The sequence below is a fragment of the Acomys minous genome, assembly GCF_964271855.1.
Source record: "Acomys minous genome assembly, chromosome: 18".
Lineage (NCBI taxonomy): Eukaryota > Metazoa > Chordata > Mammalia > Rodentia > Muridae > Acomys > Acomys minous.
This window is the reverse complement of record NC_140501.1, coordinates 61,002,339-61,145,686: the sequence shown is the minus strand read 5'-3', so window position 1 is coordinate 61,145,686 and position 143,348 is coordinate 61,002,339. Positions and strand designations below refer to the sequence as shown.

The 143,348-nt window shown below is 44.2% G+C and overlaps 4 protein-coding genes, 1 long non-coding RNA gene and 1 pseudogene across 13 annotated transcripts; 3 read left to right on the top strand and 3 right to left on the bottom strand.

The window, feature by feature from the left end:
* Positions 1 to 39,190: 39,190 nt before the first annotated feature.
* SAP18 (Sin3A associated protein 18) lies at positions 39,191 to 45,030 on the top strand. Its single transcript, XM_084767232.1, has 4 exons — positions 39,191 to 39,351; positions 39,493 to 39,602; positions 44,224 to 44,346; positions 44,627 to 45,030. The coding sequence occupies exons 1-4, from the start codon at positions 39,223 to 39,225 to the stop codon at positions 44,781 to 44,783; spliced, it is 519 nt and encodes a 172-aa protein (XP_084623358.1). The 5' UTR covers positions 39,191 to 39,222; the 3' UTR covers positions 44,784 to 45,030.
* A 1,801-nt stretch (positions 45,031 to 46,831) lies between these two features.
* SKA3 (spindle and kinetochore associated complex subunit 3) lies at positions 46,832 to 67,411 on the bottom strand. The gene is made up of 9 exons (XM_084767231.1): positions 67,182 to 67,411; positions 64,508 to 64,569; positions 63,210 to 63,375; positions 61,068 to 61,479; positions 57,208 to 57,326; positions 53,424 to 53,509; positions 51,171 to 51,365; positions 49,534 to 49,658; positions 46,832 to 49,092 (listed from the first exon to the last, which is right to left on the bottom strand). The coding sequence occupies exons 1-8, from the start codon at positions 67,282 to 67,284 to the stop codon at positions 49,536 to 49,538; spliced, it is 1,266 nt and encodes a 421-aa protein (XP_084623357.1). The 5' UTR covers positions 67,285 to 67,411; the 3' UTR covers positions 46,832 to 49,092; positions 49,534 to 49,535.
* Position 67,412: 1 nt separating this feature from the next.
* On the top strand, positions 67,413 to 68,469 carry MRPL57 (mitochondrial ribosomal protein L57). 2 transcript variants are annotated; one of them, XM_084767233.1, is made up of 2 exons: positions 67,413 to 67,496; positions 67,720 to 68,469. In XM_084767233.1, exon 2 carries the CDS (start codon positions 67,728 to 67,730, stop codon positions 68,034 to 68,036), a length of 309 nt encoding a protein of 102 aa, XP_084623359.1. In that variant the 5' UTR covers positions 67,413 to 67,496; positions 67,720 to 67,727; the 3' UTR covers positions 68,037 to 68,469. The 2 variants fall into 2 exon arrangements, with proteins under 2 accessions (XP_084623359.1, XP_084623360.1); XM_084767234.1 differs by having other exon boundaries at positions 67,432 to 67,513.
* A 4,985-nt stretch (positions 68,470 to 73,454) lies between these two features.
* On the bottom strand, positions 73,455 to 133,899 carry ZDHHC20 (zDHHC palmitoyltransferase 20). Of its 7 annotated transcripts, XM_084767220.1 has the most exons (15): positions 133,591 to 133,888; positions 119,798 to 119,824; positions 117,596 to 117,622; positions 114,772 to 114,875; positions 104,315 to 104,435; positions 99,695 to 99,764; positions 98,484 to 98,516; positions 97,469 to 97,589; positions 91,433 to 91,468; positions 89,189 to 89,321; positions 84,545 to 84,671; positions 81,258 to 81,347; positions 79,483 to 79,598; positions 78,036 to 78,112; positions 73,455 to 77,045 (listed from the first exon to the last, which is right to left on the bottom strand). In XM_084767220.1, exons 1-14 carry the CDS (start codon positions 133,883 to 133,885, stop codon positions 78,075 to 78,077), a joined length of 1,338 nt encoding a protein of 445 aa, XP_084623346.1. In that variant the 5' UTR covers positions 133,886 to 133,888; the 3' UTR covers positions 73,455 to 77,045; positions 78,036 to 78,074. The 7 variants fall into 7 exon arrangements, with proteins under 7 accessions (XP_084623346.1, XP_084623348.1, XP_084623347.1 ...); XM_084767222.1 differs by lacking the exon at positions 78,036 to 78,112 and having other exon boundaries at positions 133,591 to 133,895; XM_084767221.1 differs by lacking the exon at positions 117,596 to 117,622 and having other exon boundaries at positions 133,591 to 133,894.
* LOC311589005 (small ribosomal subunit protein eS12-like) lies at positions 99,827 to 101,755 on the top strand (annotated as a pseudogene). The gene has a single exon. The product of its transcript is annotated as a small ribosomal subunit protein eS12-like (transcript).
* A 3,886-nt stretch (positions 133,900 to 137,785) lies between the features above and the next one.
* Positions 137,786 to 140,997, bottom strand: LOC311589006. Its single transcript, XR_014776389.1, has 4 exons — positions 140,874 to 140,997; positions 139,791 to 139,887; positions 139,239 to 139,676; positions 137,786 to 138,199 (listed from the first exon to the last, which is right to left on the bottom strand). It is a non-coding gene; the product is annotated as an uncharacterized lncRNA (long non-coding RNA).
* Between the last annotated feature and the right edge of the window lie 2,351 nt (positions 140,998 to 143,348).

Below are 143,348 nucleotides of genomic sequence, written 5' to 3'. Positions count from 1 at the left end.
GAAACCCTGTCTCGAAAAACAACAACAACAACAAACTTTTCATGAATGCTATCGCGGGCTTATGAATCAAATTATTAACACCAAATCTGAAGAGGGAAGTGGAATTGTACAGAAGGCAATGGCCCCATGTGCTGCCAATTACAGCCCAGAGCGTCATGTTCTTGGGAACAATGAACACAGCCTCTTTTTTAAAAAGACAGATTTGATGACTTTGAAGTAAGGCACAGTCACAACAAGCATCCTACAGCTTTTGAATAGGCTTCTTTTTAAAAATTAAACTATTAGCCTATATTAAATCCTACAAGCTGCACATGCCAAGGGAAGCTAAAAGAATTTGGGGACTTTGAATGGAATTTCCCAAGCCTTTGGAAGGAATACCACCAACTGAACACCACGGCCACAGCTGTGGAGTTAATTTTAAGCCATTTTAAGGCCTGACAAGTATTTTGTTTGGCAAGAGTAGAACACTGTCATGGAGGATCTGAAATTTGGGGTTCTGGCTCAGGGATAATCAGGGGTTTTCTTTAACACTATTACACAGAGAGAAGAAGAAACAGAACTCACAGGTTAGACTAGAAATACACACGGGTCGACCAGCTGGGAGCCCATCGTGTTATATCCCTCCCTCCCTCCCTCCCTCCCTCCCTCCCTTCCTTCCCTCCCTCCCTCCCTTTCTCCTTGGTAGGTCTGTGCTTACATTCATCTTTTTTTCCACCAGGACAGGGTTTCTCTGTGTGGCCTTGGCTGTCCTGGACTTGCCTTGTAGACCAGGCTGGCCTCGAACTCACATCAATCTACCTGCCTCTGCCTCCTGAGTTCTGGGATTAAAGGTGTGCGCCACCACGCCTGGCTTACATTCGTCTTATAATTAGCTAACTGATCAAAGGCATGCAAGCCCTTGTGGCTTGTCCTATGCTTTGCTAAGAAGGGTTCAAGCCAGGCTTGATGATGTAGGCCTGCAATCTCTGGACTGAGGAGGCCCAAGCAGGAAGATTGTGAGTTCAAGTCCAGTCTAGGACACATAGTAAGACCCTCTCTCAAAAGACCCATAATTAAAATGAATGATGACCTGGGTGTGCGTACACACCTCAGCTGGCAGTGCAGGGCACTAGACCTTCGGGCAGGAGTGTCCACAGCATGGTGTTTTCAGCATGCTTCAGGCGGCACCCAGCTTCCCCAGTTCACATGCCCACAGAATGTGTCACTGAAAAGCTTGCAGAATGTCAGGAAATCGAGACTCTGGGTGAAGGGAGCTGGTCAGATGACTGCAGTTCCTTCCTCTGCAGAAGCCGTTCCTCACACCACAAGGAATGCTGAGAACGTTTGCCCTTTTTCTTCCAGGAAACAGCTCTCCTATCTAATGGGCATGGTGCTCTGTGCCAAATGGGCTGGCTGAGGACACGTGCCAGCATGAGGGGCAAAGCCCCCAGAATTCCCTGGCAGCTGTTTGCAATGGACCATTCCCTGGACGTTAATTTGCAATGAAGTCATTCCCTCTAAGTTCATGAAAAAGCAGAGCTGACAAAACACTGGCGCACAGGCTCCACTAAAGTCACACGCACCTCTCTAGTCTGTTGAAAATGGGTTTCGTGTTTGAACCTGCGTTCCTGGCAGCACTGAGATAATGAAAGGAACTGGGCTAGGAGTTTTCTGCGGTACTGAGCGCACAGTGGCTATCTTCCTGCCAATGCCCAGAAGCCCTCGGTGGTGTCAGACTTCGTAGGTGTGCCATTTAGTCAGCTCAGAGAGGGCTGGCTGTCAGCTGATGGCATCCCTGGAGCTCCTTTGTGCTGAGTTACTGTGAACAGAACCAATGGAATAAAGTGAAAGGGGGAAGAGAAGTAATGGCAGGCGCTTTTTATAGAGCAACCCACCAAAAAGCTTAGAGCAAAATACTAACAAAGATTCAAGTGCCCAGAGGGCTTCCAACAGCAATTAAGGCCTCAGTTGGAACCTAAAGTTCAAAAAGGGGGCTGCTGTAGAGAAAACACCAGCAAAGAACACAGACCTCATGCCGGGGTCAGTGCTGTGACCTCTCAAGTCATTCAAGCAGAAGCCCAGAGGCCTGGAAACATGACTTTAAAATCACACCCCCAAATTAGCTTTAGAGAATTATAATTTCACCCCAACGTCTTATTTTTCTTGTGTTATCAAAAGCGCTATCTGCTTCACTGAACTGCAACGGGTAAATGGAAAAGATTGCGTTTTTGTGAGTGCATAATCAATTGACATTCGGTCTGAAGACAATCTGTAAATGCTTGGTGCTTGATGACAAGGAGACAATGTTAGGAAGAGGTAGAGTGTATTCAACCGCTGGGGCTTGGCATCATAACCATTTCCCCCCAGAAGTTTTCTAGTTGCATGTTAAATTGATGCAAGTTAACACCTCTAAGCAACCAAACTACACAGATAGTCCAGGTTAAACAACATTAGGTAGGGCATGGTACTTGGCACACTGAGGTGGAAGGCTCAGCCCGGACAATATAGGATTCTGTGAAGGAGGCTGGGCACTTTCATTGTGGCTCCCCAGATACAGGCTTTGGTTTGCAGGAGTACCAGGGTGGCTCTCAGATTGGAGGAGAGATGCTCTCTTCGTTCTCACAGGCTAGGCAGAAGCCTCCAGAAATACTGTGTGCAGTGAATACACAGATGGAGTGTGTTAGGCAGGGTTGCTGTTGCTGTGACAAGACACCTTGATTAACGCAGCTTGGGGAGGGAAGGATTTATTGAGGCTCACAGCTGAAGGGATTGCTCTACAATAGCGGGAAAGCATGAGGCTAGGAGAAAGAGCCCCTGGTGGTCACCTGTGTCCACAGCTGGGAAGCAGAGAGGAGAGGGAGGGAGGGGCGAGAGAGGGAGGGGGCGAGGGAAGTGGGCAGCTGGTGCCCACGTTTAGGGGTGTGCTATGGAAGACTGTCTCCCAGGTGTGGGGTGGCCATCACCCTCCTGAACTGTCAGCAGTGGTGACTGTTGGAAAGGAATCTGCCTGCACAAGATTGTTCCTTTTCCATCCGGGGAGTAGGAGGGGTTCTGCAGGCCTTCCTCCCCAAGGGTCCATACAGTGAACGGCTGCTATAGGAGACAGGCTCACAGGACCCTTTCTTTCCTCTCCCCTAGGATTTATCCACAATTAATGGTTGCTCGAAGAGAGCCTTTTTCTCCGGTGTCATAACTGCCCATGAAGTTTTCCCATACTCCTGTAAGAAAGCCCAGTTATGCCCACCGGTTCACCGAACCACACTTGGGCGCCATCATTTCTTTGCTGGTCTTTGATGATCTGTCTGGGGTGAGCAGCTGTTTGTTCAGGGGTCCTTGGAACCCCGAGCAAAAGGCCTGGCAGAGGCGAGTTCAGGAAGGGCACTCGCATGGCCTCTGCTGTGAGTGGTGAGACATGGAGCTGCAGCAGAGCTGAGGCCTCAGCATCCGTGGCCGTAATCCCAATGTGTGGTCTGCCGTGGGGGGTGGACTTGTCATGCCCTCTTGCAGTTACAGTTGCACAGTCTACTGTTAGTGAAGATGTGCAACTAAAGCTGCCGTATGACTCCCGGGGTCGCTGGCTTCCTCTGTGTGGTATGCAGTGATGGGCCTTCCCCATGAATGAATGGGGTCTACACATGAGTATGGATGGTGGACAGTGTGGAAGCAGCATGGATGGAATGGGATGGTAAGCAGGCTGTGGCATCGGTCACATGGCGCTGAGCTGGAAGACACGCAGCTGAGGCTGATCTACCAGCCCGGAGAGAGCGTGCATGAGTAAGGAGGGTGACGTGGATGGTATCTTCTGCACTGGCTCTGAATTAGCAGGAGAGGGGCTGCTGATGGTGGGGAGGGATATGGAGATGCTGGCTTGCTCTTTCTTTCTGTCTTTTTGGTTTTCTTTTTCTTTTTCTTTTTCTTTTTTGTTTGTTTTGGGGTTTTTTTTGTTTGTTTTTGGGGTTTGGTTTTTTTTTTTGGTTTTTCAAGACAGGGTCTCTCTGTGTTAGCCTTGGCTGTCCTGGACTCGCTGCGTAGACCAGCTGGAACTCACAGCGATCCACCTACATCTGCCTCCCAAGTGCTGGGATTAAAGGCGTGCACCACCATGCCTGGCAAGGCTTGCTATTTCTTATGGCTGCCAGGGGAAAGGAAAGAGTACAAATTAGACTGTTGTTAAACAGCCCCTGCTGGGGTCCTGAAACCTGGAACTCAGGAAGAATTGGACAATGGGGAGGGAAATGGTGAGGTAGAAATTATTACAGAGGAAAGAAAAAATCCATTTGGTAACATGAAGATGAGGGCCTTCATGGTCCAATATAGTGATCCAATACAGGAAACGATGATGGTTATGGGATATTTTGCCTTTGAACAGCTTGAATTGGGAAAAGACTTTTTGTTGTTGTTTTGTGGGGCTTTAGTGGCATTGCTGAGTTCCATGGTAGAAACATGCTCTTCCAGGTCGCACGGGCTTTGGCAGGGCTCAATGGCTTCCAGAGGCCTGCAGGTCAGGTTCATGTGAAAAGAAAGAGCAGGCGAAGGGGTCTCTCTGTGTAACTTGAAAGCAAATGTGGGAAGATTTGTGTTGAGCTGGAGTTTCTTAGCGCACGGGAGGGGGGGGAGGGTTGGGGGGGGAGGGAGTCGGCCAAACTCGATGCATATGAGTCTCAAGAAGACTAAGGCCACAACAAAAGTTCAGTGAAAGTGGAAGTAAAAAACAAAAAACTAAACAATCAAAAAACAGTAGGGCAGTGAAGATGCAAAAGACTATGCTTGCCCCCAGCCCCACCCCAAATAAGCTACATACATTTCCTGCAAGAAAGTATAGTGGGGGTGGAAATTGCTCCCCCAGAGACCTTCTTCTCAATACCCAGATGTGGCCAGTCTACACTAGGCACCCAGCGGCCGCTCCATGCCAGACGCATCTTCCTCCACCCAGGTCCATCAAAGCTGCTGGAGTTGGGGAGATACAACAGCAGCACCCTAGGACGAGGTGGTCGAAGGGCTCATAGATAGCGACCTTGGACCGTGGTGGGGGGCAAGTTCCTCCCATCCACACTGCCATGCCCAACACTGACCTTTTGACAAAACAATGCAAGCAACGGAGCCCTTTTATGATCTACCAGGCCTTGCTGACTCTGTCAATACATATGGGACTTGTTAGCACTTCTTACACGTCCACGGTCAATTCCGACAATGGATGTCTCCTCATGGAAAATGCAAGAATCAAATAGCTATTCTATCCGTGGGGCTAAGTGTCTCAGCTGGTCTTCAGGATATGTCAAAACCCCAAAGAAGCAGGCCTTAATGCCAGCGAAGGAAGGGACGTGCCAGTGAGAGTGAGAGCAAGCAGGCAAAGAGCCAGAGCTTCCCTTCCCCATGCCCTTTATATGGGCTGCCACCTGAGGGCGTGGCCCAGGTTTAAGGTGAGTTTTCCCACCTCAAAAGATGCAGATTTAGGGCAGAGTCTTCATGTACTCAGCAGCTTGGGTTTTAGTTCATTCCAGATATAGTCAAGATCACGGTCAAGAATCGCCATTACAAATACTGTCGGGCTGGAGAGATGGCTCAGCGGTTAAGAACACTGACTGCTGTTCCAGAGGTCCTGAGTTCAATTCCCAGCAACCACATGGTGGCTCACAACCATCTATAATGTGATCTGGTGCCCTCTTGTGGCCTGCAGGGGTACAAGCAAGCAAAACACTGTATACGTAATAAATAAATCTTAAAACAAACAAACAGATATTGTCATAGGGTGAGTGGGTGGGAAAAACATTTCAAAGCTGGATGTTTGGCACACACCTTTAATTCCAGTACTCGGGACTCAGGTCTCTGAGTTCTAGGCCAACCTGGTCTACACAGCAAGTTCCAGGCAGCCAGGATTATAGCGGAAAGCAAAACAAACATCCCAGTGAGGAGAACTAGGAAGCATGCAGGTATCACTAACCTAATATTCGATAAAATAGACTTCAAACAAAAACTAGTCTGGAGCCGGGTGTGGTGGCACACACCTTTAATCCCAGCACTCGGAGACAGCAGCAAGCAGATCACTGTGAGTTCCAGGCCAACTTGGTCTACAAAGTGAGTCTAGGACAGCCAAGGCTACACAGAGAAACCCTGTCTCAAAAAAAAAAAAAAAAGATGCTGAAGTGTAGCTCTTTACAGTTGGTGGCTTCTGGTGGGGGTTTGGGGACGGACTCAGTGTTGTTGTTGTTGTTGTTGTTTTTCCAGACAGGGTTTCTTCATGTTACTCTTGGCTGTCCTGGATTCACTTTGTAGACCAGGCTGGCCTCGATCTCATAGTGATCCGCCTGCCTCTGCCTTGCAAGTGCTGGGATTAAAGGCGTGCGCCACCATGCGGACTCAGTTTTTTTTAAAGAGGCTGGCAACTGGCAGTTTGTCCAGACTCCAGTTGAGTATATGGGGAGCACCAATTGGACTTGGTGGGGGGTTTTTGTTTGTTTGTGTTTATTGTTGTTGTTGTTGTTGTTGTTTGTTTCTTTCAAGAATTTCTTTGTCCAGACAGGCATGGTGGCACATGCCTTTAACCCCAGCACTCAGGAGGCAGAGGCAGACCAATCTCTAAGTTCTAGTCCAGCCTGTCTACAGAGTGAGTTCCAGGATAGCCAGGGCTACACAGAGAAACCCTGTGTCAAAAAAAGAGAAACCTGAATAAAAATAACAGTTGTCGGGCGGTGGTGGAGCACGTCTTTAATCCCAGTACTCAGGAGGCAGAGGCAGGTGGATCTTTGTGAGTTTCAGGCCATCCTCATCTACAAAGTGAGTCCAGGACAGTCAAGGGTACACAGAGAAACCCTGCCAAAACAACAACAACAACAACAACAACAACAACAACTTTTCCAAGGCTCAAGGGACACTGTGAAAGACGGAACACTAAGACCGTGAGAGTCCAAGGGAGGAGAGGGAAGAAGTGCGTGGAACGCTGACTTCTAAGTGTGACAGACCCCTTATGCTCGTGAACTCACAGTGGCTGTGAGTGCCTGCACAGGAGCTGCGAGTCATGTAGGAAGGAGGGACTTGTGGGGGGCCTAACCCTCCCCCAGGATCTACGCATAGTTAACGTGGATGGGGGAGCAAGAGGTGTTTTCCTCAGTGCATATCCACTGGTAAGGTGTCCATGTCCTGTAAACAGCAAATAAAACTCACTGAGTCACACACACAAAGGACTTGGATCACGAGGCCTAGGGGATGGAGATTATCAGGGGCTGGAGGTAGAAAGGGGAGTCCCAGGGACAAATATGACTGAAATGCACTATGCACATGTCATAAAATCATAATGAAATATTATTATGCATAATTAATATATGCTAATAAGACACATTAAAGAAAGAGGATATGTAAGACTAAGAAGTTTGTCTGGGTGAGCCATGCTACTTGCTCTTAACAAGCTCACTTAGGTGTCTCTAATGACATGCTTGCCTGTGTTGATTAAAGGGGCCCCTGTTAGTTGATGTTACGTGCTGAGGCCGGAATTACAGGGTCCTGAGTTCTCTCATTAATCCTCTGGGGAGAAATAAATCTAAGGTGGATGTGAGCAGCACACCACACCTGTGCCAGGGGCAGTGCCACACAGACAGTGGCGGTGCTGGCGAGGATGCTCAAGAGGGAGAGGAAGAAGAGGAGGAGGAGGAGGAGGAGCAGGGAATGCCAACCACAGCTACTTATTCTCTGCCAACCAAGGGTTCCTTCCCTGTCTCAAAGGCTCTACAGAAATGTTGATTTTTCGCGTTGGCTCTCTGGTAATATCCCAGTGGAAACAAAGAAACAGAGGCTGGTATGGTCTTTTCCGGCTTCTTAGCAGGGAAGTTTCCAAGCAACCTTTGTTCTCTTCAAGGAAAACTGTGTGGGGAGGGGAGGGCAGCCTGGAAAAGGAGGTGTTTCATAAGTTAAGCTACCCCCCCCCCCCGCCCGCCGCAAGCCCAGAGCAGCCTGCCTTGCTCACCATTCAGTGTCAGGTTCTAGGAGATAGGTAAAGCTGTTTGCCATCCAGAGAGCGGGAACCTCGTGGGGTCATGGCACCTTAAAACGGAAGCTAGCAGTCACATAGACTCACAGGAAATCAGAACTCTCATTATAGGAAATCAAAGCCCCAGTCACCGGAAATCAGGACCCCGACACTGTCATCCACCCAACAGCCCCTCTAAGGAGAGCCACTTGCACAGTATTCATGACAGTTACTGATTTTCACTTTTTCCTTTGCGAGGAAGCATATTATAAAAAGCACCTTGGAAAATCAGATTCTCCTCTGAAAGCAGCTAAAATTATTTGAATGAACAGGGCACCTCATCTTGTATTTTGTGGGCACGTCACGTGGCTGAAAATAAATTTGGCTCCAGCTGAAAAATGTGAAGAAGGGTAGAGCGTGCGGAGGATGTGACACGAACATGTCAGGAAACAGAACCCTCCACCTCTACAAAACTGTTTCCGGAAATTGTGAGCAGAAGGCTAAAGGCCACACAGGATGCTCTGAACTAGAGCTGCTCAGACCAGACAAATGGGCAGATGGCGCTCAGGCAGAGAAGAGCTCTTAGGGAGCCAGAGTCACTTGAAAATAAATGCACAGGAAGGTTAAATAGGCAAGGGTGTCTCTTTCTCTTTTACCTATTAAAAGTGTGTGTGTGTGTGTGTGTGTGTGTGTGTGTGTGTGTGCGTGCACATACATATGTGCATGTCGGAACCCACGGAGGCCAGAAGAGGGCTCTGCTTGGGAGCTGGAATACAAGCCTCTCTTCGTGTGATGGCACAGTGAGTGTTCCGAAACTGCTGGGCCAGCTCTCCAGCCCCTTCCTTTAGTTGATGACTTTCAAGAACATGTGTTGCCTTTTTGATCAGGGGAAAACGAAACAAAAAACAAACCCACAAACAAGCAAAACCTATAGACTAATTTTGAAAGATTGGTAAAGGCTGGCAGGGGGATCCAGTTGGGTAGAGGTGCTGACAGGGCTGACAGGGGATCCAGTTGGGTAGAGGTGCTGACGGGGGATCCAGTTGGGTAGAGGTGCTGACAGGGGACCCAGCTGGGTCCTTGCCAACAAGCACCATGACCCAAGTTTGGTACCCAGGGCCCACATGGAGAGTGCCAGAACCAACTGTTGAAAGTTGTCTTCTTATCTCAACACTCAGACTGCAGTATGAGGGCCTTCTCCACATCCCCATAATAAACAAACAAACAAATAAATAAACAAATTTTAAGCGGGGTATGGTGGCTCATTCCTTTAATCCCAGTACTCAGGGAGTAGAGGCAGGGGAATCTCTGAGTTTGAGGCTAGTCTGGTCTACAGAACAAGTTACAGGTCAGGTAGGGCTACATAGAGGTACCCTGTCCTAAAAAACCAATAACAACAACAATAATTATTTTTTCTGATACAAGGTTTCTCTATGTAGTTCTGGCTGTCCTGGACTTGCTTTGTAGATCAGGCTGGGCTCAAACTCACAGAGATCTGCCTGCCTCTGCCTCCTGAGTACTGGAATGAGAGGTGTGGGCCACCATGCCTGGCTCAATACTATATATATATATGTGTGTGTGTGTGTGTGTGTGTGTGTGTGTGTGTGTGTGTGTATGTATGTTTTTGGTTTTGTTTTTGGTTTTTCAAGACAGGGTTTCTCTGTGTAGCCTTGGCTGTCCTGGACTTGCTTTGTAGACCAGGCTGGCCTCTACCTCTGCCTCCCGAGTACTGGCATTAAAGGTGTGCGCCACTACTCCCGGCTAGTAATAAATCTTTTTTTGTTTTGTTTTGTTTTGTTTTGTTTTTTTTAGACAGGGTCTTTCTGTGTTAGCCTTGGCTGTCCTGGACTCCCTTTGTAGACCAGGCTGGCCTCGAACTCAGCAATCCACCTGCCTCTGCCTCCCGAGTGTTGGGATTAAAGGTGTGCACCACCACTCTGGGCTAATAATAAATTTTTTAAAGATTGGAAAAGGGTATATGAAAGGAGCTGAGATGGAGTTCTGTTTTGAGAATTTGGCTGAAAGATCCCTGGTGCCTTCTGTCTGTTCCGGGGCCTAGCATTATTGTTTGGATGTCCCCCTGAGGTCCAGATGCAAGGCCCCATTGGTGGCACTACTGTGAAATGGTGAACGCTGCAGGAAGTCTCTGGGTCATTGTGGGGACCTGGCCTCTTTCTCCGTCTCTCTGCTTCCAGGGCCACAAGGCATCAAGGTTTGCTCTGCCACAGGCCTCTGGCCATCGCTGTGCGCTCTGCCACCAGAGGCGCGGGGGGATGTGTTTCCTGGTCTTGGGTGGAACACGACTATGACCCACACAACCTTTTGTCTAAGTTAATGAAACCAACTTCATTATATTGATGGAAAACTGGCCGTGACACCTAAGAACTCAAGTCTCTTCATCATCTCCCTTCATAGGACCAGGGAGTCTGGGTAGAAGGAGAGTTAATGAGCTCAATTAATCTCTGTTTAATTGTTAACAGAGAATGAATTTAGAAACTATTGCCCTTGGCTTCTTTGTGGTGGGTTGTTTTTTTTTTTTTTTTTGGGTTTTATTTTGGTTTAAATTTTTTTAAATTAGATTTATTCATGTTATGTGAAGATTTTATCTACATTATGTATGTATGTATGCATGCATGCATGTATATATACCACATGTGCTTGTTGTTCTCGAAGGTCAGAAGAGGGCATCAGAGCCTCTGGAACTGGAGATGACGTCAGGGTGCTTGAAGTCCTGGGGTAAACTCCCTAAAGGGTTTTTCTCATCATCACTTCAGAGACACCCTGTGAAGTGGCCGAATCTGATCCATGCCAGCCGTCATAGGGCATTTATTGCTGTGATGGACACCATGCCCAAAAGCCACCCAGGAAGGAAAGATTTGTTTCAGCTTGTGCTCCCAGGTGACATCTCATCGCTGAGGGACATCAGGGCAGGACCTGGAGGCAGGAACTGATACAGAGGTCATGGTGGAAGCTGCTTTCTGGCTTGCTTCTCATAGCATGCTCAGCTTGCTTTCTTATATAATATCTGAGATTAGCAGCCCAGGCGGGCATGGTACCACCTACAGTGGACTGGGCCTTTCCACTCACTAAATAAGAAAATGTACCACAGGCTTGCCTGCAGTAGGTTAGTCTGGTGGGGATATTTCCTCTTCCGAAATGACTCTAGCTTGTGTCAATTTGATATAAAATGAGCTAGCACAACCTCTGATGTCAATTACAATTAAGTACGAAGAGTTTAAATAATTTATTTTTAATGTGTAAATTTTTGCCTGCATGTATATTTGTATACCATGGGAGGCCTGGTGCCTTCAGAAGTCAGAGAGGGCTTTGGATTCCCTGGAACTGGAGTTATAGATGGTTGCATTATTTATTTATTGTGGCTTGTGTTACCGTCTCGCCAGCAAGAATGACGCTGCACACACACACAGGATCCTTCTGCAGTAAAGCTTTAATGCATCTTGAGAGGGAGAGCATAAGCTTACAGCAAGTAAAATGGAGACCCCAAACAGCAGAAACCCATCCCTTATATAGGAAACTGTCCTCCGCTTGGCTGTTGCTCATCGGGCGAGATGACGCCACGGGAGAGGCAGAGCACAACAAGTGGAAAATCCCTTCGCACATGCGCAGATTAGTTGTTTGTCAGCATGGGACACAGGATGTCAGCGCCATCTTGTAATGGCGAATGTGAGCGCGGCCTCTCACAATTTATTTATTTATTTATTTTTGGTTTTTGAGACAGGGTTTCTCTGTGTAGCCTTGACTGTCCTGGGCTCACTTGTAGACCAGATTGGCCTCGAACTCATAGAGATCCTCCTGCCTCTGCCTCCCGAGTGCTGGGATTAAAGGCGTGCGCCACCACACCTGGCTACAGATGGTTGTTAGCAGTCGTGTGGGTCCTAGGAACTGAAGCCAGATTCTCTACAAGAGCAGTAACTACTCAGGGTACATCTCTAGCTGCTGCACGGAACTTTTGATTTGCCTAATGTCTCACAGAAAGTAAGTGGCAAAACCAGGTTCCAAATTCATATCTAACCCGCTTTCCCAAGACATTACATGGAAATGAACCACACCAATGATGCCAGCAAAATGGTGGAAAAGAAAGACCAGAACTCTTCCTGTCTGTGGACACACACATCCAACAGCACTGAATACACAGTTTCTTTTTAGGAGAAATTCAAAACGAGATGAGAGACTCCAGCACCTTGGACAAGCACAGAACCACACATATCAAAAGTAAAGTAGTAGGAAAAGTCAAGCTCTTTTTTGGCTGTGCTCACTACCTCCAGTGCATCTCCATCCAACCAGGAGACCTTATCCTGCAAACTTTTCCTGAGATGCTGCTTTTGGTCATGACGTTTATCACAGCAACAGAAAGCAAAATATGTCCCTTTCGTTATCAGGCACAAGATGGGCAAACTCATCCTTGCACTCTAGTCGACATTACAGGTTAGGTCACAAGAAGGTCTTAGAAAGTCTTAGAAGACAGAGATCAGGCCGGGTGTGGTGGCACACACCAGTCCCAGCACTCAGGAGGCAGAGGCAGGCAGATCAATGTCTGTCTGGTCTACAGAGTGACTCCAGGACAGCTGAGGCTAACACAGAGAGACTGTGTCTCAAAAAACCAAAAAAAGAAAAAAAGAAAAGAGAAGAGATCACACCAAGTATATTTTCTGAGCAAAATAAGATAGAACTAGGAGGCAGGTGTGGTGGCGAATGCCTTTAATCCCAGCACTCAGGAAGCAAGAGACAAGTGGATCGCTGTGAGTTTGAGGCCAGCCTGCTCTACAAAGTGAGTCAAGGACAGCCAAGACTACACAGAGAAACCCTGTCTTGAAAAACCAAAACCAAAACAAACAAACAAACAAAAACAAAAACTAGGAATCAACAGAAGGAAAACTTCAGACTTTCCTTGATGTTGTGTTTGCTAAGTTGCCTTAGTCTGATGAATTGTTTCTATTTGTCTCAAGGTTCATTTTGTATTTCCCCTTTTGATTTCCTATTTACTCACTGGTGTTTCAGGAGCATGTTCATTTCCACATATGCAGAACTTACCAGCTTTCCTTCTGTTTATTCCTAGTGTGATTCCTTATGTGTGGTTTTCTGGAGTGGCTAAGGGGTATATATGAACCTTAAAGGAGTGGGAAGGGATTGGGGGGTGCATATCATTGGATGGGGCTGGCATACTGGGGGTGCTCTATTTACAAGGGGAGGGATGCGTTTGCAAACAACCTCTGGGTTGGGCTGAGACTTTTCCTTCACCTCCCCTTCTCAGTGCTGGGTTGTTGTCTAGTGTGCACCTGTGCAGGTCTTCCATGTGTTCTCACTCTATGCGACTTTGTTTTTTGTTTGTTTGTTTGTTTGTTTGTTTTTCGAGACAGGGTTTCTCTGTGTAGCCTTGACTGTCCTGGACTCACTTTGTAGACCAGGCTGGCCTCGAACTCACAGTGATCCACCAGCCTCTGCCTCCCGAGTGCTGGGATTAAAGGTGTGTGCCACCACGCCCAGCCTCTATGTGAGTTTATAAGTGTATCAGGCCTGTTGTGGTTGCAAGATGCTGTTTCTCTGGAGTCATCCACAGCCTCTGGCTCTTAAAATCTTTCCGCCTTCTTTGGGGCGTTTCATTCATTGCTAATTGATGTACAAGGGCCAAGTCCAATACAGAGAGGTGTTCCTGGGCTGTGTAAAGGTAGTTGAGCAAGCCAGGGGAGGCGAGCCAGCAGGTACCACTTCTCCATGGTCTCTCCTTTAGTTCCTGCCTCAGCTTCCCTCAGAGATGAACTGTAACCCATGAGCTGAATAATCCTTTTCCTCCCCCAAGTTGGTGATGGTCAGTGATAGTACAGCGACAGAGGAAGGAAACTAGGGCAATGTTCAGTCCCGCTGCTCTGCAAGTTCTTGCAGCATCATCTGTTGAAAACATTATTCTTTCCCCATTGTGCATTCTTGGGACTCTTCTTAAAAGTTGATTGATCACATATGGACAAGTTTGTTTCTGGGCTCCCTATTCCGTTCCATTTATCTATATGTCTGTAATAACAGCAATACAAGACCGTCATGTGGTTTTAATTACCATAGCTTTGAAATAATTTTGAAGCCAGCAACTGTGCTGTATCCAGATTTGTAATTCGTCAAGATTGTTGTGTCTATTTGGGACCCTTTGTGATTTCAAATGCATCTCAAGTTACCATTGGGGTGTTGACAGGGGTTGTATTGATTCCATAGATTGCTTCTGGAGAATGGGCATTTTATCAATATTAAATCCAACTCCATGAATATAGATCTCTTTTCTGTTTCAAGTACCCAAGTCTTTCTCTTCCTTACTTAAAGCACAATCCTATGTACTTTAGTCTTTTTTTTTTTCATGTTTTTTGTTCGTTGTTTTTACAAGACAAGGGTTCTCTGTGTAGACTTGGCTGTCCTGGACTTTGTAGGCCAGGCTGGCCTCAAATTCACAGGAATCCACCTACCTCTATCTCCTGAGGGCACGTACCACCACCTGGCTAACTTGTATTTCTTTTTTTCTTTCTTTTTTATTTTTTTACATTATATGAGGCTTATTAAGTGAACATGGAGAGAAAAGGAGAGGGGGGGAGTACCTCAGAGATGGAGGTGGCAAAGACAGAGGAAGAGAGAGGAAGAGCTAACTTGTATTTCTTAATTATCCTAAAGAGTTTGCAACAGCCGGGCGATGGCGGTGCATGCCTTTAATCCCAGCACTAGGGAGGCAGAGACAGGCAGGTCGCTGTGAATTTGAGGCCAGCCTGGTCTACAAAGCAACTCCAGGACAGCCAAGGCTACACAGAGAAACCCTGTCTCAAAAAAACAAACAAACAAACAAACAAAAAGAGTTTGCAATAGCAGCTTTCAAGGAACAGAACTTTACATTTCATTTTTAAATGCTGAAAAAAAGTATATTTTTATAAAATGTTGAAGCAAAATCTAATATTAAATTTGTAGCAATATACAATAATGTATACAAATGTAAAATATTTGAGACTAGTAGTTGCTGCTCTTTAGTTTAAAAGTAGAGTCAATAATCTATCCTCTTATGCTTTTTTGTTTGTGTTTGTGTTTGTTTTTGTTTTTCCGAGACAGGGTTTCTCTGTGTAGCCCTGCCCGTCCTGGACTTGCTGTGTAGACCAGGCTGGCCTCGAACTCACAGCGATCTGCCTGCCTCTGCCTCCTGAGTGCTGGGAATAAAGGCGTGAGCCACCATGCCTGGCTCTATCCTTTTATTCTATCATTCCTATATCCCCCCTTTTTTCACCCCTGCTACCTGCCTTCTCTCTAACACTAGACAGGAGAGAAAGAAGGATAGATTGACCAAGACCACTAACAACTTGCAACCAAAACTCCCTTAAATGACAACAAACATCCATCACCCATTTGTGGGAATGGGGCATCATTCTCTTAAAATTGCTTCTTGTTGTTTGGGGGCAACAATATCTTTTGGGGAACCCTAAGAAAATTGGCCCTTTGGCAAAGTCTTGAGAGAGCTAGCTGTGTTGTTTGCTATCCACTCTCTGTGTGACAGGAAAGTGCAGGGCTTGACTGAAGTCCTGGCTAGAACAGTCTGTGAGGCTGGACCATCTTTGCTAGCCATTCGGAAGTTGTCTGGATGCAGATTTTGAGGAAACAGCTATTTAGGCAGTCTGTGAGGCTGGACCACCTAGGCTACTTGTTTTGTCTTCTTTGGTGTCTTGTCCTTTTCCTCTGTAAACATACAAACTTTTAAAGGCAATATGTTAATAGTAGTTTTATAAATATATTGCGGGCCAGGCGTGGTAGCGCATGCCTTTAATCCCAGCATTCGGGAGGCAGAAACAGGCGGATCACTGTGAGTTCAAGTGCAGCCAGGTCTACAAAGCAAGTCTAGGACAGCCAAGGCTGCACAGAGAAACCCTGTCTCCAAAAACCAAAATAAACAAATGTGTGGCAGCTTCTCTCTCTTTTTTAAATTTTATTTTATTTTATTCTGTGTGCATTAGTGTAAAGGTGTCAGATCCCTTGGAACTGCAGTGACAGACAGTTGTGAGCTGTAATGTGGGTGCTGGGAATTGAACCCGGGTCCTTTGGAAAAACAGACAGTGCTCTTAACCACTGAGCCATCTCTCCAGATCACACTATAGATGATTGTGAGCCATCATGTGGTTGCTAGGAATTGAACTCAGGACGTCTGGCAGAGTAGTCAGTGCTTTTATCCTCTGAATCATCTCTCCAGCCTTGTTTAATAAATTTTATGGCACAAGAACTGAGCAGTATTAATCTATTTTAATACCTCTAAGTTAATCTGGCTTCCTCCTATATAACTCCCTGAGATACTTGCTTTTATGGCTTTCTCTGCTCCAGTTGCTCTCCTGGACCTCTCCTACAGGCTCAACCCCACTTCCTGTCTCTATCTCCTCCTCCCCTGGCTGGCAGGAAGTCAGCCCTATTCTCTCCCCTGCTCTGTCATTGCCTATCAAGCCTTTTATTGACATATCAGGGAGCAATTGGGGACCAGTGTTTATACAACATGGAGAGAGGAGAGTCTCAGAGCAAGGATTGCAACCAGATATGTGGGGGGAGGGGGGAGTGCGGAGGGCACAGATTCAAATCAGCATTTGAATCTTTACACAGTACACAATAGCATTAGGCCTACAGTAATATATATATTTCTGTATTAACACATGTATGGCATGTATGATGCACATACATCAGCTCAGGATGATGCTCTGTTCTTTGCTTGAGTAGGTGAAAAGCATTAAACTTATAAGTCCATTTGGACTACATAAACAAACTGTAGTGTAAATCTCCATCCGTGTCATATGAAAGGATGGTGTGTAATTAATAAGTCATGAGGACTCTGTAACCAACAAGATCTATTGACCATGCAGAGATTATTTTCATTTCTCAGCCAGTTTCAGAGCTTTTCCCATGTAGAGAGATCAACATATATATCACCTGTTTTGTTTTGTTTTTCTTGTTTTTTTTTTTTTCCCCTTCATATCTGCTGCCAGGATTTTCAGGAGATCTCTCCTGGTCAGATCTGATCTTTATTAACTTTGAAGGAATCCATAGCTTTCTTTTCCTGTGGAAACAAAAACAGAACATCTCCCCCAACCCAACATATTCCCTGACTTCCATTCTGAAGTTAGCACATCTATACACTGATCTAATTCAACAGTCTTTTCCTTATCTAAGGTTTTTGTTTTTGCTTTTTGAGACAAAGTTTCTGTGTCACCCTGGCATCCTGGACTCACTCTGTAGGCCAGGCTGGCTTCGAAATCAGAGAAATCAGCCTGCCTCTGCCTCTCCAGTGCTGAGATTAAAGGCACACCAGCTCAATAAGTGCTTTTTGTTTTTGTTTTTTGTTTGTTTGTTTGTTTTTTGAGACAGAGTTTCTCTGTGTAACAGCTCAGGCTGCCCTGGAACTCCCTCTGTAGTCCAGGCTGGCCTCAAACTTTTGGCTCCGATTCTTTAACAATTTTACTTTATTAGGAATTTATTAAAGGCACGTACCTCACTTACAACCTGATGTAAGACCTGAAAGCTAGGCTAAGTCCTACTTCCCAAAGCCCAATGAGACACGAGAGTCCAGGCTGATGCAAATAGCAGGGAATGGTTTATTGATCCGTCACGACAAGGTCTACCAAGCTCTATTGAGCTGGAGACCCCGGATAAGCAAAGCTTTGCTCTTTTTGTACCCGTACAGAAGCAGAATTAGCAGTTAAGTAGAGTTGTTGGACCAGGACTGGTTCTTAAGAATGCCCTTTAAAATGATTGGTTACTAGTTATTTTATCCCTGAGGGGGCAAGAGCTCAGCTTGGGACATCATATGCTGTCTGGTGACCAGGACAGGTATGAGGGTGCGGTTTTTCGCGGAAAGTATAGAACAGCCCTGAGGCCAAATCGGAAGGTACCGAGTAGCCAGAGTTGAAAAACAACTTTCCTATCTTTTCATTCCCCCGTCTCTTATGTTAGTCTTTTACTCTTAAAAGACTTGAGACCATCATAATTTATGTCTTGGAGGGCTGCTCCATCATTGAGCCTTGAGTATTGCTGTCTAAGCATCATGATCTGGACCATATTTATATGTTCCCTAATAAAGGACAGTTAGCGGTTAACAAGGCAGGGGCCAGGTACTTTGTCCTCATGAATATTAGCTGCATGGCACCCAATCTTTGTTTGCTATAAGGTAGGACACAAAACATGACTATGTAGGACACAAAGCATGACTGGTTTAAACAGAACTAAGAGTCTAATTTTTGTAACCATTTGGCCCTCATGCCAGAGAGTTGCCCTTGACTTAGCATTTCAGCTATAAAGTGGGAAAGAATGAAGTCATTCTCTTCTGTAACTTCTTCCTGCTGACATTAGGGGCGCTGTTAGTAGGGCCTAGAAAGGCTGAAGAGCTAGTCAAAGGCTAATGGGGCACTCATCGAAAGCATCTGTTTAGCTGGCCCAGTTGAAGAGACAGGGAGTAGTCATATCTGCAGGACTGGTTTACATCAGCATCCAGCAGGCCCAGATCTCAGCAGCTCTGGATGGAGTCTGTTAGCCAGGTAAAAACCTGCTGAAACAAATACAGACTAGGGACAGAAGTTAAAACTGTGTCTATAAGACAGCTGGAGTAGGCTTATGCCTTTGAAACACAGTCAAAGCATGAACATTCTTTTCTCAGTCCAGAAGACTTGATGTACAGATTGGACAGACTCGTTTTAGCATGATGAGAAACACCCCTAAGTCTATATTCAGAATTCAAGGAAAGGGAAATTGAATCTTGAGCTTGAGACTGATTAATAAGCAACCAGTACCCCACCAGCTTACTGATCTCATTTTAAATCTATAACTCATACTTATGTACCTTAAAACTTTTTTTAAGATCCTTTAACTTTTATAACTTGCACTTACCAACATTTAAACACTTTCTTAGGCCCTCAAATGTTAAACACTTTCCCAGACTCCCAAACATTTGTATTTTAACTTGAAATACTTTCTAATTAACATTCTTATCGTGCATGTATCAACCCTTAAATGCTTTTTCAAACCCTCAAATGCTTTACTTGTCCAACTTAAACCTTCAGTTTCTCAGACCTTAAATAAACCACACCTTTTTCTATCTAGTTATTTACTAAGAGATACAGGCAGTTGAGTTACAGTAAAAACTGTTTTCCACTTAACATGAAGCCTGTGAGCAAGGCAAGCTTGTTTGTCTTTTTAAATAAGAGAAGAAACCTAGTACCTAATAGTTTTGACTAGCTAATGAATTGACTATTGTACTAACAGTGGATCTAATTGTCCTCTGGCTGTCAATCGCCCATTAGCTTAGCCATCAATGTAATCAGAGACCTGAGAAGGATAAACTGTAACCTAGACAATATTATGTACCAATCAAAATGACAGAGGTGACTAGCTATATCCTGGTACCTAGACAGTTGTCCCAGTCATTTCCTGTAGTAACATGGCACCATGGGCAGAGACAGTCTGGCCATCAGGCAAAGAGGCACAGGAGACGAGAGGCTGATGAGAGCCTGTTTCTGTGGAAGGAGAACACAGAAGAGATTGACCTCACGTTGTATTCAGCAACATGAGACAATGACTCCCCATGTGTCCAGTTTGTCCACAGTACATGCTGGGCCTAGGAGCAATTGAAGCGTTGGGGCGGGGCAGGTTTGCCCAGTGGTTAGAAACCACAATCCAGAGTTGGAGTCATCCACCATGCGTAATCTTCTCAGAGACCTCAGGATACTGCTAGGAAGTAGAATTCTCTCTCATAATTAGTTTAAATATGTTTAATGCCATATTCAACAGATCTCTGATAATCTTGAGAATATCTATGTTCAATACTTGTCTGTCTTTAGCTATCTGTTCTAAGCTACATCTTACAAACATAAAACAGAACGTTATCTATAATCTGCAAATAAATGTTAGAGAACCACATCTGTCTAATTTTAGTATATCTGAATTCCTTGTTTTTAGCTATATATTGACTTTTTTTTTTGAGACAGAGTCTCTCTGGGTAGTCTTGGCTGTCCCAGACTTGCTTTTTAGACCAGGCTGGCCTCAAACTCACAGCGATCTGCCTGTCTCTGCCTCCCAAGTGCTGGAATTACAGATGTGCGCTGTATTGGCTTATTATTCTAGAAAATACCTGTGATTAACTGAACTAATACCTAACAAAGACATAAGATTTAATTATCGTAAACAGTTTGTGATAGTAGCTTTTTAAAAGGAATGGAACTGTATATAGCATTTTGTTTGTTTGTTTTTGTTTTGTTTTTTTGTTTTTGTTTTTTGCACATAGCATTTTAAGACTTACATAGGCACAATTCCTTGAAAGAGTTGATACATAGTATGTTGTAATCAAAATATAACCTTAATTTTGAACAACGAAAAACCATCTACCCCACCCAGGGAATGAGGCGTCAATCTCTCGGAATTGTTTCATTAACTACCAGGCAACTGATTCACTGATATAGCTGACCATAAACTGCATCAGCTATTAGTACAACTTTAAATATATTTCTGAACTAATATCAAAGTGCGGGGACAAAATTGATCAAATTGATGCTATGTTCCATATACAATGTACATTCTACATTTAATGCTGTGGTCTGAGTGTTTGTCCTGCAGCGATCGGCCTCCACCCGACCTCCCTGAAGGACCGCACTCCTGACCCCACCCATGGCCCTGTCCTACTTCCCCGTGACCCCCACTCCCAATCACCAGCCTTCCCTATAAACCCACTACCCTTGAAGCTCAGGTATCACTCTCCTAGCCCGCTGACTCAGGAAGGATAGTGATCTGAAGCTCTGAGCCGGCAATACAAGACCCTGTGTTTGTTGCATTGGTATCGGGTCCTGGTGGTCTTTTTTGGGGGGTCTCGCAATCTGGGCAATCTCGACATAACCAAAGCAAGCTTTTGATCATAGATACAGTTCATTGATGGACTGGCAATCTTGCTGATTCTGTCACATTTTATCATTAAGACTGAATAGCAAAAGCTAGCTTAAAGGACAGAGGTTGCTCTTGGTGTTGAGCAAGGCAACTGAATGCGGTTGGCAGCCTTCAATAGAGAGGCTTGAGTCTCCCACAACGTAACTGGCTGCCAGCCTTGTGACTGCCCTTAGCCAAGATGGCGGAGAGGCTACAGCAAGGCAGATCCCAGCTATGTGACTGCCCTTAGCCAAGATGGCGGAGAGGCTACAGCAAGGCAGATCCCAGCCATGTGACTGCCCTTAGCCAAGATGGCAGAGAGGCTACAGCAAGGCAGATCCCAGCCATGTGACTGCCCTTAGCCAAGATGGCAGAGAGGCTATAGCAAGGCAGATCCCAGCCATGTGACTGCCCTTAGCCAAGACGGCAGTAAAGCTATGGCAAGGTGGATCCCAGCCATGTGACCCTTAGCCATACTCAGAAAGTAAAGCCAAATATATTCCTAAGGCAGAGATTTTTACCTCTTTTGAGTAAAGGTAGAACAGGATAACCATAAATTTAAAAGACAAAACCCAAATTTTAATAATGTAAACAATTCAGTTGAATAGCTCTAAAATTAATATTTTTAACTCAAAAGTATCTTTTAAACAAGCGTTTGAACTTAAAATTTAAACGTCACATCTAATAAGCAAATTATAAATCTTTAAAGAGTTCACAGAATAATCTTTTTTTAAAAACATTTTTGTAAGTCTTTTTAATAACATTAGAATTTTATAGTTTCACAGAATAATCTTTAGCTATATAGCCTGGATATGAAGCTTTAATATCTTATTAAAGAAACATTGTTGAGCCGGGCTTGGTGGCGCATGCCTTTAATCCCAGCACTCGGGAGGCAGAGGCAGGTGGATCGCGGTGAGTTTGAGGCCAGCCTAGTCTACAAAGTGAGTCCAGGCTGGCCAAGGCTACACAGAGAAACTCTGTCTCAAAATAAAAAATACACATAGTTTTAAATCTTATCTTTTTATAAGTCTAGTTTTAAATCAACATAATAATTACACAAAAACCTTAATTTAAAAGTATCTTTAGAGACCTGTTGGCTTATGCCATTTGCTGCTTAGAATAGCTCCAACTCTAACTTAAAAGTTTAAGTTAACCTTTTGTTACCGATGTTAAAGAATTATTTTGTTAACCATCTTCAATAACCAGTAATGTATAAGCAAGGTGTGCAGAACACAATAAATTTGAACATTTAAAATCAAACATACAGTGGCCACAGACATTAATGCATTATTAATACATTTTAAGATAGGCAGACAAACCACGTTTGGAGGGCCAGGCTTGCGACCAGACTGTAAGCTGGAAAAAAGCCTTCACCAAGGCCAAACATCAGCCCCCCCCCGCCCCCCCAGCCCCCCCCCGCCCCCCCAGCCCCCCCCCTCAAACCCTGCAGTTCCAGTGTCATCTTGATGCTTGTTCAGCGCAAGTGGTGGGACATTTTAAAAGACAAGGAGGAAGTAGGCATGCTTTAGCAATCCCGTTTCCACCAGGTGGGAAACAGGGTGTGTCTCTGCTGAAGGCTCAGGTGTTTCCAATCAGCAAGGATCTAATAGCCTCAGGGGTCCCCAGAGGGATTTTCGTGCTTGGGACAAGCCTCTCCACCAAAGACTCAGCAGCGGCCCAGTATTCAAATGGGAGGTGGATGGCACTAAACTCAAGTCGCCATGTTTATGACCTGGCCAATTTTCAAACTGAATGTTACAAGCAAACAGAAACAGAAAACAAATGTACAGGTTCGGTGAGAGAAAAGGACAAAATTCAGAACTCCCACTGTCCTGAGAGGCAGCAGGCTCCATTGGGCCAGAAACCAAATTCCAAGCAGCCTATCCCGTAACTGGGCTCTGCCTGAGTCAGAAAACCAGACGTGGTCTGGAATTCCTACAAAAGATTCTTAGTCACGAGAGTCATACAAAAACAAAAAAGGAAGCAAAGTGCCAGCCGACAAAATCAGACTGTGAGAGCGACCCGCTTTGTCTCCCAAACTTGAGGTTGTCTGTCTCGTCCTCCTGTCTGTCAGTCCCATCAACACTACCCATACACAACAGTCGTTGGACACACAAACGTGTTAGACAAACACAAAAACAGAGGTGCCTAAAACCGAAACCAAATCCGCTTTACAGAGGCCAAATCGGGATTGCCCCAGCTGCCGGCGGGTGGGGATAAGGGTCACTAAGCAAACCCTGGAGAAAGGGACATCTCCCGATCTCCCCAACAGGGGTACACCATCCCTAGGTGCCTTCCAGCAGGCAGCGGGTACACCATCCCCTGCCACGAGCATGGACCAGTCCAACCAAAATGAAACCGAGATGGATGATCTACACAATGAGACATAAACCAAGAGACGGGCGGTCTACACGATGAGACATACAACAAGCGGTGGCCGCCTTACCTTTCCCCGGCTGGAGTCTCGGCTCTCAGGCTGGCTCTTATCTCGGTGGAACCTCCAAAAATGTAAGATCTGGAGTCTAGGCTAGGTCTCCTTCCCGGAGCCCAATGAGACACGAGAGTCCAGTCTGATGTAAATAACAGAGAATGGTTTATTGATAAGTTGCGACAGGGTCTACCAAGCTCTATTGAGCTGGAGACTCTTAATAAGCAAGGCTTCGGTCTTTTTATACCCTTACAGAAGCAGAACTGGCGGTTAAGTAGAGTTGTTGGGCCATGATTGGTTCTTAAGAATACCCTTTACACTGATTGGTTACTAGGTATTTTATCCCTGAGGGGGAAAGAGCTCAGCTTGGGACATCATATGCTGACAGGCGTTCGGGACAGGCTGAGCTTGGGACATCATGTGCTGTCAGGTGTCCAGGACGGGTATGAGGGTGTGGTTTTTCTCCGAAAGTATAGAACAGCCCTGAGGCCATCTCGGAAGGTACCGAGTGGCCAGGGTTTAAAAAATAACTTTTCAATCTTTTCACTGACTACCCTAAATAGGAGGCAAAGGAGATTAAGGAGAATAAAAGATGGAATCTTCTGGGTATCAGTTCCCTGGGGCAATTCCCCGGCCATAATTCTCAGGCGACTTGCACATCATCTATCTGACAGAAGAAGCCACACCATCTAAGGACCGAACTTGGAGGTATCTCGGAAGACCACCTAGCCGCCCTCACCCATCCTCAAACTCTGCCAAGCCGTTGGGCCAATCTCTTTCTGCAGGTCCCCTCCTCCCATTGACGGTGATGGCCGTTTTGCAATACAAACCACCTGGCCTGATACTTCCTCCTCTGAGTCTATTTATCAGTTTGTAGAGATAAAGTTTCAGTGGGGTGGCATCGCAAGATTGTTTGCACCTTGGGCCCAGACCAAGGCAAGATGGCATTCTCTTCACATGGAACTCACGGAGATATATACGCCTGCCTCTGCCTGGGATTAAAGGCATGGACCACCACGCCCTGCTTGGCCCATTTTTGCACCACACATCTGGGAAGTTTATTGTTTGTTGGTTGGTTTGGTTTTGGTTTTTCAAGACAGGGTTTCTCTGTGTAGCCTTGGCTGTCCTGGACTCGCTTTGTAGACCAGGCTGGCCTTGAACTCACAGCAATCTGCCTGCCTCTGCCTCCTGAGTGCTGGGATTCAAGGCGTGTGCCACCACCGCCTGGCTTGTTTGTTTGTTTTGTTGTTGTTGTTTGTAAAGATTTATTTATTTATTATGTATACAGTGCTCTGTCTGCATGTACACCTGCAGGCCAGAAGAGGGCACCAGATCTCATTATAGATTGTTGTGAGCCACCATGTGGCTGCTGGGAATTGAACTCAGGACCTCTGGAAGAGTAAAAAAAAATCAGGACATAGCAACCAAAAATTACCTTTTATATAAAGCCAGTGCCTTGAATGAAGTCACCGAGGATACTTCCTCCTTCTCTTCCCCTTACTTCTTAAATGAAACACACTGCTCATCTTGAGCTTGGAGCAGCTTCTAGGTGGCCATGACTTCCTATACAATGGGCCAAGACTGAGCCTCGCTGGAAATTGTGCAATGCATTCACAATAAATCTCCTTTTGTTTTTAATACCATTGAAGACACCGAGACTCATCTCAGAACGAAGGAATTGAAAGACTGTTTTTCACAGCAAAGAATGTCAATGAAATTATTAGCATGTCTCAGACCCAGACGGGAGCTTAGGGAACACAGAGTAGGTGACGGAGGAGGACTCAGCCAGATGCCTCCTCTTCTGGTCCGTCTCATCTGACAAGTGTTGCTTCCTACAAGCTGTTCTCCACAGCCCACTCACTTCAGCTCCCTTGACTGCAGACAAATAATTTCAGACTCTGATTGGCAAGGACCCAGGAGTGTGTTCTAAGACATCCATGCTCCTGAGAGCGCGTTCCAATATGTCCATGCTCCTGAGAGCATGTTCCAACATGTCCATGCTCCTGAGAGCGCGTTCCAACATGTCCATGCTCCTGAGAGCATGTTCCAACATGTCCATGCTCCTGAGAGCGCGTTCCAACATGTCCATGCTCCTGAGAGCGCGTTCCAACACGTCCATGCTCCTGAGAGCATGTTCCAACATGTCCATGCTCCTGAGAGCGCGTTCCAACATGTCCATGCTCCTGAGAGCATGTTCCAACATGTCCATGCTCCTGAGAGCGCGTTCCAACACGTCCATGCTCCTGAGAGCATGTTCCAACATGTCCATGCTCCTGAGAGCGCGTTCCAACACGTCCATGCTCCTGAGAGCATGTTCCAACATGTCCATGCTCCTGAGAGCGCGTTCCAACACGTCCATGCTCCTGAGAGCGCGTTCCAACATGTCCATGCTCCTGAGAGCATGTTCCAACACGTCCATGCTCCTGAGTAACTCTCAGTGGAGTCTCAGTCTGGACCCTTTGAGACTTGAGGTCCGTTAGCAGCCTGCAGAACCTGTGTATTCTCCTCACTGTGTTTTCCAAAGGAGACTTGGGAATAGTGATAGAGCAATTGCCTGACATGTGTGAGGTCACAGGTTCAACCCCCAGCACTGAGTAGCAGTAACAAAAACCCTCATAATATTAGTAATAATAATAAAAATATATTTATTGTGAATAATTATAATGTTAATAGCAAATATTTCTGAGAACAAATTTGGCTGGGGATAATGGCACATACTATAATCTCAGCACTCGGGAGACTGAATCAGGAGGCTGACTACAAGATCTTGCCAGCCTAGGCTCTTGTCTTCACCTGCCCCCCCAAAAAAAAACCCCAAATATTTTAAATTTTATTAAAACATTTTAAAAACAATTTCTTTTTTAAAATAATTTTTATTTACACTTATTCATTTTATGTGCGTTGGTGTTTTGCCAGCATGCTGGTATGTCTATGTGAGTGTCAGATCTTGGAATTACAGACAGTTGTAAACTACCATGTGGGTGCTGGGATTTGAACTTGGGGGGTCCCCTGGAAGAGCAGTCAGTGCCCTTCCCTTAACCGCTGAACCATTTCTCCACTGAGCCATCTCCCTAGCACTGGGGAGGCAGAAGCAGGCAGATCGCTGTGAGTTCGAGGCCAGCACTGGTCTACAAAGTGAGTCCAGGACAGCTAAGGCTACATAGAGAAATCCTGTCTTCGGGGCGTGGCTTGGGGGTGGGGTGAGGAGGGAGAGAAGGTAACTTATAGGTAACAAAACTGTCTAGAATGAATCCTATCTAGAAACCATAGTCCAATAAGCCTTGTGTTGATCCAGAAAATGCTCAACAAGAAAAATGTGAAAGTGGAGGCAGCATGCTGGTGAGCTTCTGGTTAAATAACCACACGATTGGTCCAGAACTATCTGGGTGTGAACTAACCTGCTGCCCTGATGCTATGACCTCGGTGACCTTGATCACATTCCATTCCTAGGCTCTTGTTGCTGGGTGATGGTAGCTACCAAAGAAAGAATTGTGGACCGTGAATAATACAAGTCCATCTCAGCCCAATTTCAGACCTACACTAAGACTGAGATTTACTAAGATGTGTGTGTGTGTGTGTGTGTGTGTGTGTGTGTGTGTGTGTGTGTGTATGCATGTGCTAGGAATGGAACCAAGGGTTTTGTGCATGCTAAGCATGTGATTCTATCAAATAAAAGCCCAGTTGTGAAATTCAGTATGCCTACTTCTTATTTATAAACGTCTAGTTACTCAGGAGAACAGGGACAATCAAAGGACAGGCCATAGTCACCCAGGAGAGGTGCTTCTTTCTGACAATGGCAGCTGACCACTCCTGGACCTTGTTCTCCGTGCCCCAGCATCTGAATACAGATAACCATCACAAGCTGGAAATATGAAAGAATTGTATGCTGAACCCCCACAGGCTGGCGTACCACCATTCTCCGTTGTCCGTCAGGCAGGAATGACAGAAGTTCTTCGTCTCAACTAACAACAGAATCACCAAGAGACTGTTAAAACAGAGGCTGGGCGGCTGGCCCAGAACGCCTGCCTCAAGGCTTCTGGCTCACAATAGACATTTGCAGCCGTGATGCTGCAGCTGCCACTTTGTGCCTGCACAACACTTTGAGAGTCGCAGATCATGGTTCTACACTGATACGTGGGCCACATCACGGTGGGGACAACTTCCGAGAAATGCAACATGGGACGGCGGATTCCTCATCGTGTGGACTTCCTAGAGTGCACTCACATAAGCTTCGAGGCAAAGTCCCATCACTTCAGGAGACAGTAAATACATGCACGACATCAGAAGCTGCTGCTGGGGATATACAGTGTCCATGGACATGTGAGGGCCATATGACACTAACCAGCTACCCTGTCACAAGCTGTCAGAAGTCCCTCCGTTCCCTTATAATGTCACTGTATATATGGGCCATTACTGTCTAAAATGTCATTATGTGGCACACGAATACTTAATTTTATCACATATCTATCCATTTAACCTCCCGGCTGCCCACCCATCCATTTTTATTAATGTTTGGATGTATCTCAAGGTGATTTGCAGGCACCCCGACTGTCACCCCTGAAAGCGCCAGTGTGCAAGCCATTAACTACTCATCACTAATATTTGTAGATTGATTCTTTTTTTTTTTCTTTTTTCTTTTGTTGTTGTTTTTCAAGACAGGGTTTCTCTGTGTAGCCCTGGCTGTCCTGGACTCACTATGTAGACCAGGCTGGCCTCGAACTCACAGCGTTCCGCCTGCCTCCCGAGTGCTGGGATTAAAGGCGAGCGTCACCATGGCTGGCCTAAATAGCTTTTTTGAGAGATAATTTACATATGGAAAAATTCACTCCTTTTAACATATAGTTCTGAGTTTTGACAAAAATTCATACAGCTTGGCCCCACAGCAATGATTAGTCATCTGTCACCTTTCAGCTCCTGGCAATCGGCGGTCACTTTTCCCAGCCCACAGCTTTGCCTCTGGCAGGATCTCATGCAAATGAGTCACACCATCGGGTTTTACATTTCCTTTTCCACTCCTCCTCCTTTCGCTAAGCATAATGGCATTTGAGACACGTAATTGTGAGGAACTGTAATTCATCCCTTTCAAGCCACAGACACGCTGGTAGCCAGGCAGTTTTAGAATTTACTTTGAAACGGATTGGCACGCTTGCAGCATCATGCAAGCTAACTGCAGGTTAAAAGTCAATCATGGATATCTTAACATCTGCCCTTATGAGAAACCCATGTGTCCTGCCCTTCACCTGCCCCGTGTCCTAGGAATGTGTGTGACTAAAGTGAGCGAGACCCTGTCTCAAAAAACCAATTAACCCAGCCAACTACCTAGGGCTAGTGAGGTCATGGATCCCGAAGGATCTTTACCAACTTCACTAGCACGGCATATCCTAAGTGCATCTTCAATACCTCAGCTTGTTTTTTGAGATGGCGTTCCTCTGTGTAGCCCTGGCTGTCCTGGCCTTACTTTGTAGACCAGGCTGGCCTCGAACTCACAAAGATCTGCCTGCCTCTGCCTCCCGAGTGCTGGGATTAAAAGCGCGTGCCTTAAATATCTATCTTTATACCTTCAGTTAAGTGTAGCTCTCATCCCTCACCAAGGAAACTCCTCTCGGCAGCAGACGCCACTTCAGGAAACCATAACAGATCAAATTGCAGAAGCAGGTGTCCCTGGGGTGCCCAGCCCCAACTAATACCTTTCTAACACAGCTCAACGTGCTTAAGGCTCAGGGAACATTGCAGAAGAGAAGGCAGAAAGATTGCTAGAGCCAGAGAAACAGGAAGTCGGCTGTGACGACGATGCGCTAACAGAAAAGGAGGAAATCTCAAGGTGTCCCAAACGTAGGCAGAGAACTACCAGCAGCTAAGGACCTCTGAGAGTGGGAGAAACAGCCTTCCTGAGGGGAGAGCCCCCTTATTTGTTATCAGATACTGAGTGCTCAGCCCTGAAATCATACAAAAACATTATGCAGAGTGAGCAGGTTATATTTCTATATTTATGCACTAACAATTAAAACAGTAACAATTAGACAAAAAGAGACCATGGATTCGAGAGACAGAGCAAGGGGACATAAAACAGAGGAGTTGGAGAAAGGGAAGGGAGGAAGGAAAATGATATTTCAATTCCAAGAGGTAAAAAAAAGTTAATTAATTGGATTTTAATTCATTGAAATGAAACAATTAAACCTGCATATGTTTATTTATTACTTTTTTATTATTAAAGATTTATTTATTATTATGTATACAGTGCTCTGCAGGCCAGAAGAGGGCATCAGATTTCATTATAGATGGTTGGGAGCCACCATGTGGTTGCTGGGAATTGAACTCAAGACCTTTGGGAGAGCAGACCGTGCTCTTAACCTCTGAGCCATCTCTCCAACCCCTATTTATATTATTTTTGTATATATGTGTGTATAAAATCAATCCACATAAAATGAGCAGAAAACCCCAAAATGTTCATAGTAGCTATCACAATCTAATGATATGAATAACTAAAATTTTTCTACTCTTATATTGATTTTCTCACAGAACTTTGTATAGCAAACATTTTTTTTTAAGGTTTTTTGAGACAGAGTTTCTCTGTGTAGCCTTGGCTGTCCTGGACTCACTTTGTAGACCAGGCTGGCCTTGAACTCACAGCGATCCGCTTGCCTCAGCTTCCTGAGTGCTGGGATTAAAGGTGTGCACCATCATGCCCTGCTATGAAAGATCTTTTAAAGGCAAAACATAATTTGTTTTAAGGGCAACCTTTCTGATTTCTATGAAGTTCTAGACACCAACTTCAGCTGGCCAAGGCTTCCAGGCAGCGTCTCCCTTGCTGCCTGCCGGGCCGACCTAACAGACAGGTGATTAGGGATGGTAGATTTCAGTCTGGCTGTGTTTGAGTTTGTGATGTTTAAATTTTATCTATTTACTTGTTTATCTGTGTGTGCATGTGCATGGGGGTTTCTCAGAGTGAACAAGAATAAAAACAAAAGACTTTGGTAGAGAGCTAAGCTGCTCTGCTTGCCCAGTCACTACACCCTCTTCTGGCATGCAGGTGTACAGGCAGATAGAACACTCATATGTATAAAATAAACAAATCTTTAAACAAACAAACAAAAAATAACACAATAATGAAACCTTAAGGATATCAGTTCCAAGGAAAGGCCCGGAGCGTCTCTTGACGTGTTGATGAACAGCCAAAACAATCCCAAGTCCTCTCCAAAGCCTCATGTATGTATGTATGTATGTATGTATGTATGTATGTATCCTTGGGTGTGTATATATATATATATATATCCTCTCAGAGTCTCTACTAGGATGTTTACAGCTGGCAGCATCCAAGCTCCCCAATGAAGTGGTTTGACTTCTAAGTGGAAAACATCCTGCTCTCTCACAAGTCTGGTCCCCATCCCACACTTGGGATCAACACAAAAACATGTTTATCTCTCCTACAGAAAAGCAAAGAAAGGGATGGCCGGAAGGTTCTGTTAGTGGTTGCATAACTGCCAGAAAATTCTAGATTTTCTGATGAAAAAAAAAAAGTAACTATTTCTTCCACTCTCCATAGGAGAGGCAGTTTTGTTTAGCAACAGTAGAGGAAAAAAACCATCTCTAAGAAGGCTGACAAGCTGGCTGAGCAGGGAAGGCACCTGCCTCCAAGCCTGGAGTGGTGGTTTGAATGAGGTTGTCTCCCAGACACTGGACCTGTGAATACTTGAGCCCAAGTTGATGGTCACATCCGGGAAGGCTTAGGGGGTCTTGTCTTGTTGGAAGTGTGTCACTGCATATAAACTTTGAGAGTTTAAAAACGCAGGCCACTTTGAGTTTCCCATCTCTGCTTCTTGCTTTTGGTTCAAGATGTGAGTGAGCTGTCAGCTGCTTCTCCTGCCCCCATGCTTGCTGCTTGCTGCCATGTTTCCCGGCTGTGGTGAGCTTCTCTTCCTCTTGAACCATAACCCCAAAGGAACTTTCTTTGCCTAGGGCTGGAGAGATGGCTCAGCGGTTAAGAGCACTGACTGCTCTTCTACAAGTCCTGAGTTCAATACCCACCAACCACATCGCGGCTCACAACCATCTGTAATGTGATCTGGTGCCCTCTCCTGGCCTGTAGGTGCACATGCAGGCAGAGCCCTGTATACTTATTATTATAAGTAAATAAATCTTTAAAACAACAACAAAACTTTTTTCTATAAGTTGCCAGGGTCATGGCATCTTATTACAGCACCAGAGAAGGAATATGCTGACAACCTGAATTTGATCTCCAGAACACTCTCTCTCTGTCTCTCTCTCTGTCTCTCTGTCTCTGTCTCTGTCTCTGTCTCTCTCTCTCCCTCCCTCCCTCCCTTCCCTCTCTCCCTCCCTTCCTCCCTCCCTTCTCTCTCTCCTCCTCCCTCACCTCTCTTCTCTTCTCTTCTCTTCTCTTCTCTCTCTCTCTCTCTCTCTCTCTCTCTCTCTCTCTGTCTCTCTCTCTCCCTTTTCTCCCCCCCCCAGAAACCATGGTACACATGCACTTATGAACCTAAACAAATATAGAGAAAATTAGCAACATCAAAATAAGAAAACAAAAACAAAAGCAGCAAACGTGGCCAAGCAGATCTTGCAGAGGCGGCCTCCAAGTGCAACGATAAAAGCAGAAGGTGGGAGGTGAGCTGGCTGGGCTCCTCTCAGAGAAAAGCCCTTAGTACCAGGGAGCTCCCCTGGAAGGTAACTAAGGTGAAGAGAAGAGAGAGTCCTGCACAGAGACAAGCTCTGTCGGCACACTGGCCTCAATTTGTGACCCAAATCATCTCAGACAGCCTAGAGGCTAATGAAAGTCTTGCTGTTCAGAGAGCAAGGTTAGGAGTGGCAGCACACAGCTGTAATCCCAGTATTTGGAAGGTGAGACTGAAGGACAGAGAGTTTGAGACCAGCCTGGGCTACATGGTAAGACCGGCCTCAAACACAACAAAATCAAAGATGTTCATGTGACCAGGCATGTTGGAGTCAAAGGCAAGAAAATCTGTGTAAATTTCTGGCCATCCAGGAATACACAGTGAGTCCCTATCTCAAAAAAATAAATAAATAAAATAATTAATTAATTTAAAATAAAAAAGAAGGAAGGAAGGAGGGAAGGAAGAAAAGTCATGTGCATGTGTCTTCCTCATCACATCATGATTAAAATTCTGTGTTTCTGAAACCAAGGGCAGTGAGATGGCTCAGTAGGTAAAGGCATTTGTCTTGAAGCTTAACAGCCTGACTGGCCAGCCTGGTCTACAAAGTGAGTCCAGGACAGCCAAGCTACACAGAGAAACCTTGTCTCCAAAAAACAAAAAACAAACAACAACAACAACAACCTGACTAGCCTGGCGGTGGTGGCATATATCTTTAATCTCAGCACTCAGGAGGCAGAGGCAGGCGGATCACTGTGAGTTCGAGGCCAGCCTGGTCTACAAAGTGAGTCCAGGACAGTCAAGGCTACACAGAGAAACCCTGTCTTGAAAAAGAAAACAACAAAACAAACAAACAAACAATCAAAACAAAAAAACCCCAAAATACAAAAAACCAAAACCAAAACTAAAAACAACCTGACTGACTCTTGTAAATTGTCCTTTGACTTCCACAAGTATGCCAAGGCACTCACACACACACACACACACACACACACACACACACACAGAGGCAGGGGAGATAAAGAGAATTTCATAAACCCATAATTTCACAATTGTGTTCCCCAAAATAAACATGTTGCACTTTTGACCCCACTAACTCAGAATATGAGGGGTTTCTCCCTCCTACACAATCATCGCTGTTTACAGAGTTTCCTCACACACATGTTCAAAAGCCAGTTGTGGCTGGTATCATCAGCTCTGCCTTTGTCCTGAGGCTGGAATACTAAAAATGGGGAAATTTATTTACTGTGTAGACAGTGCTCTGCCTACATGAATGCCTGCAGACCAGAAGAGGGCACCAGATCTCATTATAGACGGTTGTGAGGCACCAGGTGGTTGCTGGGAATTGAACTCAGGACCTCTGGAAGAGCTCTTAGCCTCTGAGCCATCTCTCAGGCCCTACGGCCCAGATTAAAGGTGGGTCTTTCCACTTCAAAGATCTGGATTAGAAGTGGAACGCCCCACTTTAAATGACCAAGAAAGAAAAAAAAAATTCCTCACAGTTGTGCCCAGCCATTTTTGGGTTTTACTTAATTCCAGATGTAGTCAAGTTGACAACCAGGAATAGACGCATGCCTTTTATCCCAGCACTCAGGAGGCAAAGGCAGGCAGATCACTGTGAGTTTGAGGCCAGCCTGGTCTACAAAGTGAATCCAGGACAGTCAAGGCTAACACAGAGAGACCCTGTCTTGGGAAAAAAACAAAAACAAAAACAAAAAACAAAAAAACATAAACCACACACCAGGAATAGCCACTACAGATGGAGGCTTCAGAGTCTTTGGATAGAGGGCTCGGGATTTAAAAACACTATTCAGGGCTGGAGAGATGGCTCAATGGTTGGGAGCACTGACTGCTCTTCCAGAGGACCCGGGTTCAACTCCCAGCACCCATGTGGCAGCTCACAACTGTCTGTAACTCCAACATCTGACGCCCGTAGACATACAACACACATAAAATAAAAATAAATAATTAAAAAAGACATCATTCTTTTTTTGTTTTTTTGGTTTTTTTTTTTTTTTTTTGAGACAGGGTTTCTCTGTGAAGCCTTGACTGTCCTGGAATCACTTTGTAGACCAAGCTGGCCTTGAACTCACAGCGATCCTCCTGCCACTGCCTCCCGAGTCCTGGGATTAAAGGCGGGCGCAACCACGCTGGGCTCCCATTCTTTTGTGAAGGTCTGAGAGTGACTCAGCAACACCATTAGGAGCATCAAGGTGGGTCATGGCAGCATCGCTCACAGTGTTGTTGGCAGGCCGGCAGGCCGAAATCGGAGAGTACACAAAACATCCAGAGTTGGTGCCAAAGTGGGGTCATGACCCCTTTGAGGTCCACTGAACTTTTCACAAGGGTTGCATATCAGATGTTTACATTACAATTACAACAGGAGCAAATTTACAGTTATGAACTGGCAACAAAAGTAATGTTATAGTTGGGGGGAGGGGTTCACCACAACACGAGGAGCAGCGTCTGGAAGGAGGAAGGAAATGTGCTTTTCCCGGCTTGGTCACAGGCAGGTGCTGACTGAGGCTGCTCCGCTAAACTCCTGGAAACAGAAGCCCATAAATGCTGTGTTTACGAACTCTGCATGCTTTGTCCCCGACAGATGTACCTGAAAGAAAGAGTGTCGTTTTAGGAAAGAGAGACGCTTCCGATAGTCCCCTAGGGAGATACGAACGCATAGCGTCAAACTTTTCTAATTCGGAAACCCCGTGGCTAGTGCATTCCGTTCATCTCCACAGAAACACAGCCTGCCTAGTGTGCACGGGGCTTTGTCTCTGTCATCGGAAAGCGTCCTTCCTTCTGAATCTTAACGGTCTAAAGCTGCCGTGGGGATTGGAGAAACCTCCCACTGCACATTCCAATTTCAATTAGGAGAATCTGCCTTCCCTCTTTTTTTTTTTTCTTTTTCTTTTCTTTTTTTAATTTTTTGAGACAGGGTTTCTCTGTGTAACCTTGGCTGTCCTGGACTCTTTTGTAGACCAGGCTGGCCTCGAACTCACAGTGATCCGCCTGCCTTCCCTCATTCTTGATGCTGAGAGGCCTGTGAAAAAGAGAGAGTGCAAAAGGGAAGCAGAGGGTTGGATGATGTATCCATACACGCTCCGAAGTTCCCCTTTTTAACTTCAAAATTATGTCAAAGTTTCTGTAAAACTCACTTTTAGAGGTATGTGAGTCCGCGTCATTACGTGGGTTCACAGTGTTGTACAACCAATACTACAGGCCGTATCCAGAAGTTTTCTTCATCTCAAACACAAACTCTGCGCTCATTAAGCAATAATGCCCCAGTCCCCGACCCTAGGCCTCGGTAACCCTTATCCTACTTTCTGTATTATGCTCTGACTGTTCTAAGTGCCTGTGTGAGTAAAATCATGTTTATTCCTGTCCTGCTTGCTTCATTTACCACATTTTTACAACTCATCAATGTGGTAGCAAGAGAATGTTATCCCCTTTAAAAACTAAATACTCTGTGGTATACCTTTCCTCCCTTCTTCCCTTTTATTTTTATTTATTTATTTTATTTTATTTATTTTTATTTTTATTTTTTGGTTTTTTGAGACAGGATTTCTCTATGTAACAGCTCTGGCTGTCCGGGAACTCACTCTGTAGTCCAGGCTAGCCTCAAACTCACGGAGATCCACCTGCCTCTGTCTCCCATGTGCTGGGATTAAAGGTGTGTGCCACCACCGCCTGGCTATTTTTTCTTTTTGACAGGGTTTCTCTGTGTATCTCTGGCAGTCCTGGAACTAGCTTTGTAGACCAGGCTAGCCTCAAACTCTACCTGTCTCTGCCTCCCGGGATTAAAGGCATTCACTGCCATGCCCAGCCCGTGTGTGCCTTCTCCTCTGTTAATGTGCCTTATTGGGATTGTTTTTGTCTTAACTCTTGTGGCTAATGTGACAGTGAACATCGGTGGAGTGTCTGTTGGAGTCTCTAATTCTTTTGCAAACATATCCAGAAACATAATACTTGCTTGTGTGCATTCTAAATAAACAAATAAAGCAGAGAGAGCATGCACACATGCAAAGGTTTTAGCATTTAGAGCTGCTCCTACAAGGCTGAGGAGTGGATGGAGGGATGGGGGGGAAGTGATCTTAACATCCTTTAATTTCACCATTGTGGCTGTATTTGTGCAAGTTCACACATGTGTGGTGGTGAGGGGACAATTTTGTGCATTTGGTCCTCTTTTTTTCTACCATTATGTGGGTTTCAGGGACTGAGCTCAAGCCACCAGGCTTGCTCAACAAGTATTTTTACAGACTGGCCCTAGTTCTCTGAAAAATAGCTGCAGATTTGCCGCCTCCCAGTGTTGGGAAGTTCTTCTTCGGTGAGGGCTGGTTGTTTGGAAGATCTAGCAAGTGAAATCTCCTCCATGTCCCAAGCAAGCGTCTGTGAGCTCCTCATTTTCGTAGCTACAGTGTTTGCCCTTTGACTGACTGATTACAGTGCCCTCATGTGTCTGCATGTTTCCATTCCAAACATTTCAAAAAAGACTTACCATTAGAATCATGTAACCACTCGGGAGGCAGAGGCAGGGGGATCACTATGAATTCGAGGCCAGCCTGGTCTACAAGGTGAGTCCAGGTCAGCCAAGGCCACACAGAGAAACCCTGTCTCAGAAAACAAAAACCAAAAACCAAAAAACAAAACAAAACAAAAAAAGAATCATGTTACAGGGAAGGGGATTTAAATGTCAGTTTAAAAAGGAACAGAGCCTGCCTGCTAGACCTTATCTTTTATTTTATTTTAATATTTATTTCAAGACAGGGTTTCTCTGTGTAGCCTTGGCTGTCCTGGACTTGCTTAGTAGACCAGGCTGGCCTCCAACACACAGAGATCCACCAGCCTCTGCCTCCCTGAGTGCTGGGATTAGGGCATGATCCACCACCGCTGGGCTCTTAAGCACATTTTAAAGAACAAAATTTTGACAGTGATCCAAATCCAAATCACAAAGATTAATGGAAAAATCCACACCCTTATCTGATGTGAAAAGGCGTGTTTCTAGCAGGTAGAAGCTGACCCACACAAGCTGTACAGGTGAACCCACCCTCAGATGACACTACTTTAAGTGTAATCCTTCCCTGACTGCCCCAGGCAACGTCAGAAGAGCTCTCCTATCTGGGGGCTTTATAAATTGTGCCCTCTTCTGTCTATTCCATGCTTGCTTCCCCATCTCTTGAAAGAGTAGAGTGTTTTTCACTTGCTTTCACCTTTGGTGTTATTTGAGTTTAAGAATATACTCCTAGAAGGCATGGTGACGCACACCTTTAATCCCAGCACTTGGGAGGCAGAGGCAGGTGGATCGCTGTGAGTTCCAGGCCAGGCTGGTCTCCAAATAGAGTCCACATAGAGGATCCTCCAAATAGAGGATGGACAAGGTAACATAGAGAAACCCTGTTTTGAAAAACAAACAAACAAACAAAGAAAAAGAATATACTCCTGAAACAGCTTCCAATTATCACTCAAGGGGTGTTAGAACACTCTTCAACATGGCGCCCTACGGTGGTGGCACAAGCCTTTAATCCCAGCACTTGGGAGGCAGAGGCAGGTGAATCTCTGTTAGTTCAAGGCCTGACTGGGCTGCAAAGTGAGTCCAGGGCAGTCAGGGCTGTGTTACACAAGCCTTACAGGGTTTGCCTGTCACACTTTGGCTAGTCTGGCAGGGTGAAGTGTGACGTCATATTAGTTAGTTCCCATTTCGGCTGCTGTAGTGGCGTGCACCTGGACAGAGGAGCAGTGCCTGACTGAAGTGACATCTTTCTTAGAGACTTATGTGTATGGGTATTTTGACTGCTTGCACGTTAGTGCACCGCAGGCATGCAGTGCTCGAGGAAGCCAGAAGAGGACATCAGATCCTCTGGAACTGAAGTTACAGGCGACCGGAACGCACCTGGTCTTTTGTAAGAACAATAAATGGCTGGGCATGGTGGCGCACACCTTTAATCCCAGCACTTGGGAGACAGAGGCAGGTGGATCTCTGTGAGTTCAAAGCCAGCCTGGTCTGCAGAGTGAGTCCAGGCCAGCTAAGGCTACACAGGGAAACCCTGTCTCAAAAAAACAAAACAAAACCGAAAACACAACAAAAGAACAGCAAGTAAAGAGCAGTCTCACAGTGTCTCTGGATACAGTCTAGCAAAGATTTCTCTAGAGTGTAAACACCAAGACTAGGGGATGAGACTACAAGTACCCCTGAATAATGCACAGTGTGTGCACCAGCGCCTTCTCACTGGAGTGCACAAGTGCCAAGTCCAAGAGCTGCTACTGTCAGTTTCCAATTTTTGCCAATATGCTACCTTCGTTTTTATTTATTTTTTAATTTTTAAAAATAATCTTTTGCTTTTTCGAGACAAGGTTTCTCTGTGCAGCCTTGGCTTTCCTGGATTCGCTTTGTAGACCAGGCTGGCCTCACAGAGATCCACCTGCCTCTGCCTCCCCAGTGCTGGGATTAAAGGCATACACCACCATGCCCGGGTTTTGTTTTTAAAAAGCAATCTATGAAAAGCAGTCACCGCAGCTTCAACAAACGCTCTGGATTACAGGTGAGCTTCAGAGCTTTATTGCTACTTTAGATGTAATTTTTAAAGCAACAGCCCAGTTTTCTTAAACCCATCTTTCAGTGGGACTGTTTTTGTTTGGCTGTTTTATACTAGGAAAAGTTGCTTTCCCAATCTTATGCCTCACAAATACCTTCAAGCTTTACGGTTTTTTGTCTCTATAGCATATTGTGAGTGTTTTATCAACCAGTCTTTCCCGATGGTACTTTTTTGAAGTACATATTCACAGAATAGAAATCGGTCCAGAAAAAAAGTGTAGGTAATCTCCTACGACAGCATTTAGGTCTTTGGTCCCCCTTTTTTGTTTTTTGTTTATTTGTTTGTTTTGAAACAGGCTCCCCCTACGTACCCCTGACCCTCCTGGCACTCACTCTGTAGACCAGGCTGGCCTCGAACTCAGAGAGATCCGCCTGCCTCTGCCTCCCTAGCGCTGGGATTAAAGGGATGCACCACCACGACCGTGAATGTTCTTAAGCTTTCTTGTTCTCTACACGTATGAAAATGTCACGTTAAGCTTACTTAAGCTGTGAACATACATGTAAAGAAAACAACTCATACAAGACCGACTATTCTGGAGAAGGCGCGTAGACCATCGCGCATGCGTTTATCTGGCCCCCTTTCATGGCAACACGCAGGCGCTTCCGGCCCGCCCCCTACCCCCCCCCACACACAAGGGAAGTGCGCGTGCGCCGAGCGACGCCCCGCCCTGCCGCCGGCCCGCTATAAAACCTCGTGCCTTTCCTCGCGAGAGACGTCTATCTCATGCTCGCTGCGGGGGTCGGAGGTCAGGGCGAGCGTCTGCCGGGCCGAAGGAGGAAGATGGCGGTGGAGTCGCGCGTTACCCAGGAGGAGATTAAGAAGGAGCCGGAGAAGCCGATCGACCGCGAGAAGGTGCGGGCCTCGGGCCTCGGGCCGCTGCGGGGCAGAGGCGGGCAGGGGTGCGGGCGTGCGTGCGGGCGGGCGCGGCCTGCGGGCGGGTGGGCGGGAAGGCCGTAGCGGCGCGGCCGAGGCTGACTCCCCGCCTCTCCGCAGACCTGCCCGCTCCTGCTGCGGGTCTTCACCACCAACAACGGCCGCCACCACCGAATGGACGAGTTCTCCCGCGGGAACGTGCCCTCGAGCGAGCTGCAGATCTACACCTGGTGAGGCGCGCGGGGCCGGGGCCCTCGCGGGCTGTGCTCCCCCGGGGCTGGCCAGGGCTTTCCCGTCGGGAGGGAAGCGGGGCTGAACCGTGGACCGCTGCGGGGAGCGGCGGGGACACGTTAGGGCCGAGCGCGCTGGACAGCGTTGCCGAGGCACATAGACGTAGTTAACGTAGTTTAAAGTGACATGGGTAAGGTGGGAGGTGACCGGGAGTTGGGCTATTTCGTAGACGTTTGTCTCGGAGCATTGGCAATAGTGAAGCCTCAAGTATTGTAGCACCAAAAATTAAAAAGCACCGCCGAACCCTCACCCCCCACCCCCCGTCCTTCCTGCTCTGGCGTTAGTTAGGGTGTGTAAACGCGTTTGGGGTCTGTTCAGTGAAGACGGCTGTCTATAATTGTTTCATGTCTCCGTACGTAACCCGCTGACCACTCAGCGAGGACCGTACAAGCTTGTCCTTAGGTATTGTGTGGGGTTAAGATTGTAACGGCTTCTGAAGAGCAGTAAAGGCTAACTAACATTTTTGTTACGGTGATAAGATATAACGCAAAATTTGCCCCTTAAACTTTTGAAGGTGTGCAACATCTTTTTGGTTTTTCTTTTTTTGGATTTTCTAGACAGGCTCTCTCTGTGTTAGCCTTGGCTGTCCTGGACTCACTCTGTAGACCAGGCTGCCCTCGAACTGAAAGCGATCCTCCTGCCTCTGCCTCCCAAGTGCTGGGATCAAAGGCGTGCGCCACCACGCCCGGCTCTCTTTTTGGTTTTTCAAGACAGAGTTTCTCTGTGTAAGAGTCCTGGCTATCCTAGACTCTCTGGCCTTTGGACTCGCAGAGACCAGTCTGCCTCTGCCTCCACCTCCCTGAGTGTTGGGATTACAGGCGAAGCTGCTTTACTTTTAAAAAGAATCGGCTCAAAACAAAAGAAAATCAGTTATTTCACCTCAGAGTTTATGCCAACATTGATGTTCACTGGGGACAAAATTTAAAATTTCAGAATTAATTCCAGTATATAATATGAATTCTGGCAAAGTAAAATTCAACTACAAAATTACATAAGACAGTAACTGCCTTTTAATGTGAAGCTGTAGAATTCACTACATGCTGAACTACAGTTCTGAGAAAATAAGATTTTACTTGAAATAGACATAGCATGAGCTATATATTTTTGTGTCACAGTTTCAGTATGCTATCTTTAATTTTTAATCATTTTTATGTGTATGTGTGCTTTTGCCTGCATGTATGTATGTGCACCACATGAACATAGTGTTCATTGAGGTCAGCAGTGGGTGTCAGGTCCCTGGGACTGGAGCAACAGGTGGTTGTGAGGCACCATGTAAATAATGGGAATTGAACCCAGGTCTCCTGCAAGAGCAGCAAGTGCTCTTAAGTGATGAGCCTGCTCTCTAGCACACCCCCCCCCCCCACACGGTATCTTTTAAGAAAACATAAGAGCTGAAGAGAGAGCTGAGTGCTTAATAGTGCTCACAGGGGGCCAGAGTTGAATTCCTGGCATGTTCGGAAGCTCATCACAGCCTGTCACTCCAGCTGTTGGATGAGCCAACACACTCATCTGGCATCCATAGAAGGACGTTAGGCACACACATGGTGCATTTAACACATAGCAAGTAGAATAGTCATACATGAAATTTTTTTTCCAAAAACACTGTACTGTGTACATGCACAGAAATGCCCACAGTGATGTTAATAGCACTGATTATTTTTTGATTGGTAAGAACTGGTGTATAATTCATTGCTTTTTAAGAAAAGTATTGAGTGTGCAGTCTTCCTGCATGACTGCATAAAAAGGCTTTTGGTCTGGAACATTCTCATGGCAAAAGATAGAGACCTTCTAACCTGTTTCTAGAAATATTTTTCCTTTTTCTGGCCTTGTATACTTCTTTGTTCTGCTTAAGTGTTTTTGTTACCACTGTTCTGTTCCCAGTTGGCAGGAAACAGGTTGGGCCCTGCCTGTAACAGGGAGGGGTGCCCCTGACTTTTGAAGACCATCAAATTTGTGTCCTTGTGAGCAAAGTATTTGTGTTAATGCAAGTAAAGTCCTTGGTGACTGTGATACCTAGAGTCATTTATTAGCTTGACAGGCAGGAGTTAGTTACCAGGTGTCAGGCATTGGCATGCTGTGCTGTACTTATTGTGCAGGCAGAGACCTTCCCCTAGAGGTGACAGCAGGTGGCACTTATTCCACAGCAGTTTATAGATTGGGCCTGAGGGTGTATGCATAAAGAAGGCCTGGTCAGAAAACCACAAAACCAAAACAGCCTGGAAAACCAAAACCTCAACAAAGCTGAATATAGAGGAAAATAAATTTTTATCTGTTTTTAAGAGCAGGAAATAACAAGAATGTTTGTAAGAAGGGGAAGAGGGGAAGCCTAGAAAGGTTTAATTAGGGCCATTGCTTGAGCAGCTAAGTGGGTGGTGGAACTTTTTTATTGAACTAGTAGAAGAAAGGCATGTTCTGGAAGACTGAGTTCTATTACAGGAATATTGAGAAGTATTTGGAATAGAAAATGGAGGACAGTGTAGTCATCCTGGTATTTTTCACTTCGTGTATAGTGGTGTGGACATTTGTAAAGTTGACAGTGAGATGCAGTGGGCGCGTTGCGTCTCTGCTCCATGCTGCTGCGTCAGTGTTCTTACTCTGAGGTGTCTGTAGAAGGGGCTGCCATTCTCCATTTCACCTCCCTCTTTGTCACGGGAAAAACTATGTGTGAACTAAGTTGTTAACCATTGCTAAGATGTTTACATTTTCAGTTATTTTGTTTTAGATTGTGTTGTATTAGCACAAGGGACTCTATTTAATTCTGAGTTTAGTTTTTTGTTTTTTATTTCTATATATATTTTTTAAGTACAAACACATTTACTAACCAAAGGAATGATCCCAGGTAAATCAAGACTTTGATATGAACTTTATGTAAAGGGTTTGTGATAAAGATACAGATAAAGATAAAGAACACAGTCCTGAAAAATAAAACCACAGAAAAGCAGCAATGTGGATGCTTTCAACATGCTTATTGATGAGCGCGTGCACTCTGGCAGCCGACTCCTGTCCAGAGGGATGATGGATGTGCGGGCGCCGCTCGTGACACACACAGTCCTCCACCCGCTTCCCGGCCTTCAGCTTCTTGTGCTTTCCTTGCCGTCCACGGCTTTGAAGGTGCAGACCATCTCAGGTTTTCTACCATCAGCTGTAGTTCAGGGCACAAGAAAACTGTGTTGTCTTCAAAGTGCTTTCATTTTTGATGATGATATTGTTCCATGGCAAGTGATGCAGTCTGGATTGGCCATGTACCCATTTTCCTAAGAGACAGTCCTAGCTCCTTCATGTATTCCCCAAAGCTGTGGCTTCCCAACAGATGCCACTTCCCCTTGAGGTGGTTACGCTGGCCAGGGCGGGTGTGCAGGCATGCACATAAGCAGCAAGGGGCACGCTCTCAGAATAATGGCTTATGTTGTAAAAGAAGCCTGCAGTTTGTCTTAACATTTCATATCTGTGGCTTTAGGATTCCATCATTAAAAAAAAAAAATTTTTTTTTTTTAAAAATTATTTTGTGTTTACTGTGCAAGAGCAGCAGCTCCTGTAGAGGTCAGAGGGCTCTTCGGGAGTATTTCTTTCCACATTCACTTGAGAGTTTTGGGGATTGAACTCAGGACAGGAGGCTTGAGCAGCAAGTGTCCTTACCTACTGAGCCATCTCACTGGCAAGCTTTTATTGTTTTGTGTGAATGTGGCCTGTGGGAGTCATGACACGTGTGGGGAGGTCAGAGGACGTTGTGGGAGTCACATCCGTCTGTATCATGTGGACTTGAAGAATCAAACCGAGGTCTTTGGACTGGCAGCACGCACCTTTCCCTGCTTGCTAAGCCATCTTGTCTGCCTCCAGCATGAAGATTCTGCTAGAGAGCAAGAAATTGCATATCCTTGTGACGATGCTATCCTAGCAGGTTGAGTCCAGGATGCACTACAATTTCAGATGCTGCAATGTATGGGAGATTGTATATCTTAGAAATTAGACAGCTGTTTTGTGCAGTTGAATAATTTGGACTGGTTACTTATAGATCATTGGGCCAGGTGAAGACATTATGTAGCCTCAGAAGAGGGTGTGTGGGATGACCTCCTTAAACCCCTGGAGCAGGTTTCTTTATTGGTGTTTTTAGCATTGAGGCCAACACAGTTAATATTCAGAGGCAAATAGATTTACTTCGGTTTGGTTTTTTTCCTCTTCTGTTATTATTGGTTGTGTAGTAGATTGCCTTTTCCCCGCCAGGCTATCCCGCCAGCCCAGAAATCATATGGTGTGAGGCCCTGGAATATGTCTCAAGGATGTACAAGTTGCTATTTTTTGTTTGTCTTTTATTTTTATTTTTATTTTCTTTAAAGATTTATTATATACACAGTGTTTTGCCTGCTTATATGCCTTCATGACAAAAGAGGGCACTAGATCTCACTATAGATGGGTGTGAGCCACCATGTGATTACTGGGAATTGAACTTCTGCAAGAGCAGCCACTGCCCTTAACTTTTGAGCCATCTCTCCAGCCTAAGTTGCTATTTTTCAAATGTCCTTGTCATGCTGTTTATTAATCGTATCTTTTCAAAAAATTCAGGATGGATGCAACCTTGAAAGAACTGACTAGCTTAGTAAAGGAGGTCTATCCAGAAGCCAGGAAGAAGGGTACACACTTCAATTTTGCAATTGTTTTTATGGACCTTAAAAGACCTGGATATCGGTAAGTGACTTGTTACTTTAGTTCCTGTGATCTCTGGATTTTGCAGATCCTCCACCACTCCCCCTCTGCCCGCAAAGATGCAGCTGTCGGTCTGTTTCAGGCGTCAGTGTTGGAATCACAGGCATGCCTGGCTTTGGGATAATCTCTTTAGTGGCAGTGGTGGTGTCTACATGCTTATTTTCAGTGCTTCGATTCAAGACATTTGTCATGTGGAGGTTATTTGTGTTCTTTGTAGTCCGTACTGTTCTGTCCATTAACAGTTGCTTTCCTTTTCCTGCAGAGTTAAGGAGATTGGCAGCACCATGTCTGGCAGGAAAGGCACTGATGACTCCATGACCTTGCAGTCACAGAAGTTCCAAATAGGGGATTATCTGGACATAGCCATCACTCCTCCAAATCGGGCACCACCTTCTTCAGGGCGGATGAGACCGTACTGAATTTTATTGACTTTCTCGGAAGTTATTTTTCAGCGAGTTTGTAAAATAAACTTACTTAATCTTTTCCTCCCCTGAATTTTGCCATTAAGCCTTTAAATTTTCAACGAATTGTAACATTTATTTAGGAAGTAGAGTTGGATGTACTTTGGTATATTAAAGAAAGTCCATATATTTTAAGCTTTCTGTAAAATATGAAGTGCTCTTAGCAGTCTGTATAAACTATTGTGAAATACATACGTGTAATCAACCCAGGTGTGGACGTTAATACAGGCCCGAGTGTCACCTCGTGCAGAGTTTTTACTAAGCAGTAGAGAGGGTATTTTAAGCCCCAAAGAGGCAAAACAGGAAAGGAAAGCCATGGGGCTGTATAAAGTGATGACTGTAGGCCTGCTGAAGAAACCATCTTGCCTTGGAAAAGTTTGGCTCACTTTGGTGACACAAGATGAAATAGGTGGCAGGGGCGTAAGATGGCTCAGAGGTTAAGAACACATGTTGTTCTTGCAGAGGGCTCAGGTCCTGTTCCAACATGTGCATGATGCTCACAGCCCTGTAACTCCAGTCTCTGTGGGTCTCTGGGCTCCAGGCATGCTGCAGTAAAGGGAGATGAGTCAGTACCTAGCTACAAGTGAGGTTTACCTTGAAGAGCTGAAAATGAAGGGAACAATGAAAGGAAACGTGCTGTTAAGTGCTGGTGACCTCACTGGAGAGCCATGAACTAAATATTTGCAAAAGGCTTTAATAGTTACTGACAGGGCATATGGGATGGCTGAGCCGGAGTCATTGACTAGGTAACATTTCAGTATCAGATGTGTGCTGTGCAAGCTGGCACATGCATGTGAAGGGCAGTAGGGAGAGAGCTACTAAGTTTTGGGCTTCTTTTTTCTCTTTCTGCTCATAGCTTATGTAGGGTAGTCAGCTGCGCCAGATGCTGGGGAGAACACTTTTAAGTTCCCGCTCACAAAACCTGCACAACAGGTGCAGTGACTGTTTCCTGTCCACTGGTAAGGGGGGCTGTGGATGTTCAATGAGTTATGGCAGGCAATTGGAATAACACCTGCTGATGGACACAATTACAATAGCTAATAAAAAAAATGGTTATGGTCTCCCTTGAAGGTGGCTAAGAGCAACAGAGTGACTTCTAACTTCTTATATATATTTTATTTATTCATATTACATCTCAGTTGTTATCCCTTGTATCCTCCCTGCTTTTCCCCTATGACTGTGACTGAGGGGGACCTCCTCCCCCTGTATATGCTCATAGGGTATCAAGTCTCTTCTTGGTAGCCTGCTATCCTTCCTCTGAGTGCCATCAGGCCTCCCCATCCAGGGGACGTGATCAAATATGGGGCACCAGAGTTCATGTGAAAGTCAGTCCCTGCTCTCCACTCAACTGGAGAATGTCCTGTCCATTGGCTAGAGTGACCTATCTGATCTGTTGGTTTAAAAACTTCCCAATGGCTATGATTTCCTAGAGTTGGCAATGAAACTTCTAAAAGTATTTATTATGATTAATCCTGGCCTAGTATCCTTTGAGGACAAAATCATGGATTCTTTTTCCCTCCAAATGAGATTTCTAGGGGCAGTCAGCTAAACCCTAAGAACAATACAAATGAAATTGTATTTATTTATTTTGGGAGAAGGGGAGTGTGGCGGTCAGGAGAATTTTGGGGAGTTGGCTGTTTCCACCTTTGAATCCCATGGATTAAACTCTAGTTGTCATGCTTGGGAGTAGGCACCCTTACCATTGAGCCATTTTGTTATTTTATGTATGTTTGCCTGCATGTATGTATGTGCACCATATGTCTGCATGGTCCTTTCAGAGGTTAGAAGGTGTCAGACCCTCAGAACTGGTTTTACAGACCAGTGGTTGTGAGCCTCCACATGGACACTCTGAATCAAAGAGAACCCTTCTGCAAAAGCAAGTGTTCTCTGTAGCCCTTGTTTTTGAGATGGTCTCAAAAACTCAGATCTGCCTGCCTCCGCTTTCTGTACTGTGATGAAAGGTATGAGAGACCACACCTGGACCAAAGAGCAATTTTAATATTAAACACTGTTAAAAAGTTACTTTTAATAAGCAAAAATCCTTAGCCTGAGAATGTTACAGAGTCATTGCCCTGGAAGTATGCTTGTGGGGATATGCATGATTTGGTTTTTTTGAGACAGAATTCTCTAGCCTTGGCTGTCCTGGAACTCGCTCTGTAGTCTAACTCAGAGATACACCTGCCTCTTTCTCCCTGAATTCTAGGATTAAAGGTGTGCACCACCCACTGCTCAGCTGTTTTTCTGCTTTTGTCCTGGAGCTCACTCTGGACCAGGCTGGCCTGGAACTAATAGCGCTCTGCCTTGCATTAAAGGTGTGGACCACCACTGCCTAACCCAGCCCCCAGACCATGCCTCTGTAAGCACAGAAAGTACACGCCATGGTTCCCAGAGGCCCTGGTGCTGATGGCTGTAGTCAGAGATTGCAATGCTGCTTGGTTGAACCTAGAACTGGGCTATAAGTTCTTAAGTGTAGAGGAGGCAAACAATGTCAGGTGTCAAAGGCTTGAAGACGGGAAACAAGCAGACCAGCCGATGTGTGATACCCAAAGCTGCAAACGGCAGGTGTGGTTAAGCCATCTTACAGGAGAGCAGTCACCTACCCAGGCCTCAGTGAAGATCATGGGTCTCATTTAGAGAACAGTGGGGAAATACTCTGGAAAGACCATGGCTTGTGAAGCTGGAACTAAAGGCGTGGCCATTTTAAGTGACAAGCTACAATAGAGTGCTGAGGGTGAAGCGCAGGGAACATTCAGTACCACCTGAGGGGTGAAGTCACAACAAGCAGAGCTTAAGCCCAAGTCTACTGATGACCTTGAGAAAACCTCTGCTGTCCCCCCTCTCATTTATTTCCCTGTAACATGCAAGGCGTCTCTGTGCCTGCCCTTGTTCTGAATAATGACATGGGGACCCTTTAACCATTAAGCTTCAGGCACCATACCTGGGCAGATACTCCAACCCAACAGTGTGACAATGCTCTAAAACTTTCTTCCAGTTTATACTAGTCTCTTTCCCCGCCTTTGCTAGAACACTCTCCTCACCTTTCTTAAAGTTTATCCATTGTGTTTTATGTGTGCTTGGTGCCCATCAGACGGCGGCACAGATTCCCTGCAGCTGGAGTTACGGATGGTTGTAACTACCACGTGGGTACCTAGAATCAAAACCAGTTCTCTGCAAGGTCGCTGAGCCATCTCTCCTTTTTCAGCAGCTTGATTCAGTAACGTGGACATGGCTACAAGAAGCCATTTGGTGAAAAAGAGCTGAATTTTCAGGGTTGGCAACACCATGAAAGGTGGGTACTTTGAAAATAATTTACGTTACACATGTAACAAGAAGTACAAGCACTTAGAGTTGCCCTGGAATTTTTCTACTTGATTTTTGGTCCGCAATTAGAATACTCTTCATGGCAAACAAAATTTCCTAAAGCTGTCGGGTGTGGTGGCACACACCTTTAATCCTTGAACTTGTGAGGCAGAAGCAGGGGGCGGTCTGTGAGTTCGAGGCCAGCCTGGTCTACATAGTGAGTCAAGGACAGCCAGTGCTACACAGCAAAACCCTGTATTGGGGGGGGGGGCGCGCGCAGGGATTCCTAAAGCTAGTAAGCCCACGAAGCACCTTATGGTATTTGCCAATTATTTCTCAATATTTTAGCTCGTCGCTACAGAATCCCAGCTCCTCATTCCCTGCCTGGCTGCAGTGCAAAGCTCTCCCAGCAGCTCTATCATCAACTTAGAGAATTACTTTTTTTCTTTTCTTTTTTTGGGTTTTAAGACAGGGTTTCTCTGTGTAGTCTTGGCTGTCCTGTCTTACTTTGTAGACCAGGCTGGCCTCGAACTCAGAGATCCATCTGTCTGTGCCCCCAGAGTGCTGGGATTAAAGGCGTGCGCCAACCCCCCCTGCCACGGCGTGGAGAATTACTTTATAGTTTTTGGATCATAAGTATTTTGGGGTCCAAGGACATTAGACAGTTCTAGAATCAAGATGGCCCTGGCTCAAGATCAGAATCTTCTGGATAGAATGAGGTTCAGGATCTGTTGAGTGGCCACACTGGAGATGGAAGCAGGAGGGGCCAACATTGGTGGGTCGCAAACATAAGAATGAAATAAAAGAGTGAAAGGCGGGAGAAAAGACTGATAGCAGTGAGCGCTCCTTCCAACTCTACTGGTCTCTCTAAAATTCTGAATAGAAAACTTGAGAACTTCAGTCCGGCTGGCTTTATTATTTTTTTTTTTTCCCAGCTTCTGTATTGGATGTATCCACACTAGAATTCCTACAAGCAAACAAAATCAAGTAGGGACAATTAAAGAGACATAAGAACAGAAGGCAACATTGTAGCAAAATACTTTATACTTAAACATACAAACTATAAATAAAACCTAAAAAAAAAAAAAAGTCTGTGTGGTGGCATAAGCCAGTGCAGGTAGGCAAAACTTTGTGATTTGAGGCCAGCCTTGTCTATGGAGCAAATTCCAGGCCAGCTAAGATCCTGTCTCAATAATCAATAATAAAAACTAAATTAAAAATGGGGGCTGGTAGTAGACTCACTATCACACATACATACTTGTAATTTGGGAGTGTGAGATTCAAGGGCCAACTGAATGTGTAGGTGGAGCCAGGCTGTTAACCTAAACTAGGAACCGCACTACCATTCTCACCCCATTTTCAAATGCTCAGGTAACACAGGTCGTTAGGTATGTGGTGTCTTACTTACTGTCACCAGTTTTCCTTGTTGGCAGCACTTCGGGTGTTCTGCCCCTCATACTTGAGGAAGCCTCTCCTGGGTGGCATTGCTTTAACCTCTGTGGGAGAAGCTAGGTTTGGATTGTGCTTTAACATCTAAAACAAAAACAAATTTCTTTTTATTAGGTCACATTAATGATAAATCTGGAAGGTGTTATAAACATTCAGGAGAAGCCATGAACAATTTAAAGATAAGTTACTTAAAATACCTTAAAAAATCAGGATATAAACATACATGTCCATATAAACACTGAAGAGGAAGACTAAAGTGAGCAAGTGAGCATCCTGCGGTGGTGGGGAGAGGCCCACAGGCTCCCTCTCCTTGAGTCTCTAGGTACAATTAATGAGGAGCGTGAGATGTTGTCTTCAACAAACCCCACTCATGCGCCTATAAACAGCCCCAGTGACATTCCCGGGGAATGAACACAGAAGCAGAGGGCCCAGCTGGGAAGGGAAAGGGGAGCCAAGGGAGCAGGACAAGAGAAGGTGATGGGTGTTTGTGTCTGTGACCATGAACAAAATAGGCTACGTATGTGTATGACAAAGTCATCATGAAAAACCCATTACTATATATATTTAACAGTAAAAGAAAAAACTAGAAGCCTCACACTGAATGTAAGGTGTCCTCAGGAATGGGCATGTAATAAAATGGTAGGGCACTAAGTCCCAGTGTTTTACACCAGCACTGTAATAAAAGCAAACAACTAAACAGACAAAGGTGCCTTCCTTTCACACAGGAGAACCTATAACAGGAAACAGTAACCCTCCATAAGAGGACAGGTGGTCCTTCCTCACCCAGTTTGTCTTCTAAGAAAGCAAGCAGCAGGAGGGCACTGGAGACAGCCTAGCAGTTTAGAGCACGCTCCATTCTTACATAGGACCAGAGTTCGGTTCCCAGCTCCCACTTTGGGCAGCTCACAACTGCCTGTAACTCTAGATCTGATGCCCCCTTCTGACTACTCTGGCACCTGCATTCGTAGGTACACACACTTCTACACGCACGCACATGCTCACGCACTATGTACATAATTAAAAATAAAATAAATTAAAAAAAAAAGACAATTTAACAGATCCTTTGTTGGTCTTTCAGGGTGAGTTAGTTCTGGCATTTGGGTATTTCCAGAGTTTACCATCCTTGTGGCTCTAGAACAGTCTCTCAGGAATTCTCTCCCCCTATGTAACCTGGATTAGCGGCATAGTCAGAACACTAGTCATCTAGTAGGTTATACTAGTTGGTGATGTCATAATACAGTCAGCTATTTTAACACACATGTGCCCCCAAACTGACAGTTTGAAAAATGTGGACAGGCAGTATCAATGATACCCTGCTATGGAGAATACAGGAAAAATGACATTTTCACTTCCAATGGAACAATAGCCAATGTGGTAACCACAGATAAAAGCTAAGAGGAACAATACACTGTAGGATGCAAACTACAATAGAGTACCTCATGCCGTAATGTCGATAAAACCAAGTTAGGAATTGGTGTTTGGTTCAGGAAAGCCTAAAGGTTTTTCTCAATACCCAAAGTCCCACATTGACATAGTAGCTCTCTAGCACAAATGTATAATTTTGAAAACATTAGAAAAAATAGCCTGGAAAATAACCTGGAGAATATCTTCTGGAATTGCAGTGACTTCTGGAGGACTGGGTGTTCTGAGATTTTCACAAGACGTAATTGTAGGAGAAGGGGGGTCTACAAAATTCTTATAGCATTCATCTGAATTTAAAATCAATGGCGCACAGTCTTCCAAATCACTCATTGAACTATTTGGCTTTGATAACGGATAATTTTTATATACCTACAAAATAAAAATAAATCATTGAATTATGTAAACAAATAATGATGTTGTAAGTGTATTTTTTACTCACTTAGTTCTGTTGGCATCTACTAGGGCAGGCCTGAATGATCCCACTTTCCTGACCGAGTTCTACACAAATCAAGAAAGTGGTATATAGAAGACAAAGTACTCCAGCACTTGCGAGGCAGAGGCAGGTGGATCTCTGTAAGTTCAAGGCCAGCCTGGTCTACAAAGTGAGTCTAGGACAGCCAGGGCTACACAGAGAAACCCTGTCTTGAAAAAAAGGAGGAGGAGGAGGAGGAGGAGGAGGAGGAGGAGGAGAAGTACTACTTTCACTACTAACACAGTCTTATTGGGAGAACCCAACCGAACAGCGGCTGAGCTCCAGATCTGACCAGATCCCCCACCCATCTCAGGCAGCACAAAGCAGCCAGTTGAGAGCTGAAGTGGGCACTGGGTGGCAGCGTCCGAGGCCCAAGGCGGAAGATTAGAGCTTTTAACTTAATGAAACTGTACCAAAGCTGTATGGCTATCTGCAGGACTGCAGACATCAGGTGCTAAGGGTAGAGTGGAGAGCAAAAGGGGGAGAGGCTGGCCTGCCAGCTATGAGAGCAAGCTCAGAGGAACATGTTTATAGTGTCTGTACTGCAGGCCACTCCCACATCCAGAGAGGCTCAGCATACACTGACCTCGCGCTGTCTTAAGTTAGTAAAGAGCGTGCTTAGCAATAGCACACCGACAGGTGCCTTCCACAGGAATAGAAACATAACAAGTGGTGCGGTGGTGCATGCAGGAGATGAGATCACAGTCAATTCTCAGCTACAAAGCAAGGTCCGAAGCCACCCTGAGCTACATGAGGCCCTTTCTCTCTCTCTGTCGCTCTGGAAAAAAGTTTATTATTTATACTGTATTCTGCCCGCATGTGCACCTGCTAGCCACAGGAAGGCACTGGATCTTATTACAGATGGCTGTGAGCCACCATGTGGTGGTTGCTGGGAATTGAACGCAGGTCCTCTGGAAGAGCAGCTGGTGCTCTTAACCTCTGAGCCCTCTCTCCAGCTTGAGGCCTTTTCTCTTAAACAACAACAACAACAACAACAACAACAATAACACACACACACACACACACACACATCACCAAAAGATGTAAACGAACTGAAGATAGCAAGTACCTGCAGGCAGCCAACTGTTAACAAGGCAGTCTGCAGCGGCACCGTCCAGTATGACTAGCCACAGCTCAGTCACACCAAGGCACGTTTCATGTGCTTAAAAACTGAATGGGGGCTGCCATACTGAACGCTAAAGACAATTCACCTGACTCATGAGTAAGGTTTTGGTTTTGCTAAATAACTTAACAAGGATAATTGAAAAATGGGGGAGAGGGAGACATTAAGTTACTTAAAAATCTGTCACCTAGAGAGAAACAGTTTTATCTATTTCTATTCATTCTTTATTCTTAACAATATGTGTGTGTGTGTGTGGTGGGTGTGGTAGCCCACACCTTAATGCCAGAGGCAGGCAGATCGCTGTGAGTTCAAGGCCAGCCTAGTCTACAAAGTGAGTCCAGGACAGCCAAGGCTACACAGAGAGACCCTGTCTCCAAAAACAAAAACAAAAACAAAAAAACCCAAAAACCCAAAAACCAAACAAACAAAAAATGTGTGTGTATAATCATTTATCTTCAAGAATGTCACATTTCTTGAACACATTCTTTTTGCTTGATCCCTCTGATATCTGGACTATGACACGACACAGGGCCTCAGCTCTTGGATATGCTCGCTGCACTCATCCTGCTGCTCTCACGAGCTAGTACACTGGGTCCTGTGGTTACATACCCCTTTCTATGCTGTTGTCTCTGTCTCAATTTGCCTTAAGCAAACTTTGACATATGAAACAATTCATGGTTCCTGATCTGTGGTGCTAAACTACCTCCCAGAATGCACTGCACATACATCCCTAAGAGCTGCACTGGCCCAACTTGTTAGAACCACTGAATGCAGAAGTAATGTCTCAGTTATAAGGACAAGATTAGAGCCTTTAACTTTTGTGGCACTTTACCAGATCTGTACTGCCCACTGTAGAAGGGATTTTCAAACCAGGGGTGCAGAATGTAGGTGGCAGTGGGGAACCTGTGTAGTCAGCATCTAGAAGACATAAATTAGGCATACAAATTAAGTTGAAGTAGGTATTCCAAGTTTAAATTTAAAAAAGTTAAATTACATATGTGTGTGTATATCTATGTGTGTGCACATGAGTGCAGGTACCAAAGCAGTCAGACATCCCTGGAGCTGGAGTTAGGGTGGCTGTGAGCATCTGCTGTGGTTGCTGGGAATTGAATTTGGGTCCAACAAAAGACTCCTCTAGTAATAAGTGCTCCTAACCACTGAACCATCTCTCCAGCCCCAGTATGCCAAATTTTTAAAAGTTAAAAGCATTGTCAGTGTAGCTTGTTTAGTTTATTATTAATGTTTTAAACTCTAAGTATGGTGTGTGGTTTGGCTGGACAAGAAAAAAAAATCAAGCCGGGTGTGGTGGTGCATGCCTTTAATCCCAGCACTCGGGAGCCAGAGGCAGGTGGATCACTGTGAGTTCGAGGACAGCTTGGTCTACAAAGTGAGTCCAGGACTGCCAAGGCTACACAGAGAGACTCTGTCTTGAAAAACCAAAAAAAAAAAAAAAAGAGAGATAACTATAAGTAAGCTATTTAAAGCCATGTATAGGGGCCATAGTACAGCAGGTAAAGTCATTTGTCACATAAAGTTTATGACTGGTGTTCAATGCCCACATGACACAGTGACTCTCAAAAAAGTTTTCCTCTGGCTTCCATACACACTATGGCAATAACATAACACCCATATACAAACATCATACATAATATACACATACACCCAAAATACATAAAAAAATTAAAAACCCTAACATAAAACAAACAAGCAAAGTGTAATGGTCTGGTATAATACACTTCAGTTGGTGGGATGCGTACCTTGAGTGCACGAGCCCCAAGTTCATACCCTCTACTACAGAAAGCTTGGCCTGGCGGCATGCTTGAGAGGTGAGGGAGGAGGGTCAGAAGGGGTGAAGCCAGGCTGAAGAGGCGGCTCAGCAGTTACTGCTCTTGTAGAGGTCCTGGGCTTGGTTTCCAGCACCCACATGGCAGCTTACAATTGACTGTAGCATGAACCACAAGATTCCAGTGCCCTCTTCTGCCCTTTGTGGGCACTTATGCACAGATATACATGCAGCCCAAACACTCATACACACAAGACAGAAATAAGTAAATCTTACCAAAAAAAAAAAAAGGTACTTTAACAGGCCATGGTGGTTCATAGCTATGATCCCAGGACTCAGAGGTTGAAAAAAGAGGACTGCTCAAGTGACTCAAGGTGAGCTGGGCATGGAGAGCACGCCTTTGATCCCAGCACCCGGGAAGCAGAGGCAGGGGGATATCTGTGAGTTCCAGGCCAGCCTGGTCTACAAAGTGAGTCCAGGACTCAAAGTGAAACACCGTCTAAAAATATATATTCTCCTTTATCTTTTTGGGTGAATGAGTGGTATGGCGTGTGATACTCGTGAGTGTGGTATGTGCACAGGGTTGCAGTGACATGCTGTGCAGGCTAGAGGCAAGAGCAAGTGCTCTCCTCAGCTGCTGCTGCTGCTGCTGCTGTTTAGCTTCTCTAGAGTGTAGTCCTGGCTGTCCTGGAACTCTCTTTGTAGACCAGGCTGGCCTCAAACTCAGAGATCCACCTGCCTCTGCCTGGCGTGTACTCCCATTGCCTGGCTTCATGCCTGGGATTTTATGGAAGTTTTGGGGACCCAAACCCAATTCAGTCCTCATGTTTGTGTACCAAGCACTTTATCTGCTGAGCTATACTTTATTGGGAATTGACTTCTGAATATAACTTAAGGGCATGGTCCAATTACATTAAAAAAACCAAAACCAAAACCAAAAAAAAAAAAAAAGAAAAGAAAAAAAAAAAACAATTAGCCAGGCATGGTGGCACTCCCAGCAAGCAGATCTTCGTGAGTTCGAGGCCAGTCTGGTCTACAAAGCAAGTCCAGGACAGCCAAGACTGCACAGAGAAACCCTGTTTAAAAAAACCAAACCAAAAACTTTAAAAGATTTTATTTTATTTATTTTTTTTTTACATATTTGTGCCTATGGAGGTCAGAAAAGGACATTGGAGGCCCTGGAATTGGGGATACTGCAACCCTAATTTCACTTTTTAAAAAAGTAGCATCTTGGGAGCTGGAAAGATACCTCAGTAGTTAAGACACTGGATGCTCTTCCAGAGGACTAGGGTTCAATTCCTAGCACCTGCATGGTAGCTTACAACCATTTGTAACTGCAGTTCTGGGGGATCTGATACCGTCTCCTGGCCTCTGAAAGCAGCAGCTATGCATGTACCTGGTGCACAGACACAGCTGCAGACAGATGCCCACGCGCACTTTAACCAGCATCCCGGCAGCAACGCTTCTGTTGCCGCCTTACCCAGCACTTTCCTTCGATAGTCTAATGAGCCTGTTTTCTTTCTTTATGTCACCACGCCCTACCTTATAGCACTGTAAGCTACCCTGAGTATGAACCAGTTACTTTTTAAGCTCTTTTGTACCAGCAGTGCTTTTTAATAAGATAACTTGATAAAATTACATTTCCCCCTAAAAATAATGCAAAACTTTGGAAAGATAAAGACAGTTTTAAACATTTGTCAATAAGGTGAGAAGAGCTCACAGATTTGCAAAAATTAAAGAATAAGTGTGGGCTGAAGAGACAGCTCAGTGGTTAAGAGCAGCGGCTGCTCTTCCAGAGGACTTCAATTCAGTTCCCAGCACCCACATGGCAGCTCACAGTCACCTCTACGTCTAGGTGCGGGAGTCCTAATGCTTTCTTCCTACCTCCACAGGCACCAGGGACACATGTGGCATACAGACAGACATGCAGGCAAAATACGCTTACACATAAAAAAGATTTCTTAAAAAAAAAAAGTTGAATATATATGGGGTGGTTGGTTCTGAGATAATCTCAAAGTAGCCCAGGCTGGCCTCAAATTTGGCCTTTTCCTCCCTAGTGATGGGATCACAGGTGTGCCTCATCATAGCTATTTAAAGTGAAAATGATTCTGTGCCTGCTCTGCAAGCACGAGGAACTGAGCTCAGAGCTCCAGCACCAACGTACAAAGTCAGGCATGCAACATGTGCTTGTCGCTCTAGTGCTGCAGGGTGCGGTCAGGCACATCCCTGAAGCTCACTGGCTGGCCAGTCAGCCTAGCCAAACCAATAGGCTCCAGATTTAATGAGAGAACCTGTCTCAAAAACTGATGAGAACAATCGAGGGACATGTGCTATTGACCCTCTGGCCTCCACCCAAATCTACATGAACACTTCCAACCAGAGTAGGTTAAAATGTGGAGAAGAAAAACCTGACACACGCTGCACGTAATCAGAAGTAATACTGGAAAGCTGCTGGGGTTGCACAGATGGCTGCTCTGGTGGAGGACCCAGTTCCAGTTCCTAGCACTAGTGCTTACAGCTACCTGTAACTCCAGGTCCAGCAGCTCTAGTGTCTTCTTCTGGACTCTAGGCACACACATGTGGTGCACAGACATACATGAAGGAATCAAACATTCACATGAAATAAAGACAGTTGAAAGAAAAAAAGTGTTAGAAAAATGTATCTCTCTTGAAATCAAGCTCAACCTAAATGGAATGACGCTGAATAAAGCGCAGTACTATAGACTAAGAAGATGCAGAAAAGTACCTAAAGTTAATACTCCAAAACTAGAAAACGCTCTTTTACAAAGATACCTGGAGAGAGTACAAAGGAGAAGCGAAGTTTTAAACTCACCAGCTTTCTCCAGCTGCTGGACTGTGGGCTCAAGGACGGCATAAGAACTGTCAGTGGCCACAGGCCCTGTCTGCATGGCCGGGCCACAGGCCTCTCCACTGTCACCATTCAGGGGGGGGCTGTAAAGTCACAAGGGTTCACATTCAACCTTTGCAGAGAAACTTCATCCCACTATATCACAGTCTGGAATAGTTCATTGTTGGTTTATGAAATAAAGACCGTGGAAGAAATCATTAGAAGAATTAGAAATATATTTGCTACACATGTTTTACTTTAAACATTTAAAGTAGTATACATATTTACTTTAAATATACAAATATATGAAGGCGTGGACGCACAAACACGAAATCCTAGCACTTGAGAGACAATGTGTATGATACCCTGTCTTGATCGTCTTGAAGAGGACTGACGACTTCTACTGGGGAATTTTTTACTCAGCATACAGATGCAGTTAAGTTAGCAGACCCAGTAATAGCGTAGTGTGGTAGGATTTGTTTGTTTTTAATTAGTCTATTTGCTAGAAACAAAATTATTGAAGCCCACTAAGAAGTTGAGAGGGGGCTGGAGAGAGGCTCAGTGGTTAAGAGCACTTGCTGCTCTTCTAGAGGCCCACAGTTCAGTTCCTAACACCACAGGGCGGCTCAGCCTGTAACTGCAGTCCTAGGGCCTCTGACACCCTCCTGTCTAGGTGCCAGACATGAACGAGGTGCACAGACATAAACTCAGACAAAGTAACCAAACACACAAAACTAAATTTAAAAAACCAAAATCCTGTCATTATCTCAGAGTAAAAAGACTGAGCCAGTCATTTTATTAAGACTGACCTGCCCAATTACGGATACACAGGAGAAACACTGCATGCCGCTCAGCTTCTCTAAGGAAATCAATAGCTCGCACTTCACAGGTGGAATTAGTGACTCAAGAAATTGAAAATATGAAGTAGCTGAAAGCTTTCTAAAAGTGGCCTGGAGAGATGGCTCAGTGTCTCCTGCCCTTCCAGAAGACCCCAGTTTAGTTCCTGCATAGACATCAGAGACCATCTTACCACAGTCACAAAGGCTAAGATTAAAACAAAACAAAACAAAAAACAAGAAGTGACACCAGGCAATGGTGGGGCACACTTTTACTCTCAGCACTCAGAAGGCAGAGGCATGGTTTCAGGCCATACAGGACTACACAGACTATGACACAAATAAACAAAAAATCAACAACAACAAAAAAGTAAACACAAAAACCCCATTTTTGCTGTGTGCATGTCAGGAAAGGGGAACATGCTCACTCACTGCTAGTGAAGCACACAGGCGCGGCCACTGTGGAAATCAGTGTGCAGGCTCCACATGAAGCTCAGCCACGCAGTCTTGTGCGTGTACAAAGGAGTCTACATCCTACTACAGAGATGCTGGCTCAGCTACGTTCATCGCTGCGTTAGTCACAATAGCCAGGAAATGGAAGCAGCCTACATGTTCATCAGCTGGTAAGGTTTGAAAATGTGGTGCAGTTACACAATGGAATATTATTCAGCTTATAAGAAAACATTAAATTAGGACATTTGCAGGTAAATGATGGAGCTGTAAACAATTATTCTGAAGGAGGTGACCCAGACTCCAAAGACAAACATTGAATATGCAGAGGGCACACTCTAAAGGCCATGAGGAGAGGCTTTTAAGGACAGCAGATATAATACAGGTGTGTGTGTGTGTGTGTGTGTGTTGGGAAGTAACGGAGTAAGAAGGATTAAGTGGGGCAGGGAATGAGATGAGGGTAGGACTGGAACGCCAACTAACACTAAGGATCTTTACAAAAGTCAGGGAGACCTACTACTGTAGAAGTTTCCTAAAGCATACACGCACACAGGAAAAGCTTAAAAGGAGTTACACTATAGCTAGGAACACTGGCCCATGCCTGAGATACCACAGGCTATCAGACACAACTCCCACTGCCCGGAAAGGAGTTATTTGTCAGGGAAACCCCATAGCCTCCCACACATTACAGACAAGATATACCCACTGGAGTTTCAGAAATAGCCACTTTCTAACTGAAATTATGTCCTGATCCACAAGCCAGAACCCATGCCTGACACTGTTAAGAGGGGACCAGAACCTGTGGCTGGACAGTCTTAGGAGGAGAACCTACCACTATGAACTCTGCTACATGGTTGTAGGTTCACCTGAAGCTTCATGACATCACTATGGCCACAGGTTAGTACGCCCACCACCCTTTCTTTTTGAGGCAGGCTCTCCTCATGCTATCCCTGAACGTCCTGGAACTCGCTATGTAAACCAGGCTGGCCTTGCACTCAGATAGCTGCCTCCTCAGTGTTGGGATTAAAAGCCAGCACTACCACATCCAGCCTGATTATTGCAATCTTTGAATGGGTTTTTTTTGGTTTTGTTTTGTTTTTGGTTCTTTGAGACAGGTCTCTCAATATAGCCCTGGCTGTCCAGGAACTCACTAAGAAGACCAGGCTGGCCTTGAACTCACAGGGATCGGCCTACCTCTGCCTCCCGAGGACATTACAGCTTCTCTTGTATGTGGAGAACGCAGAGGGCACACCCTAAAGGGCCGTGAAGAGCAGCCTTTAAGGACAGCTTCTTTTTGCAGATGGCTGTTCACACAGAGACCCAGTAGTCAACATGGAGAGGATAAAAGACTACAGAGTGGCCGGGCGGTGGTGGCGCTCGCCTTTAATCCCAGTACTCGGGAGGCAGAGGCAGGGGGATTGCTGTGAGTTTGAGGTCAGTCTGGTTTCCAAAGCGAGTCCAGGACAGCCAAGGCTACACAGAGAGACCCTGTCTCAGGAAAAACAAACAAACAAACAAACAAACAAACAAGACTGCAGAGTGCTCAGCTCTAAATGGGGAATCATCCTAAGACTCAGGGCCATCTTGGAAGAGGCAGTGGAGGACTCCATTAAAACAGTGCTTTCCTGGCACAACAGGGCAGTTGCACATATGAACTGTTTTGACAGAATACACATAGGCAAACTACACAAATCCCAACGTGGAGGAGGAAAGAGGTTTCAAAGTCCCTCAGCAGAGGAGCTACAGGCCATGATTATCTGCTGAGAGAGGGGTGGTCCCAGGCAGGTAGACGATGGTCCAGCAGTATATGGGCAGCACAAATCAGACTCCACGGGTTATTTAAAAAAAGAAAGAAAACAGAAAAAGGGCACGAATTGGGGGATGGCAGTGCTAGGTGAATTAGAGGGAATATAAATTTAAAAAAAAAAACTGTTAGGCTAGGTGTGGTGGCGCACGTCTTTAATCCCAGCACTGGGGAGGCAGAGGCAAGTGGATTGATGTGAGTTCGAGGCCAGCCTGGTCTACAAAGTGAGTCCAGGACAGCCAAGGCTACAGAGAAACTCTGTCTTGAAAAAACCAAAAACAAATAAAATTTAAAAACTATATAAAGTGTTCAAAGAATTAACAAAAATATTTTCAAGCGACTGGAGAGATGGCTCAGTAGTTAACATCACACACTGCTCTTCTAAGACCTGAGTGGTCCCCAGCACCCCCATCAGGCAGCTCACAACTGCCTGCACCTCCAGTTCCAAGGGGATCCAACTGCTCTGACCTCTGAGGGCACTTGCACTCACAAGCACACCCCCCACACCATGAAATTAAAAACAAATCTTCAGGACTGGAGAGATGGCTCAGTGGGTAAGAGCACTGCTTGCTCTTCAGGAGGTCCTGAGTTCAATTCCCAGCAACCACACGGTGGCTCACAGCCATCTATAAAGACATCTGACGCCCCCTTCTGGTGTGCAGGTACACATGCAGGCAGAGCACTATATGTATAATAATAAATAAATCTTTAAAAAAAAAATCCTAAAAAAAAACAAACCACCTCAAGTTGCTTACCTTTTAATGTTCTTCATGTTTTGAAGTCCAATTGTATAATCTTCGTTTAAACACATAGTATATTCAGATATACCAAAGTGCTCTAATTTAGGGGTTACACACTCAAAATCATCCATCTTTATGGCACATCTGGGAGTCTTTAGCACTTTAACAGAAGGTTCTTTGGCAGGAGGGCTTTCAGATACACACTCTTCTTTAAGGCTGGGAGCTGGCCGGGGAGGCTTTGCTGGGACTTGGGAGACCATGTACCGCTCAAGTCCAAAATCTGAAAGCTGTGGGCTGCGCAGAGGCTTCTCAGAAACACAACTGCTCGGAATACATGGGTCAGACAGGCCATCCCCCACGCCGGGCTCTTGAACATCTTTACACACAGCCAACTCCGGGGTGGACTCACTCCCTTCGTGCTCACACACTGGGGCAAGAGTCAAAGAGGTAAATTCTGGTTAAACATCAAGACTGAAGACTTCTTGATTATGGTGGCTCACAACCATCTCTAATACAATCTGATGTCCTCTTCGGCAGATAAAGCATTCATATACAATAAATAAAATAAATAAATAAATCTTAAGAAAAAGCAACACAGAATAGTGTACTGAAATGTCCACGTCAGGGAAATATTGATGCACTGAAGCCTCATTTCACAGTCTCTCCTGCAGCCCCGACATCTTACTCACTCGTATTCTATCTAGACACTTTTGAGAAATGAAACTGTTTTAAAAAAACAACACCCACAAACAAAATCATTTTCATTCTTCTTCAACGTGATTTATTAATCAGGCTTTTTTTTTTTTTGAGACAGGGTTTCTCTGTGTAGCCTTGGCTGTCCTGGACTCACTTTGTAGACCAGGCTGGCCTCGAACTCACAGCAATCCGCCTGCTTCCGCCTCCTGAGTGCTAGGATTAAAGGTGTGCGCCATCACGCCAAGCTCTTAGGCTTAGTGTTTTCTGGAAGCATTATTAGTATAAAATTAGTGTATAATCAAGTCCTCTAGATTTAACACAAACTGTAACAATATGATTTAAAATTTTTAATTTTGTAAAAAATTTTAATTACATTGTGTGTGCACGCTGTGCATGTACATGTCACAGTGTACATGTGATGATGTCTATTTTCTCCTTGTGGATTCTAGAAATCAAACGCAGCCTGTCAGGTTTGGTGACAAGTGCCTTTACCCAGAGCCATCTTCCCAGTCATAGACTTTATTTTTAAATGCCCAAGCATAGAAGGAGAGGAGGAGGAGAGGAGAAAAGCAAATTATATTATACATTTTTTAACTTCAAAAGTAAACTGAATCTAGTACATCATGTTGACTAACATACTTACCACACATATGTACATGTTGGACTTCATTTTCTGACATACAAAGATTATCTTCATAAAAGAGCAAGTTACTGAGGCATATTAAAGCCAGCCACTCAGAGGTATGGGCGGAATGGCAGCAGCAGCAGTTAGCACGGCAGCTACAAACCAGCTGGCCTCCAAAGAGCTACACTGTGCTCAGCTCTACCTGGCCTTCTGTACCCTCACGATGTAGATATATTAAATCCCCACCGCACACCGAGGAAAAAGGTCAGTATTTAGGCTCCGAGCAGTAACAACGTTTGAGCGGCTGACCTTCCTCAGGCCCCTCGGATTACAGGCACACACCCATTGCTTTACTAAGCCACCACAGCACAGTAGCTAAAATCCCCCCTTCTGCTTTTTTTAGAAACAAGTTTTTAACTTAAAAGTATCTTATCAACTTATATAGCTCAAGCATCTTATTCTGCAGAAGAAGAATCTGAATATGAAAGAAATCAAAGAGTACCTGGTGGCTCTCAGCTACTTACTGGCAGAGCTAATCAGGCATGCTTTGCTACCTTGCCAGGTGGCTTTACCCGCACTTTCTCATTTTAAACAGCTCAAAGAACACGTCCCTCCAGCCCCGGGCCAGGTCTCACCTAACACTATGGGAAGGAGAACAAGGCAAGTTTTCTTTCCTGCTGCCAAGCCTTGCTGCTGCTGTTCAAGGTTAGCACTGCCGCACAGAGTGCTGGGAGCCGAGTGAACGGCAGGCAGGCAGAGCCCCAGGGAGCCTTTCTTCTCTTAACCATTCTGCCTTCTTCCACACTGAGATGCTACAAAACGAAAGTCAATCAAACCTGCATCTTCCTTGTCACGTGTTTGATATCCATACTTCTGGAAGAACTCTCTTAGTTTTATGATGTCTGTTGAATTTTTTTTCATCAGTACTTTTGTTGCCTTTATGAAACGTGTGCTCTCTTGACTTTCCAATCTTGCTTTATCAAGAAGACTGTTTACATCATCCTTTTAGGAGGAAAGCAAATACATTACACATTTTCTAACCTTCAAGTTTACTTTGTGATGGTTATTTTTTTATTTTTATTTTTTGGTTTTTCGAGACAGGGTTTCTCTGTGTAGCCTTGGCTGTCCTAGATTCATTTTGTAGACCAGGCTGGCCTCGAACTCACAGCGATCCGCCTGCCTCTGCCTCCCGAGTGCTGGGATTAAAGGCGTGTGCCACCACGCCCGGCTTGTTTGGGTTTTTTTGTTTTGTTTTGTTTTTTGAGACAGGGTTTCTCTATGTATCCTAGGCTGTCCTGGACTCACTTTGTAGACCAGGCTGGCCTCGAACTCACAGCGATCCGCCTGCCTCTGCCTCCCGAGTGCTGGGATTAAAGGCGTGTGCCACCACACCCGGCGTGATGGTTATTATTATTATGTTTAAGTTTAAACTTACTATGCTTGAGAGACCAAAAAGCAAAAATTCTTCTAATATGGAAGCCCCTAGCTTTACAAGCTGTGTCCTGGTAGCCCACTTCTCTTTTCCCTAGACATTGAAGACTGTTTTCTTTTTTTTTAAAGATTTATTTATTACATATAGTATTCTGCCTGCATGTATGCCAGCATGCCACAAGAGGGCACCAGATCACATTATAGATGGTTGTGAGCCACCATGTGGTTGCTGGGAGTTGAATTCTGGACCTCTGGAAGAGCAGACAGTGCCCTTAACCACTGAGCCAGCTCTCTGAAGACTATTCTTAAAGATGATTGATCCTGTAAAATTTGCTATTCTTGCAAGACAGTAGTTCACAAGGCTAATTGCTGTTTTTGCTTTTGTAATCAGCTTGCTCACTGCTCAAAAAGATTGACTAGGACAACTGTAAGGCACACGTTAAAATAAGGCCTGCCTACACACAAGCACAATACATGTAACCCTGTGGTTTTTGCCTTCATAAGCCCTGGGCTGATGTGGCTACATGCTTATCTTGAAAGCATTCTCAGGTGCAATCCAGGTACAGTATTTAAATAACAACCTCTTCTGATGAACATCTTAGTCGCTATCAGACTGGTGATCCCTGAATGACCCCAGACCCATAGTAACTTAAGCTAGAGAAAACTACCCACATAGAAAAATGGTTAAGTTAATAAATAGTACCTTCAGAGTCTGGACTTCTGAATGAAGGTCATACAAAATTCTCATCGGAGAATCCTCAAAATCTTCAAGGAAGGAAAAAAGTCCAATAAACATGAGGAAAACAAACAAACAAAAAATTAATGTAATTTCTTAGACATAAGAATCCTGCTGGGGGGCTGGAGAGATAGCTCAGAGGTTAGGAGCACTGGCTGTTCTTCCAAAGGTCCTGAGTTCAATTCCCAGCAACCACATGGTGGCTCACAACCATCTATAGCGTGATCTGGTGCCTTCTTCTGTCTGCTGGCTCATATGCAGGCACAATACTGTATAAATAATAAATAAATCTTTAAAAAAAATCCTGCTAGGTAATGGTACACACCTTTAATCCCAGCACTCAGGAGGCAGAGGTAGGTGGGTCTCTAAGTTCCAGGACAGCCAGGGATACACAGAGAAACTCTGTCTTGAAAAAACAAAGTTAAGATAATAATAAAAGCCTTCAGTGAATTATAGCACACATAACGTACATAAATCCAGGCACAGTGGACCATGCCTTTGACATAGAACTGAGAGGCGAAGGCAGATGGATCTGTGTGGGTTCAAGGCTAGACTAGACTCTGATCAACACAGCAAGAGCTACACAGTGGTACCCTAACAGAAACCTAGAAACATACAAACACAATGCACAGCAACGGCTACAGTGGAATAAGACGCTACAGTGTGGATAAAAGTGAGATTGATGCTAAAGGACTATATATATTATTGGGTTCTGCTTACAGAAAGCCGGAAGAGCCAGGTCCACTCACACAGAAAAGAGACACAAGGGTGCTTAAGGCCAGGATGCTGGACGGTGACAGGATTATGGGGAAAACCTGTTTAACTGACATGAGAGCTATTCTCTTTTTTAATGAATCAGAGTTTGGGTTTACTGGAGTTAAGAGAGAAAACACTAAGCCTACCCCTGTCTGCTAACCTAGGCCTAGTCCTAGTCCTAGAACCTTCTAGGCTCCATACTATCTAACCCAGGCCTAGAATGTTTCCAGCCTCTGAGACTTACTGCTTGATAAGCTCACCCTTCCTTGTTCTTTCTGAGCTCTGGGCTGGTTCAACTCAGCTGTTCTGGCTCAAACTCCTCTCCCAGCTGTGCTGAAACACTGTGACCAAAAACAAAGGGGAAGGAAAGGGTTTATTCTGCCTACACTTCCACAGCACTGTTCATTATCGAAAGAAGTCAGGGGAGGAACTGAAACAGGGCAGGGGCCTGAAGGCAGGACCTGATGCAGAGGCCATGGGGTGGGGGTGGGGGGTGCTGCTTACTGGCCTGCTCAGCCTGTACTTATGGAACCAATGATGACCAGCCGGGGGGGAGGGGGGGCACCACACACATCAATCATTAAGAAAATGCTCCACAGGAAGCTTGTCTACAGCCCAGTCTTTTTTCTTTCTTTTTTAAAAATTTATTTATTAATTCATTCATATTACATCTCAATTGTTATCCCATCCCTTGTATCCTCCCATTCCTCCCTCCCTCCCATTTTCCCCTTACTCCTCTCCCCTATGGCTGTGACTGAGGGGAACCTCCTCCCACTGTATATGCTCATAGGGTATCAAGTCTCTTCTTGGTAGCCTGCTATCCTTCCTCTGAATGCCACCAGGCCTCCCCATCCAGGGGACGTGGTCAAATATGAGGCACCAAAGTTCATGTGAAAGTCAGACCCCACTCTCCATTCATCCTACAGCCCAGTCTCTGGAGGCATTTTCTCAAGTGAGGCTCCCCTCTCTCAGAACTCCAGCCTGTGTCAAGTTAACATAAAATTAGCCAGCACAGTTATTAAAAGTGAAACACTGCTGGCAATCTTCCCTTTAAAAAAAATTTTTTTTTTGTTTAAAAAAAAAACCAAATGAAATTTGTGCAGAAGTAATGTTTTGGTAATATAGAACAGTAAACACTTTGTGAAAAGCATTTTTTTTTTTTTCCTTTTCCCAAGACAGGGTAACTGTGTAGCTTTGGGTGTCCTGGACTCACTTTATAGAACAGGCTGACCTTGAACTGAGAGATTCACCTGCTTCTGCCTCTCAGAGTGCTGAGATCAAAGGCTTGTGCCACCACGCCAGGCTTGCAGGGTACAACAGTTAAGATACAATACAATTATGACATTTTAAGAAAATAATCTCAGAATCTGAACTAGTTTTGCATCTTTTCTTTTTCTTTCTTTCTTTCTTTCTTTTTTTTTTTTGGATAGGATCTCACCATGATAGCCCAGCTATCAGGGACTCCCTACGGAGACCAGCTGATCTGAAACTCACAAAAAAATCTGCCTGCTTCTGCCTCTTTGAGTGCTGGGATTCAGGGCCTGTGCCACTCCTTGACCTGCAACTAACAAACAGCGCAGTGCTGAGTATTTGTACTGGAAATACCAGCGTTACTGGAGAAAAAAATGCAGGTGCGTGTGCTGCAGCAGGGACCCATTTAAAGCGAGACAAAAATCACTTCGCACATACAGAGAACAGCGCCTTAGTGCATTTTCAAACAGACGAAGGTGGTGGATGTTGTTAACAAGCACCCAACACACAACACAGCTCGCCTCTGCCCCACGGGCCGCCGTCGCCTGAGAACCTGTCAGTGCCGCCTTCATCATGGCTCAGCTATGCCTGCCCTAGCGGGTGCCGCCGCCCACCGAGAACCGTGCCCGCTCACCGCTGTCCTCGCCATCCAGCGCTCGCAGCAGCCGTGCCGTCTCGCCGTCCAGCACGGTGGCCAGACCCCGCAGCTTACAGTGGAAACTCTGGATAGGGTTCATGCTGAGGGTGGCCGAGCGGACCGTCAACCTCCCGCTCCCCTCCAACGCGCCACTCTTTTGAATCCCAGCACGGCGTCCACGTCGCCCGCTCCGCGCAGGCGCAGAAGAAGACTTCTCTCGCGACAGCGGAAGTCTCGCACCAAAGCCCCGGAAGGAGAGTGCGCCGCCAGGTCGGCCCGTGTACGCCGGACTCTGAGTTGTTCGCGTCCCCGGTGAGTTCGTGGGCCAGGTGGGTTCTCCGGGAGGCCCACGGTTCCCTGCTGTGTAGTCGGTCCCGGGCTCCCCCACTTCCAGTGAGGGGCAGAGCGAGCTCTGACATCGGCCCGGTAGCTGCCGGGCAGGGATTGCGCGGGACGTCGGGGGCGCGTGCACGCCCGCTGCTCGCGTCCAGTCTCCGGTCTCAGCGACCGCGGTTTCCTTGTCCCTTTTCCCCAGGCGGCACCATGATCCTCACCGCTGCCCTCCTCCGCGGCCGCATTCCGGGCAGGCAGTGGATCGGGAAGCACCGTCGGCCGCGGACCGTGTCTTTCCAAGCGAAGCAGAACATGCTCCGCCGCCTGGAGGTGGAGGCGGAGAACCAGTACTGGCTGAGCATGCCCTACATGACGGCGGAGCAGGAGTTCGGCCACGCCGCGGAGCGCAGGGCCCAGGCTTTTGAGGCCATCAAGGCGGCCGCCACTTCCAAGTTCCCCAAGCACAGATACGTTGCAGACCAGCTGGACCATCTCAATATCTCGAAGAAATGGTCTTAACCCGGACCGCTCACCCTACAAGGTTATAGATACCAGACTGTGTTGGCCTTACTTGGTCCTGGAGCTGAAAAAAAAATGTATCTATGTAACAATGTGGCCGCTTCGACCAGTATCTTATTAAATCCGACGTGATTAATAGTTGTTTCGTAAGAAATATTTGGGACTCTACCTAGGCATTTGACTCACGCCTGTAATCCCAGCCCCTCGAGAGGTGGAGGCGGACAAATTTTTGCCCAAGAGAAAGACAATTTGGGGCTCTAACCTTGCTACATAATTGCCGATCTGTTGTCGGTTTTTGTTTTCCTGGCCTCTAACTTGCCTCAACTCTGCATGTCTCCAAGTGCAGGACTTAAGCTTCCTTCCCTTCCGGTAAAATGTTTTATTTATTTATTTTGCCTCACAGGTGCTGGTATTAAAGGCACATGCCACCATACCTTGTGTTTTGTTGTTGTTGGTTCCCCCCCACCCCCCAGACGGTTTCTCTGCTTAACAGAGCCTTGGCTGTCCTGTACTCTGTTTGTAGACCAGGCTGGCCTGGAACTCAGATTCGCCTGCCTCTGCCTTTTGAGTGCTGGGATTAAAGTCAGGTGTGGGCTACAAGGCCATTCTCAAACTGTGGGTCCCGACGCCTGGAGGCTCCGAAGGACCCTTTCACGGGAGTTTCACATTGCTGCACATCAGGTATTTATGTTACAGTTCATAATCCTAGCAAAATAACAGTCATGAAGTAGCAGCGAAAACTATTTTCTGGTTGGGAGTCACCACAACAGGAAGGACTAGGGTCGAAGCATTTAGGAAGGTTGAGAACCACTGCTCTGGATGAAATGTTTAGAGCCTGCCTTTGCTCCCCAGCATAGACAGAGTATGGTGGTGCGTACCTATAATCCTAGCATTCTGGAGGTGGAGGCAGGATCAGAAGTGCAAACTCGTCTTCCTCTGTGTGGCAAGTTTGAGGCCTTCAAGAGATACATGAGACCACTTTAAAAAAAAATTGGTTATATCCCATTTGTAGCCCCTTCCCTCATTCCTAGTCCTCAGAAAGGGGGAGCCCTCCTCCCATATCCTCTGACCTCAGATGCATGGACCATGGTTGGTGTGTCACTCTCTACCCCCTGCCTGGATTTGCTGGCTCCATTGGTCTCCTTGCGGAGCTCCTGTCCCCTCCAGGTCCTTCTATCCCCCAACTCTTCCATAAGACTCCCTGCGTTCCACTCCAAGAGAATTATCTTATGATTTGAATAGTGTGAGTGGACATGTTAAGTAAAGATGTTTATTAGAACTGTTAACAGGGAAATCTGTTTCTCTCTAGACCATGTCTCCTATGTTGCTCATACTGGCCTAGAACTTGTCTATACTTAATGCAATCTTGGGCAGGAGAGATGGCTCAGGTTAAGAGCACTCTGCCCCTCCGAAGGTCCGGAGTTCAATTCCCAGCAACCACATGGTGGCTCACATCCATCTATAATGAGATCTGGTGTCTTCTTGTAGTGGGCAGGCACACGTGTGGGCAGAATACTGTATAAATAATAAATCCAAAAACAAAAACAGTGCAATCTTGTTTTAAACACTCTGAGACAGGTCTTACCATGCTGTTTAGGTGGTTGGTTTGTTTTTTCAAGACAAGGTTTCTCTGTGTAGCCTTGGCTGTCCTGGGCTCACTTTGTAGACTAGGCTGGCCTCGAACTCACAGAAATCCACCTGCCTCTGCCTCCCAAGTGTGCTGTTAGGTTGTTGAACTGGGCTGAACTGAGCCTTCTAACTTGGTCTTTTGAGTAGATGGATCTACAGATGCATAGCAACTTGTGTTTTTTTTTTTTTTTAAATTTAAAGACAGAATCTCACTGTATAGGTATAGTCCTAGCTGGCCTGGAGCTTGATGTGTATACCAGGCTGGCCTCAAACTTAGATGTCCACCTGTCTCCTGAGTGCTAGGAGCAATGGTATATACTACTCCTTTTTAATATTTTATCTTGAGTTGGAGATTTCATAGGAAGTTACCAAAATAAGTACAAATCTATTGTTACTATTACCCAGTTTCCCCTCAGTAGTAACACTTTCTTTTTTTTAAGATGAGGCTGGCTTCAAACTCAGAGATCTGCCTCCTCTGCCTCCTCTGCCTCCCCAAGTGCTGGGACTACAGGTGTGCTGTGCCCAGCTGATAACACTTTTTATTAACCATATCAAAATCTAGATCTGTAGAATTTACCTAGATTATAAAGCTTTTGTTGGTGCTGTTGAATGAATTTAGGTTGTTGCGTGTTATACAAGGGCTCTACCAACTAAGCTCCATACCCTGCCAAACAAGTAGTTTTTCTGCTCGTTCTTATACAAAATGGCCAGGGCACTGCTAATTCAGAGGCTGCATCTCAGGCCTCCATTTCCTAAGTGCTACTTCGTAACCATCATGTTCTCAAAATGTTTTCCTTTGATTACTACCATGACAACTTACCTGCTTTTTGAATAGCTTTTAATTGTTTCTTCCGTATGTGCACTTGTATATGCACAGGCTACTGTGCACACTTAGCTTCCTGGAATCAAACCCAGGACTTCATGTTGGAGGCGACTGCCTTTACCTGAGAACCTGAGCCCAGTAGCTTTAGAGTAACTGCAAGCCCTGTAGGATGTATGTGCTTTGTGAAAGAGACAGTGCCCAGACACTCCTCAAATAGGTAGCGTAACGGTCTAGCATCCAACAAACATCCTTCCATCATTAATGCAGTCTAAGGCAAATTCTTTGTAGGCACCTGGAAGAAGAGTATAAAACGACAAACACTGGCTCCTCTCTCTGGAAGCAGCCCTCTGGCAGGCTGGTCGTTTCACACATTCCACTGCACATGCAAACTGGAGTGCTGAGCGTCAGACCCAAGATGCTCCAGTGCTTTTGTTGCTTCAACAGTGCTGTAGTGAGTGTTCTCCTTGTAAGGGACAACACAAATGCAGCCTCCCGCTACCATAGATTATGCAGCCAGTTTCCCACTTTTGGGGATTGCAGGGGATAAGCCTCACCTGGGAAAAGCATCTTCGGAATCATGGTAAATCCCCTGGCAGATAAGTATATGTAATGAATACTGTTACACAAAATACAACCCTGAAGATAAAAAGAGTCAAAGACTATGAGTGTGGGAAAGATCAAGCTTTGTCACAGGTGGAAGCAGTCTTGGCTGGCTTTACCCTTGGGCACCCCATGAATACCTTGTGACAGGCTGAGGGAGCCATCCTGGGCCTGGAATTCAGGAAGCAGACCTGGGAACCCCACCTGGGCTATTGTTTTTCTAATTGACCCTCAAAGGGGAGAAGGAGACAGGCCTTCCCAAGTGACTCAGGCAGGTGGGGAGGAGAGAACAACAGGTTCAGACCGAGCTTGAGCGCATGTGGAGCAGCGAACAGGCGGGACCAGCACACGGGCCAGAGAGACACCTAAGGACCCCTCCTGTGGAACGGATACCGGAAGGTTCACTCTTTTGTCCCTTTAACCTTTTTTCCTTCTTGTGTAAGCTAGTTGGGTTGTATAATAAAGTTTAATTGTTAAGAAATACAGCCAACACTGTAAGTACTCAGATCCTTGGAAAAGATTTTAATTATGTGTATGCCTAAGTGGTATATGCATAGATAGAGGTTAGATCCCCCAGAGCTGGAATTAGTCACTAATATAGGTGCTGGGAACTGAATTCTGGTTCCCAGGGAGAGCAGTGTGGGCTCCTAACCACCGAGCTGAACTATCTCTCTAACCCCTGGTTAATCTACTTAAAGGGGAAATTTAGGCACCCACCACCAAAGAGAAATAATGGATTTGAAATTCATTGCAGTCCTGTTCTGATTTTCAGGGTTTATTTTGTAGGAGGCTACTATAGCAAAAAAATAAAAATAAAAACTTTTAAGAATTTGCCATTGATTTGAGCCAAATAACCAGCAGAGCAAAATAAAAACCGTAATAGAAACTAGGTGCTATGGAGGTACTCAGGGTGTCAGCCTGTGATGGAGCCAAGCAGCTACAGGAGGAAGGGTGATAGAGCTGAAATGCAGCCTGGGGCGGATCGCTGGGCAGAGGTATCACTCGAAAGCTAATAGGAAGCTGGAGAGTTGGCTCAGTGCGTCCCACTCTTCCTGAGGACACTGCTCACAACTCTAGCTCCAAGGGATCCATGACACCGATAGTCCCTTTCCCCTACGCACGATGAATCTCTTCCTCCCTCCCTCTCGGTTTTTTTGAGACAGGGTTTCTCTGTGTAGCTTTGGCTGTCCTAGACTAGCTTTGTAGACCAGGCTGTCCTAGACCAGCTTTGTAGACCAGGCTGGCCTTGAACTCACAGAGATCCGCCCGCCTCTGCCTCCCAAGTGTGCCACCGCACCCGGCTCACACGATGAATCTTAACAATATAGAACAAAACCAAACCCCGTTAGGTGGGAGTCATGAGCACAAGGTAAAAGAAGATAGTTAACATCATAGAGCTAGTGAATACCCATAAAAACCTGTGTCATCAAAGACCTATTAGTCGCTATCCTTGTGTATTTTGGACAACACCTAATAGTATTTGTTTTGTTGTTTGGAGACAGTCTCAACTATTTGGACCTGGCAGATCAGACTAACTTCAACTCACTGACATCCTCCTGCTTCTGCCTCCAGTGTTGAGATTACAAGTGTGTGCCAAAGACTGGCCTGAGACAAAGATGTTCGTCTTTCTATTGGTTCTTACAGATCCTTGTGAAATTTTAATGGTCAAGATAACATCTACTATTTATAATTTAACAACCCCAATTCAACCAGTTTATACACCTGGCAGGATGCAAGATCCTAATGTGCTTTGTAAATCAAACTGTCCCGTGAAGCCTAATTAAACTTTTTTTTTTGTTTTTTTTCCTAATTCAACTTTTTAAGGTCTGAATAAAACTATGTAAACTACAATTTAACAGCCTCTCTCAGAGGCTGTTTCCAGAAATTACTAAACTCTGCAACTAAACCAGTGGTTTACAATCCGTGGGTCAAGACCCTCCACAGTTGCCTAAGATCATGGGAAGACACAGATATTTATATTATGATTCTTAACAGTAGCAAACTTACTTATGAAGCAGCAACAAAAATAGTTTTATGGTTGAGGGTCACCACAACATGAGGAACTGTATTAAAGGGCCACAGCATTAAAAAGGTTGAGAACCACTGGGCATGGTGGCGCACGCCTGTAATCCCAGCACTCAGGAGGCAGAGGCAGGTGGATCACTGAGTTCAAGGCCAGCCTGGTCTACAAGGTGAGTCTAAGACAGCCAAGGATACACAGAGAAACCCTGTCTCGAAAAACCAAAATAAAGGTTGAGAACCACTGAACTAAACAATACTTGAACAGATTTTTGTGCTGATCAAAATGATAATTATTTTCTCACTTGACAAATGTTATTTTATAATGACAACAAAATCAATCAAAATACATGGTAATATCTTTACCTGTTTATTAATAAAGTAATTATGATTTCTGAAACAAAAGCTGTAAAATGTGCACATATTAATGTAGGTTAGGCCATCCAAAATACAGAGCAAAGAGTCATCAGTCATGGTCCAGGCTCACACAAGTGAGAAATAAATACAAGGCTATACTATTGATAAGTAAAGACAGCTAAAGTAAACTATATTTCAAACTTGTTTATAGAAAAGCATATTAAATATCACCTTAAATAGTATCCATCTTTTCTTTTAAATGGGCACAGGCTTGTCTGTAATCATGTACAAATATAATAAACTAACAGCTTTCTTAGCCTCTTCATACAAATACAAGTCCTTGCTTTATGTAACCCAAGAAAATAATATAGAGTGAAGTCATTAGAAAAATATGGACCTTTCTAAATCTCTATTGTATTTTAAATTTAAATTGAAAAATACAGCTTAGATCATAGGAAACATGGATTTCAGATTTACATTTTATTTGTACTTTTACATGTTTTTATTAGTTTGACTGAAAATGCAAAAATATGATTTCTTAATATCAGATTAGTTAAAAATACTTATCCACAGCTAGTTTGCAGATCAAGATGTAAGCTAAGCGTATTTCTGAGTTACTGCCTACTCAATGCCCCAAATGCACAGACTCTAACCCTGAGCCCTTAACATAGATTTGCTTCAGAGATAACTGTAGATCTCACGACTCATCTCAAGCATTTCTGTAAACAGTCAAAATTTGCTTTCTGTAAGAATTAAAATTCAAGTAAACACCATATATTCAAGCTAACCTGTTATGCTTATAACACATTGAGTCATAACCAGTATGTAAAAAGTTTTTAAAAATCATTTGTGTGTGAAGACAAAACTCAACTTTGTAAACATGTTCGTTTTCTTAGCTGGTACACTGCAGCTGCTTTGGTTGGCACAGTGACGGGGTCAGGTGCCGCAGGTACCTCTGTACCCAGATAAACCAAGTTTCCTGTCTAAGCTTTCTAATGGCAAGGGCAAAGACCTGACATCCAACTCCATTTTCTTCACAAATGTTCAAGTGTTTGAATTTTGGCAAAGCTTTGTTTTGACCTGGTCCCCCAGCTGACAGCAGACCCAGTGCCAGCTGAAGTACTGGAGAGCCAGCCTTGCCCTGGTTCCCACCCACTTGCTGGCCCCTCAGATGGTCACTGCTGTGTATAAACAGCTTCAGCCTGGGCCAGGGATGTAGCTCAGTGGTGGAGGACTTGCCTTGTGGATATACAAGGCCCTGGGTGTGACTCCCCAGCACTAAATACAACAAAAACAGAACCAAAGCCTGCTGAATATTATAGAACGTGGCAAAATGTTGGGTATAAAGGCTACCAAAGCAAAAAACTAAAAATAGTTTACTATGCTAATAAACAAATGATAAGAACTCAGAAAGATGGTATGTCTACATCATGTATGTTGGCATGTTAAAAGGGCAAATTGTCAGGTGCATGCAAATCCCTTGAACTAAATATAGAAACACAGAAGGACCAGAACACTTCTGAAAGTAGCATGCAAACTACCGAACTGAGGTTGCATTTCTGGTTGCTAATTGATTTTTCCCCCCTCTCTCTGTTTTCTGACACGGGGTCTCATGCGTCACAGGCTACTTTTGAACTCACTATGAAGCTGAAAGTGACCTTGACCTTCTTGCCTCAGGTTCCCCAGGGCTGGGATGCCCAGCGTGCATCAGCATGCCGAGCAATAATTAGCATCTCTTAATTCATTCTGTTCAAATAAAAGTTTTAAAAATAAAGAGTTGAAACAAAAAGGAATTCATACTACATATAATTTTAAACCATGGTTTTAAAGTCAACAAATTCTTTTGGTCCAAAGAGAGGGTTACTTAAGATTAAGAATTAGTGAAGTCAGTGGGAATTCAATAAATTCCCCCAATTGCAAAATTGGAACAGCAGCTGTCTTGATTTATGCAGCATTAGGAAATCACAACACTATCTTCAGTCGATTCCAGAGATGCTTAGTTTAAATAAAAGGCTGTTTGCAAGCGTCAACACTGGGGAAACACTGGGCGTCCAGTAGTCTGGCTCACACATGATGCCCTCTCCTCCTCAACCCCAAGTCAGACAATGGCATTGTACAGCCCCAGCCCCAATACCAGCATGTCAGAGGAAGGTTCTCTCACTTCCTGCAAGCAGGCATTTTGGGTTTCTTTGATAAATGGTATAAACCAAGAACAGCATTTCTACACTGTCTTTAACAGACACTGTACGAATCTCTTAAATACAGCTGTTTCTGTTAAAGCCACTAGGTTCTAAAAACATACTGTCTTTTAAACAAGGTGTCCGTGTGCCCTACAGTGCACACACACATGTCAAGAGACTTGTGGGAGTTGGTTCGCTGCTTCTAGCATTTGGCTGGTCTCAGGTTATGCTTGGGGTACAAGTCCCTTTATCTACTGAACCGTTTCTCCAGCACAACACTAGGAATTTGTGGCATTATTTATTTCACCCTCATCTGGACTGTATTTTCAGTCTGTATTCTGTTATAGGACTACTGTAAAGTACCACAGTGATTTTCAGGCGTTACCTACACTGAAAGCCTATTCAACAGCATGATACTCCTTCCACCAGTCTGTTCCTTAGCCACTCCACCTATTTACACTGTGTTAGATCTTTGTCTAGCATGTGAACTTCTGTGCTTCCCTGCGCATATAAAATCCCCCTGAAAATTCAACAAATCGTAATTAAAAAGCAGAGAATACCAAAATATTTCTTTTACTACCACGTTGCCTTTGAACCTTGGGTACATACACCACCACATGGTTGTATTAATGTTTCTTTTACTCTGCGTTTTAGATACCTATGTATGTATACATCCCTATATAACCCAGGCTAGACTCAAACTCACAGCTCAGCCCCAGTGAAGGATTACAGGCACGTGCCACCTGGCCTTTACAAGTATTAATTAGAAGTATCAATGCCTCTAACTACAACCTTCATTGAATTATATTAATATCTTCAATGTCTTAAATGATTATATTTAGGTCTCTGAATCCTTCTGAGTGTTATTTTGTAGCCAATAATAAAAAAATCTTTATTAAAATGTTGAAAAGTATAAAACAGTAATTATAAATTAGTAAACATCTAATAAAAAAAACAGTATTTTCTTTCCCTTATACAGCGCAAGAATCAGTGATTTGGATATCATTTTTAGCCACCATTTGCCCTAGATAACTTCACCACAGACAACTTTTTAGTTTGTGTTTTTGGGGTGGGAATTTACGTGGATACTAAGAAATAACTCTTTTGTAACTCAGGTGTTAAAAATACATCCAGCATATTAACATGTGATGACAGCATCTCAAAACAGGTGTTATTTCCAAAGGAAAATTAAGTCACTTTTGAGCTGTGAGGCAATGTTGCACAAATAGACACTGAAAATTAAGGCATCTTTCTGCTCTGCAGTGCTTCTGCGGATCCATCAAACTGCATAAACACTTCCTTTGTAAAAATATACCTTCTGTTACTCTTCAATCATTTCATTCCATCGATTATTTTCTTGCAAATAAAACTGAAAATAGTCCAAAATGTGTTTTTATATACCTATAAAAACAGAAATAATCGAATTATTATTAGTTGAAAGCCAATTTTTCCAATTCCTTAGCTACTTAATAAATGGTCCCATGGACTAGAAAGTTAGGAATCTAATTCTTGACTCCTATTACAACAGTTAACGGTGAAGGAGGTGACGAGCTTTCTCAGGTGCTCTCGGGGCACCTGCCTGCCTGCTTGACATGATCAGAGAGTCGGTCTCTCACATCCACCTCCTGCTGGAGAAACGTTAGCTGGGAATTCCCTGACTCCACGGGAAGCGGTGCAGATGCAGGAAGGAGCACTGGTCAGTAACTACCTCCCGGTGACTGGGATGGATGAGACTGCCCAGTATGCAGACCCTGTAGCTGCTTCTCTTCATAGTGCAGCCAGTCTGCGGGATGTGAGGCTTGCCCTGCCTCTGGAGCCTGGATCTCACTCTGTGCTTGGCCTTGGCCCCACCTCTAACCCTGTATAGGCTCCAGGTTCTCTGCAAAGACCTGACCTCATGATAAGCCTGGATGGACGATGCAGACACTCCACTTGGCAAGACCCAAGATGAGATCCTCTGGGAAAAATAAAAGTAGGCAGGAAAGAAAAAAAGACACCGAATGTATATTGCTTTGGGCCTCTGGTTTGAGAGAATGCTTTGTTGATGCGTCTTACAAAACTAACATTAATGAAGCCCCTTTTCAGCCTTTACTTGATCAAACTTCTTTAACACTGGGCAAAGTCACTCTTCATTACACTAACTAGTAGGGTACTGTTTCCATGCCTACATGTAAACCAAACATTTCCAATTAGTTTCTTCATTAATCTACAAAAAAATGGTTAGTAACATTGGGTTAGAAGTAGTAAGGAATGAGATTCTGGCAGAAGTCACATTCCAGCCACAGAAGAGAACGGCTTGATTAGGGTGATGTAAAAGATCACAAATTGTTTTAAGATGAATATACAAATATACTACATTTGCTGAAGGAAATTTCATTTATATTGTCTTACCTTGCACTCATCAAATGGTTAGTTATGAACAAGCAGTACTCAATTTTCTATTGCCACTGTTACATGATTATTTGTCCCTGTAAACATATAATTAATTATTAAGAAAAAGAAAGTATTAAGCATCTGGCTAAATGGTGAAGCTAACACATTACAAACAACATTTGTGAGTACTGAAGAGGTAGAACGTGGGCATGAGCACAGCACGGTACAGAGTCCGTGAGCTTTTCTCATGCCCGCGGTGTGAACATGCCACCGTGTTTAGGGTGTTAAGGAGCTGTAATTCAGAAGCGCACGAGCACACCTTTCCATTAGCTTACCTAGGAGCTGACTAATCTTAAAGACCTAAGACACTTACTAAGAGATTCCCTTCATTTATCTGTATGATGCCTCTGATACAAGGTCTCACTCTACACTCCAGGGTGGCCCCAAATTCATGAAAATCCTTCAGCCTCAGCTCAAGTTCTGGGATTCAAGGGCGTGCTACCACAACTGGTAAAGAAAAGAAGGCCTAAATGCTCACTGGAGCTTCAGTCCCGCTCTCTGCCCCAGGTATGCAGGGAGTTCAAAGGGTACTTCCTGGAGTCACAATGGGTTGACCTGAGTATCTCAAACTGCTTTCCTCCAGTGCAAGAGATGACTGACAGGCAGACAGCCCCTGGAGTGAGGAAGCACTGAGACCGCCTGAGGAGGGTGTGGCCGGTGATACTAAAAACCCACTTCTGACCAGGAATTCAACTTATCTCAGCAGCTATTCTACCTGTATCCAGAGCTCACAGGTGAGTCTTTAAGGAAGGCTGAAGCCTTGCCCCCGCTCTCTTTAGGGAGTACAAAGCTCCCTGCATCCTCAAGGGTGGTTTCACAAGGAGAATGGCTGTCGGAGAACTTGTGATCCTCCTGCCTCAGCCTCCGAAGGGCTGGAATTACATGCCTGTGCCATCATACCCAGTTGAGTTCAATGCTTTTCAAAAACTGTTTTTAACTAAGTGTATACTGGAACAGTAAAAAAAAAAAAATTCTTAAAAGTATTCAGAGCCGGGAACAGTGGTGCATGCCTGTAATTCCAGCACTTGAGAGGCAGAGGCAGGTGGATCTCTGTGAGTTCAAGGCCAGCCTGGTCTACAAAGCAAGTCCTGAATAGCCAAGGCTACACAGAGAAACTCTGTCTAAAAAACAAACAAACAACAATTCAGATTAGCCAATGCCAAGCTAACTTTCCGTATTTGGGTATAGAAGCATGTGGTTGGCAAAAAGCCCTGCTGAACAGAGCAGAGTACAGCTCACCACTGTGCCTCTGCCCTTTCCTAACAGGCCCACCAGCAACACTAACATCTCACATGAATGGCATCTATCAGGCGGTCTCCTGTGTGCTGTGATCTCAAGTATCTCACATCTCTGGTGTATCTGACAAGTGTGGTGATCTTCCTGTGAATGAGATGAGGACGGTTACCTGATCTGGTGACGCCCTCCTCAGCTCCATTCTCTAGCCACTGAGATTCACTGTCCAACAAACGGTTTTTTGATTCACTAAGTGGTTTGATAGGAAAAGGTTGATTTGAGCCAATACTGAAAGAGGAGCAGACAATTCAGTGAATAGTTTAATGCTCAATTAAGGATACTTAATAATTAATAAGCAGCAAATTAGTATTCCTTCTCTGAAGTATGTGAGGGCAACTCATGGGGTCTTAGCACTCTCAAAAGGCTATCTCCAAGAGAAAAACATGCCCATGACCCCCCACCCCCAGTTAAATGGCTCTCTGGGCCAAAATGTATGTATTCCAACACTGCCAAAGAAACCATCAAACTAAGAATCAGCGTCAGAGGCCAGGGGAAGGCTTTAACACTTGTTAATCGGGAGCTGTAGTAGCACAAGGACAGGTGAAGAGCTATGTCTGTGGCCAGTACAGAAAGTTACCTGTCATCTCCCAAGTTTTCTGCTTTCTACCTCTGCAGTTTAGATCTAAGGGGAAAAAATGATTCAGTGATTTATCGTAGGCTCAGTTTTCTAACTAAGAGAACCAGGGAAGAAGGGAATGGAAGAAGGGAAGGAGGAAAAGCTTTGCCAGGTACTGATGGGACAGATGCTATGCTGCTACTTTACTCACTACCTCCACCCTCTCAAGAACCCAGGAAAGGAAACAGGTCTCATTATCCTGAGTTTACAGAGCTGGAAACAGACTTGCTTGGAACCACATCAAATGCTAGAGCTGAAGGCCCAGAGACTCTGAGTGCATCGTTAGGCCTGCCTACTGACGTCAACATGCTATGGAGCTTAAAGCCCTTATCATTTTTCAGGTTTTCATGTTGACAGAAATAGGAATTTATGAGTGTTTTCTTGATGTGAAATTATGTTAAGAAATTTTCCTTAGCATGGCATGGTGGCCCATGCCTTTAATCCCAACACTCGGGAGGCAGAGGCAGGTAGATCTCTGTGAGTTCGAGGCCAGCCTGGTCTACAAAGCGAGTCCAGGACCGCCAGGGCTGTTAACTCAGAGAAACCTGTCTCAAAAAACAAACAAACAAAAAGAAATTTCCTTTAAAATAAGAAAACATTTGTACTTTCAAATACTCATTATTCTGATATTTTTATTAAGATTTAGTTATCAAAATTAATAAATATGGGGGCTGGAGAGATAGCTCAGGGGTTAAGAGCACTGACTGCTTTTTCAGAGGTCCTGAGTTCAATTCCCAGAAACCATATAGTGGTTCAGAACCATCTATAATGTGATCTGATGCCCACTTCTGGCATGCAGGTGTACATGCAGGCAGAGTACTGTATACATAATAATAAATAAATCTTTAAAAAATTAATAGTTATTAGAATAATGACAATGGATTTTAAAATTTCTTTTAAAAAATCCAACTTGGTATAAGCCAATATAATGAAATCTTGAAAGGGATTCTTACTTCCTAGGATGAAGACATAGCATTTACGTGCTTTCTAGTTTTCCCAGACATGTCCCAGTCAGCAGCACATGACTGTCTTGATGTAACTATTAATATACTCTGCTACTCTAGAGCTCGGGTTTGGATGTAGAAAGTGTTAATCCTAAGAATATTAGGCACCTAACAGATCAGTCCTCTGTTAGAAAGAGAATGTAAACAGAATTGTTCTTTTTTGTCTGCTTCCTAGAGTCCTACTGCTTGTGCATTCATCATTCATGTGGCACACAGGCATTGGTTGTTTTATGTGAATACTGAAAAAGCTAGGAACAAGAAACACACCTTCTGACATAATCACTCTGGTTTCCAACAGAAGCTTGTTCTGGATCCATGCCCACAAGACGAGTTGGAAAACTGCAACCATCACCCAAGCTGTGTGATGAGAAATAGGAATTACCAGAGTGCTAATTTAATAACAACAGTCAAGTTTAACATTCTTTTTTTAGAGGCATGGTAGAAACAAATTACTTAAACTTATCAAGTCCCAGATTTCTAGTTTTGGAAGTTACTGCCCCCACTGAAGACAGCTGTTTCTTTTGTAAGTCACATGTACTTAGACTTAGAAACAATATCCTCAACACTGAATAAGATCACAGTGCCCTGTTAGTACCTTAACACAGACAGCTATTCGAGTACGTGGGTACCTGACACCGTCATGATCACAGAAGACATCATCTACACTCAAACTGAAACTGAAACAGGCCTCAAAAAGACTACTGTGAAGCTCCAGGAAAGTAGCAGTGAACCAAAACCAACTCAGCAGCTAGAAAGAGATAATAAAATCTAGACACAGAACTAATGAGCATTCAAAACGATCATGTTTAATCAGAAGTTACTGACATGGAAAGTAACAACGTGATCAGAACTAAGAACAAAAAACAACCAACAGAAAACAAAGTGAAAATTAACAACTTAAAAACAGCAATTATATAACAGACATATCCATGAATTTGAAAGACAAAAGGATATAATAAACCAGAAATGTAAAACCCTAAACAAACCCCAACAAGAAAGCCCTGACAAAAATCACTAAAGATAAAATGATAAAAATTATTCCGATCCAGTGAGAACCACACACACTCAGATCTCAGCACTGGAGCTCCTGCCGAGGACCCGCCCAAGGCAGATCACAAGCCCAGTAACCACAGCGCAGGGAGATACAAACACCTTCTCTAGTCTCTGCAGGCATTTGTACTCATGCGTGTGTGCACAAGAAGTGTAAAAAGTAAAAGTGCGAAATGAGGTGCAATGAACCATAATTCACTAAGAATAGAGTGAGGACAGATAGCTCCTTAAAAAAACAAAACAAAACAAAACAAAACAAAACACACAAACCAGAGAGGAGAGGCTTAGCAGTTAAAAGCATTTCACGCTGCTTTTTCAGAGGACCTAGATTAGTTTTTCAGCACCCATGTGACAGTCCACAGCATTTGTAACTGCAATTCCAGAGAATCTGATGCTCTTTTCTAACCCCCTCAGATACCAGGTACATATGTGGCGCGCGCGCGCCCACACACACACACACACACACACACACACACCTGACAACAGTATCTTCAAAAAAGGGGAACCCATTCCATTCATGATTTTCCTGGTCACAGAAAATGAACTTACAATCAGTGTATATTTCATTCAACAAGAGTAGAAGACTCTTTGTTGAAAACACGAGCCAATAAACACATTCACAAGAGTAAACTGAATATACAGCAACAGGGTTTACAGAAAATGAAGCAGCAAACAGCATCACAGAGCTGTGGGAGCAAGTGCTCCATGCAGGCTCAGGAGGAGTGGGGAGGAGACAGAACAGACACTGATGAGAATGACAAAGACGGAGGCCCCTAACCAGCTGGTCATGGTGGCACACACCAGTTTGGCCTATGAGACATTGCCTTGAAAAAATAAACAGAAACCAACCAAACCAACCAACCAACTAAATAAACAAAAACCCCTAACTTCAACTAATCCCAAAGAAAAGAAACCTAAAAGAAGCTACACAATAAAGTTTTGTGATTAACAAAAAGTAGTGATTAACAGAAAAGACATATGGAGTGAAAAAAAGAAGAGATAATTATAACCTGGTCAGCAGAAATAAGGCAAGCCAGAAGACAGTGAAGAATTATCTAGAATGCTATACCAACAACACGCAAACAACAAATAAATAAAATGAAGGCTACCAAGCCATTTTCAGACAGAAAATGTCAATTTAACTAAAGAAAAGATTGTACAATTTCCCTGGCCCCTTTTTGAGACAAGGTCTGACTATATGACTATATAATCAGACTAGCTTTAAACTCACGATGATCCTCCTGCCTCAACTCTCCAAATTCTGGGATTCTAGTGTGAGCCTCCATCCAGCACACCTACAGAGCTTACAAACTTGGTGATTTACTTCCAAATTGTTTTCCTTCTCTGTAGAGACTGATGTGCAGAGGGCTTAGACTAGCTGGGATTAGGGAGAAGTGAAGATGAGCCCTCCAGCACATGTGTCATTTACACCTCAGGTAAAACCACACTTTGAGTTGTTTGTAAGAAAATAGAGATAAACTGGATGTGGCAGCACGGTGGAGGAATGCTGAGTGGATGTAAAATCCATCAATAAAGTGCAGTTTAGCCAATCAGCTGGGCAGAAGGACAGGAAGTGGAAGGCGGAGCTTCCTGGGGAAGAAGAGCAAGTTTGGAAATTGGGTAAAGATGGTTGACAGAGGAGGTGGGCCAACGGGAGTTAATGGGCTGTTGATCACTACAGTGGTAAGTGCTTGGGGTGTAAGTATTTATATCAGTTTAGAGTAGTTTGTTTACCATAGTTTAGGAATAGATTTGTTTAGTATAGTTTCTGCCCGGAGCGTTGGGCTAGCAGCTTTAAAGTACGCTTCAGACTCTGTGTCTTTATTAGCATCTTAGGCTGAACAGATATATAGGTATAATTTACACCTCAGGCAAAACCACATTTTGAGTTCAGTTTGTAAGAAAACAGAGGTAAACTGGTGTGCACCACACATCTTTTTACCAGCCCTTTGGAGGCACACAGCATTATGAGTTCCAGGCCAGCCGGAGTTATATGGTAACTCTTATCTCCAAACAAAACAAAACAGAGAAAACATGCACATATATACTTACTATACTTCTGTGTTGCAATCTATGAAAATATAGTTTTTTATGTTCCTAAAAGTGATTTATTTTCATTTTAAATAACTTTTGAGTTTTTATTTTTTCTACTTTCCATTCAAATGTATATTCTTACTGTATAGATACTTACTGTATCGAATTTTTAAAAAGAGAACATGAGCCAGAAATGGTGGTGCATGCCTGTAATTCCAGCACTGGGGAGGCAGAGGCAGGTTTTGAGTCCGAGGCCAGCCTGGTCTACAAAGCATGTCCAGGACAGCCAAGGCTACACAGAGAAACCCTGTCTCAAACAAAACAAAACAAAACAAAACAAAACACCCAAAAACAAATAAAAAAACCAAAAACCCCACCAATAAATAAAATAAAAAGAGAACATATGATTTTACATATGTTTAAGATATTTAGGCAGAGACTATCATTGACTCTTACATTTTATAACTTACCTGGAAAATACTGGAACTAGCCAGTATTTCTTTTCATCACCAAAGACTTGTCTCCAATTTTTACTGCATCCAAGAGAGAAACCATTTCCATCTATTCCATAAGAAAACATGGGTGCACGGAATGATTCTGTTTTTAAAAAGAAAACAAAAACACAAGCATGTATACATAAATGAATAAATCTTACCTATTTAAAAACTATAAAGGAAATAAAAAATATTTTCTTGCCAATGTCTTTGACATGGACAGCTATAAACATAATTTTCAGAGAAGATACCAAGGACTAAAAAGCATTTGAGTTAACAAATGTCCTAATTATCCTGATTTATTACACTATAGACAATGTATTACAAGTGTCACCTCAGCATATATACATTGTCAATTAAAATATAATCTACTTTTAAAAGACAAATTTCTGACTTACTTGAGGAAAGTATATTTTTATTTCACCCTCTAAAAAGTCAGGACAGCCAGGTGTGGTGGTGCACATCTTTAATCCCAGCACTAGGGAGGCAGAGGCAGGCGGGTTGTTCTGAGTTCAAAGCCAGCCTGGTCTACAAAGCAAGTCCAGGACAGTCAAGGCTACACAGAGAAACCCTGTCTCGAAAAACCAAAAAAGACAGGCCCAAATAATTACCTACTATTACCTTATATTTATTTGTTTGTTTATTTAGAGGCAGGTCTCTCTATGTAGCTCTGGGTGTCCTGGAACTTACTATGTAGACCAAGCTGGCCTTGAACTCACAGAGATTCAGTTGCCTCTGCCTCCCATGTACTGAGATTAAAGGTATGGGCTGCCATGCCCAACCGTGTATTACATTTTGAAAAAAGCTTTTGAATATTATACTTTTGATTCCATTTTTTTTGTGTGTGTGGTGCTAAGAACTGAACCCATACACATACTAGTCAAGGGCTCTCCCACTGAGCTAGGTCCCCGGCCTTTAATAAAAATATTCTACTTCATTTGATTTACTATATTTCAATTTATTTTTAAGGTAATGGAACTTCTCTTTACTGATAAGCTTCCTATATATTCCTAACAGCATAGGTACTGGGATCCAAATTAAAAAATTAGATGGAACTTCTATGAGTCTACAGTCTAGCAAATCCTCCACTCACTGAGCACTACCGCAGCTGACCTTGTAGGGCAGGGACCGTTTGTCTTGGGGGTGAGGGTAGAGGGGATAAAGATGGCAGGCCTCAGTGTGCTTGAACAATGAGGCAGCAGAGGGAGATTACGGCCCAGGGCTTCCAGCTTTAGTGTGTAAAGAGATACAGAGTGAGGTGGATGTAAAGACACGTATCTCAAGCGAAGTTGTACTTCTTTGTTTTTCAAGACAAAGCACTCCCACATCTGACAGGCTGACAGATGGGAAAACAAGTAAAAACTAAGGTGACCTAGAGGAAAAGACAAAGTCTCAGGCAGAGTGCTAAGATAAACCTTGCAGAGAAAAATTACATTCTTCCTCAGAAGCTGGAAGAAGGCTGACCCTGACAGGTGGGACATGAGATTTGTATAGAAGGCTGGAAAGCTCTAAGACAGGAGCTTGCCTGTGGCTTATAAACATTTTCCTCGGAGTGACTCAAGCTGGGAATACAATGGGGGAAAGTCAGGGCTGGCATGGCTGGCGTGGCTGGCGTGGCTGGGCGTGCCTTTAGTTTAAGCACCTGGAAGTGGAGACAGGAGGGTCTCTGATTTTGAGGCTGACCTTGTCTATACCAAGTTCCAGGACATCCAGGACCACACAGAGAAACCTTGTCTCAAAAACCAACCCTGCCTCTCCCAAAAAAACACCATCTAGATTAATAAGGAAAACAGCTGAGGAGGCAGACTGACCTTACCGCCACCTTTTCCACCCTCAGTGAGGTCTTATCCCTTTGTTTGTTTCTGACAGTCTTAGGCTGGCTTTGAACTCATTGTGGCTGAACTAAACTGTACAAAAATAACAGATTACTTTATACAGGATTGGAAGCAATGATATTCTTTGAAACCGTGCTTATTTACATAATTTTGGAAGTATATGTGCACATGCTAAGTCATGATATAAAATGGCTTTTCACCAGTTTAAAAAAATGTGGTAAAGATTATTTAAGGACGACAGCAGGGTGCCTAGAAACAGCACAGAGTTAAGTTGACCAAGGACTGAGACCTCTAAAAACACAAAGCAAAAATCAAATCCTGATTCTGCTAACTTTAAGTTGACCCAGCTGAGGTACTCCATTATATTCTCTCTCGTCCTCCCCTGCGCCCCCCTTTGGTTTTTCGAGACAGGGTCTCTCTGTGTCGCCTTAGCTGTCCTGGACTTACTTTGTAGACCAGGCTGGCCTTGAACTCACAGCGATCCGCTTGCCTCTGCCTGAGTGCTGGATTACAGGCGTGCGCCAGCACATGTGTCTCTCCATTACTCTCTGACACACAGGGGTTCAGACTCCAAGTAGAAGAAACACGCTTTGTGAGAAACAGATTAAAGTGTCTGCATCCCGTATGTGACCTCTGGCTGCTCCTTAGACCTAGCTCGTCAGTCCCAGCTGGGGAATAGGCCTACTACTACCAGGCTTGTCCGTTTTGAGATGAATTCTGCTTTTCTTTTAATTGTATTGTTGTGTATGTATGGGCGTTTGGCCTGAATGTGCATGTACATCACAGCCTGGGGCTAGGAGGCCAGAGATGGCATTGGGTCCCCGAACAGGAGTTACACACTGTTGGGAATTCTGGTTTTCTATGTAGAATCTGTTTTTGTTTTTTGAAGTCTTTAGGGTAGGGCTCTATAACTGGTCAAATTGTTGATAGTTCTAGGGTAGGAGCATTTTATAAAGAGAGCAAATTACTTCACAAACGTAAGGAATTTTATTTATATGGAGAAAGCAAAGCATGATGTACCTGAAGAAGGGCTTAACAGTGGCGGGTGAGCTGGGCAAGGACACAAGGTTCTCACGTGACTGGAAGCCATGTAAACACAACACAGACGATCACAGAGCTCAAACATGGTAACTAAAATATGCACTCAAATCTCTTATTTTTTCTACATTAAAAATGGTTTTCTCCTTCCAATTCTGGTAAACCCATGGGCTTTGGATGGCAAATGGACTTTAAGCTGCTACATAAGTATTGTTAACAAGGTTGTGAGGCTGCCGTGACAGCAGGTCAGTGTGACAGGACCTCTCTTTTCTGCCCTGTCTTGCCAGGCACCCCTAAGACGGCCTCACACCTTAGCCTCCTGAGTGCAGAGGAAAAACATGTGCCACAAACCCAGCCTTACCACCCTTGAACACCTCACTGAATCATTCCTTTATTTTTTTAAGGTTTATTTTTCTTTTTCCATTCATCTATTTATTTATGTCACTGAACATATGTGAGGGCAGAGGACAATGCCTGAGAGCTGGTTCTTCTACCATGCGGCTCTGGGGACGGAACTCTCAGCTCATCAGGCGTGGCAGTGAGCACCCTTACCTATTAAGCCATCTCTCCAACTCTGTACTTTTATTTTAAAAATTAGAAAAAAAGGGGGGAAAAAAGCAGTAACAAAAATACTATGCACTAAATATCACTGACATGAAACAAAAATGGAAATAAGATGTGGTGGCTTAAATGACGATGACTCCACAGACTCATGGGGATGGCATCACTGGAGGTGTGGCCTTGTTGGAGGAAGTGTGTCACAGAGGGCAGGCTAAGTCAGGCCCAGTGTCACTCTCTCCTCCAATCCAGACATACATTCCTCGGCTTTGTCTACCTGTGTGCTGCCGTGCTTCTGGCCATGACAATGATAGACCAACACTCTTCACAGCAATAGAAAGGCTAAGACGACTCACATGCCATCCACACTAACCCTTAGACTGTAGACCAGTCAGACTCTGTGTCTGTGGGGCTCAAGAATACATGAGGATGCTGCTCTGTTCTAGCGAGAGGTAAACTGAAGGATTTAAAATAGTTTGAGCATGAGGCACCAGAGTATGTGAGAAAGTCATATCCCACTCTCCACTCTACTGTGGAGAATGTTCTGACCATTGGCTAGATCTGGGTAGGGGTTTAAAGTTTACCGCCTGTATTGTCCTTGGCTGGTGCCTTAGTTTGAGCGGGACCCCTGGACCCAAATCTCCCTATCATAATTTTCCCTGGAGGGGGAGACCTGGTGGCACTCAGAGGAAGGACAGCAGGTTACCGAGAAGAGACTTGATACCCTATGAGCATATACAGGGGGAGGAAATCCCCCTCAGGAACAGTCATAGGGAGGGAGGGAAGAATGGGAGGAGACAAGGGATGGGATAACCATTGAGATGTAGCAACAACAAAATAATAAAATAATATATATCTTGGAAAAAAATAAAATGGTTTGAGTTTGATAATTCTATCATTCAGAGATCAGTTCTTGAAAGATACTGTATAAACATGGTAATAGTTTTTATTTATAATATATATACTGTAAACTCTGCTATACAGTACATTACTGACTACATATAGTCACTTTTACAATCCCCTTCAACACGAGTCTAAGCATCTTATACATCCACTGCACCAACACAGTGAAGTTTAAGCACACAACTACTTCTCATTTCTTTATCACCTACTACAGTCTTTCTATTCACTTCACATCCATTTCTGGTCATTAAAAAAAAAAAAAAGACTTATACTTGAGTCTATTTACCTATTGTCGTCCTATTTTTTCCAACTAGCCAGCAATGGTAGCTAAATAGTGAGAGCACACTGACGAAGAACATTGCAGACACAAAGAAAAGGAACAGTACGTGGAATTTTGCATGTGAAACTGACAGTTCATTCTGAGGAGGAAAAAAAAAAAGAAAGGTTAGCTGTGAGGATACTGAACATCTAAAATGCAACTTGTAATCTGAGTCTTCCTAAGATTGAATCCCCGCCTCCCAAAAAAAGTCATATATGAAGAATAACAGAATGAGGGCATACATTCTGAAGCACCGATTGCAGAAGCAGTGATGGGACCATCACAGCAGCCCATAAACAGCCTAGTAATTAAAAACCTGTCCTTAGGAACTGGAGAGATGGACAGCTCAGGGCTGCGAGCTCTGACTGTTCTTCCTAGCACCCACGCGGCAGCTTACCACTGTCTGTAATTCCAGCCCTGGGGATCCAATGCCTTCCTCTGACCTCTGTGGGCACTGGACATGCATGTGGTGCATAGATATAAATACAGGCAAATACCCACTCATACACATAATAATAAATAAAACATTTTTAAAAGTTGTCCTTAAACATCTAACAGTCTCAGCAATTCAGCCATGAGATTTTTTTTTTGGGGGGGGGGTGCATATTCAGGGTCTTCTCAACATCCAGAGGAACATGGGTCCTTCCATTTGCATAAGACCAGTTGCTTAATTACACATACTCTAAAAAAAGAAAAGTAGAATGTGATATATTCAGCTTTACTTCTGTGCGTCTCCCTCTGAGGTGTCCATGTCCTTGGATGCTGATGCTCACGTTCTCACCCACCTTTCCTTTCCTTGGCGTCCTTTGTAGGAAATTGCCATTTGATAAGAGTTGCCATAAGGTATTAAAGAATGAACAGTTTCTGTCATTCTTACAGAAATATGGCTATTACTAGGAAGAAGGCTTTAAATATTTGCTCTTAAAGAAAACCATAAAGGGGCTGGGGATGTAGTTTAGTCAGAAAAATGCTTGTCTAGTTTCCATGAAGTCCTAGGTTCAGTTCCTAGCATGACAAGAAACTGGGCATGGCAGTGCATGCATGTAATTCCACGACTCAAGAAGTGAAGGCAGAAGGATCAGACGTTGAAATCATCTTTGGCTACACAGTAAGTTCAAGGTCATTTTGGGATACATGAACTGTTTCAAAAGTATAGAGGCAAGTCTTCTAGTCTTTCACAATAGGCTGCCCTATTTAATTTAAAAAGTGTTTAATGGGCTGAATGTGGTGGCACACACCTTTAATCCCAGCACTTGGGAGGCAGAGGCAGGTGGATCTCTGAGTTTGAGGCCAGCTTGGCCTACAGAGCAAGTTCCAGGATAGACAAGATTACATAGAAAGACCCTGTCTCATAAAAAGGAGACACACATTCTCTCCCTCTCTCTCTCTCTCTCTCTCTCTCTCTCTCTCTCTCTTTCTCTCTCTCTCTCTCTCCCTCTCCCTCTCCCTCTCAAGTTTCTGAGCAAAGGTCCAAGCAAGAAGGTTCAGAGGGTAAAACATGTTTACTGTTGCAGCCCAACATGCCAAGTTCAAACCCTACAAGCCATGGTGGAAGGAGAACTGACTTCCAAAATAAATCTCTCACCTCCACACATGTGCCTGTATGTATGGACGCACATCATAACATACTACTATAATTAAAAATTTTTTAATTTAAAACAAAAAGTGTTTAACAGGGGTTAGGAAGATGGCTCAGGGGTTAAAGGTATTTGTTCTGGAAGCCCGAAGACCTGAGTTGGGATCCCCAGCACTTAGAAGCAGTGGGAGGTTCCTTACCCTTTTATGGGGTGGAGAGAGGCAGACCAGGAAGGCTTGCTGGCCAGTGAGAGGCCCTGTCTCAAGGCACTAAGGTGCATGTGGCAAAGGCAGCCATCCAACACCCTGTTATGATTTCCCACATGTATGAGCACTCACACATTCATGTGCATATAACCCCACACACCACACATAAATAACCTCCACCCCTCCCCATGACTTTGACAGACTAACTGAGAGACTGATAGCACTGTGTGTGTACTCAAAAACTTTACCACCAAACACCTCCCCACAACCCTGTATTTTTCTGATATTTACTTTTTTCCCCCAGAGAAACCACTATACATTTAAAACACAGTGACTATTCTACCTTGCCAACTTGTAAAACAAATTTTAATTATATATATTCACTCTGTAAAGAGATTATGAGAATGTCATGGCAATGATGCATTTTACCTTTGGGCAATTTTCTGTAGATTTCCTGCGGCAAAGCTTGTGCAAACAGAGACAATACATTTAGAAAATTACTTTCATAAAAACTCATCCTGAAAACTAGACTTTATAATTTGTGTACATTTGGAAGGAATATAAGAAGCTGCCCTTTAATTTAGGGTCTATGTTTTCCCAAATGATGACGATGATAAAAAAAATAAACACAAACCATTTATTTCTTCAAGCACATCTCAGAGGCCCTTCTAAACATGCACTTTCCTATCCAATTATACGAGAAACTTGTGTCTAGAAGAAGACATTTCGCACGCACACACGTGACTCTTTAACCTTCTGGTTGGTTAGTGGTTCCTGAAAGGAGACCTGAGGGCTCAGCAGCTCCACTGCTTCTACCCGCTTCGGCTGGGACACAATGGCAGCTCTGGGTCTCAGCTCAGCAATCAGAACTGTTTACAAGTCACATCATGTCACTCTACTGGAGACAGACAGACAGACACACTCCTCCTAACACTAGAGATCTCCAAAGTCCCTCTGTCTCTTAGCCCTACCAGGATCCTGGCTTATTTTCAGTACCCTTTCATTAGTCTAATCTAGCTACAGAAAGTTCCCCTGGAGTCGGCCGGCGGCGGCGGCGGCAGTGTTGGTGCAGTTGGGAGGCAGAGGCAGGCAGATCTCTGAGTTTGAGGCCAGCCTGGTGTAGAGTGGGTTCCAGGACAGCCAGGGCTGCACAGAAAGTGATACCTATAGATTCCTCTGGCTTAAATGCTCAACCCTCAGAGACCTACCAACTCCTTTCTGTCTTGGCTCAGATTTTCCCTTCACAGTGAGATTCCCCTTGTCCACCCATTTTCATATGCAATCCACTCCATCTCAAGCACTCCAGCTACGGGAAGGTAAGTCAGCTGCTTAACCCTGGGGTCCAGTTTGCATCTCTTCTGACTGAGAGGCAAGAGACTTTACACAATAAAGCCAACACAGCCTATAGATGCTTTCCTAACAACATCTCCAAGATGTTTAAAAACTGCGTATTTTGGGCACAATGCTTGTGACCTTGAGTTCAACTGTATTCACATTCTCCTGTCAGCCCTAAATCTAAAAAAATATATATGCTTCAAAACCACTTTAAGATTTCACTTTGTTTTTAGAGGAAAGGTCTTACTCTGTAGCCCGGGCTGGCCTACAGCTTGTTTTGGAAACTAGGCTGGCCACAAAAGTATGGTCTTTAAAGTACAGTCTTTAAAATAAGAGAAATAACTAAGCTAGTTCAGTTATATTTTACTAATTAAATCTACCTAACTATTCAACTTCGCTTACCTTCAACTCTTATAGATTCCTTCCTTCCCTCCTTCCTTTCTTCTCCGCCAAGACAGGGTCTCTCGTGTAGCCTCGGCTGTCCTGGACTCGCTTTGTAGACCAGGCTGGCCTTGAACTCACAGAGATCCACCATGCCTGGCTTAGATTATATCTTTCAAACAATGTAATTTGGCCACAAAATCATAAAAACAAACAAGCAAACAAAACAACAACAACAACAAAAAACCCCCAAAACCATTAAAAGGATATCTAAATTTGACTCTGGAGAAACCCACACCCATGCCTTGAGTGTATACTGTCGTCCCCCCCACACACTTTCCTCTCAATGCCAGCACTTAACCCTAAAGCAGTGTTTTTCAACCTTCCTAATGCTGAGACCCTTTAATACAGTTTCTCATAGTTACTGTGGTGACCCCTAATCATAAAACTATTTTCATTGCTACTTCATAACTTTTTTGGTACTGTTATTAATCATAATATAAGTATCTGATATGTGACCCCTGTGCCAGAGTCATTTGACCTCCAAAGGGGTCATAACCCACAGGCTGAGAACCACTGCTCTAAAACATGCACTCTATCTTCCTTCTATTCAACAAACCCACTCACTGACTTATCCTAGAGTTGGTTTCTGTGCAAGTCCATGGGAAGCCCCTTCTCAGCTAGTGCTGGGCTGCCTCCCCCTGCTGCTGCTGAGGGACTGAGGCTCTTATGCTCACACTCTGTCACTGAGCAGAAACTCTTTTATTTGGTTTTGGGTTTTTGTTTGTTTGAGACAAGGTCTCACATGTGGCTCCAGCTGTTCTGGATCACTCTGTAGGTCAGGCTGGTTTCAAACTCACAGAGATCACTTGCTCTGCCTCCTGAGTGCTGGGGTTTAATGGCATGTGCCACTATGCCAGACATGAAGAAGTTTAAAACCACATATTTTAAAAACCATTTATTTTAAATGACTGGCGTTTTACATGTACATATGTATGTGTACTGTAAGTGGGTGTGAGACAGCATGTAGATACTAGAAACTGAACCTGGGTCCTCTACAAGAGCACCAGCTGCTCTAAACCAAAGAGCTATCATCTCTCTGGGCCTCCTTAACTACAATGTTTTAATAAAAATCTCTCTAAAATGTTGCAGGATTATTTGATACCACTGTGAACCCTGAGCTGTGTACTGTAAAAGCCTGTTTCTTGTTTAGTATGGTTCAGCCTTAACATACACCTTTAATCTAACAACTGTTTATTGTAAACAGGCGATTATGGTGTGGCTCAGCCTTAGAACACACCTTTAATTCAAGAGGTTTCTGTACACAGGATTTAATAAACCTAAGGGTCAAGAGGCAGAGCAAGAAACCAGCTGACAGGGATGAAGTAGATAAGAGGGACTTTGAGAGACGGGCATTCAAGACAGCCTGGAGAAGAAGGAACACGGCAGCTCTTTGGCTCTTTGGGATTTTCTTCCTTTATAACAACACTAAAATGCATAAGGTATTTCCTGAAAAGAACTGTACTCCATGACTCTGTGCTGTACACTGTTTTAAAGTAGCAGTGACCCTGGAAAGTACCTGGACTAAATTTCTATACTATGAACTATATGGCGTGGGTAGCTGCCTACCTGCCCCAATCTCAGCGTCTCACTCAGAGAGCTGCAGTACAACCACCTTCTGTACAAACCATGGCTCTCCTTATCTTCCTATGCAGACACTCTAGGACCTTAGGGCTTCACTGACTCCTCCCTAGCTGCCAGTATTTTTCTAGAAAAGCACTCACCACTAGGAGGGCAACTTTAATAAACTAACCAATCCAGAGCCTAAACTGCAAGCCTCCCATCCCTGCTGCCACCCCCACCAGGAAGCAGTATTCCTCTAGTTTAGTCATCCCAGAATACAAAGAGATTATTCAAACTGACTAAGGCAGTATAGCCTGTTTTAGACACCACGACAGCTCCTGCCAACACTGAGCCTCCTAAATAGCAGCTCCACACTTCCATTAGGCTGCGTCTGTTCTCTTTGGGGCCTCTAAGTAATTATCTTATCTAGCTCTGTGGGCCTCACCAGACCTGGATAATAACAAAACACATAAACACTTTAAACTTTTTTGCAGTTAAAACTTTTTTAACTACTTTGTTAAAAAGAGTAAGTGTGGACACTTATGTCCTCTTCCAAACCACAATTTAAACGTGAAAATGAGAATAATAAAGGTGTCAGAGAAAATGAGTTGACCATTTGTACAATCTTATACCAAACAGGCAGCAGCCAGAAATATGAATAAAAAAAAAAGAGCTTTAAAGAAAACAGAAAACTGACAAAAACAAAACAAAACATATTTAAAAGAGACAAGCTGAACTGAGAGTGGAAGCTGTGCAGCCAGAGTCAGAGGGAGAGTGAGGCTTTCAAGAGAGCCCATGCCTGAAGAGCAGCATGGTAGGGCCATGAGCTCTGGGGCTGCCGCTCCACGTGGAGACTGCTGTGCTGTGTGGCCAAGGCTGGAATCTATGGCCTGGGCCCAGGAAAACCTATCTCCGCCAACAGAGAACAGGGCACAGGAGCAGATGCACAGTGGTTCCTGGTAGGAGAAACTGTCAATTTTAGTGCTGACTAAATTATGAACTTTGTTTTTACAGCTGATGATTTCTATATTTTATTAAAGAACGTCTCATCAATACCAAGACCAGGAAAAAAAAAAAGATTAGTATCTTTCCTATGGAAACAAAAACCTACCAGAAAGAGACAATGGTTAAGGAACAAAAATAGAGCTCATAAAAAGATATGGCAATGACTAATAAACACAGACTCATATATGCAGAATAAGCTAGGTACTCTGTTTATAATCAATAGTGCTGTGCTTAAGAAAGGAAAATAAAGCATCAGGAGACCGTCATGGTTAGGACAGATATGAAAAAAACAAAACCAAAGACATCTCAAAAGGCTGAGGCAGGAGGACTGCCATGAGCTTAGGCTACATGAGTTCTAGACTAGACTGACTAATTTAAGACTGTGTCTCAAACACAGGCAAACAGACATTTACTGGATGCTTTTCATTTACTATACAGTTACACTAATCTATCAATTCTGTGCAGTAAGTATTACTTCAAACTTCAAAAATGAAGAGTAATCTAAGCTAATGTCCTTTGGCTATTTTACCATTCAGCAACCACATTTACTGAATACTTGCTGTGTTGTGTGCCATGTAACATCCTAAGTATTCTACTAATAAAAAAGACAAAATTTCTTGCCTTCATGGAGTTTAAATTATTAAAATATTATAATTATATAGATCTGCCTGATTCTAGACAAACAGGAGCAGAGGGCAAACAAGAATGCAGAAATGACAGTCAGTGAGCTGGTGCACACTCTGTTCCCATCACATTAGGTAAGCATGGAGATAAACAATGGCAAAACAACAGGAAGTGGATCTGAAACGTGCATTTTTATGACAACTTGATCATGTCTGATAGCTCAGGAATCATCAATTGAAGATTGGGTCCTGGGCTCAGCAGTGTAACAGTCAGGGCTGGGCCTACATTTAATAGGGCTGATGATGACATTGAGGAAAACAAAATAGAGATGAAGAATATCAGATATTTAAAATTTTAACAAAAGGAAAGCAACTTCTGAATTATATCAACAGCACACTAACGTAGAAATCAAATATTGAAAAAACAAGACTAATGAAAACAGTTTTCCACACCACTTCTAAGATAGAGTTCTTTTCACATTTGTAGTTATTTTCACCTCAAGTGTATCAACTTCCACATTAAAAGGGTTTCAACTTGATTATGTATTCTGAAAAGATGAGTGTTTGTATAAGGTACCCGACATCCTAAAACACTGGAAACAAGCATGTCCCTTCTCTGGGAGGTCCCTCCAAGCAGTGAGCACGTAAGCAACTCTCTAACATTCCCAGAAAAGCCAGGACACACTAGCAGGTTATTCTCCCTCAGACACCATCACATACTATTTGCACTCATGTGTGCCCTGTTCCTTACACACAATGCCTCCCAGAGACCACCCCGGTCACCTGCCATACGGGGCTGCTAGCTTCCACGTGCTTTTCTCTCGTAGATAAACTAAACTTTAGTCCCTTGTTGATAACAATGGATTACTTTCAATTATTTGCCATTTTAAAAAAATCTGAAAAGAAAAGATGTGACTGGAGGGATGGTTCAGCTGTTAAGAGCACTGGCTGCTCTTGCAGAGGACCCAGGTTCAACTCCCACCGCATAGATGTCGCCTCACAATCTTCTGTAACTCCAGTTCCAGGGAACCTGACACCTTCTTTGGTCTTTGCAGGAGCCAGATATACATGTGGAGCACAGATGGACATGACAACCATTCATATACATAAAATAAAAGTAAGTCTTTTTTAAAAACTTTGAAAAAACTGTATGCAGACAGGAAGCAAGTGTTTGTCTGGGCCCCAGGATGTCACACATGAAATGCAATGAGTCTTATCAAGCTGAGTGAAAGCACTGCCTTCTTCAAGACAGCACTTCTAGCCATCCACACCACACAGAGGCACCTACAGCCCATGTGATATACGTTTATTTAAAAGTACACATACAATTTATATAAAGTGAAATGTAGTCCCGACTGAGCCGTTATAAAATCTAATCAGATCTACTTATATGTAAGTATGTGTGTGTGTGTGTGTGTGTGTGTGTGTGTATATATATATACATTACACATATCTTTAAACATTTTTTACACATGCTTAAGACAGAAAAAAGACTTACCGTCCAAAATTTTATAAAGTACTCTAAAACCGTTGAAGCCACAAAAAGGCAATACAGTAGGGAATACAATAAAAACAGCATGAAGAATTTGTAATTAGTAAATCCCACACAGTTATTCACCCTAGAAGAATACAGAAAGTAACATTAAAAAAATAAGACAAATCACAGATAAGCAGAAACAGAAAACAAAATGGGGTCTTGGAGCTGGTGAGAGAAGCGCGTGGGGGCTGTCTCATCAAACAGCTCAGCTCTGTAAAATGTGAAACTGCGGGCACTTGTAAAAAAAAAAATGGGACTATACTTAATAACATTGACCTTACAGAGATGGTTAAGACAGTGATGTATCCCTTTTAGTCATAAGGGGGGCAAAGGATCAGAAAATTTACATCATCATGACTTGGAAATAGGTCAAGTGAGAAGCAGAAAACAGTATTTAATTAACATTATATAGATTTTTCAACTGTAATGTTAAATTTTAACCTATAACATCTGGATTATGTATTTATCAGAAGAAATATAAGTCAGTCTGTCTATCTGTCTGTCTGTCTGTCTGTCTGTCTATCTGTCTGTCTGTCTATCTATCTATCTATCTATCTATCTATCTATCTATCTATCTGTGTGTATTAGTAATTTATTTGAGCTCAAACATATTGATTGAATTGAACTCAAATGCAGGAATACTAGAGCTGGGTATATGGTTTTAGTCGTAGGGAGCACATGCTTAGAATGTGTGGGGACCCTGGATTTAAACACCAGCCCCAACCTTAATCCCAGCACTCGGGAGGCAGAGGAAGGTGGATTGCTGTGAGTTCGAGGCCAGCCTGGTCTACAAAGTGAGTGCAGGACAGCCAAGGCTACACAGAGAAACCCTGTCTCAAAAAACCAAAAATAAGTAAACAAACACCAGCTCCAAGAGGAAAAAAAAAATAACTTCAAATCTTTTTTTCTCAATTTCCTGCTCCTGAGGCTTACCCCACCCCTTGGTTTAGCTACTGTCCACCGTTTTCATACGTACCATGGACAGTGATGATCCATCTTAAGAATACATCTAGAAGTAAGCATAAGGAAAGTCATACAGAAAAATCCTGACTAATTTCTCATTATTGTACTAAACTTAAAAATATCCCTTTAAAACTAAATCTTAGAGAACTAACCCAGAAACATCAGGTAACTCCTTGCATTCCATAAACAGTCAGCTTTTTACACTGTGAAGTCAGCTGTTCATTTGGCTCACAGCACCAGATCTAATGACATCTTATTATTCATATGTGGGGATGGCTTTTGGTATATTAGAAAGGACCAGTTTAAACATAAGCCAAGAAGAGAAGAGGCAGATGGCCTCTAGTTATGAGCATGTGCAGATTCAAAGTACCGACCCCCAGAAGCGAGCACACCACAGACGGTCGGGTTCCTGCATTCTTTAAAGTTTCCTCAGGGTGATCAACACCAAAGCAAGACCAAACTTTCCTCCCACTAGCACACGGATTTTATACACGTAGAGAGCGAGACTATAGATCTCACAAATAAGTTAAGAATGAGAAGCCCGAGCCGATCCTGGTGGCACGCACTTTGAATCCCGGCACTCTGGAGGCAGAGTCAGGCAGATCGCTGTGAGTCTGAGGCCAGCCTAGTCTACAAGTAAGTCCAGGACAGCCCAGGCCACACAGAGAAACACTGTCTCAAACAAACAAACAAACAAACAATACAAGAAACCTAACACCCAGGAAGTTACCCAGCTTGTCTAAGAGCCCTGGATAGTCAGGGTTTTAAACTAACAAACTTTTCCTTTACCACAGCACCATTTCACATGAAAACGAGGATTAAAATGAAACAGATGGCAGCTGAAAACAACTGTAGAATTTACTTCTGACTTTTTTGTTTTAGTATCAACACTGACAATAAAAACAAAAAAATATCATGATAGTTTCTTTAATCCAAGGAGAACTCATATTTTATAAGGAGGTTCTAACCACTGGCTCATCAACATCACATTAAGCACAAGTACAGAAAGCATGCTTAAGGTTAAAATCCTACTCATCCTGCAGAACAACTTATTGCAGATTTCTTCTAGTATATTCTGGCTTATATAAAGTTAATGATAATTCTATAAGCAAATAATGGGCTAGGATGAAATGGCTTTGCTAAATATGAAGAAGCATGTAAAATATCCCTCTGTCACCGAGTTCCAGGTGAGGGCTAAAGGAAAGCAAATTAAGTAACACTCACCTGTCACAGGCTGAGCAATGATGGGCCCGATCAGGTTTAATCAACTGACATTTTTCACAATATCGGATAGCTAGAGAGAGAGAAAAATAAATTCAAAGGTGTGTGTGGTGGTTTGAATAAGAATGCCCCCCCCCCCCAGGACCCTAGAGAGCCGGATAGTACTATCCGGTGTGGTCTTGTTGGAGGAAGTATGTCACTAGGGGGTGGGGCCTGAGGTCTCAGACGCTCAAACCCAGGCCCACTGGCTCACTCCCTGCCACTGCCCATAGACACAGATGCATTGCTCTCAGCTCCCTGTCCAGCACTGTGTCTGCCTGCATCCTGCCCTGCTTTCCACCCACCACAGTGGACTGACCCTCTGCAGGGCAGCCCCCAGCAATGTCTTCCTTTGTGAGAGTTGCCTTGGTCACAGTGTGTCCTCACAGCAACGGAAGCCCGAATGCCAAAGTGTACCAGAGCTTCTCAAACAAAATGTCAAGAGAAAAGGGACCTCACAACGTATCTTTACACAAGTTTTCAGACTTGTGTAATCAAAAGTACTTAAGTGATTTGCAGAATGCCAAACACCAAGATGAATAACAGAACTAGGCCAGAACTCAAGAGGTCCACTGAGTCCCAAACCCCAGTGCCTGTTGATTTTAGCAGCGTCTATAACATCATCAGGGTGCTTGAGGCATCTTGAGGCACTCTGGAGAAGGAGTTTTGAAAGAGCTTTATTTGAAGGTCCTCACAATACCTTCTGTCCAAATCCATCCCTACCCCAGACCAATGACAATTCATTTTCGGAATAACAACATGCTACACTATTGCCTAATTCACATTCAATTGTTCAAAAGATACTGATCACCTACTATGTGCCAGGTGTTCTAAGGAAAAATCCCTGTTTTGTGAAGCTATTTATATACTTCCTATCTTAGGGACTAATAGATTCAACAAAATAAATAGCACATTAGACAGTGACAGCAGACGGTACAGAGAGTAATCTAATTTTACAAACACCTGAGTGAAAGGGTTAGAGACGGAGGACATAGCTCAGATGGGAAGAGTGCTAGCCTAGCATTCATGAGCAAAGCCCCAGGTTTGAAGCCCACCATGGTGCATGCCTGTAATCCCAGCACCTGGGAGGCCTTAGGCAGAAAGCCCAGAAGTTCAAGGTCATTGTCAACTACACTGGGAGCCTGAGGCCAGTCTGAGATACAAGAGACTTAAGAGAGAAAACAAGAAAGCAAAATCAAAACCAAAAAAGCCATGATCTTAAAAAATGAAGACTGCTTTTCCCCTGCTGCTGCCAAGTTGCACAGAAGCTGAAGTTCGTTCAAGACTCAGCCTCATCCCTAACCCATTGCCATGACTGAGGAAGTACATGCGAGGTGTACTGGATGTCAATACTGTTCTACAAGAAGTGCTGAAGACTGCCCTCATCCATTAAGCCTAGCATGTGGCATACGCAAAGCTGCCAAAGCCTTAGACAAGTGCCAGGCCCAACTCTGTGTGCTTGCATCCAACTGTGATGAGCCTATGTATGTCAGCCCTTTGTGCTGAGCACTTGATCAACCTGATTAAAGCTGATGACAACAAGAAACTAGGGGATGGGTAGGTCTCTGTAAAAGCCATCGAGAGGGAAAGCCACGGGAAGTGTTTTGTTGCAGTTGTGTAATCTGCACAAGGATGCCAAGGATGTCATCAAGGAGTACTTCAAATGCAAGAAACCAATAAATAAACATTTTCACTCATTAAACAAAACAAAAAATGAAGACTTTAATTATTGCTGTTTGCTCTTCCAAAGGACAGAGTTCAGTTCCCAGAATCCATAGCAAGTGGCTCATAACCATCTGTAACTCCATCTGCAGATCTCTGGCCTCCGAGTATACATACCTACATGCGTGTGCGCGCGCACACACACACATACACCCCTAATTAAAAATAACAAATAAAGATGTTCATTACAGCTATTTTAAATAACAAAACACTAGGAATACTTTCTGCGTTTTTGTTTTTTAACGTGTATGAGTGTTTTACACGAATGTATGTTCTGTGAAACCCAATTGTGCCTTTGTTGGCCTTCAAACTCAGGTCCTCATGCGAAGCATTCTTACCCATTAAGCCATCTCTCCAGCCCACCATCCTATTTTACAGCTTTAAAATCAAAGATAACCCTTAAAATATTGCAGTTAATTAAAATTTTCTTTTCCTTTTTTTTTTTTAAAGACAGAGTGTAACTATGTAACCATGGCTAGCCTAGAACTCACTGTGTAAGACCAAGATAGCCTCAAACTCACAGATTATGTCTGCTGGGATTAAAGGTGTGAGCCATCATGCCTAATTTAAAACTTTCTTGAGTCAGGACTTACACACAGCCACAAAGGTAAGCCCCCTGATTGTGTGGTCTGTCATTGAGAAGCCCATTGGGTTCTGAAGTCAGGGTACTCAGATTCATATCCTGTTTCTTTGCATACAGCCTTGTAATGATTCTGAACAAGTAATTCAACGTGTGTCCATAGGGATTCACGCTGATGTTATTTACTGCCAGCCTGAGTCACAGTACAAGGACTCTCCCAGAAATACCACAGCTGCTTTCCTTGCAGGCTGCCAACATGCTATAAATGGTCCAACCATGTGGATGTTTACAGCTGCATTCAAATGCCTGTAACGTGCCTAACTCCATCCCTCTACACCAGAGGCCATGTAAGGAGGACGTGAGTTTAATGCAGGCCTGAGCTACATCATATCACCTTAGTCCATCTGGTCTTCCGATGCCTAGGCCCATGCTTCTGTCAGGAAGTTCCTCAACACCCCAACCTGTGCTGCTTTCTCTGCTGCTTCTCACTGATCCCACAGCACCTGGGACTGATTCCCATTATTTGGACAAGATTAGTATCTACCCCATGGGGTTATTGTGAGTTTAAAAGAGTTCTTATGTGTAGAACTCAACACAAGGGAGCCATTAAGCGGCCACTATCTTGCCTGAACAATTAACAAGCTATATAATTTTTTTAAACATTTATTTATTTTATTATGTTTATAGTGTTCTACCTGCAGGCCAGAAGAGGGAACAAGATATCTCTCTCTCTCTCTTTTTTTTTTTTTTTTGGTTTTTCGAGACAGGGTTTCTCTATGTAGCCTTGGCTGTCCTGGACTCGCTTTGTAGACCAGGCTGGCCTCGAACTCACAGCTATCTGCCTGCCTCTGCCTCCCAAGTGCTGGGATTAAAGGCGTGCACCACCACACCCGGCTCTCTCTCTCTCTATTTTTTTGAGACAGGGTTTCTCTGTGTTAGCCTTGGCTGTCCTGGACTTCCTTTGTAGACCAGGCTGGCCTCGAACTCACGGCAATCCACCTGCCTCTGCCTTCGGAGTGCTGGGTTTAAAAGTGTGTGCCACTAGGCACGGCTGGGAATGAGATCTCATTACATATGGCTGTGAGCCACCATGTGCTTGCTGGGAATTGAACTCAGGACCTCTGGAAGGGCAGCCAGCACTATTAACCTCTGAGCCATCTCTCCAGCTCCACAAGCTATATAACTTAAACAATGTCCTAAAGCAAAGTGACCCGGTCAGCACCTGTGATTCCTCTCTATCACAGAATTAAACCCAAGGAAAGGAAACTAACATCTCAGTTGATGCTTAGGAGAAGCACTGTCCCAGTGGAAATAGGAAGGCTAGAACCCGGCAGGTGAATTGTCCGTGCCAGGGTTGCTATCCCCATGGTGAAACACCATGATCAAAGCGACTCCAGGAGGAAAGGGCTTTTTGGATTACACGTCCCCATCGTAGTCCATCACTTGAAGGAAGAAGTCAGGACAGAACTCAAGCAGGGCAAGAGCCTGATGGCAGGAGCAGATGGACACACAGGCCATGGAAGGGTGCTGCTTACTGGCCTTCCTACAGCCTGATCTTACGGAGGCCTTTTCTTAATTGGGTTCCCTCCTCTCGGGTGACTTTAGGTTGTGTCAAGTCGACATAAAACATAAAACACAGAGTTCACAGCATGGCCTTCAAATTTTTATTTTGTTAAATTTTCTCCCCATTGTCTTTTACTTCTCCCCATATTTTGTACATTCTTGATTTCTTTTATTATGATTCAGTGACATAGAATAGTTAACAATTCAAACCAGAATGTTCTTCCTTCCTTCTTTCTTTCTTAAAAAAAGAAAAACTTTCCGTTTTCTCGAGACAGAGTAGCTCTGCGTAGTCCTAGCTGCCCTGACTCGCTTTGTAGACCAGGCTGGCCTCGAACTCAGAGATTCAGCTCCGCTGCTTCCCCAAGTGCTGGGATTACAGGTGTGTGCCACCCAGCCTGGCTCACACCAAAATTTTCAAGTGATAGCGTACTAGCTCAGTATTTGAAAGCTTTAGCTAAGAAGGCTGCGTGTTAGGGTGAAAACAGGCAACAAAACAAGCTAACCCCAGATTCATATTAGTGGGAACCCCTCTGGGAACCTGCATTAATACGGGTAACTAACTATCCAGTCACATCTAAAACATCACACAGAGGCACTGAACAGGAACAGGAAACAGTGTTCCTTACGCGGCACCCAGTGTCAGTGAAGCCAAGCAGGTCTACCCTGACAGAGACACACACATCAAAACTCTTTTGCCAAGTCCAGCCTGTCTGTCTTACCCTTTGAAGCTGATGTGGTGTAGACGGGTAAGTCTCTTGCTGCTCTTCTCAAAATATCTTGCTGTCTTTCTTGGCTGAACTCCTTCTCATACCGTTCCTTTTCAGAATTTGACAAGTAGAACTAGAGATAGAGAGACAGAGAGAAACACTACTAAATTAGTAATTCTTAGCTACTGTGGTGAGGAAGTTTTACCAAAATAGGGGGGGGGGGACCCCCAGACACTGTGCTTCATGAAAACAAAACTCATTTCCAACTTAACATTTTAACTGCAGATTAAAAGTGTCACTACTTCCTACTAACAGCACAAGAATTCCTTTTTTTTTTTTTTTTTTTTTTTAATTTTTGAGACAGGTTTCTCTGTGTAGCCTTGGCTGTCCTGGACTCACTTTGTAGGCCAGGCTGGCTTTGAACTCAGTGATCTACCAGCCTCTGTCTCCCAAGTGTTGGAATTATAGGCATGCGCCACCACACCTGACGAAATTACAGTTCTTAATTTAAAAAAAAAAAAAAAAAAGAAGTCCACCACATCTTTTCATTCAGTTAAAAAAATGTGGAGGGCTGAGAAATATGACTGATGTAGAATGACACCAAATATTTCTTTTCTTTTTTTATAAATTATCATCACTTAGGTGTTCTAGCTCATGCCTATAATCCTAGTACCTGGCAGGTAGCCTGATAGAGGACTGACATAAATAAATTCATAGACTACAGAGCATCTCACCTGACAAAGGAAAAAATAAGTAAGCAAATATGTATATAAACAAATACATATAACTAAGTCAATATGAAATATTTGTAAGTAAACATAAGTAAATGTAAAATAAAAGTTACTGTCAAGTATTTTTCTTCTCTGCCTATGTTTTATATATGGTGGTATATGTATGTACTCAGGGTACACGGGTATATGCACATGTTTGCTAATGTTGTGTGTATGTATGTGTATGTGTGTGAGGGTACATGTGTGTAGAGGCCAGCAATCAGTGTTTTGTGTTTTTCTCAACCTCTCTCCACTCTTTTTGTACCAGAGTCTCTCTGGTTTTGGACTTGGGGCTTATCTATTTTGCTAGGATGGCTAGCCAACACGTTCCATGAATCAGGTGCCTGGGTCTGCTGCACCAGTGCTGGGGACACAAATGTGATGTGCTCAGCTTTTATGTGGTGCTAAGGATCTGAACTCAGGTGTTCATGTCTTGACAATGAGTAATAGCCTCTCCCCAGGCCCCTCGTCCTTCTCTGTTTGTGCCCTTTGAGACAGTGTTGCTCTCTGTGTGCAGCCCTGGCTATCAACCAGGCTGGCCTCAAACTCAAAGATCCGCCTGCCTCTGCCTCCCAAGTGCTGGGATTATAGGTGGGCGCCACCACGGCCGGCTCCCTCCACTCTTAGGTTCTTTTCACCTGTTCTTCCCCAATGTTCCCTGAAGCTTAGAGGGAGGACTATAGATGCTCCCTATCCAGGGCTGAGCACTCAGCAAATCATTTCGTCTTAGCCCTCAGACCAGCTATGAGTCTCTGCAGTAACTGCTGCCATTCTCTACAAAAAGAAGCTTCTCTGACCAGAGCTAAATTCTAGAGACAATTTTAATTTTTACAAGGATAGCCAAAATGTTGCTATGTTTGAGTGACAGTGAGATCCCGGCAAGGGGTCCGTGTATTGTCTGGTTTTCCAAATGCATCAATGAAATAAAAGTCATTGCTCACACTTTTTGTTGTTTTAAGTTATTTTTTCTCTGAATTATGTGTGGGTACATGCCTGCACGTGGGTATATGCACATTAATGTAGTGTCATCAGAGCCAGAGGCACTGGATCCCCTTGGGCTGAATTACAGACCTCTGAGACGCCATCTGTCCTCTGGGTACCAAGCTCAGGCAGAGCGAGCAGCCAGTGCTTCTACCTGCTGGCCAGGCTCCAGTCCCATCGACCAGTTGTGTGATGATTCCCTCCAGAATCATCAAGGCTCATCACCTCATCTATTTCTCCTTTCCTCAGTGAGATACTCCTTTCCGAAGTGTTTCTGGCTCTAGATTTTTTGGGTGGTAGGCAAGGAGAGGAGCTTAGAAACATTTTTCATAGCTGGGCATGGTGGCGCACGCCTTTAATCCAAGCACTCACTCGGGAGGCAGAGGCAGGAAAATCTCTGTGAATTTGAGGCCAGTCAGGTCTACAAATCAAGTCCAATACAGCCTAGGTTACACAGAGAAACCTTATCTTAAAAAAAAAAAGGCAGCAAAACAAAGCCATATATTATCATATATTCTTACATATAAAATAATACATTATTACACATTTTTCCCCAAGACGGGGTTTTTCTGTGTAGCCTTGGCTGTCCTGGACTTGCTTTGTAGACCAGGCTGGCCTCGAATTTACAGAGATCCGTCTCCTCCTGAGTGCTGGGATTAAAGGCATATGCCACCATGCCCAGGTCATATATTCTTAGCATATTATATATTCTTCACCCTCCCAGCTTCTAGGTCCCCCCACTTTCCTACTGACTTCATGTTCTTCCTCTATCTCTTAAAACAAAACAAAAAACCAAGGCCAAAAATCAAAACAAATCCAAAAGGATTTAAAAAAAAAAAAAGACACAAAAAACATGGATCCTCCCTCTAGTTTCTTTTGAGATAGGCTATCGCTATGTGTTCCAGGCTGGCCTGGAATGCTATGGAGCCAGGCTGCCCTTGAATGTATAATCCTTTTCATCCGCTTTCCTGGTTCCACCAAGGCCAGCCAGCTGGATTCATTTCAGGAACATTTTTCCTACCAAGCATGAACTTAGTTGCTCTCCTTTATATGTCATCCCAAGGGCCTTCCCCTTTCCATGACTTCTTGTAACTAGAAATTTCTACATTTTTAAATCAAGTCTATTTAACAGATTTGCCTTTTAAAACTAAGAATAAAATACTTTTTTTTTTAAAGTCACACTTCGTATTTTAATAATACTGACCCTCTATTTTTACTTATTTATGTTTCCTTTTAAAAGGCCAAAGAGGGGGCTTGGAGAGATGGCTCAGAGGTTAAGAGCACTGACCTCTCTTCCAGAGGTCCTGAGTTCAATTCCCAGCAACCACATGGCGGCTCACAAACATCTATTATGTGATCTGATGTCCTCTCCTGGCCTGCCGGTGTACATGCAGGCAGAGCACTGTGTAAATAATAATAAATAAATCTTTAAAATTAAGAAAAAAAAGGGCCAAGGAATCATTAACTGGAATTTCACATAGTCACACTTAAAGAACACGTTGAGAACTGCCATCACTGCTAAGAGCGAAGGTCTATACTATTACAAATAAGGCAAAGCTGGGGATCAGGAGATCTTGACTGTAAGAAGTCAGGAAATTTGAGAGTACAGCACTGCTGCGATTGCAGCATTTCTGGCAGAGGCAGGTGATCTGTACTCTCTGGAATCTTTTTCTCTCATCAACTACTAAGGTAACACTCTGGCCTTTTACAGCTGCCATTACTAGCTGCTTACTAAACCTCAACAAGCACAGGAACTTAGGAAGTAGGAGCATCTTCCCAGATGACCCAGCAGAAAGAGCACTCAGAGAAGATGCACACCGTCTTACAGTGAAAGTATACACAATGTTTCATATGCCTCTTAGACACTTAACACTTTCAAAATGAGAAATAAAATCTCACAGTATGATGTTCAATGCACCTAGAGCAGAGACTGAGCAGCTAGCTGCAGTTCTCTGGGCTGACATATCTAGCCTGTGGTAACATTCTAGACCTCAGCTTGATTTCGCTTTTACCCATCATCCCCATTCTTCCTTAAGAATGAACGTTACAGCCGGATGGTGGTGGAGCACACCTTTGATCCCAGCACTTGGGAGGCAGAGGCAGGTGGATCACTGTGAGTTCGAGGCCAGCCTGGTCTACCAAGTGAGTCCAGGGCAGCCAAGCCTATCTCAAAAAACTGAAGGGAAAAAAAAATCTGCCGTTTTCCCAAAGGATCTGAGTTCAGTCCCTAGCACCACCATGGCAGCTTACAACTGTCTTTAACTCTAATTCCAGGGGATTCAGCATCCTTTTCTGACCTTAACCAAAACCAGACATATATGCATGCACACTCATACACACAGGCAGAACACTCAAACACATAAAATAAAAATAATAAATCTTAAAATTAAAAAACAAGCCAGGTGTGGTGATGCACGTCTTTAATCCCAGCACTCAGGAGGCAGAGGCAGGCAGATTACTGTGAGTTCAAGGTCAGCCTGGTCTACAAAGTGAGTCTAGGATAGCCAAGGCTATACCACAAAGGAACCCTGTCTCGAAAAACCAAAATAAATAAATTAAATGAAAAAACAGTTAGGCACTGCTTCAAATGGCATAGATTCAAAGATAAATAAAGAAAATATTGCTTTCAAAACAAAGAACTATAAAATACAGACCAATGCAATAGCATTACAGGTACTATGCTGGTTGCTGATAGAGAGAACAGACCTACCCAGCAGTGGACTCTGTGCACTGTTACTATCTGGACCTGCCAGGTAAGGTGTGCCACTGGTGCAGTAATAGCATGACTGTCACAGAAGCAACCAACTACTTTCCTGATAGGATCTGATGCCCACTACAAGAGGGGATTCATTCCTGGCAGCAAGGCTTGATAAATGCCCATGGCTGGGAGGGTTGGGAGGGGCAAAGATGGATGAACGGATAGACAGACTGATGACAACAACATACCACCACAATTACTGCTGCTTTGCCAAATGGATGACATGGTGTCAAACTACCTTATAAACACTTATGCCCATATCCATATAGTCAGAAGCGTGTTTGCAGTGGCTGATGGTTAATACAGAGACATAAAGTGGTTAAAATTCTAAGAACAAGCAACTGTTGCGTGGTCAGCTCTAAACACATCTCTATCATCCCTTCCAAGGCTCAGGAAACATTGTGGAGGGGACGGTGCAGAAAGACTGTAAGACTAGAGGATGAGGTGATGAAACACACGGCATGGCCACTGGACTCATGAGCTCATGGTTACCTGCACAAGACTCTGTCCGCATTCCATCACAGATAGGCAAGAAGACCATAAGGCCCTACCCCTAACTGAGGAGCTGGCGGCTAATGGCTACGAGGGACTGTTGGCATAATGGACTGTGTACAGTTTACCCTTGTTCATCCAAATGCTAATTTACTTACCCCACTATTTGGTTTCAATCTGGACATTGCATTGTGATATTTATTCTAAATATTCTTGTCTAAAGTTTGTGTAGACATGTGTTACCATCTGTTCTCTGTATTGCCAATAAAAGCCACCAGCCAATACCGAGCAATAACAGAGAGTAGGGTGGGGCATCCTGGGCCAGTGAGGGGAAGAGGAAGAGCAAGGAGGAGAGGAGGGATGCAGGTGGAGAGGACTGGGAAACACCAAGAGGAATGGGTCAGGCCTAGGGTGTGAGAAAAAAAAAAAACAAGTATAATGTGGAAAATCAGAATGGAGCCAGGTGTGGTGGCACACGCCTTTAACATCAGCATTTGGGAGGCAGGGGCAGGTGGATCTCTGAGTTTGAGGCCAGCCTGGTCTACAAAGGCAGTTTAGGACAGCCAAGGCTACACAGAGAAACCTTGTCAGAATGGGAGGAAACTATACTAGCTCAGAGGTTTATGGTGGAGTAATTACTGTTCAGTATTATGCCCTAGGCTAATTAAACAGACCCTAGTGTGTGGCTATTTGGGTATATACCTGGTTAAGGAGTAACTGCTGATTAAATTAAAATTATAAATAAATATTAAATATTAATAATCATTCAACAAGGGATGCAAGAGTTATTTTTCTTCAGTGTGTGGCCACCAGTAAGTTGCCCGTGCTCCAGTAAATAACTCCATGCCAATGCTCAGGCAGGCTACCCAATCCAATTCAATGAGTCATAATCACACATACCACGCACGCATGCACGCATGCATGCATGCACTCACACCCAGAAGTGAAAATGGGGTTTAGAGGGTTGGGGGAAGAAGATAATGGGGGCTGAGTATGATCAAAATACATTATACACATATGAAACCATCAAAGAATTTTTTTGATCTACATGAATCTATTTTTTTCCCCTCCGAGACAGGGTTTCTCTGTGTTGCCTTGGCTGTCCTGGACTCACTTTGTAGACCAGGCTGGCCTCGAACTCACAGAGATCGCCTGTCTCTGTCTCCCGAGTGCTGAGATTACAGGCGTGCGCCACCCTGCTTCCAGCTATCTACATTAATCTTCATCTTTACTCCACGATAAGATAAAGTGCCCATTTCAAGGAAGGTTCTTGGGAGACAGTGTTACCTAAACTGGCGTTTAAAGGATGAAGGGGAGTTTTCCAGAAAGACAAAGGAAAGAGAATCTTCATAGAGGGAACAGTAAATGACAACAGGGTGTGAAAACGAATAGAGCTCCCTTGCAAAGGCAGTGGCTGATAAACGAACACATCTGTGATCTTGCAGTAGAATGCGAGTTTCTATACAATTACAATCAGAAAATGGTTGAGTGCAGTTTTTTTTTAAAGAAAGGATAACATTTTGCTGTGCATGGAGCTCATGCTAATAGTCTAGCACTTGGCAGGCTGAGGTAGGAGGATTGCCTTCAATATAAGACCCCTTGGAATACAAAGAAAAACAGTCTCAAAACTGAAAATGATAGAACAAAATAAAGCAGAAAAGGCAAGCAAGCACCTCTTTCTTAAGGAGACAAGATAAGGCAGGCATGGTAGGGCACACCTTTAATCCCAGCACTTGGGAGGTAGAGGCAAGCAGATGGCTGTGAGTTCAAGGCCAGCCTGGTCTACAAAGCGAGTCTAGGACAGCCAGGGCGACATAGAGAAACCCTGTCTGGGGCGGGGGGTAGGGAAGGAGACAGGATAATGCCTATAGCCATCCTTTCTTTCACCATCCTTTCGGATTTTTAATCTATCTGCCAATTTTATTTATTTAGACAATGGTGACACTACAGTAAACAACAAAAATTTCCCTTCAGGAAGCTCGTTGGGAGAGGCTTACAGACATCTCAGCTGGACTGCACCTCATGGTGAGCACTGTCTAGACACCACCTAAAAGAAGCATCTCCCCCACCCATCAATTCCCCCAAGTAACTTTACCCAGCTATGCTGGGCCATATCACTCGTTTTCTAACATTAATTCAATTCCTAAATTCATTATAATTTTTCTGTCATTGTTTGCGTAACACCTGCCTTTGACTAAAGCACCTTCCTTGCATCTGATCTGCCGGCTTTAGTAAGTACCTACTGACTGGAAAGAAAATTCCAGTTTTAATAACTTAACTCCCCTAAAAATGTTAGCTTTTGCTCTTTAAGCCTGTCACAACCCCTCCAGTGGAGTCTGTGTGACAAATACTGCACAACCCGAGGTGACGACCCCTACCTAGGGAGAGCCTCCTGGAATGGGGCTGATGTTCCTGCCAGGAGTAAGATTGTAGCCTTCCTTTCTCTCCTTGTGTAGTTCTGTCCTTATTCTTTCTCCTAACTTTACTCCCCTATCAGGACTTTTCAGGCACGGCAACGTTGCTATGAGACGGTGCTAACTTGGGACTGCAGCCAGGGGCCGTTCAGGCCCGGAGTAGTTCTGCTCCACTTCCACTTATTAAAAGAAACATGGCTGAGAATTATTAGTTAATAATTTATATTATGGCTTACAAAGAAATAAAGTGTTTCAGAAAGCTCCAGATAGTGGTACTCAGATATCAGAAAGGTGTTGGGCCTAAGTTCCGCTTATGGGAGAACACTGACCCTTGACAAAGAGGGCACATGCATACTGATACCAAGCCAGTAACTTAAGAGTGATGGTGTCGCCGGGTGGTGGTGGCGCACGCCTTTAATCCCAGCACTTGGGAGGCAGAGGCAGGCGGATCACTGTGTAGACCTATGCTTTCAAAGTGCTGCGATTAAGGCATGTGCCACCATGTCCTGCCACATGCTCTATTTTTAAGTCATCATTACTAAGAATTGATTAATTATATCTTTTTCAATGTAAAGATTATGAAATGGGTAGAAGTCTGTAACATAATTTAAGAATGAACCATTACCAAATGCTCGAAGAACAAAGAAGCCAACAGGTTTGAGTTATGGTTCAGTCTGCTCTCAGAACAAAGGTATCCAAGAGAAAAACGAGGTAATAGCTGGTGCAGCTTTATCTGCTGAAGTTCAGCACATACATGCCTGACAGAGCAGTTCCAACACCGAGGGACGTGTATAGCCCTACCTGGAACCCTAAACAGGCCCAGTAAACACAATGTATCTACCACAACAGAATAATAATAGTGAGAATGACCTACAACCCATAGATGCAACCTACAATTAGAATGTTAATGAGAAGCCAGACACTTAAGCACTTAAGAAAATGCGAGAAATGAATATATAAAGAAGTAAAGCAGAAGGGTGATTTCTTGTGATGGCGTGATCACCTAAGGCTAATATTCTGTTCCCTGAACCAGTGTGGATGATGGTTAACATGTGTGTTTAGTTTTTGTGAAATCTTTTTTGTTTTTTGAGGAAGGGTCTCTCTGTTCAGTAGCTCAGACTGCCCTGGAATTGCTATGTAGACCAAGCTGGCTTCAAACTCAAGAGATCTGCCTCCCAGAGCTGGGATTAAAAGGTAACCTGATGTGCTAGCTAGTCTTATATAAACTAGACTTATCTGAAAAAGGGGAAACTCAATTGAGGAACTGTGTCTAAGATCTGGCTGCAGGGCATTTCTTTAGTGGTGAGGGGTGGGGGAGGGCAAAGCCCATTATAGGTGGTGCTCTCCCTGGACTGGGCTGGGCAAGCCAGAAGGCAGCATCCCTCCATGGCTTCTGCATCAACGTCTGCCTCCAGGTTCTGGACCTTGTCCTGATTTCCTTCTGTGAACACTGATGTGGAAGTTTAACCCTTTCCTCCCCAGGTGCTTTGGTCATGGTGTTTCATCACAGCAATAGTAACTTTATCTAGGACACCTGGCCAGTTGTAAAATCTGATCAAGTGTACACTTAGAACTTCTATTTTCTGTTTAGAGACTTTCTTTAAAAGCATTAAATGAGCAGGGCGGTGGTGGCACTCGCCTTTAATCCCAGCATTGGGAGGCAGAAGTAGGCAGATCTCTGTGAGTTCAAGGCCAGCCTGGTCTACAAAGTGAGTCCAGGACAGCCAAGGCTACACAGAGAAAATCTGTCTCAAAAACACAAACACAAAAACAAACCCAAAAAAGTATTAAACTATTTTAAACTATATGGTCTATAATTTTTAATAAATGTTGGAAAGTTAATATGAAGGAAAACAATTGTATTATTATTATATAATATTTGAATATTAATCCTGAAGCAGGAATATGTAAAAAATTCTACTTGGAAAATGCCACAGAGACAGGCACAATTTTCTGATAAGAAAACTGAAGCTCAGAAATTAATGTGTTAAGGGGAAAAATATCAAACTCAAACTCTAAAGTGTATGTGGGGGTAGGGTGAGAGAGAAAGGGGGAGGGAGAGAGAGAGAGAAAGAGGGGGAGAGAGTGTGAGAACGCAGTTTGCTTGTTTGGGAAATAGGCCTATGTTCAAGGTTGGTCTTGAATCTGCAATCCTCCTCTGAAAGCTACACTAATTTAGCTGGGCGGTGGTGGCACATGCCTTTAATCCCAGCACTCGGGGGGCAGAAGCAGGTGGATGTCTGTGAGTTCCAGGCCAACCTGGTCTACAAAGTCAGTCCAGAACAGCCAAGACTACACAGAGAAACCTTGTCTTAAAACAACAACAACAACAAAGAAAAAACCAAACAGCTGGGCGGTGGTGGCGCATGCCTTTAATCCCAGCACTCAGGAGGCAGAGGCAGGCAGATCGCTGTGAGTTCAAGGCCAGCCTGATCTACAAAGTTAGTCCAGGACAGCCAAGGCTACACAGAAAAACCCTGTCTTGGAAAAAAAGAAAAAATAAAACAAACAAACAAAAGGAAAAAAAAAAAAAGAAAAAGAAGGCTACACTAACCGGAGTGTGCCACTGCCATGCCCAGTCTACACAGTCTACAGAAGAGTCTTTCCCCCCAGACAGCTTCTGCTTCCCAAGTGCTGGGATTTAAGGCGTGCGCCACCACAGAGAAGTGCCACCCCAGCAAGATGAACCTTGAATAACTCTTTCCACAGTGACATGTGCTTTAGATACAACACATGTGTTCATGGCTGAGAAAATATGCAGAGTTTCTAAAAAGCCAGCCCTACTTACCTAACTCAATTCTATCCCTAACACTTTTTACTCCAGTGTTTAAGAAAATTCAGCATGCCGGAACGTTTTAGTATAACTAAACATTTACTACACTGTCGGTAAATTGTGCTGAGAACAAGCCAATGACTCACATTCACATTACCAAGGAATCTTACAAATGGAAACAGAACAAATGTATCATGCAAGGTTTTAACACAGGTAACCACAAGGAAATATCATTCCATAATCAGTTAAAGCGTTTGACAATTTACCAACAGAAACTTTACCTCTTTGGAGGGGCTAGCGGGAGATGTGAATATTGTCATCCAATAGGACCATACAAACATAACAAAGAACAGATGGAAAGCCACAAGGTAAACAACGGTCTTTCCTGGTAAATAAAAACAAATAATATTTCATTGAATCAAGGTGAAAACAAGAAAATGCATTATGTTAAAATAGTACTTGGGTCACAGGCCTAATTTAATAAAAACTTTTACTTAAATATCAAATGTATAAACTATCTATATAACATAACAGTAAAAAATATACACTCCTTGTATTCAGAGTGTAAGGTTACAAAATAAGCTCTACTTATAAACCATAAGTTTATGGTGAGACATTTGGTGAGACTTGATGACATTCAGTTGCTGAGGATCTAAGCTAAGAACACCTTTGAACACTGCCTCTGCCTTCAGAGTGCTGGGTTAGGTGTGCGTCACCACGCCTGGTTGTGGTTTCGACAGGCTGGCCTTGAACTTACTATGTAGTCCAAGATGGCTTGGAACTCATGCCCCTCCTGCCCCGCTTCTCCTATGCGAGGATGTTACACTAGAGTGCATGCATAGCTGGCCACTTATAACTTTAGGTTACAATAATTGTAATTTTTAGTAAATTAAAACTTACTTTAAAAAAAGTTACTTAAAAGGACTCATTGCTACTATGAACATTAAACTAAGTGGAACTGGAAACAGAAAGTAGAGAAGTTTTTACCATTAAAAAAAAGAATTAATAAATTTGAATAAGTCAATTCCTGTCTGGATTAATGAGTATTCTGAAATTTATTTTATTCAACATAGAAAAAGGTAGCCACTGTGAATTAAACCCCATCGAATCAAACACAGTCACCCTGAAAGCCCTCCCACGGCCGGAGGTTTACAATGACCCTGATTCATGAAATAAAGGCTTGCTTGCTCGCCCACTCCACTCCTCCACCGTGACTGGCTGAGGCTCAGTTTCCTCTGGGTGAGGAAGGGCCCACTCTCTAGCCAGACTGCCGTGACTCCTGAACTGTTCTTTTTAACAAATAAAACTAACTATTTATTAGGAAGTTCCTACTCTATGCAAACAAACAAATTTGTGTGCTTTAAAATACATTCTCAGGGGGCTGGAGAGATGGCTCAGAGGTTAAGAACACCGCCTGCCCTTCAGAGGTCCTGAGTTCAATTCCCAGGAACCACATGGTGGCTGACAACCATCTGTAATGTGATCTGATGCCTTCTTTGGCAGATAAAGCACTCATACACAATAAATAAATCCTAAAAAACAAAAGAAAAAGAAAAAGAAAAGAAAGTAAAGGAAAACCTCAGACCGGGCAATGATGGCACACGCCTTTATTTCTAGCACTTGGGAGGCAGAGACAGGCAAATCTTTGTGAGTTCACAACCAGGTTGGTCTATAAAACAAGTTCAATATGACCAGGGCTACAAAGAGAAACTAAAAAAAAAAACACCAAAAATAAATAAATTAAAACACATTCTCAGCTAAATAAAGTTAAGCTCTGAGCACAATGCCTAGATATAATTAACAGATAACAATAAATACTAAGAGAAAATACTGCTTTTAATTAAATTATATTCATGTGATTTGTTTTTTCTTGGGGTGGGCTGGCAGGCTGAGGGCCATATAGGGTCTTGGTCTTGTGTGTGTGTGTGTGTATGTGTGTGTGTGTGTGTGTGTGTGTGTGTGTCGGTAGCCTACTGCTGAGCTCCCTTCTGGTCTCTCTCTCCTCTCCCTCACCCCATACCTCTCTCATTCTCTCTCTTTTGGTTTTTCAAGACAGGGTTTCTCTGTGTAGCCTTGGCTGTCCTGGAACTTGCTCTGGAGACCAGGCTGGCCTTAAACTCACAGAGATTGCCTTCCTCTGCCTCCTAAGTTCCTGGTATTAAAGGGGTGTGCCACCACCACCTGGCACCCTTCGGTTCATGATTTTGGGGTGACAAGGTCTTGCTGTATAGCTTGGGTTGGTTCTAAACTTACTGTAGACCAGACTGGCCTGAAACTCACAAAGCTCTCAGTCTTAGTCTCCCAAGTGCTAAGATTACAGGCATGGTCTACCACGCCCAGCTTACATGAGTGCTGGGCAAACATCTAGTTACATGTATGAAAGTGGGCTGGCAAGATGGCTCAGCAGGTAAAAAAAAAAGGCAAACGACAAACTGCATTTGACCCACACAGTAAAAGGAGAGAACCAACTCCCAAAAAACTGCCCTCTGATCTACTCATGTGCACATATGCACACACAAACACAATGTGGAAGAAATATATAAAGTAAAATCTTTAGAAATAAATCAAAGCTCTAAGAAAAATCTAAATCTATCAATGAAAATTTCTGTGCTCAAAAAATCACCTGTAACTCAATGTTTCATGTAAGATAGCCTTTAATAAGGGGAAAAGTACAAACAACAACAACAATAAATAAATAAATATTGAGCTGCATAGTGGTATAATACTTTAATCCCAGCACTCAGGAGGCAGAGGCAGGAGGATTTCTGAGTTCTGGGCCTGCCTGGTCTACAAAGTGAATTCCAGAACACCAGTACTACACAGAGAAACTCTGTTTTGAAAAACCAAAAATAAGGTAAGTAAAAATAACTATTCAATTGTTTTAGAATCCTCTGGGTTTCTGCATGTTAAAATCTAATTTTATTTTTGAAATTTTACTTCAATGGTTCTCCTAAAGTTTTCTTTAATTCTAGCAAAATTCTTAGAAAAGATATTTTTCCCTCTAGGTGCTGCTTGACTGGTCATTTTAAACTCTTTATTGCCATGATCTAATATTACAAATTTCAAGTCTGATATTCTACTTAAAGTGAGATAAGAGGGTCTTACCATTTTCTCCTTTTCCAGAAACAGTAACTAGAACAGAAGGAAAAAAAATACAAGTAAATATACTTTATATATGAAGTTTATGAATATTTATTTTAATTTCATTTCATAAAACTTCAAAAACATTATCACTAACAATGTAACTATTTTAAATGTTTAGACTTTTTTTTTTAAACCTCAGGTGTGTTGACAGATCTCTTTAGTGCTTCCCTTCATCAGTGTTTTTTTTTGTGTAACCCTGGGTGTCCCAGAACTAGCACTGTAGACCTCGCTGGCCTCGAACTCAGATTCACCTGCCTCTGCTCTCATGTGCTAGGATTAAATGTGTGTGCCAAAACTATCTGACACAAATATTCTTTAAGATATGGTAAAAATGTCACGACATAATAATGCAAATGAGAACTTTGACGGTCGATGCCTGTGACAGCAGCACTTGGAGGCTGAGCGTGTCATAGTTCTGAAACCTCAGCACGTGACAGCAAAGCGGATACAGAGCAAGCCCTGGCAAGCCTGCAGTACACAAAAGACCCTGCCTTAGAACATACACAGCAAAAATCCTCAGAAACCCAGTGCCTTTTATATCTACATTTTCAACACACATAAAATGATTAGGAACTGAAGAAAGGCAGAATTACCAAGACTGCATCTATGTTTCTTCTGTTAATGAAAAGTAGTCTTGGGTTGGGGAGATGGCTCAGAGGTTAAGAGCACTGGCTGCTCTTCCAAAGGTCCTGAGTTCAATTCCCAGCTACCACATGGTGGCCCACAACCATCTATAATGAGATCGGGCGCCCTCTTCTGGCATGCAGGTGTACATGCAGGCAGAACACTGTATACATAATAAATAATAAATCTTAAAAAAAAAAAAAAGAAAGAAAATTAGTCTTAAGAGCAACTTTAAGTAATCAGGCATGATTATCTTCAGTATTAAGAATAAATATTGGGGCCAGGTGTGGTTGTGGATGCCTTTAATCCCAGCACTTGGGAGGCAGAGGCGGGTGGATCTTTGTGAGTTTGAGGCCAGCCTGGTCTACAAAGCGAGTCTAGGACAGCCAAGGCTACACAGAGAGACCCTGTCTTGGAAAAAAAAAAGAATAAATATTGGATCCAGGCAGTGGTGGTGCATACCTCTCAGCACCTAGGAGGCAGAGACAGGTGGATCTCTGGTCTACTGAGCCTCCAGGACAGCCAAGGCCACACAGAAACTCTCTCAAAAAACAAAAAAACTAAAACAAAACAAAAAAGAAAAAATATTGGGGCTTGAGAGATCGCTCAGAATTTAAGAGCACTGGCAGCTCTTCCAAAAGACCCAGGCTCAATTCCCAGCACCCATCATAACTGTCTGTAGCTCCAGTTTCAGGGGAATCTGATGGCCTCACACAGATATACCTACAAGCAAAAAAAGAAAAAGAAGAGGAGGAGGGAGGAGGAGGAGGAATTAAGCTGGGTGGCGGTGGAACACACTTTAATCCCAGCACTCAGGAGGCAGAGGCAGGAGGATCTCTGAGTTCTGGGCCTGCCTGGTCTACAAAATGAGTTCCAGAACACCAGTACTACACAGAGAAACCCTGTTTTGAAAAACCAAAAATAAGGTAAGTAAAAATAACTGTTCAATTCAATTGTTTTAGAATCCTCTGGGTTTCTGCATGTTAAAATCCAATTTTATTTTTGAAAATTTACTTCAATGGTGCTCCTAAAGTTTTCTTTAATTCTAGTAAAATTCTTAGAAAAGATATTTTTCCCTCTAGGTGCTGCTTGACTGGTCATTATAAAATTCTTTATTCCTAGACAAATTCAAGTTTGGTCATTTGATTAAATATCTGTGAGTAATAATGTGCTATTCTAAACAAATCCATGAACAATGGAGCCACCACCACAGGACTGAGGCATTATGGAAAGAGCTCTCCCTCAACCCAGTGAAGACTGCAGTTAGAACTCAAACAGAGCTCTAAGGGACACACAAGACAGAAATGTACAGCTTGTGTAAATAAACTGAGTACTAGGAACCTTACAAAAACATGGCTACATTATTTACAATACTGTGTGCCTGGGAAGAAATTCAAGAGTTTTCTCTCTTTTTAATTACTTTGAAGTTAAAGATACATTAGTTTCTTCAGGAAAACAAAACCACATTTATCCCCAAGTAAATAGAAAATACGAAGTTACAACTGATACTCTACTTAAAGTGAGATAAGAGGGTCTTACCATTTTCTCCTTTTCCAGAAATAGTAACTACAATAGAAGAAAAAACCAAATAAATATACTTTATACATGAAGTTTATTTCAAGCTTAATATTTATCTTAATCTCATTTCCATAAAACTTCAATAACATTCTTTATCATGAACAATATAATCACACTTAAAATTGTTAAGACTTTTTTAAACTTTGGGTGTGTTGACAGATCTCTTTAGTGCTCCCTTAATTCCTCAGCAAGAACATGCTTATTCTCTTTATTAGACTATAGTATACCTTACCAACCCCTTTCTGAAAACTATACTCAAAATAAACTTCTTTTGGGCCTGGAAGATGATTCAAGTTAGTAAAGCACCGGCTGCAAAACCCCAAGGACATGCACTAGACCCCCAGCACCCAGGCGTTGGAGGGTCACATGTACTGTAAGCCTAATCCTGGCTATGTGGTCACAGGCAGATCCCTGGGTGGCCAGGAAAGCCAGCCTAACAAGCAGTGCTCAGGACAGGGTGTAAGAGGCACATCTGGACAAGGCTGGATGAGAGGAGAGCACATTAAACAAACCACGGTAGGTACTTAGTGAGGAAAGACATCCAAGACTGACCTCTGGCTCACACACACATTTCCTTTTAACTGATGCACAGTAATCATACATATTTAGGGAAAGGGGGTAATAACTCATGTATGTACGTAAAGATCTAGCAGAAGGAAATTACATGAAGACACAAGTGGTCAAAATACAGGGAAGAAGTAGCCATGGGGCACTCATCCCTAATTAATCACATACACATACAACACAACCCTACACCTGAGGCTCAGGGCACATTTCAGAAGAGGGAGAAGAAGAAAGACTGTTAGAGCCGGTGGACCAGAACCTCTGCTCTGAGTCTCTTCTAAAAAGAAAAAGAAAAAAGACAAAAAATGACACGACACAGAAGGTAGAGAGGAGGGAGCATAAATCTGGGAAGAGCCCAGCGTGGTGGTACACACCTTTACTCCCAGTATCCAGGAGGAAGAGGCTAGTGGATCGCTGTGAGTTTGAGGCTAGCCTGATCTACAAAGTGAGTCCCGGACAGCCAAGGCTACACAGAGAAAACATTGTCTCAAAAAAAAAACCCAAAAAAACAAAACAAACAAATCAAAACAAAACCCAAACCAAAAAACAAAATAAATCAAGGAAGAATGGGGTTAAATATGATCAAATTACTTAATATGTGGGGCTGGAGAGATGGCTCAGAGGTTAAGAGCACCTGCCGTTCTTCCAAAGGTCCTGAGTTCAATTCCCAGCAACCACATGGTAGCCCACAACCATCTATAATGAGATCTGGTATACTCTTCTGGCCTGCAGTTGTTACATGCAAGAGAACACTGTATATATAATAAATAAATAAATCTTTAAAAATTGCTTTATATGCAAATTTCATGTAATTAAAAAATGCTTTTTAAAAAGACTTATTTACTTATTATTATGTATACAGCGCTCTACCTGCACACCCGAAGAGGGCATCAGATCACATTACAGATGTCTGGGAGCCACCATGTGGTTGCGGGGAATTGAACTCAGGACCTCTGGAAGAGCAGTCAGTGCTCTTAACCTCTGAGCCATCTCTCCAGCCTAAAATACTAGATTTTTGTTTGTTTGGGTCTTTTGTTTGTTTTTGAGACAGGGTTTCTCTGTGTAGCCTTGGCTGTTCTGAACTCACTTTATATACCAGCCTGGCCTCGAACCCACAGCAATCCACCTGCCTCTGCCTCCCGAATGCTGGGATGAAAGGAGTGCGCCATTGCCAGCACCGCCTGGCTAAAATATTGACTTTTTAAAAATGAAAATATTATACTTTTTTAAATGTACAATTAAAGTACCTAAAAGCAAGCCAGGTATGGTGAGGCATACCTGTAATCCCAGCACTGGAGAGGCAGAGGCAAGTGGATCAGAGTTTGAGGCCAGCCTAGTCTACAAAGTGAGTCCAGGAGAGCCAAGGATACACAGAGAAACTGTCGAAAACAAACAAACAAACACACACTCACAAAGTAGGGAAATGCTGAATGAGGCGAATAAAATGACTAGTCATATAGAAACACATTCTTAAAGTTTTAACATTCTGAGAAGTGGGCACTTTCAACTGTTCGGAGCATCATAATATATACTTATAACAGGAGGAGGCAGTATGGATCGATCTCTTAATGTGGTCTTTTAACGCAATCAAAGGCAGCAATAAAAACTGGGCACGGTAGCATGCTTCCATGTTCCAGAGGCTGTGAGGTTAGTGAATTCAAGGCCACCCTAGTACATACAGTGAAACAGTCTCATTACTCACCCATACAACCTCATACCCCACGAAGGAGCAGAGAACCCACGCGGTGGCACTCTACTGTAATCTAAGCACTCGGGAGGTAAAGGCAAGAGGATTTGGAGTTCAAAGCCAGACTTAGTTACAAATACCTTGTTTCAAAGATAGAAAGGTGTATGGAGGAAGGTGATATAAACACAGGGCTATAAACTAGCAGATGGAAATCACATGAAGTCACAACTGATCAAAATGCAGAGAAGAACTAGCCACGGGGCACTCATCCCCAATTACGACACACACCACACAATATGCTTAAGGCTTGAGCACATTTTAGAAGAGGGACCAGATAAAACAGCATACTTTCATAGCAAATCAGAATTCACATCATCACCACATCTGAGTCAAAGAGTCTCCTGGGACAAATGGATAGGAGGCAGGCGAGGACAAGTCATTTAGCCTAGGGCTGTAGTTGGTTTTGGTTATGTACACACACCGCTTGTCATAATGCACCTGGCAGCCTAGCTCCTGCACCTGCACAGGTCTACGCACAAACATTCCTCTCCTAAAAATGCACCTAGCAACCACTGAACCCCCTACGTCAGGGTAAACATACCCCATCACCCCATCTCTGAACAACAGTGTAAGTTTCCTCCCTCCTAGTAACAACTGAACTTGGCTTCTATTCAAATCTATTCCCAAAGTCTCTGAGCAGGAATAACTGAAAGCCAACCTAGTCTGAACCGGTTAGAGTGACATGCTGTGACCCTGGGAGAATCCACTATTTACTATCTTTGCTTATTTAAGATTGAATATGCATACAACTAAAATCTCAGATGTAGTAAGAGAAAGGACATACATGGAGAAAAATAATTCGACCCATCATCAAAACAGAGAACACCGTCTCTATGCCCCTTAGCAACCAAATCACCCTTAAATCCCATAAATAGAAGTCCTAAGTAACTGGGCCCCTTAGTATTCATTCACTTGGCCCAGGGTCAGTCTGGACAGTGTAACCCTCTATAACAATTTGCATCATCCGTTTTCTTTTTTCTTGTTTTTGGTTTTGAGACAGGGTTTCTCTGTTTAACAGTCCTAGCTGTCCTGGAACTCACGCTGTAGACCAGGCTGGCCTGAAATTCAGAGATACACCTGCCTCTGCCTCCTGAGTGCTGGGATTAAAGGTGTGTGCTACCACTGCCTGGCTTAATTTTTTCTTTGAATAAAGTGATCTTGCTACTTTTAAAAATCTCTGTGAACCTGAATTTCAAATATTCAGATAAGAGGGTGGGAAACACCCAATCCAAACCAGTCAGGTAACCAGCTAGAAAAACAATTATCCTCAGTGCATTCTATCTCAGCCTTCAGGCTAGGAATAGGTTGAACTATCCAAGTTGCTCTTCACAAAAGTGGTTTAGCTACTTTAGTTATGCATTTCCATACACAGTTTTATTATATTTGTGTCTTTAAAAAGTCTCCTTGCAGGATGGAGAGGTGGCTCAGGGGTTAGGAGCACTGGCTGCTCTCTTAAGGGACCTGGATTCAGTTCTCAGCACCCACACGGCAGCTCACAGCCATCCATAACTGCAGTCCCAGGGGATCTACACCCTCTTCTGGCACTGCACGCACATAGTGCACACATGCAGACAAAACATCCACACACAAAACCAGTAAGGCCTCCTTGGCTTTGGTTAGCTTTATACTGACCTTATTGATCAATCTGGGGAAAACAGACATCTTTATACTACTGTTTTACACTCCATGAATATGCTTTCTCCATTTTAGATTTTTATCCCATCACTATACAAAATGGTATATATTTGTTAGAATAATTTCTAAACTTTTGTTTTTGATGTTATTAGGAAAACTATTAGTAGAAATACAAATTAGTTTTACTGACTTTTTATCTTGTCATCTTGCTAAATTCACGATTTAGTTCTAGTGGTTTTTTTGAGGAGTCATTAGAATTTTGTAGTAAATGATAGTCTAATACATAAACAAGTCATGTCCTTTCCTCCTATAATGTATTTCTACAGTTTATGTACTTTAAAAAATTGTTTAGTGTGTATGAGTGTTTTGCCTGCATGTATGTCTATGGACAACATACATGTCTCGTGTCATTAGTGTCAAAATCCTCGAGAGTATGGATGTTTGCAAGCATTCATGTGGGTACTGCAGACTGAAACTGGGCCCTCCGAAGAGCACCCAATACTCTGTAAGTGCTGACCCATCCCTCCAGCCCACTATGTATGCCATTTCTGTTGTTGCTGCTGCTTGTGGCAGGGTCTATCTAGTCGGGACTGGACTGTCTTAGAAATCACTGTGTAGATCAGGCTGGCTTTGAACTCAAGCAATCCTCCTGCCTCTGCATCCTAGGTGCTGGGATGAAAGGTCTGCACCACCATGCCTGGCCTGTGTGTATGTACTTTTAAATATAAAACATCTCAAAGATTATACTGATGTTTTCAATTAAAATTCATGCCGATGGGAGGGGCGTGGTGGCACACGCCTTTAATCCCAGCACTCGGAAGGCAGAGGCAGGTGGACCACTGTGGGTTCCAGGCCAGCCTGGTCTACAAAGTGAGTCCAGGACAGCTAAGGCTAACAAAGGGAGACCCTGTCTCGGGCAAAAAAAAAAAAATCATGCCGACAGTTTTTGCCTTCTTCAGACAGTCCTCGTGTGACCCAAGCTGGCCCTGAAAACTCTACACAGCTGAGGATAAATACTGAAAAGCCCAACAGGAGGGTCAAGGTTAAACTTTGGCTTTATTTGGCTTGTGGGGAAGAGGGTGTAGAGGATACAAGACAGGGTTTCTCTGTGTAGTCCTTGCAGTCCTATAACTCATTTTATAGACCAGGCTGGCCCTGAACTCAGATATCTGCCTCCCAAGTACTGGGATTAAAGGTGTGTGCCACCACTGCTCAGCCAGGTTAACATCATTGTAATAAACACTATAGAATTTTAATGTTCCTAGAACTATTAGCAAGGGAAAGACAAAAATGTTGATTTAGTATAAGAGAGTTCAAGGTGGGTATGCAGAGGCAGGCTAACTAAGACTGTTTCCAAAAATTTACATTTTTTTTTAAAGCAATGCACAAACAACCTCACTCTTTTCGGTCTAAGTGTTTTCAAACTCCTGGTACTGCAGGGTAATTTTACAATCTGCATTTATAAATGAACATAAGCATCTTTTATGTTTACAAGCCATTTTTACTTTTTCCTGTGAACTATTCGTGTCTATACATTTCCAATTTTGCTTATCAGAACTGGCAGTTCTGAGTTACAGTACAAGGGGCTTTAACTGCTGTTTCCTTATAGATTATTCATTTTATTTTTCTAGTGCCTGAATATTTTCATTAAAAAAAAAAAAAACTCAGAGTAGGTCTACTGTGAGACAGCCAATCCTGGGGCTGGAGAGATGGCTCAGAGGTTAAGAGCACTGATTGCGCCTCAAGAGGTCCTGAGTTCAGGACAGCTCCTTCGTGACTTTCTCTACGATGGACTGTGATACGGACGTGTAAGCCAAATGAACTCTTTCCTCCTCAAGCTGCTTTTGGTCATGGCGTTTTATTCCATCGCATCAATAGAAACCCTTACTAAGGCAGAAGGCAGGTGCTGAGACAGAGCACACAACAGGACAAAAAGGGCAGCACAGCGGAGCAGAGGCGAGGAGCACTCCTATCTGCAGCACGGGTTTTGCAGTGACAATGCAGGGAACTCTGCAGGGAGTAGCCCAGCTCCACCTCTCTCGGGCACAGCAAGCAGCCTGCGCCAGGAAGGATGTGCCCTTGAGTGAGACAAGCCACACTGAAAGGGCTTGGCTGCAGCCTGCTGACCGCACCTGCCACAGCTGAGCAGCAAGCCCTTCCTCGAAGGCGAATCTTATACAGAACTCGGAGTCTACCAGAACACCAAGAAAAAGGAAAACTGCACCTTTAATCCATCAAAAGCCTGTCAGACATCATCTCTTAAGTGCTGACCAAAGCTAAAAACAATGACACAGCATCACTTCTGCAACATTCCTGCTCAAGTGTGCTCTATCTAATCTTGAGGAAACGTCAGATAAACCCAAACTGTAGGAGAGCCTACAGGGGCATGCCTGTGTTTCTAAAAATGCCCCAGTCAGACTTCAGATTACGGCATTAAAAGACAACAGCTGTAGCCAGGTGTGGTGGCGCATGCCTTTAATCCTAGCACTCTAGAAGGCAGAGGCAGGTGGGTCTCTGTGAGTTCAAGGCCAGCCTGGTCTATAAAGTGAGTCCAGGACAGCCAGGGGTACACAGAGAAACCCTGTCTCGAAAACAACAAAAACAACAACAAAAAAATAGTATCAGCTGTAATGTGTGAGCCCTTATTTTCATTATTTGCAGTGCTGTGGATCAAACCAAGGGTCTTGCACATGCTCACAACAACTCTGTTTTATGAGCTTGGGACTCACTCTATAGTAGAGACTGGCCATGCACTCACTACATACCTCACGACTCAAACTGGTCTTGAACCACTACATACAAGTTGGCCTTCAAAGTCCAAGACAGCCAAGGCTACATAGAGAAACCCTGTCTCAGAAAAACAAAACAAAACCCGAAACATGTTGGCCTTGAACTCACAATCTTCCTGTCACCGCCTGAGTGCTGAGGTTGCAGGCGTGGACTAACTACCATGCCCATCTTTTATGTGTAACCCTGACTGGATGGTGGAGGGGGTGGAAGGAGTTATGCTGGTTGCAGAAAAAGGGACTCACGTGGAGATAAACAAATTGTGCAAATTAAGCTAATCAAGAAAGACAAACTCTTCTCTCATTTAAGGTTCAAACGTAACAGTAGAAATAAACTGTCTGGCCGGGTGTGGTGGCGCACGCCTTTAATCCCAGCACTCGGGAGGCAGAGGCGGGCGGATCACTGTGAGTTCGAGGCCAGCCTGGTCTACAAGTGAGTCCAGGACAGCCAAGGCTACAAAGAGACCCTGTCTCAAACCAAAAAAAAAAAAAAAAAAAAAAAGAAAGAAAGAAAGAAAGAAAGAAAGAAACTGTCTGGGGTCAAAGAGGACTAAGAAATATGATGTCAGGAGAATATGCTCAAATAGAGCATACGTGCACAAAAGCCAGGAAAAGTCTTAGTGTGTACAGTGAAGGGGCATGGCACCCACAGCTTACTCCCAAACATTCAGAGGACAGTGACTGGAGGATGCGGTGAGGGGGAAGGAGGGACATGCAGGAGACCTGGGTGAGTCTACACCGAATTCTTCACAGTATTTTCTTGGGCTGGAGAGATGGCTCAGCGGTTAAGAGCAGTGACTGCTCTTCCAGGGGTCCTGAGTTCAATTCCCAGCAACCACAAGGTGGCTCACAACCATCTATAATATGATCTGATGTACACTGTAAACATAATAAATAAATCTTTAAAAAAAAAAAAAGTAAAAGGCCAGACCTCGGCTCAGTCAAACAGTACTTGCAAAACAGGCACCAGGCCCTAACTTCCAGCCCCAGTACCTCAGAAGAAAACAACCAAGGTAAGCAGACACAAGAAAAATGAGGTTTCACCTACATGTAATCAAATCCGGGAACAGTGAGGCACAGGGCTGATTTTCTCTTACTCGATCTGAGGTTCTACCTTTACCAAATTCCAGATTTTTATAACTATTGTCTACTTCTAATACTGCATTCCTTTGCACTGCCAATACATTTGTCCATTCACTGGAATATATACTTTAAAAAACATGCAGTTTTGAAGCAGTTTTAGATGCCCAGCAAAACTAGGGAAAAGCGGAGTTGTCAAAGTGCTCCTCACAGCCAACTAATTATACATCTGAGGAGCAGGGTGTGGTAGTGCACACCTGTAATCCCACTGCTCAGGAGGTAGCGGCAGACGGATCTCAGTGAGCTGAAGCCATGCTTAGTCTACATCATGAGTTCTAGGCAAGCCAGCCTACATAGTAAGACCCTGCATTTCTGTCTTTCTTGAGGCCCTATTGTTAATTAAGAGCAGGAGAAACTGCCAAGGTAGAAATGGAATCTCAGCCTGGGTGGAGACCTAACATTCAAGCTGGGCTGGTTCAGTCACTGGCTAAGGGGCCTCTCTCCTCACTCACTTTAAGCCATGCTAGAGACAGAAGTAATTAGTTCTTTAATGAGATACTAGATTTTTCTTTCCTTGTCCCTAATAGAGATATTTACAGGTGGTAGGCATACAGTAGGGTCCTTAAGTCTGCCAACTTTTCTTCTTTTTACCTCTTTACCAAGCCTGCTTTTGAGCTTTGGCCTCAACATTCTTGACTTTCAGGCCTGTGGCCTGCCATTTGCCTCCTCCAGGTGACCTCTGCAGTTTATAGCCTGCCTGCCCTGTAGTATTTCTTTTAAACAGTAATGCATTTGTCCTTGTGTTTTGGGTTTTTTGTTTGTTTGTTTTTGTTTTTTTGTTTTTTTGAGACAGGGTTTCTCTGTGTAGCCTTGGCTGTCCTGGACTCTTTTGTAGACCAGGCTGGCCTTGAACTCACAGTGATCCACCTGCCTCTGCCTCCCGAGTGCTGGGATTAAAGGCGTGCGCCACCATGTCTGGCTCTGTCCTCGTGTTTTTATTTGAGTCTGTTCTTGAATTCTTTTATTGGGGAGGCTAAGAACCACAAAGCGGGGGAGGGACAATTTCCTCTGTAGCACTGTCTTTAAAAAAAAAAAAAGTCTGGGGAGGAAACAGAAACTGTGGCTGAGCGGTCTTATGTAGCCTTGTCCTAGTCCTGGTTGGTTGTCCTTTTTATTTTAGGCTCTAGAAATACAGCAATAAGCATAGTGCTCAGGTGAGAAACACAACTATGTCAAATAGTCATACATGCTACTAAGAAAAAGGGGCTAAGGATAATCATGGCCAAGGAGGAAGCATTTACTGTACAAAGGGAAGTCAGAAGTGCCCTTTGGTAGGTGACTGAGCAGCAAGGCAAACAGACCGCTCCACTAGGAGGAGGACCGTCCCAAGTAGTTAGTTACAGGAAGTAGAAGGTCCTCAGGTCTGGGCTGCCAGGGAGCCTATTTGTTTGAAGCATAAGAAACAAAGTCAGAGCAGTAGATCATGAAAACAGCTTAATTCACTGAGCAAATTGGAAAGGAATTGGAGATTGTGAAGCAGAGACTTAATAATCCTGACTTTGACTTTGAAAGACTCAATCTAGCTATCTGGGGGCTGGCAAGGAAATAGTATAAGGACAAGATACGGAAAGCTCCTACACATCTTTGATCTCAGCACTTATGAGGTAGAGGCAGGTGGAGCTCTTGTGAATTCAAGGCCAGCCTGGTCTACATAAACAATTCCAGGCTAGCCAGAGCTAGCCAGTGATAGCCTGTCTCCAACAACAACAACAACAGCAGCAGCAGCAGCAGCAGCAGCAGCAGCTTGTGTATATAATACGTTACAGTCGTTTCTATTGCTGTGATGAAAACACCACGATCAAAAGTAACTTGGGCAGAAAAGGGTTAATGTGGCCTAAAGTTCCACTTCACAGTCCATCATTGAAGGAAGTCAAGACTAGAAGTCAGGGCAGGAGCCTGGAGGCAGGAGCTGATGCAGATGCCGCCCAGGGGTACTGTATCCTGGCTGGCTCCCTACGGCTTTCTCAGCTAGCTTTCATGTAGAAGCCAGGACCACCAGCCCAGGGATGGCACCACCCACAATAGGATGGATCCTCCCCCACCAATAACTAATTAAGAAAATGCCCTGCACACTTGGCTAAAGCATGATCTTATGGAGTCATCTAATTTGAGGTTCCCTTCTCCCAGATGACTTTAGGATGTGTCAAGTTGACAAAAACTACCCAGTACAGTCATAACAAGAGTTTTAAATACAGGAAACGTAACAGTTATCCCTTGAAAAAACAAAATATAAGCTGAGCATGGGGGCACAAGGCTCCAATCTCAGAACGTAGGAGAAAGCAGGAGGGCCACCCTGGACTACAAAGTCAGGCCCTTGTATCAAATAAAAATTTAAAAGGCCAACCACTACACAATTTTTTTTTGTTTTAAAATGTTAATTTTCAAGATCTGGATCTCTACTGTATAGAAATCTACCCTGAAATACAGTCATTTTATTCTTGACCTATTTCAATATTTAAGAGCAGGTGTTTCTCTGTTCAGGACCCCTAGGTCTGCCCTGCTCCCTTGCTTACACGAAGAGTAGAAAGTGCTAACCATCTCGATTTGTAACGTGCACATGATGGTGAAGCGGGGGCTCCTTTTCTTAGACAGCACATATAATCCTGACACTACCAGCAGCTTAACACCAAAACTGCCACATTTTTGCAATATAATCTTCAAAAAAAAAAAATCGAGCTAAGGGAAAAACTGTGAAAACTGGGTGAAAGTATTCCTGTTCTTACTAAAAACAAAAGGAGATAAAAACAAAAACACTGGGCTGGCACACACCTTTAATGCCAACACAAAGGAGGAAGACATAGGAGGATCTCTGAGTGCCAGGCCAGCCTGGACTACACAGTGAGACAGGCTCAAAAGATAACAAGACTGAACCAAACTGGGGTCCCCTACAGCAGCAACAAGTGCTCTGAACCACCGGGACATCTCCGGCTTCCTTTGAGAGTTATCTTACCTCATTAAAAATGTGAGGATGTTATTAAAGACACAGATATAAGCTCAGAAAGTACAGTCCCTCTGCCTAGATCTCTACTTGAAGGCCACTCACTCCTTGGACAGATGAAAGGCTGAATCATGTCATTTACTAACTTCTAAGGAATATACTCTATTCGCTCAAGAACATACACATGTCTACTCCTGCAGCTCAACATGGCTGACAGTGTCCTGGTAGATGCTGGAAACCCAGAAAAAAAGCCCTATTAGCCTGGCACATGGCAGGCTCTGAGTTTGAACTCCAGCACGGCAAGCAAGCAAACAAACCATGTTGTCTAAATGAGCATTCTCAAATATCAGCTTTGGGAAGGAAAACAAGATTACAGGGGAATTCTAAGCTAAAACTCAAGCCCAGTTTTATTCCTGGTTCTTCGCCTCTCTATCACACTTGAGAGAGACGGCAGCTTAGATGAATCACTTCCTAGTCAGTTCTGTTCTCGGTGATGTCCTTCCGCATGGCTCAGTCTCACTTCCTACATCTGTAGACAGACCTGTGTGTTAAGACACTGGGAGAAAGAGGGTAAAGGAAACACTCCTCTATGCCCATTAATAAACACACAGCACTTCTCTATTCACATTCCTTTCCCTTTATCTGCTGAGCCAGAGTGGGTCGATGGGCTTACTGCCAAGCCTGCCGACCTGAGTTCAACCACACCCCTTCTCACAGAGTAGAAACCAACTCCCAGAAGTCAGACTCCACAGACAGACAGACACATACACGCAAAATGGTAAAATAAAGGGATTGGCAAAATCTCACTGTGGGTTGTTTTTGAATAAAAACTATTTTCAAGTTAATCTGTGCAATCTGAACCTAATCCACATGACTAGTGTTCCTTAGGAACTTTAACTTCAGAACTACAAGGGCAAGAGGTGGGCGGGGGGGGGGGGGGGGGGGGGGTGCAGGGGTGTGTGTTGGGGGCGGGGGTGGCAGCCCGCCTTTTAACCCCAGCAGAGGCAGGCAAATCTCTGAGTTAGAGGGCAGCCTGGTCTACAGAGCAAGTTCCAGAACAGCTACTGCTTACACTGAAAGACCCTGTCTTAAAAATGAATCAAAAAGAAACATTTAAATCTAGTCAGTTCTAATTTAACAATTTTAGCAAACATTTTGGTGGCCAGAAAGATGAGTCTAACTAAATCATGACGTTCAACAAATTTACTATTTGGAAAGGTTCCATGATTAATTTTTCTGAATCTAGCTGTAGAAATTAACTGTCCTAAAACATACTGCTCTGTTTGGGCCACAGTGCTGGCTTGCTGACCTGAGTTCAATCTCAGGAACCTACGTAAAGGTGGAGAGAGAAAACTGCCTCCACAAAGTGGTCCTCAGACCTCCACAGGCCCATGTGTGCCCTTGTACATGATAAACAAACAGTAATTAAGTTTTTGTTGTTTTGAGGCAGGGTCTCCCTACATAGCTGTCTGTCTCAGAAATCACTATGTACAACAGGCTGATCTCAAACTCAGAGACGTGCCTGCCTCTGCCTCCCTAGCTCTGGCCTTAAAGGCCCAGCTGTTCTATTCTGAGTCAGGGCCTCACTATGTAGCTCAGGCTAGCCTGGACCTCAGCCTCCCAAGAGCTAAGATAGAAGGTGTACATTCTGTTCCTTCTAAATCAAATGTTCTAAGGAGCAAAGTAATCTTCTGAAAGATGCTGTCATTTAAACTTGAGTTGTAAACAAGCACTTGGTTCAGAGCTTGGCCAAACCCAGAGCCACAATTAAGGTCTAGACTCTACCATTTTTAAGTGACCAGTTTTCCCCTTTATTCTTGTATTTAACATTTACTTTCCCCCCAAGAATATATGTCCTTCAGATAACTGTGGGCTCTGTCTGAAAATTAAAACCAAATCATTTTCAGGAAGTTTTTTCTTAGGTTTTCATTTGATAATAATGCTAGTGTGAGACAAGCACGGAAAAGGGCCCGTCGGTATAAAACATATACTCAAAGCTTACAGGCTCTCTCAGTATCGCAGACACCGTAATGGCCTCAGGGGTTTTGATGACAAGGAAATTTCCTTCCACATCAAAGACAACCTGTTTGAACCAATAGGTTAAGTCTTTTAAGTATAATGTGATGCTATTTCTTTATTCCAATAAATAAGGTAAGAACTATATGGTAAAAATTACATAAGGGAAACAGCAAAAGTAAAAATAAAGCAAAGCACTTAAAACTAAAGGAATAAAAAACACACACTTCCAAAATAACCCAGGGGGGAAAAAAAACCTAATTGAGCTATGCACCTCTCGTTCAATTCCTTGTGCCTCAAAACAGCATTGTGTGTAAATCCAGCATTGAGACTAGAAATGAATATTCAAAAGAAGCAATCACTGCCCATGCCAGAGGCTGGCGCTCCCTGTCCCAGCGCTGAGCCCTCACTGCAGACCTGGGAGACACACCTCCCTTCCAGGCCCCGAAGGCCACTCTGCAGGCTACGCGCTTCTTCTCGCGCAGTTAAGAGAGAAACAATCTGAGAGAAAAAGATATGTGTGTGTGTGTGTGTTTTAAGCCAAACTGACCTCACAAGCGGTCTCTGAAGGGCGATTTCTCTGGTTCCAAAGGAAAGGCCTTTGTGAACATTCCGTCACAGAAGGGTAGGAGCCCCAAGGCGACCGCAGCCACCCGGAAGCAACGGGGGGGACGTGGGCGGCGCGCAGGCCCGAACTCGGGACCCCGCGAGCAGCGAGCCGGGGGGCCGGAACCCTTGGACAGGGACCACCCCCTCCCCCAACCCCGGCAGGGAACCGCGGACCGGAACCCTCCAACGTGGTGCCCACCAGCCCGGGACGCGCAGGCCCCCGCCCACGGCCGCCCCGCGGGATAACAACGCGGCGCAGCGGCCTCGGCCTGTCCACCGCGGCCCGGCCCGGCCCGCCGTCCGCGCCTCCCGTACTCACACACGCACAGCTCCACCACGTACGCGTAGTAGGACCAGACGACTACAAAGGTGATGAAGAGCACCGGAACCCAGCCCACCACGCGCTGGCAGCAGCGCCAGAGCGTCCAGGGCGCCATGTTCCTCCAGTGACCGCCTGGTCCCGCTCCCCACGGTACTGCAGAGCGCCAAAACCCCCGCGACTCCGACGCCAGCTCCCCCGCCCCAGAGGCGCGGCTGCCGCGAGCAAAGGCGAAGGGCGACGCCGAAGCTCCGCCCCTCCGGGCTTCAGGCCCGGGCCCGCCCCCGCTCGGCATCCCGGAGCTCCGCCCCTAGCCCCCGGGGCCCGGCTCTCCCCGTAGTGGGTGGGGCTCCCGGTCAAAAGAGGCGGGGCCCGAGGCTGGGGCGGGGCTTTTGCTTAAGCCCGCCCAAGGGATTTGTGGGTTCTGGGTAAAAGAGGGGAGAGTGCTAAGGGTGTGGGAAGCCCTCCTGGACTGGGTGGTGAGAGGGGTGAATCCTTAGCCACCATGTGTGCCTTGGGTCACCCCTGGGGTCTTCAGGACTCAGACAAGTTGGGCTTCTTTACATAAAGGCCTTGCCTCACTCTAGCGTGCATCATAATGCACAACCATTAGAAATCATTTTAGACGTTATAATAAAATAGTGCATTTAGTGTGTGTGGATGGGCAGGCTCTCCTTCGCCTGTGGGGTCCTAGGATTATGATTTTCTCCTTCATGGGGGCACTGGGATCAAACTCAAGTCAGGTTTCCCACAATGAGCCATCTCAGTGACCCCCTGAAGTGTATTTTTAAAAAAGATTTGTGGGGGTTTGTTTGTTTGTTTGTTTGTTTTTTGGCACTGGGCCTGGTGGCACACGCCTTTAATCCCAGAGAGCTCGGAAGGAAGAGACAGGTGGATCTCTGTAATTTGAGGCTAGCTAGAACATAGTATGACCCTGTTTCACGTCTTTTTTTTTTTTTCCTTTAAGTTTAGGGATGTTTTGTCTGCTTGTATGTCTGTGTGCCACGTGGTTGCCTGGTACTGAGGAGACCAGAAAAGGGCATCAGAATCCTAGGACTGCAGTTATAGATGATTAAGAACCACTCTGTGGTTGCTGGGAACTGAACCCTGCGCCTCTCCAAGAGCAGCGAGCGCTCCTCTCCAGCCCTCAGCATTTTTAATTCCAACTCCTGCTACAATCATGGCAATTTGGGTTTTAGCTTGAGATTTTAATTAGCTACCGTTCACTAAAGTCTCCAGGAAAAAGGTAACTGCTTTTTATAGTATGATAAAGACTTAGTAAAACGAGTATTGATGTTTAGCCACTGCACACTATTGGTTTAAAGTGATAAAATGTATGAAATAGTCTGACCTCAATTTTCTCATTACATATTAGTGGCAAAGTTGACACAAGATCTAAGGCACTAAGGTGGGTAAAATTCAGCCCGTTGCCTGCACTGCTTCAGCCTCCTGTGTGCTGGGATTAAAGATGTCATTCGACAGCCAAGCACGGCGATGCATGCCTGTAATCCCAGCACTGAGAGGCAGAGGCAGGTGGATCTCTATGAGTTCGAGGCCAGCCTGGTCTACAAAGTGAGTCCAGGACAGCCCAAGGCTACACAGAGAAACCCTGTTTTGAAAAACAAAAAAATAAAATAAAATAAAAAAGATGTTGTCTGCCACACCTAACTGTATAAGAATTCTTCTTTGTTCTTTTCAGCTGTGGCTGTAGCCGTCAGCCCTTGTCATTACTTGACTTGCAAACTGTGTTGCTCCAAGATCCACCTCCATTGTCCCCTGGTGTTTTGCTTGCCCGCCTTTCCCTCTGCATCTCTTAGGTTGCATTAAAGCCGAACCCTACTCCAGTGACTTTGTCCTAACTAGTACATGCGTAATGATTATTTCCAAAAAATGTTGTATTTACTGGTGGGGGTTGGGGGAGGGTGGCGTGGGTTGGGGCCTCAGCTTATCTTTGGGAAGGCACAACTCAATGTCTAACGTAATTTTGAATCCAGCTAAATAGAATCATCTTGCCTATTATCTTGCCTATTTCTCCCTTGAGGGGAGAAAGTATTTATTGCGAATCAGTGCCATCTGGGTAAGAAGTATTTGGCAACTGTAAAATGAATGTTTGAAGGTTTCTGTCTAATGTTTCAGTCAGATAGTCTCTGATTTCTAAGTGAGTAAGTGCCACGTATGCCGAAAGATTTTACAAGGGGTATAGGAGATATTTCAGATCTGCTGCTTTGTTTTAAAGTCATCTTTAGGGCAAATTGTAAACTCTTTTTAAGGCAGGGTTAAGCACAGGGAAGGCCCCTGCTAACATTTCCGAAATGTGTCTGTCTTTGGTGTTCACAGGCACACATTAATTCATGCTCTTTGGCAGGTGAGTGGTTGGAACCAGCATCCCAGACCCCTGATGTTCCTTTCCGGGCCCATGGGGTCACGCCATCTCTGCCGGTGCTTCCGGTTCGAGTAGGATCATCATGACCTAAGCAGAGAAACTGTGTTTGATGACAGTCATTCTGACCGTGGGTAAAAGAACAGTAAAAAAGAGAAAAAAGTCTTTAGACTAGGAAACCAGTTGGGAGGCAGCTCCACAGGCGGGTTGAGGGCAGCCTGAACTTGGGCTGCGGAGAGAAGCTGTCCCTAACTTCAGATTACTCCAGAAAACACAGCAGTGACAGAAGAAAATGGAAACTGAAAAAGACCATACCCTCCACCCCCCCCCCTCTATTGTCCACACACATCCCATACCTGACAAAAGAAATTGTGGGGGCGGATGTGTTCAGTCTCTCAGACCATGGCCTCCCCTCTGTCCTCCTTCTCCCTTTTTTTTTTTTCCTTTTTTTTTTTTTTTTTTTTTTTTTGCCAGCTGCCACTTGGCCTGATGACTGATTTCCAGGTTCTCCATTAAGACCACCAGCAGAAACCAAAAGACAGCTCAAGCTCTCTCTCTGGGTTGCCGGGTAGGGGAGAATCAGGGCCTACATAAAGCATGTGATGTGGGTGTGCAAAGAGTGAGAGGGGATCACATGTGGCAGCAGACATCCGAGTTCCCGGCACTCAGGAGTCTTGGAGTCTTTGCTACAGCTTGAGTTTGAGGGCAGCTTGGCTGGGCTACATTAAGACCTTGTCTCCACAAACTGGACAAGTAAAGAAGAAGAGAATTCTGAAGTAAAGCACACTTCCCAAACACATCAAGACATCTAACATTAAGAAAGGGTAGAGCCGCCGGGCGGTGGTGGCGCATGCCTTTAATCCCAGCACTCGGGAGGCAGAGGCAGGCGGATCGCTGTGAGTTCGAGGCCAGCCTGGTCTACAAAGTGAGTCCAGGATGGCCAAGGCTACACAGAGAAACCCTGTCTCAAAAAAAAAAAAACCAAAAAAAAACCAAAAAAAAAAAAAGAAAGAAAGGGTAGAGCCAGGTGTGGTGGCTCACGTCTTTAATCCCAGCACTCAGGAGGCAGAGGCAGGTGGATCACTGTGAGTTCCAGGCCAGCCTGGTCTACAAAGCAAGTCCAGGACAGCCAAGGCTACACAGAGAAACCCTGTCTCAAAAAACGAAAAAAACAAAAGCAGAAAGAAAGGGTTTAGCTCACACAGAGAAATCCTGTCTTGAAAAACAAAAAACAAAAAACAAAAAACAAGAGTGCAAACAAAAGCCGGGCAATGGTGGCACGAGCAGATCTCCATGATATCGAGGCCAGCCTGGGCTACAGTGCTAGGGCCAGGACATCCAGGCCTACAGAGAGAAACCCTCTTTCCAAAACCACACAAAACCAGCAGAAGAATGCCGGGACTGGGAGCGGGGCTCAGAGGTGCAACATAGAACCCACACACTAGAAGGCCCTCCTTGAACCCCAGGAAGAGAAACCATTAGCCCAGAAGATGCCAAGAAGCATGTGAACGAACAGGCCTTGCCAAGTTCCTGTTTTATTACCCTTAAATCACACTTTTCTCCTCCAATCACATGTCCACTCCACCATCCATAAAAACAGACGGGGTTTCTGTTTGCCTCTTCACTTCTAATGGCTCCGTGTCACATGAAACATCATAGTAAATACATCTGGACATGTTTCTGCTCCTAACCTTTTATTATAAGCGTCGCCGTGATGGATGAGGACTCACTTATTCACATGCTACCCACATTAAAAAAAAATCTTTTTTTTTTTTTTTGACAGGGCTGCAGGAGAGCCCTGTCTTACTTTAGGAGCAAATGACTCAGTAGAATCTGTCAACCTAAAAAGGCGAGTTGAAACACGTGACCTATGCAAATGATGAGTTGATCGCTGAGGGGTCTGGTTGTAGGCACCCAGAAATCCCTCTGCCGGGGTATCCGGGTTCAGGTGCTTCTCGCATTTTTGTATGTGTGGTAGGAATTTTATGTAGGGCCTCAAGGAAAGCATGTGCTTGAGGCTGGTCCCCACTTCACCCTCAGCCTGTGTAGACTAAAGCCACAAGAGGGAGAAACAGATGATTACATAGATTAAACCAAATCCTTGAATTTTGGCTGGTGACCAAGAGAGCACTTATGCCTGGAAGTCTGTTGGTGTCGAAGCTCAGGGGTACAGTGTTTGTCAAGGCGAACCTCACAGGCACATCAACAGGACGTGAGGGTCAGAGTAACCTGGCAACATTTGTTTTGACAGAAGACGGTAGTTATGTCAGACACAACGTGACAATTGGATTTTGACCTATATCTTCAGTTACTTTCCGTTTGTATGCATATTAATTGTTTTGCCTTATACATCGGGACCGTGGTCAGGGACATGGAAATCTCAAGTGTCTTGCCAAGGCAGACATGACTGTTGGGGGACTGGAGGGCTGGGAAATGTCTAAGCAACCACAAAATGAGTCAGGACAAGATGGTGTTACCACAGTCACTTGACATGGATGGATGATTATAGATAAAATGAAAAAGACAGAGGATATGTAGTAAGCCAGCTTGTCACAATTAAAGTGTCTGAAAAGGACAGTGCTGGACAGTGATCGGCAGTGGTTCACAGAATTGTGATAAGCACTGTGCGTGGCCCCGAGGCCACCACATTTCCCACCTTCCAGGTCCTAGGTTCTATAACAGGGCCCTAGACATTAGCACAAGTGACTCCATGATGGAAGTACCGTTCAGGCTGTCAAACTCAATACAGAGCCAAAACAAAAACAAAGGCGTAAGCCACCAAAGTCCATAGCTCTGGGAAAGTCTCTCATTGTGCTAACTTTGCTTTTTGGCTTCTGTGGTTCTGCTTCTGGTTAGCTTTTCTTGTTAGCTGAAGTACGTCAACCCAGGATATGGTTTTTCTGCTTTAAAAGCTCACCCTGAGAAAGGCTCCGTGCTACACTGGGGTCCCAAGCATGCAGTATAGCCGAAGGCTAGCTAGTAAAGACTTTTTATTGGCTTAAATCAGTGTCCCAGCAGTCTTCCCTGGTGGATCCCCACAGCAGGGCCCTGCGTTACTCAGGGTTCCCTAGAGGAACAGAAGCAATGGGAACGAATGGGTGTGGCAGTGCGCGCCTCTAACCCCAGCACTCAGGAAGCAGAGGCAGGTGGATCTCTGAGAGCAAGGTGGTCAGCCTGGGCTACAGAGTGAGCTCCAGGACAGCCAGGGCTACACAGAGAACCCTGCCTTGAAAAACCAAAAAAGAAAAAGAAAAACAAACAAACAAACCTTAGGTGATGTCGGTGAAGGCAGCAGCAGAGCACGTTGGCAGCAAGAGGAGAGGCCAAGGCCAAATGATCTTCCTTCTCCTCACGTCAATCCTGCCAAGGAGGACAGTTGTTTGGGTGAGGATCCGTGCTCAGATGATTCTAATTTGTGGCGAGTGGACATTAAAACCATAATAGTCCCTAGAACCACCAAACCAGAACCGAACAGAAAACAGGTGGCAAAGAGTCCGCTCCGAAGTCACTTTTTTTTTTTAAACAATTATTTGCTTGGTTTCTGTTTGTTGTTTTGAGACAAGCCTCCACGTACAGCTCAATCTAGCCTCGAACTCTTCATCCTCCTGGCTTGTTCTCTGCACTGCTGAGGTTACAGGCACGTGACACCAAGCCTGCCTCTACGTATGTGCGATCTTTATATACTAGCTTGCAGGAAACAGCCGTGCTAGGTCAAAATAAGCAAGGGGACTGTCTTAGTCACTGCTCTGTTGCTAGTGAAGAGACACTGTGATCAAGGCAGCTCTTATAAAGGAGACAATTTAATTGGGACCTTGCTTACAGTTTCAGAGGTTTAGTCCATTTATCGTCACGATGGGGAGCTTGGCAACGGAGCAGTAGTTGAGAGGGTTACATCAGGAGCCACAGGAAGAGAGAGACTGGGGAGAGAGGAGGGGGGGAGGGAGAGAGGAGAAGAAGGGGAGGGAGTGAGGGGGGGGGAAGAGGAAGAGGATGAATGAGCCTGGCATGAGCTTTTGAAACCTCAAAACCCAACCGCAGAAGCACATCTCCTAATCCTCCCAAACAGTTCACCTCCTGGGGACTAGGTACGCAAATGCGTGAGCCCGTGGGTACCATTTTCACTTAAGCCCCCAGTGACTGTTGTCTCATGTTTCCTTGGATACAGGGATTGTGTAAACCCCCCCCCCCACTCTGTGTGTGTGTGTGTGTGTGTGTGTGTGTGTGTGTGTGTTAGGTCCTTTTTCAGTGCCAGTCCACACTCATTAGTGAAGGTCTTGGGAGGAGATGCGGAGAGCAGGCACAGACTTTGGTGCCATGTTCATTAGCATCCTCATTATTGGGACAAGGTACTTGAGCAAAGCAATTTAAGGAAAGAGATTTATTTTGGCTGACAGTTTAAAGGTGCAGTCTATCATGCAGTGGAGGTTGCCATGGCAACGGGAGCTCACGGTTAGATCTGGGCAGAGGGAGAAGGAGGCTCCCGCTCAGTTCTCTTTCTCCTTTGAATCCAGTACAGGACCTGGCCACAGTCAGGCTGGGTTTTCCAGTTCATTTAATCTAATATAGATAATCCCTCACAGCCAGGCCCAGAGACTTGTCTCCTTGGTGACCATGTGTCAATAATAAATATTAGCCATAACAGATGGTGTTGGAACAAAAATAGGGCTTTCACCTCAAAGGGAATAAGAGATAATTTAATCCGGGGTCATATGAGGCACATAGCCCAGTAACACAGATCCATGTTGCCTTAAATGCTCCACTCCCCTCCCCGATGTGGTAACAATTTTATGTTGTTTTTATAGTAGTAGAACAAAGGTTTCTCTGTGTATCCTTAGCTGTCTTAGACTCGCTTTGTAGACCAGGCTGGCCTCGAACTCACAGTGATCTGCCTGCCTTTGCCTACCGAGTGCTGGGATGTACCATTCCAACTCCCAAGCATCAGTCCACCGGCTGTGAAGAGTATACAGCACACATGAGACATCTTTCCCATCATCATCCGTTCATAGCAAGATGAAGGAAAACATCAAGTTGCAGGGAGACAGTTGAGAAATCAGAGGCTGCACCACTGACCAAGATGCCCTCTCCCTCATCCAAGCCCCTCGGCCTGCTGTCAGCCCAGGTTTTCCGCTCACCCTGCCCACAGGGACACTCGCTCCACCTCTAGTCTGTCCGTCAGTGTGATCACGCCTGCATGTATGTCTGTGTGAGGGTGCCAGATCCTTTAGAACTGGAGTTACAGACAGTTGTGAGCTGCCATGTGGGGGCTGGGAATTGAACCAGGGTCCTCTGGAAGAGCAGCCAGTGCTCTTAACTGCTGAGCTCTCTCTCCAGACCCCCAAGATGGCTGTTCGTGGTTGTCAACCTGACTACGTCTGGAAATAACTAAAACATAGAAATCAAAGGACATCCCCGAGGGATTTCTGTTTCGCTTGGATTGAGAAGGTATGGGGAAACCTTGCGGTTAAGGTCTGTGGCGTTACCGGAAAGCCCCTGAGCTCACTGCAACATGACAGACTCCCTTTGTCAGCACGACTCCCTCTTCTCTACCTGATCTGGGGAACCCGAATCCCCACATTGTTGCTTTAATTGAAAATGCCAGATCGGTCTATTTTTACCAATAAAGACTCAGGAGCCAGATGCTGGGGTGAAAACCCGCTAGCTCAGAGAGGCAGAGAAAGCACCCAGCTGACCTTCCTGCACAGCTCACATCCTGATGGAAAAGGCCCAAAAGGCTCCCTAGCTCAGCTGACTGCCAGGAAGAAAAGGCCAAAAAAAGCCCAAGGCCAAAGGCTTGCTAGCTCAAAGCTGGAAAAGCCAAGGGTGGAAGAGCTGAGGAGCTCAAGACCGAGAGAGCTAAGAGCTAAAGTAAAGCCCAAGCGCTAAAAGCACCAAAGACCTCATACGTCTACTTGCTGTCTTAAATACCCCTCAACTCGCACTCCCTCCTACTCTTTAATCCCTGTCAGCTGGTTTCTTGCTCTGCCTCTTGACCTCCGGTTAACTTTATTAAATCCTATGTACAGATAGCTCTTGGATTTAAAGGTGTGTAAGGCTGGCTGAACCATGCCTTAATCACCTGTTTACAATAAACAGGAGCTCTTGGGTTGAGGGTGTCGTAGGGCTCAACCACAAGAAACAGGGCTTCACGGCTCAATCTCAGGGATCACAGTAGGATGAAAGACAGGTTTCTACAGTTCACAACCTCAGGGATCACATTATCACGTTGAGCTCAAATATCCTGCAGCACCACATCCTCCACCTGAGGAACGTCACACAGTCCTTAGGGGGGAAAAAAAAGCAGGTTCAACTTCCTTTCTCCAAGTAAGAACTCCACTCTATGCTAATGACAACGTAGCTTTCAGCCGGGCAGTGGTGGCCCACGCCTTTAATCCCAGCACTCGGGAGGCAGAGGCAGGCGGATCGCTGTGAGTTCGAGGCCAGCCTGGTCTACAAAGCGAGTCCAGGACAGCCAAGGCTACACAGAGAAACCTTGTCTCAAAAAACCAAAAACCAAAAAAAAAAAAAAAAAAAAAAAGAACGTAGCTTTCAATCACTGGCTTTTTCCATACCTCTGACCATACCTGGAGTTCCCCCCTTCCCATAGGATAAATACTGCATTTCCCTTCTTATGATAGGACTGTGCTGCTGCGGGTAAATGAAGTATCCCTGGCACTCCCAGCCCCAGCAAAACAAACAAACACACAAACAACAACAAAAACAAAAAACCCAAACAAACAAAAAACCAAACCAAACCAACCAAACAAAAAACACTGCCCTTTCTCACTCCATTCCTCCTCAACCGTGACCTCTGAGACTCTTCATTTATTCTGGGGGGAAAAGGACTCCCCTTCTCCCCCAAAGAATTGGCTGCTGAAGCTGCCATCACGGAGCAGCCAACGTAGCTGCGATCCGGCCATTTGCCTGTCTGTCCCTCTGCTGTTAGCATGGCAGCTTAATGAGAGGTTTATAACACAGCGGTATCACTGCTGGCTTTGGAACTCCCCAGTTTGTTTCTGCGGCCGGCCGACAGGCGCCAACGATCTCATTAAAAAGATCTAACTGTAACACCGTGGAAACACTCTTTTACTCTTTTCCGCTCCCCCCTCCTCCACCCCCCCCCCCCCCCGTCAGATCAGGGGCCTTCGCCTTCAGGTTCCTTCTGTTCCTGCCCAGACGCCAGCAAGCTCAGACCATCTCAAAAGAGAAGAGCGTACTTCCGGTGTGGCCCTCAGTAGTCGCAACCCGGCAGGTGGGAAACACAAGATGACAGAGCTGATTTACTTCTAACTTGGATCTTTGAGGTAGGAAGACACCCCTTTAATGCGGGATCTTTAGTCCAGATCTAATCTGGACCACAGCCTGTAAATTATTCTAATAA

Bases quoted from the DNA above. Each gene is read 5' to 3' on its own strand.
- SAP18 (XM_084767232.1), top strand. From the start codon at position 39,223: ATGCTCGCTGCGGGGGTCGGAGGTCAGGGCGAGCGTCTGCCGGGCCGA. The intron at 39,352-39,492 runs GTGCGGGCCTCG...GCCTCTCCGCAG, and splicing joins AGCCGATCGACCGCGAGAAG to ACCTGCCCGCTCCTGCTGCG. The intron at 39,603-44,223 runs GTGAGGCGCGCG...CAAAAAATTCAG, and splicing joins GAGCTGCAGATCTACACCTG to GATGGATGCAACCTTGAAAG.
- SKA3 (XM_084767231.1), bottom strand. From the start codon at position 67,284: ATGAACCCTATCCAGAGTTTCCACTGTAAGCTGCGGGGTCTGGCCACC. The intron at 64,570-67,181 runs GTGAGCGGGCAC...CCTTCCTTGAAG, and splicing joins GCTGGATGGCGAGGACAGCG to ATTTTGAGGATTCTCCGATG. The intron at 61,480-63,209 runs GTTTGATTGACT...CTCTTGCCCCAG, and splicing joins ACGTGACAAGGAAGATGCAG to TGTGTGAGCACGAAGGGAGT.
- MRPL57 (XM_084767233.1), top strand. From the start codon at position 67,728: ATGATCCTCACCGCTGCCCTCCTCCGCGGCCGCATTCCGGGCAGGCAG.
- ZDHHC20 (XM_084767220.1), bottom strand. From the start codon at position 133,885: ATGCCGAGCGGGGGCGGGCCCGGGCCTGAAGCCCGGAGGGGCGGAGCT. The intron at 119,825-133,590 runs GTGAGTACGGGA...CTTCTATTGTAG, and splicing joins CGTGGTGGAGCTGTGCGTGT to TTACTATTTCTGGAAAAGGA. The intron at 114,876-117,595 runs GTAAGACCCTCT...TTTATTTACCAG, and splicing joins TTCTGGAAAAGGAGAAAATG to GAAAGACCGTTGTTTACCTT.